The sequence below is a fragment of the Pholcus phalangioides genome, unplaced genomic scaffold (genome assembly GCF_987345545.1).
Source record: "Pholcus phalangioides strain wild (caught in Gottingen) unplaced genomic scaffold, Ppha-v1.0 ptg000011l_1, whole genome shotgun sequence".
Lineage (NCBI taxonomy): Eukaryota > Metazoa > Arthropoda > Arachnida > Araneae > Pholcidae > Pholcus > Pholcus phalangioides.
This window is the reverse complement of record NW_028301604.1, coordinates 6,957,458-7,101,636: the sequence shown is the minus strand read 5'-3', so window position 1 is coordinate 7,101,636 and position 144,179 is coordinate 6,957,458. Positions and strand designations below refer to the sequence as shown.

Below are 144,179 nucleotides of genomic sequence, written 5' to 3'. Positions count from 1 at the left end.
TCCAAGAGAAAGTTCGTGAAAATCTAAAACAAATAGATTTTTAAAACTGGTTGATCGATATTGATGAATTTATGTTTAAAAACATCACTCTCTGTGATTAGAACTTTTTTCTAATTTCTATTTCTATAGGAAGGGAAATGATTATTTTATCTGCGTTAACAAAGGACTAAATGGTAGAAGAGATGGGGGGTGGGGGACAAATCCTAAAAAAGGCTCGTTCTGGTTTAGGATGATTAAGTATGAGATGTAAATAGGCGGTAAATCTTTTGGCCCCTTACTTGCGAGACCAGGTGTGAAGTGACTCTGTCTAGACGGAGGCACGTGAGGCTCACGTGACGTGAATACCTACAAATATGCTAATGTATGGGGCCACAGGTCATCTCTCTCACCCGCTCTAGAGTGAAAAAAGGGGGAAGCTCACCTCTGTTTCTCTTCTATCTTGTTTCGGTTTTATTTATTCAGCCCCACCTACCGTTCAATTCATTGAAGAAACGTAACACACACAGTGTATGTGTATGTCGTACCTCTCACTCACTATCTTGTCCATCCAAGAACTCACCTCCTATTCTTACAGGCCCTTAATCTTTTCATCTGTGAATATTGGTTTATGAATCTGTTTATTAAGTTCAGGCGGCGTCTGTTACTCAGCGGGATTCGCTGGTTCAAGGCGTCCTACGCGAAAACCTCAAGTCTTGCCGAGCCCACATCTTGAATACCTAGTCTCGTTAAGGTGAAACGATTTTTTAATTTTTTATTTTTCAGCAGGCATGGTACGTAGTTGAAAATTTGCATTAAGAGTTAACCATGTGATCATGGATTTAATTAGGGTGTTCATTCCCTTGATTGCCACTTATGGCTCTGAAAAACACCATGCTGATAGCTATGAACACATTATAAGATTGATGTATGGGTAAAAATTGCATGCTTCATCATCTTTTCACCTGTCACACTATTTACAATAAGTTATATTCTTAGCTCTATATATGGTAGTGTTTTTAAATTAAGACTCATTCGTGGATCCCTTTATGAAATACTGGAAGAACGGATGATTCCGTAAGATTGGTCAGGTATTCTGACTGATATGTTGGGTGTGAAATTGTACTGTATGTGACCAGTGTATCACGGCTTTTTAGGGTGCTGCTCAGGGCCCGACATTGACTTGATGTGACCCTGGGCAAAAGAGGTACTACCCCTCCCCCTCCCAGACTATGGTAAAAGAGATTTGGTACGTCATCAAATTGACATTTTTGTCATCGTTTCATAAATCATTTTACGTTCAAAAAGATGTACAGTTGGGAGGAATCGAACAAAAGACTGACACATTGAAACATATTTTTTCGTGGAGTTAATACTGCGATAGGTGCATTATATATGCTGTGTAAAGTCTACTACTGATTGGTATAATATTAAAATTCATATTTAATAGAGTTTGCTAATAATGGGCACTTTGGAAATAGTATGATGTGATATAGAGAAAATTCTTTGATTTTTCAAAATTTTATCAAATAAAATTTATAAAAATTTGAGTAAAATATATATTATTATGAATTTGTTGGCCTCCTTATATATAAAACATGGGGCTCTGCATTGTGAAAATCGGGTTGCCCATGTGAAAATCGGGCCTGATGCTGCTGAAGTGACTTAGAATCAGGTAGGAGTATCGCGAACGTGTAATAGTTGGGGAATAATTCCCCGAGCTCTACGCCAGAGTATCAACGTTTCTGTTTTCCACGAAACCAAAACAGAATAAATATTTCTTCAACATAGACATTTTTGATTGCAGCTCCTACGAAAATTTTCAAGCTTTTGATAACACAGAATCCAATAAATCTCACAAAAACCCCAGAGTTACTGAGAACTCCAGCTGGAAATCTACCTTCTATGCCCCTAAAAGGTTCTTGAACTTTTTTTCATCCGTGTCTCCCTTGCCATGACAATGTTTTTCTCACGGATTCTTCAAAATAGTCTGAAAAAGAACCACATTAAACAGGCACGCATAAATGTTGCCAGCTCGCTGCGACACCCTTGACAAAGGTTGGCTCCTGGAAGCCACGACGCACACTTTGACAAACACTGCTCTACGCCAATGTTTCAACCTTTGCAAGCCCGTGGCCCAGTTGATTTCTTTTTGTGAGTGGACGACCCGGTCATACACGCGAATAATGGAAAATAAATGAGGAAGAATGAAATTTTGGATCACTCACGGTCAGATTTGACTGCTGCCAGGGCCCGGAACCGGGCCACGACCCGGTGGTTGAGAAATACTGCTCTATCGCTATAGTCATTAGCTATATTTTCGCTTTACTTTCTTTGCTTTGAAGCAATCCCACGCACCCCTTTGCAACCTCTTATGGGTTCGTGGACAACCTGTAAAAAAAACCCACTTCTGTATATGATAAATAAGGGTTTTTCTTCAACCTGTTTCGAGCTGCGAGCACCGTCAGTGCCCACAAGAAGAACATCTACGTGCAATCTCTGACATGCTCAAACTTAAATCAGCAACTGATTATAATAACTTTTGAATAGGTCATTCAATTACATCGTGAGTACGAAATCAGAAATAAGTTCTTGGGTACTTCAGTGAGCACCGTGGTGCTCGCGAGTCACAGGTTAAAGATGAGTGAGATAGATTATAGATTAAGTAGAGAACACTAGAAAAATACGTCGAATGACGAGTAGAGAACCGCAAAATTTTCTCATTGGATAACAGAAAATATCCACCCGAGGGTGTGTCCATCGCGTTAGTGAATCATGTGACATCAGGCAGCCAATCATTTGCTGCAGAAGATATTGTGAGTGCAGTGAAATTTTCTATGGGACTTCTCTACTGGATTATTTTACATGGACAACCTTTGACGTATTATGAGCTTCGAGAAATGTCATGGACGTATCTTATTTTCAATTAAATTACCTTTAATTCTAAATACAGCTACTACTAATCTCGAAATAGCACAAATTTCAGTGAAAAACTTCATTTTTTGGTATTGATTCCATAACCAAGTGGTTTCCAAAAAGAGGGCTGCGAACACACATGATTCGCATATATAACACAGTGGTTCTCAAACTTTTGCCAACCGCTGCTAACTTGCTCATTTCATGGTTCATTTGCGGCACCTCGGAATAGCTTGTAGATATTTCCCCATAAAAAAAAACCACTTCAAAGCATAAATTGGCACACAAATCAATATCTCCTGCTCACCGCTACACCCCTCACAAAGGGTGACGACGTCCCTTGAAGCCGCGACGCACACTTCGAGAAACACTGCTAGGCATGGGCGGAGATACGGGGGGGGGCGGCAATGCCCCCCAGCGTCAAAGATGAAGTCGACTGATCTAATGTATATACGTATATATGAATTGACATCATCATCATCGTACTCCCTCAGACTTCCAAGGCTATCTCCGCCTATGCTGCTAGATTCTTAACACATTTTTGACCACTTGGTGACCAAAATTGCAGAATTTTTTAGATATGATGACTGGCTACTCGAATAATATGCCCGAGTAGAGTGGTGGTAAGGTGCTCGTCTACCGCCGCGAAGTTTGCTGTTAGGGTCCCAGGTTCAAACCTGAGGGGTATGGGAAATATATTTTCCCTGATGAGCTTGAGGCGACTACCGATAGCCAGCGTCTTCATTTCCAACCCATCTCATTAATGGCAGTAAAATGCAATATAGCGGTATGGCCAGAGTTGGTGTTTGGTGAAGTAGGTGGCTACTCTAAGTTTTTTTGCTATTTTCGAACTTTAAAAAAATTGGACATCAATTTTGTACGTTTTTCTTTGTAAATTTCCGATTAATATTTTTAACTTTGTAATTAATGTAAAATAAGTAAATTACTTTATTAAAATAATTAATGATTATAATTTTGTAAAACTTCATGTACCATGTGACAAAAAAAATAATTTAAAGAGATAAATTAAATTTAATCAAATGATAAATTAAAAAAGAGATAAATTATTTTTTTCTATTTTTAAAAAAAATATTTCTGTTCATGGTCAGGAAAAAAAACCTAGATAGTAAATCGAGATAAAATTTCTAAAAATTTCATTTTTGAAATGTCATAAAAAATCAAATTTCATTGTGAACAAATTTTAAAAAAATGCTATGAAAATCAAACACCTTTTAGTTCCAAAAAATGTTCATTTCATGCAAAAATTTGTATGAAAAGTACGGTATTTGGAAAACACTTTCAAACAAAGATTTGCGTTAATTTACGTCAGTTAAAAATGGGTTAAGGCGTCCACTGAATGTTTTTAGAAGATGAAAATATAGTGAGTGGAGTGGAATGACACAGGGTCCTCTGTTACCTTTATGTTTGATAAAGAGGTCGTTGGGTAAGTCCTAATTTGAAACACTGTACAATGGTACCTCGGCTAACGAACTCCTCCGATTACAAATTTTTCGGCTTTTACTAAGATTTTTTTCTCGATTTTTCTTCCTCGGCAAAAGAATACGGATTCAGCTAACGAACATTTTTGTTCGATATAAATGCACGCGCTAACATAAAACAGCCGCGGGGTGAGCTGAATTTTCGCACCAGTCATCATCAGAATTACTGTCACTATAGAGCCAGATTTACTCATGTCCACCTCGAAATCTTTTTCCAGATGTACCTACACTTCTCTTTCTGAAAGTTTTTGAACCATTTCATGTAAAATGAAAGATTAAGATAATTGAATAGGACCTATGCATTTAAAAAAAAAAAAAAACAGATCATGTCTTCAGACCACGCGTTCTCTCGGTGCAAGACTCTTAGCATCAAGTTTAACAGTCTGGACATTCTAGGAGATTAACTTTTACATCTGCATGTATCAGACGCTGAAATGAGCTGACCAAATCACAAAGGGCGTACGAACTCGATTGGGTTGTGTCAACACGAGCTTCAGTAGGGTTGTGAACATTAGTACAAAATGAAAAGATCTTCAGCATCTCTCATCTTCCTGTGGATTCTCATTTATGCAATTTTGAAGCTGTTCATTTTAGCATTCATTCAGTTTTCATCCTTTTTATAGCATTACTTGGAGTTTTAAAAAAATCATCTTTAAATTTTAGGCAGAAGCTGGAACGAATCAAAAACGATTTTTCATAGAAACCTATGAAAAATCACGTTTCAGCTAACGAACGTAATTCCTGAACGAATCACCTTCGTTAGCTAAGAAAGAAGCGCCAAGAGGAAGAAAACATTGAGGGGGGGCTGAAAGTTGCTGGTCGTCCCGTATATACGGGACTCAAGTGCGTATGCAGGAGAAGGAGGGTGAATTGCATTGTTTTTTCAGAAACTATTGGGGGGGGGGGAGGGCTCAGCTCCTAGGTTCCGACGCCCATGAGCCAAGGTATCACTGTAATACACCACTTGAACAGATGAAAATCCATATATCGGATATGTAAAAAGGAGACAAAAATTACTCCAGTTGCGAGAGTGAGATGATTTTGCTGAAGTTAACGGAGTTTACTGATCCTTTATACTTCAGAGAATCACGCCACAGTGCGTGATGAAGAAATAGTCGTATCTTGTATATGAATAACGTACTTGTCTGGTTTGCAAGAAGACTGGGTTCAATTCCCAGAGGAGATCGGTAGACTTTTCTGTCCGAGTTCACCTCGGCATAATATCCAGAGAAAAGTCTTTCCTTCATTTATCCAGTTATTTATACCAAGGTCATGATGAGACATTGAAATTTCATGTTATTTTCATTCAAATTTCAGAATTTCAGTCGAAATGATTATTACATATTGTGGTTATTAGAATAATTATATTTTCAGCCATATCATCACATGTAAATTATGGAAAAATATTTATATAATGTAATACTTGGATTCAGTATGTAATATGACGATTCATTTTTTTCAAAGTTATCTGTCTCACTTATAAACTATAATTAAATTATCACGTCTGCATATTATTATCATATAATCTCTCGTCCATTTGATTTACAAGGTAGTGGTTATAATGCGTTATCAGGGACATGTCAAACAAGACATTTATGATGGCTTCTTTGAATCTATTGCCGAATAAAATGAAATAAAAACAAGAAAATGTGTTTCTCTCCCTTCTTTTGAGGTTTTCACAAAGTTGCACGAGATGGAACGTGATCAGGGTTATTCAGGGTTATTTTAATGCTTAACATGAAGTTGTCAGTCTGAAAGAAAGAAAAAGAGAAAGAATTTCTTGCTTTATTTTTGTTTTACGCTAGGGTGTTATTCATGAATGTTCTACAGGTTCTGGGCATGTGGAATAAAAACATGAGAAGATTAGGAACCGAAATGATTTTAAATGAATTGAAACAGAAGTATATCAACCGTTTTCAAGGCCGAGTCGAGTATCATTCAAACGTAGATGAAGAATGATCACGTCAGATGACCACTTTTTTTCACTGTTATTTACTTGCCGTATAAAAATGATGAGAACATTTCTGGAGATTTATAGTACAGAGTTTGAGTAAATCTGTCAATGGATTTCTGCACGCGCGTTGTCACACACGGCTACCAATAGGACTCTTTCAACTGTATTACCATCATGACAGTTTTTTAAGTCAACTTTATGCAAGTTTATGGACGTCTTGAATTACGCGATAACGTCTCTTGATTAAAAATTTTTTCTACTTAAAGAATAACGTTCGCAGTTTCTTTGATGATAAGCATTATGGAACTTGAATCGAAACAATGTCGAAAACGTTTCTTAAAAACGATCACATGGAAGTCACCAACCTTGCTACTTTGTAGTTCCATCTTTTGAAACCACGTCAAAAAATGATGTTCATATCCCATATCTCCCTCTTGACGGAGCTCCTACTGAAGCGAAGAACTCAAGAAACTGTCCCAAGCTGAAGGCATGTTATGCCATATATTGTTTCTTCATTACAAATCATTGTGAAATGACGCAATGAAATAAAACAGTGAGATTGCAGTTTTTATTAAGTTAGTTCGGAATGTGTAATATCTTTCATGCTCAATATACAATGAAACATAATTTTTTTTCTAATATGAGTGCATGTAATAAGAACGATAGACACGTCTACTATCAAACACAAAAAATATTAAAAATCTATTGCTGCCTCACACTGTTCAATATGTAATGACGATGGACTGAAATAAAATAATTTTTAGTGCTTTATTCTGTAAAAGCATGGGCAAATGCATGTGAGATGTGATCAACAAATGCCCTCATAAATTTTTTAGAAGTTTAACATGAAACACTTACTGCCTCAATAACAGTACTCTAGGGGCTAGGCCATTTTGCTACTATGCAATATAAAGCTTAGATCAGACGATGCCGAAAATAACCTTGGAAATCCCCAGACTTGATGTGTTGCGGTTTCCTCTTGTGGTACTTCATGAAGGATAGTGTTAATGCACTACCACTTCCTATCAGCAACTTAATTAGAGAATTCAAGAAGGCTGCAACCAAGCTGATTCACGTCAGTGCTTCAGCTTATATGTAAATAGCTTGCCATATCAGCAGGGAATGAAAATGTAAACGTGGCACACATTCTTTTACAAGGTATGAAAACGACTCTGATATTTAACGTTGTGTATTTGCAATAAATCCTCGGAAGTGTTGCTGTATTTATTCACCATGAAGATATCCCATGCATCTAAACGAACTTATCAGTGTCCCAAGTCTTTTTCAACACAAAATAAATTATAGTCCAGGTTTTTTCCCAAACATCTATGAATTCGTCGACTGTATTTGGTCTGTATACAATCTTAAGAATCGATCTTAACATTGAGTGAGATTTACGATGTACACGAGGTTTACACGGGAAGATGAAAGAAAATCCGAACTGTGGTATTTGGGTTATAATTTAGTATATGATCCCTTTCTCATGCCTGCTACAGCACTTGTGTAATTTGCACATATTAATTTTTGCGATTTGTATTCGTGACGAGGCTCGTTCACGATAAGAAAAACTGAGTTTGAGTGCCAACCGTGGGACGGCGTTTCATCAATCAAATGATTTTTGCTCCTCGACCCGAGGCCATAATATTGAAGCGTCCCATCGAGGCGCGACCCAACGCAGGGCCGACACTGCTGTTGTAGCGATGGTCCTTAAAACAAAATTGATGGGTTAGGCTAGGGGTGCTGAGAAGAATGAGCTTCGGTGATAGGACATTCGGCACTACAGAAAATTCGTCATATCTCCACCAGGTGCATCGCTAACTGCGGAGATGGCTGGAAAGAGTAACACCCCGTGTTACCTGCTAATACCCTTAACCCTCCATCCCTTAAGGATCATTATCATATATGCACGGCATGTATTTCATGTTTTTTTTTTTTTTTTCTGTTGCTGATGTGTAGATTTTCTTTTTTCGCTCAATCCTCATGATAGTTTTGATTGAGGAAGTGGCTGTTAACTTATTTGCCATTCAGACCATGCTTGAGCCTATTAAAAAATGATTTCATTTCTAAATGCAGTACTCACTTCACAACTCGCCAAATAGCTTATGACGAATGAATTATGATTCAATGTCTGTATACTGAAAGAAATAACATAAAAATTACACGGAAAAGGGGGAAAAAAGAGGCATTTTTTTCAAGTACATCTTCTTAAAGTAAAAGGGAGAAATATTGAAAGTAAAATATTAAAAGGATCTTACAGTAATTACTTTAAACTTCAAATATAAGCAAAAAAAAAAAAAACTAAATAAATAAACAATCGAAAATCTTTGACATTGATGATAAAATTATAGGTTTTCAATTGATACTCAGAAATTTTCTTACAAGCCAGTGAGTGATTGATCATTCGAATTTTATTCTACCTTTTTAACAATGGAAAGAAATTACCGTGGTTAAGAAATAGTAAAGATGATATGAAATCTAATGCATTGATCTAGTTCTCGAAGAATGACCGTCACGGCAATGAAATTGCTGATAAGTTTGCGTTCATGTCGATACGTATGTTCCGTTCGTTTTTTATTTAGAATAAAGGATTTTTTAAATCGGAATCTGATGAAAATTCGTCGAAAATAATTTCACTGATAGCATCATCTGCAGTTGTGTAATGAGTATGCAGATGTGTTTGCTGCCGTTAACAATTTGAACGGGTGTTTAAGGATATATATTTTTTCCATTTTATGTAGTAGGCCTACGGCATTTATTCCGGGAGACACGCACGAAATAAAGAAGAGGGGCCATCTCATAAATTTACGGTTAGCATGGATGATATAATAACCGAAATAACTAAGGATTCATTGGTGAAGTCTGAAATATTATTATTATTGCCGTTATTCAGATCGCCAACAATTCTGTTCATCATGGCTAAACGTAAAGTCGCAGACACAGTAAACATCGTGCGTACATCTTGAGATGAAAAGTTATTTTCTTTGCTGTCTCGTATTTTTGAAAGGAAATCACGACCTCTAAATTATTCTCACCTCGTGTTTCGGAAGCTTCAACTGCCTGGACACGTACGCACAAATTTGAGCAACGCCAATCCTAAGTGGATGCTGTAGAAGTTGCTCAAATTCCGTTGTAAATCCTCTTTCTTTCAAGACGAAAGGTATGACCAAGAGATACGAGAATTTTTACTCTGCTGAAGCTCTGTTCGTATAATTGGACAGTATTATCATAACTTGAACTGTAATGTTACTCGTGACTAACATTCGCCATAGCATACGCCGTATGTCTTACATAATCCTTGCAGTATCAAACACGAAAGGAACCTATCATATCTTTTTTTTTCATGGTGTTATGGAGATAAATGATAGCAATATTCGCATTGTAAAAGAATATACACCCAAGTTTCTTCTATTTGCTTTTTTTACTTTGGTATATGAGGGAATATCTAAACATTGTTTTCGCCATGAATCATAAATTCACTGCCACATGTAATACTACTTTACCGCACACCAACTCTGGTCATATCGCCAATCTCAAACCAGTGGAGTCGGGTGGGAAATTAAGGCGCTATCTACCGGTGGTCGCCCTAGGTGAGGTAGGGGTAAAGAACTTGCTTTCAATGTTCTTTCCCCGGATTCGAATCCGTGGACCTCGACGGTCTGGTGGAAGACGAGCATCTTACCACTGTGCCACTCTCGTGCTCTACGTGCTATACTGGGCTTAAAGTATTAGATTTCGAATAATTGCGTTACACGTATGAACATGAACACATACGCACACATGTATAAATAAATAGTTCTCACAAATACAAAATGATATTCATAGTCAAAATTTATATACCAAAAAATTAAGTTGGATAACAATATTTCTTCTAAATTAGTCCATTAACGCGATACTCAAGATTACGAAAATTCATGTTCCATATCTACATTGCGGACATGAAAAACCAAGATTCATCAATCACTTATAATGAGGCAGAAAAAAGAACAAGGAAAGACAGTTTTTTTTCGATCAGCTAGAATTAATACGGATGAGATATAGTAATTGTATAGTGTCGGATATGATTCGAAATATTAGCGTTGCAGTATCAAATAATCTGTTAAAAAAGCAGTTACGCATCCCATCACGTCGTCTACACAGTGATAATATAGCTGAGCGTTGATTTGAGAAGAACAAAAAAAAGGTACTTTGTGTCACTTGTGAGCAACGATCATAGAGTTCTGTTGCAGTAATTCAACGGATAAAAAACCTGGTATAACGACTCCATGATGCAACACAAATCACTTCGAGACTTGCTCTGCCGCTGCTGCTGGCCCTAAAGTTTGTTAGTGGATGTGAAGAGAGGAATATACCATCTTTGTAGATATATAATGATGTAGGAATAAAAAGTGAAACATGATGATGAAAATCATTGGGTTTTCTGCGAAAAATGATAAAAATTATGAAAGCTAATGATTGAAAATTCCGTGATTTGCATTTCAAGCACTGTTATTGATGTTTTCTCTATGGATTTATATGCCTCTTAAGAATTTAAAGCGACTGCCCTCTCCTCTTCAAATGATGAATTTCGTCAAAATTTTCGAAATTGTTTTTATTTGTTCACTCGGAAGAGCAGTTATTCTAGAATCTAAAACTGTTTTATTTTTATCTCTGCCATAACTAGAAGCAAAGTTACTGTCAATTAAGTAAAATGGCTTTACTGATCTTAGTTTGAAAATGAAATCTTTGAATGCGTTTTCTGAAAATTCGGGGTTTTTTTGCTTTTTCATTTCACGAAAAACTTGATAACTCAAGAATTTTTCAAAATATCTCTATGAAACATCCCCACTGTATTTTAAACAGTTTTGACTGCAAAATGATAACTAAAACATAAGCGATATGTCCCAAACTTTCTGATTTACATGATTCTAAGTTGAGTATATGTATTAATGAAAAATGTGTATTTTTTCACGTATACAATAATGTCTCAAAAAGTTTTCATACTATTCTAAAACCTTCATCTCGTTGCACAGAAAAATGTCAGCAATAAATTGTGTGAAGAACACATGTTGCTACAAGTAGTAGTTTTTAGTGTGCGATGGAATTTTCCAGGAGGGCGATAGAAGTTACGGATTTAACATAGGATCCTATGGGTTCATTTGAGCTGGGGGCGATGAGAGAAAAAAATTTCTAAAGAAGGGAGCGATGTGTGGAATAAAAAGTTTGGGAAACTAGGGTGTACAATGTTTAACAGAAGTACTGAAAATATGCTTATTTTACATATATAATTAGCAACATATAAATTTTTTTGCCAACATTTCTTTAAATGATATTTATTGTCTTAATTCGACACTGGCGAGGTACCTCGTCAGTGTCGTTGAGAGGGTTAAAATGTGGTCACGAGTGGTAATTTTGGTGATTTTTTTTTTCATTTAAAATTTTGTAATAATTAAATTTTGATGGCACTTCAAGTTAACTTGGACATTAAATGATATTGGTGAAATGATGATAATACAGTAAAATTCTTCTAGACATGACACCCCTCAGATGCGGTCACCCCTATATATATTTTACGGTCAAATAATAATTACTCCTCGTACAATAAAAGTATGCATTTCAAACCCCTGATTACGGACGAACTTTTTGCCCCGCCGACGTCCGTAAAAGAGAGGTTTTACTGTAGTTGAATAAACTGTCATGGTTTATGTCATGTTTGGGTCTAAAAGGTGCCATCGACAATCCGCAAAGGATTCCAACGGACACTCTTACGTATCTTGTATATTGGTGGAATCTGCAGTTTGAAAAATCTGCTATTTTTTTATTAACTAATGTGAGGGCAATACATGTATTAATTATTATAGATTATTAACTGATAGTGCGAGACCGAGTTTATTGAAGTTGCAGCATCTTTTTTCTTGCAGAGGGGGGAATGGGGCTAAAAATTAAAATTACTTAGCGATAAGTAATTTTGAATAATTCGATTTTTTCATCAGAACTAATGTTATGCAATTGTAAGAAATCACAAACGAAATTATCTTCTTTATTAGATATGAATTTTTTTTACTGCCCCTTAAACCATGATGCTTTCTGGTAGTGAAGAAAGTGCCCAAAATTCACGAAGTTAATGTTTTTCAACTTGGTCAGTTTTAGTCGTAAGAGAGTGTTTTTTTTAACGCGTCCGTGAACAACAAAGAATAGTTTAATAAATATGGCTTTTTTAGACCTAGGGAACGTATAAATAATATAAGTTTCACACTTTTTTTCAGCTTTACTTTTATTCAACTTGAACGACTTCTAGAATGATGGGAGGCAACGTTTGAAATATTTTCTGTAATTGAAAGTTTCCTCTGGGACTAATGTTAAGAAAAGAACTATTCGACAATGATTAAGAGTGTGCATACTCATTTTTACAATAAATTGAAAAAGTATTCGCGAATGCTTCATATTAATTACTTATTAAATTACTTTTATGTTTACGCACAAGAACTGAATCCGGGGAATGGATCACTTTATTCCCGTAGTCCGGGATGGAGAGAAACCATGCAAACGTTAATTCCTACAGCATAGTAGAACCTTAACCTATGATTGTCTCTTCTTGCGAATAATTCAAGTACGGGAAAAATATTTAATAAAATACATCAAGGGAAAAAGAAACGTAAGATAAATTACTTCAATGTGCCACCCTTTTTCTCTACCAATATAGAAAAGTTATTTTTCATTTATTATGTCTATAAATAGAGTAGGCCTATGCTTTATTGTATTTTTATTTTGTTTTTTGAAAAATACGGTGAATAAATAAACATTTATATGCTTCTGTTACTCACAGATCAAGGTGTATTCTTATGCTTCAGGTGGCCAAAAATAGGAAAATATAATTTATAGTCCATTTCACTGATTGAATAATTAACATTCACGAAACCTGCTTTTACACCAAATATGAAGTAGAAAATACCATGGGGAAATGCTTTTGTTTTATTCCAAAATTTGTGGAAAATTTTGAATATTCCACTCTCTTGACTTATGCCATGTAATATGAAACTCCTAATATACACACGTGAGCACCGTATACACCCGCATCAGTAAAACAGCACAAATATCGCAATTCTAATTATATGCTCAAACTAAAACCCAGTGTAATCCGAATTCTCGAAAGCAGCTAGAATTGTATAGTTCAATTCGAATATAGATCAAGATCTCGAGAGCACGAGGTCAAATCACAAGTATCGAGCACTTTTAGGTGCTCATGAAAAAAAAGGTTAAAGTCGGATGCTCAAGTTTGTTTTATGAAATAACCTATCCAGTGTAATCGTATAAACTATACAGGGTGCAACTAAAGTATGCACTTTTTAATATTTGAACCGTTGACCATAAAAGCATACTTGAATCGTGAAAAATATTCAGTTATAAATTATTAATTATTATTAAAAATAGTCAATTTATAGCCCGTGAATCTCAGATACTCGATTAATTTTTCAACGGAGAGGCTATATGCATTAAAATTTAAAGTTCATTTTTGTATATGTATAAAATTTTTGTCCTGCCAATTAAACAAGTCAAACAAAAAACGTTTCGTGTTTGTAAGTGAAATAATCACAAAGCCCATGGAAACATTAAACACATTATACGGACACATCTCAAAAGCAACAAAAGTTTAACACGATATATTTTCACTTAATTTATTTACAGTAGACTACCTCGTTCATAAATGTGGTTATTTTATTTGAGTTCAACTTTTTCATGAACTTTACTTTGAATCCTGAACTGCACTTATTTCATGGGTGAAATATGTTTAGATCGAAAACAAATGGAATCTTTGTATATCTTTGTTCATTTCATAGCTGGTATCCGGAAATATAGGAATTGTTTGACCAAAAATGTATAGGACCTACTTATAATCAGGGCCACGACCAAGGGCGAGCCGGCGGGTCTGGTGCCCCGGTCGCTGGATTAGAGAGGGTGCCGAATTCACCCATTAAGTATTGACTACATGACACGGGAGCACCAAAATGCGTGCTTGCCCCAGCTGACAAAGTATTTGGGGGCGGCCCTTCCTATACAGATACAAATTCAACGCCACAACAGACAAAATGCCCAACGAGGTGGCTGCGAAAAAGATGCCCATAACAAAGATGGATGTCATATATTTGTAATAGTAAAAAATCATTTCAAAATTTAATACCTAGGTAACCATTATAATCTGTATACGTTTTGTCAAGGGTGTCGTGTTAAGCAGAGAATATTGATGTGCGTCTACGTAATGATTTGCAGAAATCTGACTCTTTATCCTATAGGCCTATTATTTGCAAAACTATTACTGTTATTTGAGCTAGAGCAGCGGTTCTCAACCGGTGCAGCCCTTGGGGCTCCGTGTGCACTTCCCGGGGTCTCCGCAACGACTCAAGGAAAATAAAATAAATAAGTAAATTTGACAGATAAATGAAAAAAAGAGGCTTGCGGAATTCGGCCATAAAAATTATATACAAAAATGGGTCCTCGAGTCAAACAGGGCTCCGATATAAAAATTGTGTACTGAAAAGGGCTCCGCGAGTCAAAAAAGGTTGAGAACCGCTGAGCTTGAGCAAACAAGGTACGGGAAAATCATCATTAGGCCAAAGGATTCTCGGTTGAGTTATCACTAGGAGGAAGAAACGAAGCTAAATGATTGCCAGGGTAATATACCTCGGATAACTATCACTAAAGCAAGAGAATCGTGGATAAATGATCACTTGGGAAAGGAGACTTAAGTAAGCGATCGCCAGCGTGAGGTGGCTACGGTTAAATAATTGCTAGTGTAACCACATGTGCCAATAGTTCGATAACACTGTTCAACAACACTGATTTTGTTTCCAAAGAGATTTCAGTGATCTCAGGGTGATTTTGGGGAGCTGATTTCGAATCCGTCATTGGTTTTGTCAGGTTGGCTCTAGTTTTTGAGATACAGTGAAAATTAAATTGCAATGGTAATACTTAAGTAGCATACAAATCATATTGAAACTGCGAAATGCAAATCATTAATAAACTTAAAACCACCGATGTCTGATAATGATATAAATGTGATAATGTGTTGAATAAAATAGGAAAATAAATAAATAATCGAAAGCAAAAATTCCACGCTAAAATTAGCGGCTGCAGACTACTATATTGAAATGTTGAGAGTATGCATTATCTTGAAAACTAGAGTCAATTCGGGGCAAAACCAACACCAGTTTTGAAATCAGCAGCCCCAATATACACTAAAACCATTGGAATTTTCTTGAGAACAATGACTTTTTTTTTTGAGCAGTGTATTTTTTTTTTGAACAGAATCATTGCATTATACCCGCATGAAAAAATATTTATATATTACATTTTAGTACCATTTAGTAAAATTTTGTATCAAAACTTTCGAAAGTTTGAATATTTTATAGCTTATTTCCAATGTACGTACCGGTGTTAAATTTTTATTTTTATTGTCCAAAAAAGTTTATTTCCAACATCACCAGAATTATTCGAAACTGGTTAAAGTTATGGCAAGCTATTCGAATGTTAAAAGAACATAAATGAATAAACCTAGAAAACGTAAATGTAGTATATTAAATTGGGATTTATTTTTCATGAATGGACCTAATGCACTTTTTCCTAATAGAATATATAAATTCTATTAGTCAAAAAAAGCAAAAAAGAACGAATGCATTTTCAGTCGAAAAATGAAACCTGTTTTTTTTTTCCCTTCTGGGAATGGTAAAGAATGAACGAACCATTTTTAATCAAATCTTTCAAAAAGTGTTTGAAAGGAATTTCTTTTTTGGAATAACACAAGAAAGGTATTTGCTCAGCGGCAGGAAATCGAAAGTCGGTGATAAGCATCAGGGGTAATTTGCTTAAACTTAATGTCCATCTTTTATGACCACGCCGAGGGTACAAGCACCTTAATGATTTTCCTTTGAGCTTCTGGAGGTACTGAAAGCCTAGTGAAAACGGCCTATCAAACGGCTGCCGCTTGGCCCGCAGCGGTAAGAATTGTTTAGTACCAGCAACAGGCCAGTTCGCTCATCCATCAACTACCAAATCCTATTTGTCACCAAAGCACTTCCAGGGTCTCTGGTATTTCTTTTTTCTCTCTATCTTTTGTCTGCAAACTAGGAACCAACAATTTACCGGCAAAGGACCATCCCTAAAGGTAAGTGGAGGAAAAGCTTGGCAATTGGCATTTTGGGAAGAGGAGGAGATCACACACAACAGAGAGAAAAGACCCTTGACAACCCCCTGACGGGCTCCCATGAGAAAGGAACGTACGTTCCGTATTCAATATATGGTAAACTCAGTACATTTGCAATAATATGCATTCTCGCGTTTCCAAATGGATAGTCAAAAAATAGGAAACAGGTTTTCAATAAAAATTTTTAGGGGCTATAATTAGTTATTTTAGTTAAAAGGATTCTGTTTTTTATCTGCGTTTGGCTCAGTCTAAGACCGAAATTACACTATAAATGTTTGATGAAAGATGTTTTACAAAAAATGACAAAAAAAAACAACCAATAAGCCGGTTACATTCGATACGCTTATTGGTTGCATATTTCAAGTTCATAAAATGACTTTTATAAAAGTTTATAGTGTAATCCCAGCCTAAAACTGCTTCCACAAGGACATTGGAATCTGAATGATTGTATAAATTACATTGTCATGTCAGTTTTTGGTGTTCAGCTAACATCGAATGTCACTCGAAGAAATAAATGTCGTGATTTCAAAGCACTGTATTTTTAAAATGAATTACTAACCCGAAAGTTACGGGTACAAAAAACATTATCACATGTAACTTTGATAAAACAGTTTCTCTGTACCACGTCTTGGCATCTTAGACCAAACCTTGCCAGCGGTGTCTCTTCGAATCGAGGATGGTTAATGTGCACCAGGGCCGTGGCCAGAAATTTCTTTCGAAGGGTGACAACTAGTGTTTCGTAGGAGGAGCAAAATTAGCAGGAAATAGACATTACCAGACACTACTTTCAGAGTTGTCACTACCAAGAGTGGATCACTTGGGGAGGCAAATCACAGGGCCCGACTTTGACGTAATGGGGCCCTGAGCAAAAGAGGTATTGGGCTTCCCCCTCCCCCTTCGACTGTGGTCGAAGAGTTTTGGTACGTCAGCAAATACAATACATGTTGTTTGTAAACACATCAGAAAAAAAATATTAACTATTTCAAATGGGAAATGTAATATAAAGTTCTTCATGAAACAATCTTACAATAAATGCTTTTTCCGCACTGTCATATCAGCAAAATAATTGATAATGCCATCAAAATCTAATTTCTGAGTTATCTCAGCTTCAATACACAATAAAGCTAAAGGTGATGGTTTTTCTTGTAAAAGACTTGAGCGAACTGATGATTTTATCTTTTTTAATAAGAAAAATTATCTTTCTCTAGAACAGTTTGATATTGGTTATGTTGTCAATGATGATTCAATGCTGTCTCAACATTTAGAGAAACGTCTCTTTTAAATCTCTAGCGTTGTTTGACATTTGTGGCATTGTGTCATAAACCTGAACCAAGGATGAAAATTGTTGCAGTTCATCTAAAAAAGTTGTTTGCATGATCAGATGCATTGAAAATATGTAGTTTTTCATTAAAAATGTACAGAAACTTCATGAAGGTTTGAGAATCTCATGTTGATCAAACATGCAAACTTTCTTGTCATCGTTTCATAAATTATTTTACGGTCAAAAAGATGTGAAATTGAGTAATCTTGGTGCGCAAACTTTTTGAAGTGCGACCCTCTTTCAACCAAAAGTTTTATCGGCGACCCCTTCACAGTCTGACCTTAAGTCCCGCGACCCCCACATACGCTGACCATATGTCCCGGTTTTCCGCTAGTAAATGTGGTGTCCCAAAAGCTCTTCTCGGAACGCTTGTTTAGATTTTAATCAGGCGATATTGACTTCCATATATATTCATGTTTTTTTTTTAAATCTATATATACATAATTGATTTTCTGTGTCTGTGTGTGTTCTCTATACAAATCTACAATTTTAGATCGGTCGTCGCCAAATTTTGCATATATACCAAACGGGACCCAACTTGAACGATAGGTTACTTTAAAAGTTCGCCAGAACAGAGCAAATGTCCGAAATGAGCAAAAAACTGGCGGGCAACAATGGTTTCTGGGCCTCAACAATCACTTTCGGAATGTTTACTTTGGTTACAGTGGTTCCCTAGCAATGCGTTTCAGACATGCATATGTCTTTATAATGGTTTCCTCACTTTTTCAATCCTCCCAGTAACAGAAGAAAACCCGGGCAGCACTGGGTATTATAGCTAGCTAGTATCATATAAATATTTACTTTGTTTTTTCAGTACTTAGTGTCCCTTATGCAAGATGGAAGTGTAACGAGGTGTCTGGTCCTTGGTTTTCTTATACAGGATGATTACGAAAGAATCATCCGATTTCCAAATGATTCTACACTTGAAATCGACCTTTGAAATTGTTCATAAAACGTAGACACATTTCCTCCCGTAAATTCACACATATTACTTATCATTCTATTCTGGGTTTTCAATTTCAAGAAATATACAATTTTTTTGAAATCGGGTGATCTTCAATCAATGATATATATCCTCGGGTGAATTTCAAGTCACCCTGTAAAAGTATTAACTTGATATCGTCCGCCGCATGCCAGAAACACGAATGTATAAATTTTCCCTTTTTTATCAGCTGTTTGGATACCCTGTTTTGCTATAAGTTGTGCCTCAAACGCGAATGTGTATCCCTATAGAAACACATGTTACAAAGCATTTTAGGAAAATAACTTCCATAGAGTAACATGGGTAGAGTAAACATTCATTGAAAATGAACAAACGTCATTTCTCCACACACGAGTTTTTTTGTTTTTTTTTTGCAAGAACATTGCACATTCGTGATTCTGGCATTACGCAGCCGATGTATATACATTTTATGAATGGCAATTAGTTCAGCTGAATAAAGGCATTCTTTAGTTTTGACATATTTTTAAATAAAAGCGAATTTCTTATTTGGACGTTTTTATTTTTGGGAATCTCTCCTGACACCCCTAGCTCATTGACGCGACCCCACCCCACGAGGGTCGCTACCCATGGTTTGCGCACCACTGCTCTGAAGCATAGTTTCCCAAACTTTTTGATCCATCGCCCCTTTCGTCAAAAAAAATTTTCTTATCGTTTTCAACTCCAGCCAATCCATAGGATCCTATGTTAAACCCAAATCTTTTACCGCCCCCTGGACTCTTGCATCGCTCCCCAGAGGGTGATATTGCCCACTTTGAGAAACACTGCTCTAAAAATTCCTTGACAAAATACTAATTTCCTATACAACTCTTAGAGTCACATGTTCTAGGAACCACCTGTAAAATATCCATGGTTTAGGACAGCTTTTGTGCGGCGCAGAACTTGGCTTAATATGCTTTTGACCAAGGGGTCATCGGGTAGGTGCTAATTGAAAAACACTGGTATAGGCATCTCTTTAAAAATATCCACTGTTATGAATCACCTGAGAAATATTTATGGTCTAGAAAGCAGTGGTTTCAACTGATTCAGTTGGCGTGGAACCTTTAATGGTTACGAGACTGTTCCACGGAGATCTTATAGAACCTAGCTTTCACGGAATGCTGGAGTTCCACGAACTATGGTTGAAAAACTACGGTCTTGACTCTAATCTAAAAGGACTCTTGAATAATATCAATATTAATAATTAATAATATCCCTCTGAAATTAATACCCTTCAGGCCCGTAGCCAGAAATTTCGTTTTCGTTCGGAGGGGGAACTACTTGCATTTCGAACAATAGATTTTTCCATCTTTTCCCCTTTTTTCAGTCATTTTCTCACATTTCGGGGGAGCGGGACTAGACCCACCCAAGTCCCCCCCCCCTCTCACTACGGCCTTGATATCCTTGCTCTTTTTTACAACTTTATTATAACCTTTTGCTATTCCTCTACTTCTCAAAGAACGATATTTTGGCGAAACCACGGTTAAGAAACAATAGTCCATTTTACTTGATTTCAATATCCAATGAAATTCACATTTTCTTATCACTCACTTGTCAATACGATGTCCACCCCCAAACCGCAATTTTACGGTTTTAGCGGTTTACGAATAAAATTAAATGGACTTGTCGAGTCAAATAATATTTTCTCATAATACGTCAAAGTGGCAGCAACAGCAATCCACTGTATATAGCTTGAAAATGGTAAAAAGCGTAAGTAAAAGATAGGGAAAGGAAGAGAAAATAATGTTTCTTGAGAAGCTGTTGGGCTTTTTGCAGCTTTCGAATGGGAACAAAGCTGACAGCTGGATGACCTTGAGTATTCTCAACTCATAATTTTCAATCTCTGAGAAAGAAGGTTTATACAATGTGTTCGTTTAAAACGTAAAACTGCAGAAGCTAGAACTTCTCTCCTTCTTCTACGACCTTCTTCTATCCATTAAGGTAAAAAGGAAACAAACTAGCATTAAAAAAAAAAGGAATTATAAAGAATACACCTCGATTCACCTATTCCATAAAGTAGAGTTCGTCAGTTCGTTTTCTTCTGAGCAAAAGAAAACTCGTTCAAAATGTTTCCTAAGGATTCTTATTAGAAAAAATGTAAAAGAGTCAAATTATTAATTCACTCATTTGATTACTGCTGGAATATATGTATTTTGGTAGGTCTGATCGCGAAATATTTATATCGATAGCCTTAGAAAATTGCATTTTTGAGTTATGCACGTAATGAGAACGGTGGAAAATCCTTCTACACATTGCAAAACAGCAACAACTCCCACGTCTGCTTATACACTCCCTACTGTAATTAAATCTGAGTTGATTCCCATTATTTAAAATCAATCGATCAATCAAGTTTGTTTTAGCCGCTGGCCTTCAACAATTGGTAGCAAAAAATATTACATAGCACGAAATAATATATGAAACACAAAGTGAAATGATTAGCAAGAAAGAAATGCAAAGACAATATACTCGTGAAAGAGGGGAAAAAACAGAAACAAAACATAATAAGAAATCGATTACAGTAAAGGGTTATTCACAAAATTCTCAATTTAATTGCAGATACAATAAATTTATATGTATTAAAGCATGTAGTATAGACGTTGAAATGTAAAATATTTTCAGAGTTGAGGGGAGTAGAATCACCAAAGGCCTACTTTTTCGTATTGCAGTATATTTATCGCAGGTTATACTGATGTGTCTCCAGGATCCATACTCTCCAGACGTGCAATATTTGCAACCTCTCTCAGTTGAAATCTGGTGTCTCACTTCCTCCAAAATTAGTATATTGCTTTGGAATCTCAAGTTAAATAAAACTCTTGACTCAATTGAATTGTATTGATGGCTAAATATTGTACCATTGCTATGACTACAGGTTTAATACTTTTCACACACAAAAGCTATAAAATTTTATCACATTTGATATTTGATACTTGCACAAAAAAAAATAAAAATCAGTTATTACCAGTTTGATATTCAGTACAGAAAAAAAAATCAGACGAAATTCTCTTGGGAAAATGTAGTCACTTGGAAATACACAAAACAAAGTTTCTCTTCCTTTTACAGTACATTAATTGTATGAGCAATTCTCAAACGAAAAGAAAAGGAACGACTTCATGGCTGCAAACCAGAAGCCATGTCAAAACAAGTACTTTGTTGAACAAAAAAAGCATTTGGTACAAGCGGATGGTCTGGTGACAATCCCCCTGAAAAGTCTCGGGGATTTACAGCCCAGCAGGGAGAAATGATCAAATGCGATGATGACCCCTTGCTTGACTACAGGCTAGAATCAGCTCCCCTGGACAGTCTCTTTCAACAGCGTGTTTATGACCAAAGCTTTCCCTTTTAACTAACAATAGAAAAGGTTCAAAAGCAATTTTCGTTCACAAATATCTTGTTCACCACAACACACCATATTATAATAGGCGAAAAGGTGGACTATTTGGCGAAAAAGCCATTACCTGGCGGGATAGCCAAAAACACTAACTGCTTCATATTTTGAAAAAAAAAAAGTAAAATTTCAAATAAAAAAAATTTTACTTAAAAATTTGTATAATTCATAAGACAACCATAAATATTTTTTATGGGCAATACATTATATTTTATCATGCATATACTGTATAGTTTTTATAATTCCACTTTTATTTGGAATTATACTTTATTACTCGATTGGTGAGGGACAATGCAAGGTTATGGTGTCGCAGGGAATTTTTCTCCAATAGGGTTGTTAATAAATGGAATAGCTTACCCCCGGAGGTAGTAAATTGTAACACAATTGACACGTTTAAAAAGAAATACGATAAACATGTTGGGGTAAATCGAGAAGCTATCCATTCTTAGAATAAGACAACCATAAGTAATCTTTATGGGCATCGTATAATATTTTATCATGTGTATATAGTGTTTGTAATTTGTGTTAATTGCATTTTTAATTGGGTTGCTGTATTTTTGAAACATATGACAACCATATTTTTATGGGCATCTTTTTATCAGCCACCTCGTTGGGCATTTTGCCTGTTGTGGCGTTGTATTTGTATTTGTATTTGTATTTGTATTTGGGTTGCCGTATTTGGGAAATATATGACATCCATATTTGGTTTTTTTTTTTTCAGACACCTCGTTGAGCATTTTGCCTGTTGTGGCCTTGTATTTGTATTTTCATGTGCGATCACCGAAGGATAAAAAGCAATATCAATAAATCATTAAATGCTTCGAACTTAAGTTGTATGAAAATAATTTTCTTTGAGGTATTAAAATTTAGTTTTTGCTCTTGTATAATTTCATAAGTAAGAAAAATTAACGTCTTGCAATATCTATTTTTAAAATAATCAAGAAATAGGGATGGAATTTTTCAGAAATGAGGTGGACTTTTTAGTTTATAAAAATGTAAAAATTCTATTTTGTTCTTTTAATATTTTATCTGTCAAGGAAACATTTATATGAGCATAGAATAATAACCAAAATAGCTGCGTGACTATGAATAAATTTAAATTTAAATTCGACAGCGAAGCTATCATAAAATCTGCCATTAATAAGTTATGGAACAGCAACTGCTTCAAAAAATAGGTTGCTTCAACTTTTGTATGATCTGAGTTTTTCTATCTTATGTGGAAAAAACAAAATTTCTTTCATTTGGTACAAGAAGGTAGCTGTCATACAGGGGCGTAGCCAGAAATTTCGTTCGGGGGGGGACCACTTTCATTTCGGGGGGGGGGGACCAAAGTGACAGAACAATAGATTTGGCCATCTTTTTCCCTTTTTTCGGTCATTTTCTCACATTTCGGGGGGGGGGGACCAGACCCCCAAGTCCCCCCCCTGGCTACGCCCTTGCTGTCATAACTAATAATAATAATAATTATAATAAAAATTGTTGATGAAATTTGGTAATTGAAATGTTAACTGTTTCGTTTTAATTTCTAAAGTTTTCAAGAAAATTTTTTAAAAAGTCGAGCAAACCTCCTTTTCTACCACAAACTCTTGAAATACTGTATAAATAATTTTTACTATTCTTGTGAAATCGTCCGTTTCACATGAAAATGAATACCAAATTTGAATGAGTAAAAAATTTGAATACATACAGAAATTCCTGCAATAGAGAAAAGTTCGATTTTTTTATTATTATTATCGAATCAATCTAAATTTTAACTAGTCCGATAGATTCTAAAAGGATATTCATCTAAGAAATGTTCCACGATGAATTGAAATTCTTTCAACACGAGAGAGAACTTTTATTCTATTTGATTTTTCTTAATTTATCTTTTTTTTTTTTAATTTTCTGTGTACTCTATATACAATAATAAATAAAATTGGAGAGTCACTAGGAATAAAATCTGGGTAAAATTCGATCATGAAGTCAAAAAAGTCACTCACTTTTGTGTATATGTTACGGCAAATGTGATAAATCGGTCATTATACTTAATATCTGGTTATTATGCATACTTGTCTTCATCTTGGTAAGTTTGATAAATTTTTCACTTTTACCGGAGATTATGCATAATACCCAAGCGTCGTTGGTAAATTTGATAAATACTTGAAATTTATCGCCTGTATTTGTGAATATGAATAATACTCTGGTGTAATTGGTGAATTTGATAAATATAAAAAAAAATCTAAATACGTCTAGTATGTGTGATGATTATAGTCACACCCCGATATAATAACAAATTTTACCATCGCACTCCAATATAATGATACAGTACATGTATGAATTATCATGTAGGCTATATTATATAGCTATTAATACGATTTATCATGTTTACCAACGACGCGACGCTTGGGTATTATGCATAATCACCGGTAAAAGTTATAAATTTAACGAAATTTATCAAACTTACAAAAATGCTCGATGATTATGCATAATAACCGGTTTATTATGTACAATAACGGATTTATCACATTTATCGTAACATATATAATCCGAGTTAAACATATAATATACTATATAATATAATATATTCTATCATGTTTAAAAAAAACTAAATTTCCTTCAATATTGACGCAAGAAGATAGCGCTGTAATAATTAAAAATAATAATGAAAGAAATAGTTAAAGCAATTCAAAAATTATAAAATTTTATGAAGATCTCGCACACCGATTTTTGCAGTAAATCTTTCAAACATGATTTTTTTTAAACTATTGACAAGTTCGAGGTAATGTCAACTCTATATGAAAGTGAATAGAAAATTTGAATAAATAAAAAAATTGAATACATGAACACAATAATTCCTGCAAAACGAATCATAGAATAAAAATTTGGAAATTCTTTTTCAATCGTCGAATAACCAACGACCAACAACTTTTATTTTATTTGATTCCTTTAAAATTTTATCTGTCAAGAAAAATATTATATGATGTATAATAATAAATAAAATTGGGGCATGGCTATAAATTAAATTTCGGTGAACTTCGGCAATGAAATTTTCATGAAATATTTATGAAATCTGTCATTCATAAAATATGATACAATAGTTACTGCATGAAGGAGATAACTTTAATTTTTATTTGATCTGTATAAGAAACAAAACACCGTGTGTAAGAAAAAAAATTTCTTCAAATTTGCATAAGATAGCTCTGTAATAAATAAATAAATAAAAAAATTGACGAAATTAAAAACCAAAATTTTGTAGAAGCCTAGGAAACCGATTTTTTTGCAGCAAACTCTTCAATTACATTTTTTTAACATCCTTTTAAACTTGGAGATAAAGTCAACCCTTTATTAAGGTAGATAGAAAATTTGAGTAAGTAAAATTTTTTCAATACACGCAATAACTTCTGCAAAACAAATCACACAGAGTATTTTCTTTTATTACCGAAGCAATCTGAATTCCAGATAGTTTTATAGATTCTAAAATTATATTCATCTAAGAATTATCCTATGGTGGTGAATAGAAATTCTTTCGACAGCAACGAGAGAGAATTTTGATCCTATTTGATTATTTTAAAATTTCGTCTCTCAAGAAAAATGTAAATATATATATACATATAATAATAGCTAAATTTGGTACATGACTATGAGTCAAATTTCAGTACAATTCGACAGTAAAATTTTCATGAAATATTTATAAAATTCATGTTAGAAATACATTATGAAACAATAACTGCTGCGAAAAGAAAGTAGCTTCAATTTTTTTCTGATCCGAGTTACATTCTATGATTTGTAAAAAACAAAATTTCTTTCAATTAGTGAAAGAGGAAGCCTTTGTAATAACTAAAAATAATATAGTTGGAAAAAAATTTGTTGACGCAATTTAAAAATTAAAATTTAGTGGAAAAACTCGCAAACCAAATTTTGCATCAAATCTTTCAAATATGTTTTTAATAAGTTTGTTTTTGTCATATAATATGATTTTTTTTTGTCTCGGTAATAATTAAAAATAATAATTAGAAAAAAGTTTGTGAAAAATGAAATTTTAACTGCTTTCTCTTTTAAATTTTTAAAAAATCAAGAAATCCTTTTTTTTTTATGAGAAAACTCTTCAAATATAAATTCTTTGACATCCTTGTAAAGTTGGAGATAGAGTAAACCCTACATAAAAGTGGATAAAATATTTGACTATATACAATAATTCCTGTAATATAACATTTTTTTTAATTTGTCGAATCAATCTAAATTTTATATCATTCGATAAATTCTAAAAAGAATATTCATCTAAGAAATGTTCCACGATGAATGGAAATTCTTTCGAGATCAACTAGAGAGGAAAGGAAAGGGAAAAGAGGAATTACGATAAAACATCAAATTTTCACGCACATACACACAGAAAAAAGAAATTTATTTGCTTCATGTAGGAGTGAAGAGAAGAGACAAGCATGCTATACAGTATTATAAAAAAGAAAAGATAAAGTAACATGAGATGAAAAGCAGCAGCTGTAATATAGGAAACAGCGATTAGACTAGGTAGAGCAACGAGAACGAATTTTTATTCTGACTCTTTTTTAAAATTTTATGCCAAGAAAAAAATGCATACGTATATATATAATAAAAGCTAAAATTAAGGCATGACTATGAATCAAATTTCAGTAAAATTTGACTGTGCAATTTTCATTAAATATTCATAAAATCTGTGTTACCAATAAATTATGGAACAATAATGCGAAAAGGAGGTAGCTTCAATTTTTATGTGATCTGAGTCACATTGTATCATTCGTAAAAAATGAAATTTCTTTCAATTAGTGCGAGAAAATAGTTCTGTTATAACTAAAAATAATAGTTGGAAATTTAAAATTTCAACTGTTGTTTCTAATTTTTTAAAAACTTGCACAAATCGAGCAAACATCTTTTTTCACAGCAAGCTCTTCAAATATAAATTTTTTGACATTCTTGTGAAGTTATGGGATAAAGTCAACAATGTATAAAAGTGGATTTTTAAAATTCGAATAAGTAAAAATTTTTGAATAGGCCTACATACAATAATTCCTATATGAAAATTTTTCTTAATCGTCAAATAAATCTAAATTTTAGATCGTCCGATAGATTCTAAGAGGATATTCATCTTAGAAATGTCCCACGATGAACGGAAATTTTTTGGAGAGCAACTGGAGAGGAAAGGAAAAAGAATTAATTACGAAAAACATGAAAAATTTCCACAAACACAAGAAAATTTTTTTTTTTTCCGTTTCATTTAGGAATGAAGAGAGGTGAAATGCATGTTATATAGCAACACAGAAGGAAAAGAAAAATAGAGTAACCCAGTGAAGAAGCAGCTGTAGTATAGGAAACTGCGACCAGACCAGAGAGAGAGCAATGAAAAAGAATTTTCATTCTATTTTATTCTTCTAAAATTTTATGCCAAGAAACATTTTATATTCATATATAATAATAATTAAAATTAGGGTTTGACTATGAATCAGATTTTTGTGAAATTAGACGGTTGAAATTTTTATAAGATATTCATAAAATCTGTGTGATCAATAAATTATGAAATAATAACTAATGCGATAAGGAGGTAGATTCAATTTTTGTGTAATCCGAGTTGCATTCTATCATATGTAAAAAACATCTTTTTTTTCAATTTTTGCAAGAAGCTCTGTAATAATTAAAAATATGAGTTGGAAAACATTTGAAAATTGAAATTTAATTTTTAGTTTTTTTTAAAAATCAAGTAAACCTCTTTTTTCACAGCAAACTTTTCAAATATAAATTTTTTGACGTACTTGTAAAGTTGAAGATGAAGTCAACCGTACATAAAAGTGGATATAAAAATTTGAATGAGTAAAAATTTTTGAATACATACATTAATTCCTGCAATATGACAATTTTGTTTTTAAATTATCGAATCAATCTAAATTTTAGATCGCCCAATAGATACTAAAAGGATATTCATCTTGGAAACGTCCCACGATGAATGGAAATTCTTTCGAGAGCAACTAGAGAGGGAAAAGAAAAAAAAGAAGAAATTACGAAAAAAACACCAAATTTTCACACACACACAGAAAAAACAAAATTTTCTTTGCTTCATATAGGAATGAAGAGAAGAGACATGCATGTTATATAGTAATATAAAAGGAAAAGAAAAAAAAAGGTAACATGATGAAGCAGCAGCTGTAGTATGGGAAATAGCGACCAGACCAGAGGAGGGTAGTAAGTAGCGAAAGCCATTCGCCAGGGGAAGACCGTGTCAACAGTTTGCCGAACCAATCACAGTTCTTATAGACGGCAAGGCTTATTGATGACGATTTCGCAGCTTTCTACTCCCTCATCATCGCTAAAAACTTCTCACTCACAATCTCACCCAACACACACACGCACACCTTGAATAGGTAGCAAAGTATGCGGATGACGACAATCCCTTGTGGAGCAGACGTCGTCGTATCTTCCTCCTGGAATTCCCAAATGAGAAGAGTAGCAGTCGCGTATTATCGCGGATCACCCTTCGCAAGCAGTTCTTAAACTCTCCCTACTTTTTTTTTTCGCTCTGTATATCTCCATAGCGTACAAAAAAGAGAAAGAGAGATTACACAATGGGTGAACGTAAGCGAATTATCCGCCGTGTGCCTTATCGAGCTGCGGAAACTTAAAGCTTCTCTCTTTCGGTGTGGCTTTTTTTTTGTTTTTTGTTTTTCAATTACTATCGTTCGTTTCGGAAGCCGGACTTCTTCTTCGGTCAAGACTAACCAGCGTAGGCGCATACACTCACCACGACAACTACGACTGCTGCTGTCGGCTACTCCGCACTATCAGTGTAAGATAGTCAACCGGCAGAGAATGTCCATCAAAAAACGCCACCTCTGTCAAATCAACGAATTCCCACCGCTCGAAATAATTGGTTACGGACAAACTGACCAGAGACGGGTTTAGGTGGAACGACGACAGATTGTGTTGAGATGCTCTTGAAGATCGACGATTGAGAAGATATATCGTTCTCGTTTTTATTCTTGTTCGTTTGTTATATAGTAATAATAATAGTAGTTACCGTAATTTGTTTCGTGGGGGCGATTGCTTTCGCCCCATTAAGCCCCTTGGGAACCCTTAATGACAATCTTCATTTCAAGGTTTTTTTTTGTATCATTAGTGTTCAAATCAACTTGATCAAAAGACGGATTAGGACCGTCGTAACGGTTTGGACATAGATGTACATGCCGTCGAGGAAGTGGTCAGTAGCGGCCGTGACGTTCTTTCTTGCCGTAACATTGTGCCGGCCGGACGCGACAGAAGCGTGCGGCCCCGGTCGAGGTGGCGGACGCCGACGTAGCCCTAGGAAACTGACTCCCTTAGTGTTCAAGCAACACGTACCGAACGTGTCTGAAAACAGTCTTGCAGCTAGTGGCCTTGTTGAAGGCAAATTAACACGAACTTCACCTAAATTCAAGGACTTGGTTCCTAATTACAACCCGGATATCATTTTCCGAGACGAAGAAGGATCTGGATCTGACCGGCTAATGACACAGGTAAAAAATTTAAGAACAACTTTTTTTTCCTCTCTTATTTCCAAGTGTAGTTAATTTTGTTTTTAAATTACCCCTCAAATTAACCTTGCTAAATTTGACAATTTTTTTAAACGCTTTGTAAACCGCGCTATGGATGTTCTCAAATTACAACACGAGTTAAAGAGTCGAACAAACCGGCAAGTTTTAAATTTTAAATTTGTTTGTTACAGACTGATGAATTCACTTTATAATTTTATTTTCAGATTGCTTTTGAATGGATGCATTTCATCAATTAACATTGTTAACCGTGCGTACATTTTAATATCATATACAGTAGCCTAACACGTGACTCTGGAAAAGTTCGGTATTTCGAGCTATTTTATTTTCATTTCGAGTGCTTTTCGGTTAATCAGTCTTTACCGCATCCAAAAAACTTATTACGCATGTATGTATGTGAAAAAAAATCACAATAAACATATTCATAAACACATTCAAACACACTGAACATAATATTGAAACCAAACCACGATCAGATCTAATATCAAACATAGCAGAACAATTTTTAATCAATAATTTATCAACAATTATGTATGACAAAAATTAAATAGTCACTAATAAATTAACTATTAAAATTTTCGTGTTTTACTTAAACCAAAATAACTTAATTGAATTTCCTTAATTTGAAGTATTTCCGATCATTTGAAGAGTTGGCGTTGGGGAACTAATGAATAATTCAAATAACTCAGAAAATATCGAACGTATTTGACCAGCTAAAAATTATTCGATCTATCAAACTGTGCCGATTAGTGGAAATTTATATACTGTACTAATACGTGCTGAGTTTGAATGTGAAGTGATATGAAATAGATTTATACCTCGCATAATGTATGCAATAAATTTGTTTCAAAATAACTTTATTAATTAATCGGAGAGTGGCAAAAATGTGAGATTCACTGTAAATACTTTTATGTTTCATTTCAGTAAATAAATCCAGTTTGAATTTCATTTTCACAAAACAAAACACTATTCACTACCATCGTTATCATGTAATTTCAGAAATATTAATGTTTAATTCATATAGGAATTTTTTTAAACGAATTGAATATGATAATTACATGCCTTGAAACGGCGCAAGAAAATGACAGGAAAATATTTTATTAGTAACGTCTTGAATATGAATGTTCCTGTCATTCTAAATTTTATAAATTCTTATAAAAGCTATGAACAATATCAACTGATTATTTTGAAAATTATCGAAAAAATTTCTTTTTCTTTCCATGTTAGATCCCACGCTTATCTCATACAAATGATCAATACAAATCACGAATTATCATCTGAAGTTTCAATACATAATAAATTTCCCATGATGCGATTACGCGAGTCATTATTTTTATAACGGGCATGAGCTATCATTGCGTTACATCATTATAGTAATTAAGATGTAACATGAAATTGAAATTACGTGAATACATATTTCACTTTTCATCCCTGAAAAAGAAATGGGTTTGTTTCTTACACGAAATCAATGAGAACTTAAGAAAATACAAGAATGAGATTAATACGAATTAGCAAAAATTTTTTTTTATAAGATTATACTGTATTAAATTATTTTCATATATTTTTATGAGAGAAAAGCTTTATCTAATAAATCTTTTGTAAAAGAATTCCTTTAGTACAGCGTTTCGCAACCTATGGTCAGCGGACTAAAGGTTCTTCGCGAAGATGGTCAGTTGGTCCGAGGGCGGACTTGATTTTATTTTAATTCTAACTAAATTGAAAGTGTTTTCATTGATAATTGGTAATATTCTTATAGGTTCGAATAAAAATTAGACTTTCACACTTAGGGTAACCACATCTATTCGAAGAAAATGCAATTTATGACAAATTTTCTAAAATTGCTGAAGAGTCGGGAAATAAAGGAATGCAGCAAATCGCAGTGAACTGAAATGTTTTTTATGGAAACAAAAGCATTCATCATTATTGGGTACCACTTTAATTACGGGAAACTGGTGTGAAATACGGAAAAATACGAGAAAGTGCCAATTATCATAAAAACCGTTGCCATATCACCGTTGCAAAATCACGAATTGTTGCTGCAATCGCTGAAAATTATGAATTGAAAATTCATTCATTTCTTCATTCATCATTTTAAGAAAGATTACAAACGCGAATAAGCTTAGTTGAAAAAAACGGGATAGTTGTATGAAATCGGAACGGACAAAGGCACAGTAATGTGCTACATCTCATAAAATACGGGACGCATGGTCATGCTACTCATGCTGTAAGTTAGAGGTCTATCGAATTGTCTCAGATACTTTACTGGCCCTTGGATTCAGAAAGGTAGAGAAACGTTGCGTTATTGCTAAGTCCTAGTATAAGCTGATCTGTTGGTGAAGAAAGTCTCGCATTCTATGGTTCTTCACCAAAACTATTCATACCTGAAACAAGTTCATAGATTAGTACTATCCCTGGAACCAAATATCTCAAGGGATTAAAAATATTTAAAGCAGCTATTGTGATGTTAAAGGGAAAGTCGAACCCTCTTTCACTTTTTTTTCCAACATCCCTTTGTGGTTGAAAGCAGCAAGATGAGTACATGAATATCAGAAGGGACCCCCCTTCTTCGTTGTTGTAATTATATCGATCTGTTTGTGGGGTGATTATTTTGATCACACAGACAGTCTGTATCTTCAGCCTTTCTTTCTCGTTCTCGTATATTCCCTAAGGTAACTTTACGTACACCAGGTGGCCATTGTTCAAAATCTAAACGTACCACTTCCATAGTATATATTGTCGATTGTTCTCTTGTGAACGTGTTCTTCGAATCCCCACCCGAACTACTTTTGCCTGCCTCTCTTGTCAGTAAACACTGTACAGTTTAAAAAAAAAAAAAAAGCACACAGTTTATTTCTCGTAAACACAGCTGCCCAATTCACGTTTATTTTCTACATGTTCAGAGGACGTATTTGTGAGAAAAAAAAAATAACAAACGTAATGTCTTGTATAAGTGGTTATGTCCTGGCAGTTCAACAAATTTTCGATCTTTATATCGAAAAGTTTTGAGGATTTGTGAATTGTATGCACTCATTCACTTTTTTCTTCCCAACCGATTATTTGTTGGGAGCATTTTTTTTTTTCACTTTCCGGTCATAAGAGCCGTTTACAAATCTATACAAAGCCTTTCTTTACCATACGTGTAAACAAATTCACGCACCATGTGCATGGAGTGAAAACTTGTCATGAAAGTCAATAACGCGATATAACTAGGTTGACTGACAAATCACTTTCTTATATGGGTGAAAGAAATCGGATGGTTTATTTAAATTGATTGAAACCTGACGAAGCATATTAACATGACAAAAAAACTCGCTAAATATTGGCAAATATATTTTTTAATATCCAAAAATTTACTCACTGAATAAAAATATATCTATTGTAGTTATTTTTGTATATATTGTAGAAACGAAATTGTTTTTAGCGAAATAGGGCATCTTTTCTTTAAGCCTTAAATGCTCAATTTTTTTTTTTCAAGTTTTGATAATGTTTTTCATAGTTAATGACAAGTATTGAAAGCCGGGAAAAATATTTAAAAATCTATCCTACTGTAGAACAATTTGAAAGAACTTTATAAGAAAAGTGGAGAAAACACTATTGTGGGAATTTTTACCGCAGAACATTTCCAGTCAGTCAGCCGAGAGCTCGTTGCAGAACAATGTAAAACAAGGGCGTAGTGAGGGGGGGAGGGGGGACTTCGGGATCTGCCCCCCCCCCCGAAATGTGAGAAAATGGTCGAAAAAAAGAGAAAAAGATGGCCAAATCTATTGTTCTATCACTTTGCCCCCCCCCCCGAACGAAATTTCTGGCTACGCCCCTGATGCAAAACATTCTGCTTTGGGGCTTATTGCTTATATCAGACCGTATTGAAGAAGTACGTACAAAGCCTCCTCATGAAAGAAATGTATTGAAGTAATATTATACTTTTAAATGCATAACTACTTTCGTTGTGATTCAAACTATAGTACGAAAAATATTCGGTTGCAAACTTCAAGGTAAAAAAAAAAGTAAATAAATGCAAACAAAACATTTTAACAAATTAGCGAAATCGCGGCCATACATGCTCGCAACAAAGAGTTGTTGTCGTTAATTGGGACATCTACTAACAAATTCAAAGTATAAAATGGGAAGAATATGTCCTCACCTTACGTGCAAAGGTGATTCTAAAATGTTATCTTCAAATAAGCTGGCTGGAGTAACGAACATTTGAAGAACACGTTGCACGTTGCAAAGCTACGCATTTGAGTTAAAAGTGATTTGCATAATAATATTTGTAACTCACTATAGTAGAGATACATTTAATTACGCACATCTCGTGTAATACGATTACATCAATGGAGTAGAATTCAGATAAATACATAAAAGCTTTTAAGTTCAGCAAGTAAAGAATAGATTATACTTTAACAGCTTGTTTCTTTTTTTTTCGTGTACCAACTACCTGATCAAAGCCGATAAGACTTGACAGATCCAAACAATAACTTGCTTGCACTCACACTTCAAAAACTTTTTTCATACTTTTATTGTACCATTTTTTTTTTCTCTCACAGAAGATGTCACTTAATATACTAGTGAACGTCTTACCTTTTCCATTGTAAGTTGTCAGATGTAGTTGGCTAAGATAGTGAAGAGGGCACAATAAACAGTTGGCAGATTGTTTGATCATAGTTGAATTACCAAAGTAAGGACAGCGCGAAAACTCGAAGTTCGGAGGGGGAATCCTTTAAATAAGCTTGAATAAAGAAGCCGTTTTAATATAATACGTCAGTCAAAACCAGGAGCCCCCAACGAGCTGAAAATGACAGGATAATACTGCGATAGGTTCACGTTAATCGTTTCTTGCCAATCAACTCATAACAATTACTCTATATCTGACCTTATATACAAAAAAATACTTTTTTTATTGTATAAAAATTATTTGCTCTCAAATATTTTGAAAGTATAACTTGCATCTCTATTTGTGAATATCTCCATATATCCATCCAATATATTTTATTACTATCATCTCACTAATTTACATACCGATTTGTAAGTTATATTATAATTGTTAATTATTACTGATATTAACCATCAATTTTGTTTTAGTTCAACATCGATTTTTTACTCATTTTATATTGTTTTTAAGCTGCTAGTCTCAGCATTAGTTTAATTCTTTATTAGATAAAATTAGCTTTCTTGCATTAACGATATCTGTGGTGACCAACAAATTTTAAAAAAATCTAAGAAATGTTTAATTTGATGGATTAGAATATATTTTCTCTTTATAAATCAGGAGAAATCTCCACTTTCATAGGAATAGTCAGTTATCGTTTAAAATTGAGAGTGTAGGTAAAACTTTTATTGAAGACAGTGATCATGACTCCCACAAAAGGCACCACAAGAGTGATGGACATTGTATTTTTTCAATTTTAATTCTTTAAATTTGCTAAAAAATTAATATATAAGGAGTTCCACTAAAAGTCTTATCCTGGGGAGGTTCGTCAAAAATTCCGGCTTAGAGGACATCTTCATGGATTAGAGCAGTGGCGGATTTATGTCTTTGCCGACTTCGGGCTATTATAATTTTTCCGCCCTTCCCATGTTATAATTTAATGTTCTTGACCACCAATTATTTAGATTTACCACCCCTCAAAACTTGACGCCTTAGGCTATAGCCCGTTTATCCCCCCCCCCACCTGTAAATACGCCACTGGATTAGAGGCCATGACGTTGAGACATTACGAATAACATTCATTTTCACAATCAACTTGGCATGAATAAATTTATTTTAATGCTCATCCAATTATTATAAAACAAACCGGCCGACCATTATCGAGATTTATGTGTCATACCGCCCATAATTATCCGACTTGGCTCTTGAAGTTTTCAAATTGTTTCCTTAGAAATATCGTTGTAGTTATGTTAACGTTTCATCTCATTTCAAGAACCCATTCAAAACGTAAAAAAGGACATTATTATTTTCACGCTAAATAAAGTAAATTTAAAGTAACTAATGCTAATTATTTTTCCATAAAAAAAACTCTATTTTTCGAAACTTCTCAATTAAAAAAAATTATGCAACACATTTTGTATTTAATTTCCAACATAGTAATTATTTTCTTTCAGTGATATTAATCACTCAATAACATCATCAACGGATAAACGAGTAAAAAAATCATTCTAAAAGAGAAACAACAACATCATCATCAACAGGATCGCCTCATGTAAATCAACAGCCATTCAAAGCATGTAAGCAATAAATCTCTACACTTTTATCTCTTATATCAGATCTTGTTTTGTGAAAGCAGGTTTTACAAAACTCGATATAATTAATTTCAATCGGTATAATCAGCTTAACATGCACCAACTAGGCAAGAGGACAAATGTGTATAGTTAGGTATATATATGGAAAAAAAAAAAACCACCACACCAAAAAACCTGAAGTTTCTCAATTGTAGATGAGATAATAAGAATACTCGTTTACGGGCACCCAGGAATGCGAACCAGTCCAGTTTTTCCCACGATGAGAAAAATCAGTTTTTCATTTCTTTTTCTCTCTCTCTCTCTCTTAACGTCTGGTTTTTCTGTGTAAAATCTGTATAAAAGGTGCTTACTATATGCAAAGAAAAAAAAAAGGCAAGTAGTAAAAAGAGGTAAAAAAAAAAAAAAAAACCAGTGAAGTGGGGAGGAGGTAAAAACTACTCCATTGACGTGAAAGAGAATTCCACTTGATCAATGCGACGTGTCAAAACGCGCACTTGGCGTGACAACACCAATATAACCAAAAAAAAAAGGCGAGAAAACTCGGGCTGAGGATGTAATATTGAAGTGGATCGTTTTCTATGGAAAAGATATCGCAAAACAGATGTGAGGGGAAACTTGAGGTACACACACACACACTATATTTTGCTCTTTCTTACTCACAATTTTCTTTTTCAAATGGATTCACGAGAGACCGCGCGTGAATTGCTAAAAAAAAAGGAAATTATTATTATATTATGTATATATATATAACACGTTGATTCGAATGGGAAGTTTCTTGCTCCCCATATTTTCAAGTGGCAATTGAATGATCCATCCATACTAAAGCTGTCTCATACAGTAAATATTGAAATAACTAAAAAAAACCTTTTTCTAAATATAGATATAACGGGTTCTATGAAAGAGATAATATAAGAGAAGCGAGTACGAACACACACACACACACTTACTCTATTTTTCATTGATAATAATAATATTGTGTACGGTATGAATGGTGTGTGTCATTTACCCGTGTGTCAACTTTTGAAAAGTGTATCAAACGATTCAGAGGGATTTGGGTTCGTTATGTTTGTTTTGTATGATTTTTGAGTATCGTTCACAGCTCTTCTCTTTATCGTGCCTTTATATTCAAAATATTCATCTTTATATTTTTTTTTCAAAGAAAAATGATCAATGAGGGTTATTGATCCGCACCATTCGGCATATATATTGAGAAATTGAAAATTTTATACATTGAGATATATAAAATTTACTCCAGTTGTATTATTGTTGGAAAAGTTATGCTTTCCAAAGCATTTCTGATAAATTACAGTATTAGCAGGAGGTCTGTCCACACTTTTTTAATAGGGCCATGTTTTCCTCAAAATTTTCTTTCTTTATTAAAAATGATTCATAATTTTGTGAAAAGTAAATAATTTTGTGCGAAGCGAAACAATGTAGTTAATTTTGTGCAAAAGAAGTGAATTTCAAATTTATGGTTTCGTTAATTTGTATTTGGTGACTGGTCAGTTTTCGAATTTGGAATTTTGTGAACGGTTCAGAAAACAGACCCAAATTTCTTCTGGTTAGACCCCTTATTAATCTTCCTGTGTTGATGAGATTTGGACAGGAATCTTATTGTTGTGGACTGTGGAAATTTTTGGTATAATCTGTCAGTAATGTGCCGTTTAGTTGCACCAACCAAATTAATGATATGGATATTACTAATCTCCTTCAATTATTCTTAGGTTGTTTGTCATTTAATATATTAGTGGATACTAACGTACTTTTTTTAAGGCATATGGGGGAGTTATTACAAAAGGAACTGTTAAAAAGAATTTTGTTCTGAAATTTTTGGTGATTTTTCATATTCCAAGTTAGTTTTGGATGAAGAGTGCACATGCAATATTTCGAATGAGTTTCCTTATGCAATTTTTTTGGAATTAAGATTTCAATTAGAATTTGGTCTAGGGGCAGGGGAATAGTTTTAATTTTCAGGAGGTATTCTTTTTCTACATTTCAGTGTGTAGTCGAAACTTCTTTCATCATTTTAAGGTTTCATTCCTTTCTTATTCTTATGTGACCAATGAAACAAATTTACTTATTTTTGAACGTTTCATGTTAAATGCTTCAATGTTTAGCATCGTTTAGTTTTTTTAATCTCAATTACGTTCAGCTATATTTCATTTGAATAATAAAATTTTTTTCTTGAAAAATCACTTGGTTTTTATGATTATAGGACTTTTTTTTTTCACGTGAAGATTTTAAAGGAGGGCTTGACAATCGGAAAAAATTTAGGCGCCAGCCAAATTTATTAAGTACCAAAAATACAGGGTGTTTAAAAATAATCATCCGATTTAAAAAAAATATATAACTATTCAGCTTTTAATCCGTTTTGATCGAATAATGTATAGGTAGAAAGAGAGAAATCTCGAGTTTCACGCAGTTGCCAACAGGTAGCGCTAATGCTCTTCCTTTGGCCACCACTTTAGTGTTTGTCAAGATGGCGACTGCACAACAGAAATTGTTATGTGTTCTAAGCTTCGCGAAGTGTGAGTCCGTAACAACTGTTCATCGTGCTTTTCGTCGACAATACCTTGGTGTTGAACTTCCTACCGCTCAAGAGCATTATGCGATGGTATAAACCAGCGGTTCTCAACCGGTGCTTGGGATTTGTCATGGCCTGTCTTGGAGCCTTTATTTTTCCACTTCATCATGATCTTTGTTGGTTACATATTTTAATGGTTCAATCAGTTTTTTTTTTCAAATTAAATGCTTATTATAGTAGCTAGAGTGATCAGTTTTTTCTTTCTGAATCTTCTCAGATTTGGATTTCATTCCGTTGTATAGTTGGTCGAAATATTCATCAAGTCTTTTATAAAATTTGAAAAGTTGAAGGTTTTCTCTGCCCTATCATAACTTGCATAGGCGTACGCAGAATTTTCTCTGGGAAACGGGGGGGGGGGGAAGAATTACGTTTTTTCCTGCAAAATAACACTATAATCATGGCTTGGAGGGAAGGGGTTAGAACCTCGACCCCCACCCCCTTTGCGTACACAAATGATATGAATTTGCACCTTTAATTCTTTAGCCGAAATCGTGGAGACCGTCTATGTTCATCATTACAAGAGCTCACCTACGCCTATGACAAATACAACCTTCGTTAAACACTCACATCAACGTAATGCTTATCTTTGAATGTGGTACTTAATTGGTGTGTTGATTATGTTAATATCTCGCGAGTAAGCCTACTCTGGGGTGCTTGGTGCTTACTAAAAACCGGTTGAAAATCCCTGCTTTCGATTCTATTAATTATGAAACTCAGAAACCATACCAAAATTCAGAAGTAAGATTTTCCAAAGATGGATCGACCTTATCATGAAGTTTTCACCAGAACACATTTTCGGAAAAAAATTACTCTTTATTCAAAAGGATTTCTCTTTAACAATTCCCATGATGGCATAAAGTGATTTCATCATATAGAGATTCAACTGTACATTTTTTAAATCAAAAGAGAAATTGATGATAGATATAATGTAAATATTAACAACGATGGTGACATGAACGAAAGCGCAGAAATATTCATTACAATCCTAAGAGTCAAGTAAAGTTGGTCATAATTTTTTTTGTATTTCTGGATTTATATGTACATATTCAAGTATTAAAAAAAGTCTTTCAGCTCTTATATATATTTCGGTTTTTTCTTCTCTTTCTCTCCAGTCGGCACTAATGGGAAAGGGGAAAAGAATGGCCCTTATTTGATAGGTGCATTTTAAGGCAAGTACATTGGTTGAGATTCGATGAAACCATAAAAAATAGGTTGGGCAACGCGCGTGGAATTGATTAAAAAACATCGTGGCTTGAACTAGCGTAGAAATGGGCGTTTCATTTTATGAGAGGTTAGACATTTTCCGCGCCACCTACGCCAATCTAATGTACAACGCAGAACGAAATATAAAAAAAAAAAATAGGCACTCCCTCATAACATTTCAGCTGGTATAGTCCATTACTGGTCCGGAATGTGCTCATTCCTCCCTCCTTCTCTCACTCTCTCTTAGAGTATAACATGGTTCCAACAAAGTGTTGCAAAAAGATTTGGTGTTATCGCGATGCCTTTTTTTTTGCACCCCGTCACGAACGGAGTGCTATTAACTTTTTATTTTTGTTCGTGCGGTGCTTTTCATCAGATGATCCTTCAAAGAATAAAAGGTGGAAAGTTTAGGCTTTGGGAAAGTCATGAAATTATTTCCGATAATAGAATGTATAATGAACTGCTCTCACGACGTTGAATGTTGGGGACTTTACCCCCTGCGAATAAAAAAACCAAGTTGAAAAACCTATAGGCCTACTGTACCTAGATAGTTTCTGTAATGTTTTCGTGCCTGATAATATTGTTTAACTTCTGCTTGATAATCGTTTTCGTGACATCGGTAGTAATTGTAATCTCATAATCTGTGCACATTTTTAAGCAGTTTCTGATCTGGTTTAAAGACTAGACTCCTTTCTATCAGTCACGCTCCGGAATCAAAAGACCAATGTCCAGTTAACAGTAATGACTTAGACAAGTTGACCTAAGATTAATCGCACAGAGACTGATTTTTAAATTAATTTCCAGTCAAATTACACTAAGTTTCTAGACACGGAGATGATAAAACTTGTCATTTTAAGTAGTTTCTGATCAGGCTCTGAGGACAAGACTGTTTTTAATTAGTCATGCTCCGAAATCAACAGATTAATGATTTGAATAGTTATGACTAGCAAAGCCACAAGTTAGAAGACTGAAGAATTGCAAAAATTATTTTTATAGATTCAAAAAATTTTATGAATCCTCAACACAATGAGACTGTTGAATGATAATCATATCTAGGAATGAATATTTCTCATCAGCAAAATATATCACAGGCTACTTTGCCGTACACCAACTCCGGTCATATTGCCCCATACAGCAATTTACTACCAATCGAGTTGGGTCGGAAATCTTTCTTTCTGCTGAAAGTCATGTTATACTTCTGTCCACGCCTCGAAGAGAGGGAACTGCCAGCGAGTATATTGAGGCACCATCTATCGGTGGTCGCCTCAGGTTCGTTAGGGAGAGGACTTATCATCAATCCAAAATAGAATTGGGGGGGAGGGGGGTCTCCATTATTTTAGTTCTCGACGAACTATAGGTGTATGCATGATTTTTTCAGGAAGGGGGGAGTTCAAATTTCTTTTCTTCTGAAGGGGGAGGTTTTTACGTTTTTTCCTGCAAAACAACATTAATATCCACTCAAGGGGCTCTTGCGTACGCCAATGCGAAGAACCATTTACGGTCACGAAACTATTACACGTTGCCCTAACGAACATGAATATTTGTCTAATGCAGATATTTTTATTGAAACATAGATAAAAAAGATCTTTTGGCTTCACGGATCACAAGTTGGAAACCTGCACTCAAAATCTCCTGCCATTATTCCCCCACCCTAACAAATTACCACAAGTCTACATCCGGCAAACATGGAATCTACTGACTTTTGCTCGTTTCCGAATCTCAACGAATGACGCTACAATATCAGACACGCGTTTTTAGTCCAGTTCATGGCGTATGTTTGTGCTCTTTAACCCCCTGAATATGTTATCTATGTTTAGGAGGGTGTTGACCTCAAGCCTCGGCCATAACAATGCTACAATGACATCATCTTTGTGTGTGTGTGTTACTAGTGATATACTGGCTGACTTGGAGGAGAGAGAGACAGAGCTTGTTATCACTTAAGAGAGAAAAACCCCTTATTAAGTCTTAAAAAAGATTCGTTCACCTTATTTTCTATGAATAAAAATCAGATTGTATCAATATCGATCACGGACAAAATTTTGGTGATAGGTATGTCTTTGGACAACTTCTCAGTTCTAAACCTTGAAAATGATAAGAATTTTCCAAAAAAGAAGAAGAAAAAAATCGAATCTGCTCAAGAGAGCCAGAAGCAGATTGTGCACGCAATGTAGTATGGATTTACCTTGCCTGTATTGACGCCGGCGGCGGTAACCTTGTCATGTAATGATTATGCGTAAGATGAGGCAATAAACGTCTTTAATTATTCATTAGCGCTGCGGTAGCCGAGCTGTGTTTCTTAGTCGCTGACAGTGCATGATCAACTTTTCTTGCTTCGTTTTTAATGATCTCGACGCGGGCCATTAAACTCGAGGGAGTAACGGTAAGGTGTCGTTACTCTAGTACACATATCCCAAGCTTTGGACTTGACTTCTTCAAGCTTTATATACACGCACATATACACATATATATATTTCTTTACAGAACATCCATTACGAAAGAAAGCATTCTTGGAAATCGACCTGAAAATTCCCTCGCTTCTCTCTTTCTCCTCTCTGAAGTTACTTGAATAGTCTTGAACGCTGTTGGATATCGGAACTTGCTCACTGCGATTACGTATTTGCGCTTCCAGCCTCCTTATTTAGTTCCATACCAAGGCATCCTTTGAATGTATCGGTGAATTAATTACGATACTTTAGGTTTTCATACGCCGTATATTGCCTTGGGGTGAAAGAAGCAAACTTTATTCGAGCTACCGTAAACAAATAAATGCGTTATTGCTAAGGCTCGTTCTACGAGAAAATCCATTTGCATTAATTGAATCAATTGATCAGTCTAATTACAACTAAACCCGATATTACTTCCATAATTACCACTTATGAATTGTAAATGTTTTTACTTAACATTACCCGCATTATTTCCCCCTTCAATGCATCACTTGATAAGCTGCAATCAATTGATAAGCTACAATCAATTTATGGTAATCAATTACTTCACTTAATTGACATCACAGGGGTCTGTTCAGACTTTTTTTATAGGGTCCTGTTTTCGTCAGAATCTTCCTTATTTTTGTGAAAACGATTCTTAATTTTGTGAACAGTAAATAATCTAGTTGATTTTGTACAGAAGAAATCATATATCAAATTTATGGCTTCGTTAATTTGTATTTTGTGAAAGGTCCGGAATACGGACCCAAATTTCGATCGGACAGACCATTTATGAATTTCGTTCCAGTCCTTAGAAACAAATGGTAAATTCCAAATTAAAAGCACACACACAAAATAATTTTAAATTATAAAATAAAAATTCCTGAATTGACGGTTTATTTTGAGTTTAATAGCCTGCAAATTTTATTTAAATGATTGAAGCATTAGATGAAGTAATTAGTGCTGGACAAACCTTTTTTAGGAGCTGGCCAAAAAAAAAAAGAAGATAATTTGGCGGACCAAAAATATATAATTTATTATAAAAATAAGAACTCTTAAATCAGTTTTATTCAAATTCTCACAGATATATTTTGCTTATGCAGGTTCAGAACAAGAGGAGGGCAGGGGAGACTTCTGCCTCAGGCTTCAAATCTAGGGGGCGGCAGTGTTAGGTGGGAAAAAAAGAACACAGTTATAAAATTACCAAATTTTAAAGTTGTGGTGGGCGGCAAAAATTTCAGTTACAGCCTGGCTCATGGGAAAAATTTAACATCCTTTTAAATGATTTTTTTAAAACATTGAAATTGAAAATATGTCTATACTATTATTTTAAAATTTGCAGCGGGTTGGATAAAACCTCTAAGCATACCGCATTTGTCTCGTGGGCCGTAGTTTACTCATTACTGTATTAGACCACAAATTATCATTCTGTGTTGGTATTGATTGTAGTAATAAATAATTGCATAAAACCGGGATTGCACTATAAAAATTTTAGAAAAGTTCTTTTATAAAACTTAAAATGCAACCAATAAGCTTATCGGTTGCATTAGAGTAAATAGCATTTATCAAGTTTTATAAAAACTTTTATAGCGTAATCGTGTCCTTAGACTGTAACTTCTTCAACAATAGATCATGTGACTAATCTTGAAACAGTATTTCCTATTAAATTCCCTAAATAAGGCGTGTACATTTTCCTTGATGTGGTGGTCAATACTAAAATATTCATAAATCCAAGGATATTTGAGAAATATCGGGAAAGTAATTATATTTAGTAGTCAACATAGGTCAAAAAAATATTTTTACAACTACAGAGCAAGGGTGTTTTCAAGATATTCAAACCAGTTTTTAATCAAAATAATAGTTTAGAACATATATGAAAGAAAGTGCGAAAAATGAAACCACGCCTAAATATTCACACAAAAACCTCCACTGATCGTTTAAATGACCATTATACACCTTTTAAATTTTAAAAGCTTGTTCTACCAATGAGTTAAAAAAACATTGATATTCCACCATAATCCTCGAACCCGGAATTAAAACTATAAATATTTCATTATAATAAACGATATCGATAAAAAAATTAATAATTTATTAATTGATATAATAGGGGAAAAACAGCATAAATATATCGACTACTGACCTTTGTCCAGTTTTTTAATGACGTGTGAGGAGAGAAAACCTTTCTTTGTTTACGTTGTTAACATGGATATTATTATTATTTTTAATATTGAAGAGTATTAAACCACACATTACCATTCGGTATAGGTGCTGATTGTAGCAATACATAATTGTATTGGACTAATTTTCTAAAATATATTAAAGCCCATATGACTAAATCTTGAAATAGTACTTCCTATTAGATTTTGTAAATAAGTCCTGCAGGTGGTAGTCAATACTAAAATATTCAGAAAATCAAGGGTATTTTGAAAAATATCGAGGAAAGTAATTATATTTATCAATCCACATGTGGATCAAGTAAACATATTTTTACAACTACAGCAGTGTCCAGTATTAAAAAAATTATTTAATGGTATTTTCTCTCTCTGAAGATATTCAAACGAGTTTTTTACAACTGTGGACCAGCAAAAAAGTTAAACAATCTCACGTACCTGCGGAAATGAGAAAAATAATTTGTGAATGGGACTAGCAGAAAATAAATAAACTGGAAAAAAATTTATGAACGGACTGGGGCAAAAAGTTAATAAATATGAAAAATAATCGGAGGACCGATAAAAAAAATTAATACCATAAATAGGAGAAATAAATTGCGGACAGCAAAAAAAAAAATCAGATAAATTAATCAATACTTAGAGAAATAATTAAAAATAACCAGCCAAAAAATAAGTCACTTAATAGGATAAATAATTTATGGACTGGCAAAAAGTAAATAAACGGGATAAATAATTGCAGACTGGCGAAAAATCAATGATTAGCAGAAATATTATGCGGACCGGCAAAAAAATGCGTAGAAAATATAATTCGTACCTGTTGACGGCCAAGACAGAAATAAAAACCGATATAGATACGGTATAACATTTAATTAAAGGTACAATTATGTATAGGATATATGAATTGTATACATTTTTACGGACCAGCAATTGAAGAACACTTGTTTAAATCGTCACATACACATTTTAAACTTTAAAGCATACTTTACAAATGATTTAAAAACATGTAGGCTTATATTCCACGTGATCCTCGAACCTGGAATTCAAACTATAAATAATATATACCAGCGTTTCTCAACCTTTCTGAACCGAAGGACCAGTAAAATATCTGAAACAATTCGACAAACTACTTGTGTCCCGTATCACGGGACATTCGGTATTTTCAGTTGTTCCGAATCGTTTCATGCATTTGTCAAGTTTTTTCACAGCGATGCTTATCTAACTTTTTAACGTTTACATAAATCATGAATAAACAACGTTTTCATAATTATTATAGTTATTATGGCTATAAATAAAAATATTCAACTTACGTGTTTGTCAGGTAAAAAGTTTTACCCCCCCCCCCTCAATTTTTAGGGATTTTGCCGACTTACGGCAACGTTTCTGGTGACAATTGGCAATGTCCCGTATTTTACCGTATTCAAGAACCCGATTCCCTTTATTTTTCTCAGTGGAATATGGTCATCAATTTATTTGAATGTTTTTTTTTCGTCAAATATATTTTTGTTTACTGTGATTTGTAGCAGCCCTTTATTTCCCCCCACCCTTCATCCATTTTTGCAGAAATTAGCAAATTTGCCATAAAGCTCATCTTTTGGCAAATCAGTGCTTCGTACAATCAGTGATATCCCGTATTTAGGATCGTAATTCCCCGAACTTTCCTTGATGAGGTATAGTAAACCCCTGAGGTATGAAGGCGCAATTTCTATTTAAACCCATATGGCTATTAGTAATACAAATTACAACGATTGAATAATTTTTCATTCAGTTAAAACCAAATTGTCGAGTCTGCCTGCGGACCACCTATGCCATCGTCGCGGACTACGGACTATAGGTTGAGAAACGCTGATATATATGTTATGGTAAATGCGATAAATTCGGCCATAATTATTAGTATATTAGGTTATTTTTCATTTTATTTTTAATAGCCGGGTGCTTTTATTTATTAATTTATATTTTTAATTGATTCGGTGTTTTTATGTAGGCCTTCATTTTATTTATTTTGTATTGACTTGTGTTTGTTTTTTTGTAGTTCATATCTGTGTATTCCATTTTATCCGGTTCGATTTTATTGTATTTACATTTCTGTCTTACCTTGCTTTAAATGGATTTTTTTCTGTAGCTTGGTATGTATTTAAATAAATAAAAAAAAATAATAATAACCAGTTATTATACATAATCGAAGTCCATTTTGGTAGGTTTGATGAATTTCCCCAACATTTTTACTTTTACCGGCGATTGTGCATAGTACCAAGAGTCGTTGGTAAATTTGCTAAATTTCCCTAAAATTTTCACTTTTACTAGTGATTATGCATAATACCCAAGCGTCGCGTCGTTGGTAAACATGAGAAATTGTACTACAGTATATGATATAAATTAAGCCTACTATACATGATAATTAATACATGTATTGTATCATTATATCGGGGTCCGACTATATTCATTACACTTACTAGACTCGTTTGGAGTATCAAATTCACCGATTGCACTTGAGTATTATGCATAATCTCCGGTAAAAGTGATAATTTTTTTAGTATTTGTCAAATTTACCAGCGACGCTTGGTTATTATGCATATTCGCTGGTTAATGTGATAGATTTGCCAAGACGATCGGTAAGTATGCATAATTACCAGTTGTTGTGTGCAATAACCGATTTATCACATTTACCGTAACATATACAGAATTATGATAAACGATATCGATAAAAAAAAAATTAATAATAATTTATTAATTGGTATGATAAGGGAGAAAACAAAACCGCATAAATCGGCAACTGACCTTTGTCCAGTTTTTAATGACGTGTGAGCAGAGAAAAATTTTCTTTGTTTACTTTATTAACATTGCTATTACTATTATTATTATTATTTTTAATATTTCTCTGTCAGAATTAACCCCCCTGTTTTGTTTGGGAAGAAAATTGGGCGGTGCACAATAAATGGGCGTTACTTTGGATAGCGTCAACGTGATTGGTTAGGGGGCCCCCAGCGTGAGATCTCGTGACCAGTAATCAACGAATACCCTTGAGGGAGTGAGGGCCCTTTTTTTCTCCCCCTTCTTCAGTAAAAAAACCAGTCCGGCGACCGAGAATGAGGAGGGGGCTCTATAGAGCTTCTTTTTCTTTAATATTTTTTTCTCGCGGCACGATCTTGCGGTTGAACAAGTCTCGGGCTAGCTGCTGAACTTAGCACGCCCAAGTGTAGCCCTTTGGGCGAATGGGGATATGTAGGGGTCTCTTTTTGCCACCCAATCTTCCCTTTTTTAAAGAAAGAAAACTTGCGAAAGAGATCATAGTGCTAAGTTCTTTTCCTTTATGCATATTTGTTCCAATGGGTGGTGAACATGAACAGTTTTTTTTTTTTTTCAACCGACTGCAACACTGTTTCTTCGCACTCAACAACCGAAATTATTTCAGTCCTTTTTCTTACTGTCAGCCATATTTATTTGAATTAGACAACAGACACATATGGCTGCCCATTTTCAAATTAGTTTTGATGGATGCCCTGTCTACGCTCATAAGATATATAAGAGAGAAGGAATCCCCTAATAAGGAGAGGAGGGAGAACTTGAGCGTGACTGGTATCCTTAAATAAGAACCGAAACCACGGGGCAATCGATGGAGCGTTAGAAATCACAGCCCTATCGGCGCCTAGTTTGAGACTTGATGGTGTGTGTGTACTTGTCGCTGACATGAATAATAGAAGAATCGATTACGTGGAAATAAAGGCATGTAAAGACATTGGAATCATTTTTTTTTTCCTTTACGATTGCAGTTTATTTTCTAAAATAATCCCACTTGTATTTTCCGTTTGGAACAAGAAAAAAAAAATTGATCTGATAATATTTTCGAAAATAGCGTGCGAAAAATCCTATTTTCTGGGAAATTGTCAGATTTAGAGATTCAGATTAGAGATTTAGAGATTGCCAAAATTAGAGATTTATCATTTGATTATTTTTGATAAGATAGAAAAGATAGGGATTGATTTTTTTCGTGTGAAAAAAAATTCAATTTTTATAAGCTGATGATTATTTGGATTTACCGTATTTTGACGAGTATGAGTAACCCCTTGATTTATTGGGCTTAAAATTTGGAAAAAAAATTGATAATACTATCGATGTATAAGAAACCCCTACTATTTTTGGGACCAAATTTTTGGCAAAAAGGGGTTCCTTAAAATACGTGATTTAGCACTTGATATTGGCACTTAGCACGCCCAAGTGTAGCCCTTTGGGCGAGTGGGAATATGTAGCGGTCTCTTTTTGCCCTCCAATCTTCCTTCTTTAAAAAGAAAGAAAAATTGCGAAAGAGATCATGGTGCTAAGTTTTTTTCTTTTATGCATATTTGTTACAATGGGTGATGAAGATGAATAGTTTTTTTTAACCGACTGCAACACCGTTTCTTCGCACTAGAAAACCAGAAGTATTTTAGTCATGTATCCATACTGTCAGACACATTTATTCGAATTAGACAACAAACACATATGGCTGCCCATTTTTTTTAAACAAATCACAAGATACAAATATATAATACATAGATGCAAACATTAATTACACAAATACAAAGACACAAAATACACGCATGTATTACATGAACTGTGTAACCCCAAGGGACTACAAGGTCCTTCCAGCAGGCTTATTCGATTTTTATTATTGAAAAATTAGTTTTGATGGATGCCCTGTCTACGCTCACAAGATATACAAGAAGAGAGAAGGAATCCCCTAATAAGGAGAGAAACGAGAACTTGAGCGTGACTATCCTTAAATAAGAACCGAATCTACGGGACAATATCGATGGAGCGTTTGAAATCACAGCCTTATCAGCGCATAGTTTGAGATTTGATAGTGTGTGTGTGTACTTGTCACTGACATGAAAATAATAATGTAGATAAAAAATTGATAAAATTATAGAAGAATTGATTGAGTAGAAATGAGGCATGTAAAGACATTGATATGACTTTTTTTTCTCGTACCATTGCAATCTATTTTCTGAAATCTCATTTGTATTTTTCGTTTGGAACAAGAAAATTTTTTTTTACCTGATTATATTTTCGAAACAGCGTGAGAAATGAGTGAATGACTTGGTATGACTTATTTTTGGTGAATTGTCAGTAGGGCCAACTGGGAATAGAGCAGAAAAATAGGGATTTATCATTTGATTATTTTTATCAATTTTTTTAAAAGCGTGATTTTATCCGAGTTTATATATAACGTGATATTTATACAAAATACTTTGAAGAAATAAGTTAATTTAATTGATATCAGGTGACCGAGTAGGCATAATAATTTTGTATCTTCGAGGGTTATTTGGTTATTAAAAAAGTGAATGACAAATTTATTAAATCTTCTATGCACAATTACTGGTTTTTGGGCATATAAATGTGAAATTTTTAACAGTTCAGAATATTGTCATTAGACCTGGAAAGTCAGGGAGAATCAGGAAAAATATAAAATATTTAGCAAAAGTCAGGAAAGTATGAAAATATTTCATAAAAGTCAGGGAAACGTTCTGTGAAGGAAACTTGAAAAACAAAAATTCGAAATAATTTGGAAGGTTGAGATTTTGTGTGAATTTTCTTTCTTCGGGAGCTTTGATCAAGGAAAATCGAAGAAGTGATCCAGAAAATTTTGCTGGAAACCCTGCATTAACTTTTGTATGGCAAAGAACAATTATGCGCGCGTAAAATCAATATTTCTGCCAATTGAGAAGTCTGCTGTATATTTGGAATTCTCAGCACTAAGGGACAGAAAAATTCAAGAAAATCTCAAAAAGTTCAATCAATCCCAGATTTGGAACAAAAATTGTTTCAACTTTTTGTCATTTCATGGTGAATGAAACCTTTATATCGCATTTCTACGGTGAAATACTTGTTTGGAAAATTGATTAGTGTGTATAAAAATAGAGAGGATATGCATGTACAGTATTTGGGAACCACTAACACATTTTTGTTTCTCTTTCATCCTTTTACAAGCAACTTGCCCTTGCCCTTATTTTTGCAATGACCATCGTTGAAGAATGGCCTATGTTAACAATTTTCTGAAATTGTGTTTTTTTATGTTAAAGAGTCATGTGCTTATGTGATATGATTGAAGATAACGTAGTGTTTTAAGATTTTCTAAAGACAGCTAGATGTAAAAAGCATATGCTACATTACTTACATGTGCAATGACAACTGTTTTTTGAATATTTGTAAAATCTTCAAAATTTAGTATCGGAGTTCTTTCAGATACCTATATTATATTCGTCACGAATAGTCCCTTATTTTGTCTTGAGATAGTTCATAGGAATCTGAAAAGCAATTGCAATCAAATTAAAATTCGAATTTTTATTCTTAAAATCTGAGCGTTCAAGATGATCACTATAACACCAAGTGGTGTTATTTATTTCATGCCATTTTAACCTGATGTCTCATAAGTCAAAAATATTATCGAAATACAAAAGCAAAGGCCAGAATAGGCAATCTGCCCATAGAGATGACTGAAATAAAAGGAAAAGAATCAATGGCCATAGCAAATAAGAATGCATTTTGTATTGTATATATAAATAGTTTCCCAAATTAAAGAAATATAACAAATAAGCTGAATAAGTTTGGAAAAGAAAAAACATTGACATGCAGACACATAGGTTAGGGAGCTAACACAACTGCCAGGCGTCTTACAGTTTATGATTCTGTATAGTATCGTTGGCAATTTATGCGAAAAATCAGTGTAAAAAGCAAAGTGACTCGACATCCAATCGGAGAATAACCTGAGGAAAAATATCCAATCAAAATGAATTTTAAGCACTGTACAGACTCAGAATAATAGATGCTGGAATACCGAGTAAAATTGAGAGGATACACGGCGGTTGATGACCTACATGGGGGGAAATATCATTACAGGTTGGATACAATGTTCAAGGTAAATGTGAAATTATACTTGTTAGTCACTGATGCAACCATAAATTCTTTTTGTGAGACCATAAATTCACATTAGGGGCGTGCTGACAGTCTGCGAGGACCCCGCAGCGCACAGAAGAGGGAGAGACATTAAGCCGCTGGGAGATGAAACCTCATAAAGACCATCACAAATGCTTCTTCAAATTACAATTTACATTTTGTAAGCCGTGCATTTTTTTCCCAGCTTCAAAAATGACATATTGGAAATATAAATTGTGTTGATGCTCATATAATTGTATCATCCATCATTCGCATTCTTGATGGTTACGTCCTTTTTGCTGTTGATAATAAGAAGTCAATTTTCATAAAAAAACTTATAAAACTCCATTGTTCAGAACTCCGTGTATGCGGAATTATAGTGTTATTTTTCTTTTAAGCAATAGATAATAATAAATATAATAATAGGGATAATATTGATAATCATAAAGAAGTCTAATTTTCTGGCTAACAAAAGTATGGGTTCCCAGCAAGCTGAAAAGTCATAGAAAATCAAGTCGGGGAAGTGAAAAATGGTCAGGAAAAAATGTAAAATATTTGGCAAAAGTCAATTAATGTGCAAAAAAAATATTTGATATAAAAGTCAGTGAAAAGTTCTGTAAAGAAAGGGGGGGGGGGGAACTGAAACTCGAAAAAAAAAATTGAAATTTGGGAAAGTTTAAGATTTTTAAACTATATTTCTTTCCTCCGGAGTTTTGGTCAGGGAAAGTCAGGTAAATTTTTGAGTTTTGGTCAGAGAAAATGATCAAGCAGATTTTATTGGGAACCCTGAAATATTTTTCACATTTTTCACAAATCTTAGCAAGTTGATAGAAAATATTTTGATAGGAAATTCTAGACATTTTTCCGAAATCAATGATCTTTAGCAACGTTTTATTTTTACCTTTTCTACGGGCAAAGGAATAGAAAACATTTTTAATGTGTAAACAACCCCCCTCTTTGGATAGTGTTAAGGTGGTAGTCAGACATTAACGTTAAGTCTTGTCCTCTTAACGATCATACTAATGGTAGAAAAGAAAAAAGAATCAAAAAAGGTGACTACTTTCCTTATAGCTTTAACTTTTTCTTTCCAACCAGAAAGAATACAAGAAAAAGAGAAGGGCCTATTGAAACGGAAGGCGGCTTTAGGCTACTACTACTACTACTACTACTACTACTACTACAACGACTGACTATCAAGGGCTCGCGTTTTGCCACTACTCAACAATTCAAATGATCAGGAAAAACTGACAGTACCGCGAATATAATGACGCCTTGTACGGGCAAAAAGAAAAGGTAAAGATGACTAGAATCCCACAAAGTTGCGAACTGTTTGTTTGTAGCAAATGTCTACGATTTCTCGAGAACATCCTTTTTATTATTATTATCATTTTTTTTTCTTTTCACGTTTTCCACGGGCCTTTTTCAGCCATAAGGCAATTTTCTTTATGCTTAGGATCGGTTTTTTTGTTATAATTTAGAGCCTCGTTTTATCGCATCTTGATCCCACGAGATTGACTCTTGACTAACTCTACTTTAGCGGTTTTTTGTTTAGGAAGCCGTAGTAAAAGAGAGAAAGAGGGAGAAAAAAAAAATCTATATATTTCATGGTTTGAAGCAATTTGAACCGGATCTTTGCTTGTTCAAGTCGTGAGAATGCTTTACTCACGACAGTGGCCGCTTTCAACTATATATAGCATATATATATATATATATATACGTATAATTTTTGATTTACTTTACTTCTTAGCCAATCATTTACTTTCTTCACGTGCTAATTTGAAGCTAGACTTTGCGTGTGCATGTGTAATAGTTCTGCACTCAACACACCATGCGTTATATAGTTGCCGACATGTTCTTTTTTTTTTTCGTCGATGTGAAGAGCGTGAACTTTGCTGATTTCACATGTGCTGTTTTTAAGAGGAGAAAAATCAACTCTTAATTATACATATAATTTTTTTTTAAGAGAATCGAATATGTTCGTTATCCTTATGAGGCTGGAAATGTTTTGCAATGTAAGCATGTTTAATCAGATTATTATTAATGTGTTGGTACATGCTTTATCTTGCTTGAACTTCCGCTCTGTCTATTCTTCTCATGCCGCATCTTCTCACGCCTTTCATATCCTCACCGTATAATTCTTAAGCCATTCAATATTGAAAAGAAAGAATGACCGTGGGTATTTCAACTTGAATTGTAATACTGTTTAACATCATGGAAATTAACATTTTGATATAATGTGAAGATTATAAAACTTTTGAGGATTATATAAAATTCTGCTTACTGTATTTTATGCATGAAGCATTAAAAATTCATTGAATAGAAAAAGACAAATATAAATGAGCACACACACAGTAACCCATGTATGTGTGTATAATTATTTTTTGTTAACGCGTAATTCATTAAAAAATTAAGCGTTTGGAATCATTATCGAACTGAATAACGTTCAGCAATTCAAAAGTTCATTTCAAGTTTATGATACGGTGGAAAAGGACAACTAACGTTTGAAGTTACTTTTATACTTCTATTTTAGTTATATATAGAAATTTCATAACGTGTTTTATTGAAGTAATTGGTAAAATTACTAGAAACAAATGAGCAGTTTTAATGTAGAAAATAAGATAGCGGTGAATCCGAAAAATTTTAATTTTATGAAATCTCGCAATGATTAGGTCTATCGGAATCGATTGAAATCTTTACTGTAATAAAAAAAATAATGAAACCATTCAATAATAAACAAAAATTGTTATCTGGAGAAAACACTGATAGACTGATTGACTTATGACGTAAAACGATAACAGCGGTGGTTCCATGATATTTTTTGACGATTTTCAATAGAACTTTATTCTAAAAGCATATTCGCGATTCAGTTAATTTTCCTTTTTCCTTTTTATGAGTCTTCGGTACATTTACTCCAAAAGGTAAGTGTGTTTTTTTAGAATTTCCTAATCGCATTAAAATTCAGAAAAGCAAGCTTTCCATGCCTACTCATCCAATTAGTAAGTGCCCACACCATTCTCTATTTTAGGTTTCTTATTATTATTAGTATCATGTTCGACCTTATAATCAATGAATAATTTTTTTGAACTAGTTTGATGTTTATTCTTTCTTGCATATACTCCCACAAAATGAATCAGGTGGTATTATTTTCCAATATTAAGATAGGTTAATGTTATGAATAGTTCAAAAATTGACCTCGACGATTAACTGGAAAAATACAGTACATAGTAAGTTAAGCGTTTTTTTTCCCGAAAACTAGTTTGCTGTCCGTATTTACGTTCAATACCCTAGTAACACTGATCATGATAGCGATAATGAATACGTAGCATTTGAGACATTAAAACTGGAAATTTCTTAATTAAATCATCAGGTAAGTTATTATGGAAAAAAGTTTCCGAACTATACCGTTCAATATATTGAACTAATATTAATTAAATTGTAATATTAAGATTTACAGTGTATGTGGAGATAGAATTGAAATTAATTACGGAATTTATGCTTTTTTTTTGGGTTCTGAATTTTAAATTTTTATTTAACATTCATGTTTTTATGGGGTTTTTTTTCAGCCCTCTTGTTGGGATGCTGAAAGGTCCTTAACCCGGGACCCGATTTTAATTCTATAACTCAGCGTTTCTTAACCTTTCAGAACCGAAGGACCACTCAAATGTCTGAAAAATTACACTAAAAATGACCACTAATTTACAGCATGTGAACCTATGCGAAAATATCACTAATATTTGCTACATAAGATTTTTTGAGTAATTTGCATGTATTTTGAATTAAATTTTATAAGTCTGTGGCACAGGACCGTAACTATAGGAGGGCAGGGGTTCTGATGCCCCGGGCGCTGAGTTTACTCTTTTTTCTGTTCAAAATTACAGTGGGGGATACACCAAAATGAATATTGGCCCCAGACGACTGAGTACATTTTCATTTCGGCATTGCTGCGTCGGATGACCTGCCTTCACTAACCACTTCTGGTCCACGCACCTACGCTGCTATATCTCATGGCCAGAAAAACGTATTTGATTTTACATGCGTGCTAATAGTCACTTATTTTTTAGATTGAGCTCAATAGAAGTCAGTCACTTTTGTTCAATCCAATCTGTAGCAAAAAAAACGCCGTTATTTGGGTTTAATGCCTCATAGGCAGTGATAAGTCACAAAAATGAACAATTTAGTGTGAAATAGTACAAAAATGAAAAATTGAGTTGAGTTACGTTTCTCTGGCTCGTAAGTACAGGCTCTTACGGGAAAATACTTTTACACTATAAATTTACAATGAAAATGCCCACCAAAACAACCAGTCTCAGGCTCGCTCCAATATGTGATGCCCTGATAAAAAGAGAAAAAACATGATCCTTTATAAGAAAAAGATAAATTGGTGAATATTACAGCTGTGATACACAAATACAAAGGCCACAACAGGGAAACTGCTCAACGAGCAGGGCTTGTTTCTCATAAGTTTCGGCCCTGGGTAAATATTCATTTTTAGGGCCTCTTATATGTCGTCTTGTTTGAGGCTGAGGCATACGCAGGGGGTGGGAGCATGTGTTCCGTGTCTAAAATACAAAAGACAGCCAATTTTGGGGCTTTGAAAATTTGTGGGCCCTGACCACGTGCCTCGTTTGCCCAGAGGCAGCAAAGGTGAGGGCGTAAGGAGTCAAATCTGGACGGCAGGCTGTTAGGGGCGTTGGTTAAGACATTTGTTGGTTAAGACAGACTAAAATTTTCAAAGATTTCCAAAAGTAAAAACTCAAATGACATGACACTCTTGAGCCATACTTTGACAACGAAGATGTTGCGAAAACTTGAGGGAATGGACAGGGCGTTGGACCGTGATACCAGAAACAAGAATGTGCCCTTTGTTTGCGGCTTTATACTTGCCTGGCTCTGGAGCACCAGAAATGAAATTGAAATAAATTTCTTAATAAAGTCACCTCTTTATACTTCCTTTTTACAGGATAAGTGTAAGTAATGATGACTACAGTTGCAGCTGTAATGTGGATCAAGTTATTTAGCATAATTTAAAACGGTATAAAAATATGAGACAAAAGTTTCCTTAAAAGCCAGACGTATGGTAACAGCCATTTGGCACGGTAAACAATAATGTGCGGCTTTATACTAAAAAACCAGGTTTATACTAAAAAACCAGGTTTATACCAGTGTCACCTGGGCTAAAGCCCTGTCTATTCCCGACAAGGGTCGTTTTTAGGGGCGGCATACGAGGCTTTGCACACACGGGTGGCAGGTAAGCTTGAGCCGCCTCTGCGTTTATGCAAGAATACGTGATGATCACATTTACTTAAAAAAAGAAACAGGTACTGCCAACAACGAGGTGGCTGAAACCCCCCCCCCCCATAAAAATGATGAATGATAAATATATTAATAATTCATCAAAACACGTCTGACAATAAAGAAAATATCTCATATTATTTTTCTCTTAAAGATAAAAAGAATCGATCACAGTTAAATTAAAATCCAACTCACGGTAGAAATCTAGTAAAAAGAAGGCGTGGAGAGAGGGGGGAGGGGAAGTCACAGCAGTAAAATATTTCTCTACATTCATTTTTATTTATTTATTTATTTTTTTTTTTTTCTGTCAGGGGTCCAAAAAATCTCGCGTTTAGCGCTGAATTGACCCCCACCCTTTCGCGCATTTCAGGAACACTTTTTGGCCGATTCCAAACAGACCACCGGGATCCATTTCAACGCGGTGGTCTCGATATAATGGAACGTTTAACTGTATTTGTTTGTGCTTCGCTTACTCGCCGCCGCTCTCAGCCATGTTATTTGGGAACTCGAAGATCCATAATTTGTTCCCATTACAGACGATGGCCAAACCCCACATACACGCACACACTCTCACTCTCTCCTTCTCTATCTATCTATCTAAGCACCCATCGCCTTGAGCCCGCTATATATATATATATTCAATTTTTTTCTTTATATATTTCTAGGGCCGACGTAACACAGCATTCGGCACCTGCTCTGTCATGCAGCACTTATACACGGCCACCCTTACCCACTTCCCACAAAAACAGTAAGAATAAAAAAAAAAATGTAGAAACCCCCATTTTTTACTCATATATGATCTATTGATGGGGGGTTGACTATATATTAAAAAATTATAAATCATAAAATGAATAATTATGACCATCGAAATACGATAAAAGGGTATGTCTCAATAGGATGTTCGAAGACATAACCATAAATTATAGACAAAAAATTTACATGATAAAAAAAAATTGATAAAATTTCTTTGCATCAAAAATGAAGAATTAATAAAAGATGAATATTTTTAATTTACCCTCTATAGTTAGTTCACTCCCATAAAAACGTGTATTGAACAATTTTTTTTTCATAAATTCGGATGTGAAATGGTGCATATTTTTGATAGAAACAATACATCAACACAAAAATTCGATTAATTATAGTAGATTTTTAATTAGTAATGAAAAAAATTCAACCGCCCCTCCCCGCCTTGAGAAAATCCTGTGCATTCCTATGGACTCTGATGATGATAATGAACTAGTTGATGTAGCTGATTGTGATGCATCAGATGAGAATGATGAAGAATTTAATGGTTTCTATGATGAATAAAAAAATATTTTTTCCATATCTTAAAAAAATAAACTTGGATGAAATTTTTTTTTTTTTAAATTTTCCAAGTCCAAAAAATTAGGGGTTCCTTATACACGAGAGTTCCTTTATATTAGTTAAATACGGTATATTCAAATATATACCGGACTATAGAGGGTCAATTTTAAAAATATATCGAAAATTAAAATTCACCAAATTTTCGTTATTCAGTTTTTTGTCAGAATTCTAATCTACGATTTTATAATTATAATTTTTTATATGAATCCCTTGATATAATATCAAAATAACTACTTGGTTTCGGTCTTTTTTTTTTTACTTTTTTACTTTTTTTGCACGTTCCGCCTTTACCACTCTTCTACATATAAGTCCGTTCTCCCCCTCCTACTTTTTCCTTTTTACCTCGAGGTAAGAAATGGTTATAAGGTAAGAAAGTAGTAGGTAGAGTGAGAAAGAAAGTGTGTGTGTGTGTGGTGTTGTTTGAGCCTTTCCCAACTGGAGTGGTTGTTAATTTGACGCACTGTGTTAAACCGCCATTCAAAAAGTCGTTTTTAACACTTGTTAATGACCGAAGAAAATGGGTAAAATTGATGTAAAGACCTCTACGGGGCAACTATTCTCAACAAGTTATACTTTTCACATTTTCCTGTCGTTTCGCACACCCTTGCGATGAGATTGAATGAAGGATGGATGCATGAAGAAAGATATGTCTTAGAAAATTGTTGAGGGAGAAAATTACATATACGTACATACAAATACAGAGTCGATAACGTCATTTTTAATGCTTGGAAAATCGATCGAATGGTGATTATTATTGTATTTGTTTCGTTTTGCTCCATCGAGTTATTAGTAATTAATGAATAATTCTTTAGATTGGTGTTTCTCAACTTGTGGAAAACACACACATGGGAGACTAAATTTTTTAAATTCTAATTAAGGTATCCGACTACGTTGGAAACGTCATTTATTTTTTATGAAAGCCCAGTTTGTTGTGAATCCAAAACAGGCCTTGTTTTGTTTATATGACGCTTAGAATTGAAGTTACGTCTACTTCAGTTTTGCATTTTTACATACAAGTAATCCGTGAACGTGCGAAAAAAACGTTTTACCCACATTTAGAGCTGTTCTTTCCCAAATTTCCTCCGTTATTCGAATTCGAATATCTCTGAATATTCCATTTCGAAACATGGAATTTTTTTTTTGTTGCTATCAGGAGAGACGGGCAACAACTTTCTAATTGTATGTTAGAGCACAGGGGGACAGTATAAAATTTTTTATTTTGTTACACAGTATTTTTACCCTCAAAACTGGTACCGGTTAATGAACGCCTTTTGAGCATTTTTCATACTGGAATCATACCTCTACGACGGATGGTTGATGAGATGAAGGCCATGCTAGCACTTACAGGATATCCTGTATAGTTACTAAAAGACGTTGATTCGATTCCTATTGCGAATGCCACTGTTGGTCATTTAACTTACAATAAGGTAGCTAACGATAATTTTCTGTTAATAGAAATAGTTGCAAAAGCCTTAACAAGTGGTACTCAGAACTGTTTCAGATACAGTATTTCAATGGTACTAGGATTTATAAAGGTAAAGAAACGCCGCTCTAGATTGATTTAAATGGAAGATGATGTATAAAAATCGATATTCTATTCCGTTGTGGATCAAATTCGAGTTCAAAAGCATATGGAAAGTTGATGAAATCGTGATAAAATCACTTCAGTTGTTTTTCATTTATTGTTCTCTTTATTCTCAGAAACAGATATCACCGGCAAAAATACTGCTAAAATAGGGCCTACCGTACCAATGTTTCTTCAGCTTTCACTACTATGTGGTAGACATTTATAACACTTCGATTTGGTTTTAAATATCACCAAATTGAAAGATTTAATCAGAAAATCATATTTCTAACATTTAACTGAAAATTTAAGAAATTAACAGATTTTTTTCCCCTAATTTTTCTTACTTAGTTCTCGATGCTCCAGAACGTTTAGAAACATTTTTGGTACGATTTTAGTATAACAGAGAAGCTTACGAGTCATAAATTCAGTGGATCCCGCTTATAACGTTTTTAAAAATACCGTCGAAAAATGTTAAAAAAAATGTTTAAAAAAAACATTGTGAGCAGGAAAACGCTTTAAACGGGAAATCTCGATGAGTATTACTAAAGAGTTGGGACCACGAAATTGAGTAGTAGCCTACTAAGCGGGAAAAAGGTTCCAAGTTGGAACGTTATAAGCGAGATTCATCGTAATCAGCTGGAATATATTCCTGGTAAAGTATATTTCAACGTTATATAGTAACATAGTATATTCATATATCCATTTTTAATTTACTCTAAAATAATACCACCATGAGATACTCTTCTATCTCGGGTGCCATGAGAGGGTTAAAATAAGTGAAATATAGCTAATATTTCAAAGTTTTTCTTTATAGATTGTATTCACGAATTTAACAATAACACAAATGATTGAAATGAATCATTTAAACATGTTACGATACAACTAAGTATTTAGAAAATGTTTGTAAAATATGCTGAGCGGGGAATGTCTGTTGTGGAAGAAAGTGAACTGCCACTTCGTCGCAATGCCAATGTCCTTGCTAAGAAACTTTCAAGCAGGAAACACAATGCTCCTTCAGTTTTACTCCACGAGGATTTTTTACGAAAAGATGTCAGCAAAATAATTACTTGAGCTTCCTATCAGCAAGTTTGAGTCGCAGCTGAAACTTGTCTGCGTGTATAATTAAGAGAAATACAGGATGATTTTAAATTCATTGGACAAACTTTAAGAGGTGATATAAGACACGTAATAAAAGCATTTTTGATCATAAGAATGTGCGGTAGAATTACAATAGCAAAGGTGGTAGAGGGTGTTTTTACAGAGTGCGCAACAGCACTTATCAAAAACAAATATCATATTTTTTCCGACGAACTTGCTGCGATATGTGCTGTCAACCATCGAGGGTGCATATGCACCTTCGGATTGGATTCGAGTTTTTTTATTGGCGCTAGGACCATCAAGGTTACGTTTCGCTAAACCTTGATGATCAAGCGGTACAAGAGGACTTGTAGAATTTGTTTTACCCAGGTTGCACCATGAGAAGGCCTACCACCTTACAATACCTTGCACCTTAGAATGGTTGATTGCTCCAATTTCAGCAAACCCGTCAGAAAAAGTGCTGTTGTGCACTCTCTAAAAAAACACCCTCTATCGCTTTTGCTATTGCGATGAGATCGCATATTCTATGACCAAAAATGCTTATTTAGGAGTCTTATATCGCCTTTCAAAGTTTGTCCCATACATTTAGAATCGCCCTGTACGTATTTTATATATCTAATTAAAAAGGCAACCAACTTTAACGTTTTTTTAAAAAAAAATGAGTGTGTGTGTGAGGATACAGGTTGATATCATGGTAGAAGATCACAGAAATTTGTAAAAATGTTGAAGAATGCTTTGTACTATATCGGCTACATCCTCAAAAGAGTGGATAGAATATCATTATTCGTCGAATGAATGTACGTATTTGTTACCGGTGACGGTAGGGAGGTTTCTATAAGCCTGTCTTTAAAAGGAGGAGCCGAAAAGCATGTACACACGGGTTGAGAATACGCACGCCCACATTCCACCGGGAGCATCAAAAGTAATCAACGTCAAAATGTCTTTGGTGAGATTTTCGGGTCTTTTCCAAACACGTTCTAGCCACAAGAAAAGAAAAGAAAAAAAATCGAAAGTATGATCCATCCATCCCTAAGGTAGATAGATTCCTGGCGCCAGTGTCAACTGAGTGCTGTTTGGCATTGATATACTGCTGGTTTGATTCAAAATTAAATGATCGCATAAAAAGAAAATATTAAATAAATTTAATTCTTTCCTCAAGAATAACTAGAAGCCTCTTCGAGGTGTATCTTCACGGCGGACATCGTTCTTGTCACTGATATATTTTATTGATGTCCTTTTTTTTTTGTTGTTGTTGTTCAACCACCACCCAACACAGCAAACAAACGACAACCACCCTGTCGTCAATGTTGTCTAACTGATAGTGAATCGTACAACCGCTACCACGCCGTGAAAATACAAGATAAGCGTTCTTTTCTCAAAAGAAGAAGAGAGAAAAGCAAGCCTTCTGTTGTTGACAAACAGCACTATTTCCGTAAGAAGAGAGAGAGAGAGAGAGAAAAAAAAGGTAAAAGAAGGTAAAGAATGAAAGAAAAAGGGGGAAAATGATATGAAACAGTTCTTGTGAAAATTCCGCCCATACACCCGCTGAGACGGTGGTCAAGGCCGTAATGTAAAAATAGAGAAAGCTAGATATATCTATCTATACATACACCATCAACCACTTTTACCCCTTTCTTTTCCCTAAGAATGAATGAAGGAGCACCCACCGCTTAAAAAGTGTCATACTGGAATTTGGGATTTATAATAGCTTTCCTGCTGGGAGGAGTTTCAGCAGCTGGAATGCTAACTGGTTGGTTTCAAGGAAAAAAAAAAGCAACATAGTTTGGGACAAAGCACTCATAGCATACCAGTGATAACAAGAATGTACATGCTTTTAAAATACAGTAGTTGTTATAGACCTGCTTAAGGGTAGGTAAAGTTTTTTTGCTCCCAAAGTGCTCGCTTTTATTCGAGGCTGCATGAATTTTTTGAATGCTTGATGTAGTCAATTCTCGATATGTCGAACTCCGGTAACTCGAATACAGTATCTGTTTAAGTCGAAGTTTTCACTCATCCCCAAACCTTTTTGCGTATTTTAGTGTTAAAATGTTCCCTTAACTCGAAGTTTTCTTCCTTTAAGGCGAAGTTTTCGGGAATGAGAGAAATTTTAAAAAATATCATTTATAGTAATAGCATTTAGCAATACAATATTGCATTTAACAATAGTTGTTTTTTTTGTTTCATCGCTCCTTTTTAAGAATCTTTCTTCTCATAGCACCCAACTCAAGCTAACCTACAGGATCCTATACTAAACTCAAAGCTTTTACCGCCACCCAAACCATTCCATCGCCTCCAGGAAGCGGGGGGGGGGGGGGATGATATTGCCTACTTGGGAAACACTGGTTTAATTCAACACGGAATTCAACATTTAGCAACAGGATATAGTGATATAATTTAGGTTTGGCAATTCAGCATTTAGCAATAGAATTCAGCATTTAGCAATAGAATTCAGCATTTAGCAATAGAATTCAGCATTTAGCAATAGAATTCAGCATTTAGCAATAGAATTCAGCATTTAGCAATAGAATTCAGCATTTAGCAATTGTTTTTGTTCCATCGTCCCGTTCTTCAAGAGTCCTTTTTCTCATGCACCCCCGACTCAAGAAAACCCATAGGATCCTATACTAAACCCAAAGCTTCTACTGCCACCCGGGCCATTCCATCGCCTCCGGGGAAGGGATGATATTGCCTACTTTGGAAAACACTGATTTAAAATTTAACAACAGAATCCAGCATTTGGTAACAGAATATAGCAATATAATTTAGCTTTTGGCAACAGAATTTAGCATTTAGCAACAGAATTTAGCGTTTAGCAACAGAATTTAGCATTTAGCAACAGAATTTAGCATTTAGCAACAGAATATAGCAATATAGTTTAGCTTTTGGCAATAGAATTTAGTAACAGAATTTAGCATTTAGCAACAGAATTTAGCATTTAGCAACAGAATTTAGCATTTAGCAACAGAATATAGCAATATAGTTTAGCTTTTGGCAATAGAATTTAGTAACAGAATTTAGCATTTAGCAACAGAATTTAGCATTTAGCATTTAGCAACAGAATTTAGCATTTAGCATTTAGCAACAGAATATAGCAATATAGTTTAGCTTTTGGCAATAGAATTTAGTAACAGAATTTAGCATTTAGCAACAGAATTTAGCATTTAGCAACAGAATTCAACATTTAACGATAGAATTCAACATTTAGCAATAGAATTCAACATTTAACAATAGAATGCAGCATTTAGCAATAGAATTCGGCATTTAGCAATAGAATTTATCATTTAGCAACAGAATGTAGCAATATAATATACCTCTTGGCAATAGAATTCAGCATTTAGCCATAGAATTCATCATTACATATCAACACCTTGCACACATGATAAGATAGCATGACATCAATGTAATTCAATAAAAATTGAATTCACAATAAAGAAAACTGTTTAGTTCATAAAATCCGGAAAAAGAATGAGATTTCATTGACTAAATCTTAATTAAAATTCGAATTTTTATTTGATTGATAATTTTTGTGTCTCACCATGGTTATTTTCTGCACACGAGAGCTGATTTGACCAGGACCTACAATTTATTGCCGATTCCAAACGGCAGTTTTTTTTATACTCACCGAGAGTTTGGTGCGCTAAGCTCCTGATGTGGGACTTCCTGCGGTAGCAATTTTTTATCAAATTTTTAAAGAATAAAAATTTTTTTGTTTATATTAATCAAGTATTTATGAATGGATCTAAAATATTTTGCCCCTTTTTATATGAACTGAGCAGTTTTCTTTATTTTGAATCAGTTTTAATTCAATCAAATTCTATTCAATCACGTTGACGTCCTACTATTTTATTACACGCACGAGGTGTTGGTAATGCATTTTTTTTCTTAATGTTTGTTTGAGAATTTGCTAAAACAATAAGTATTAGAGATATGTAAAACACGTTGTATCGATACAGCATAGCATATAAAAATCGAAAATATGAGTGACAAATTTGAAATAAATCAATGGTTAAATAATTTTTTTTAATGACATTTCTCTAGTAGAAAATAGTATTAAAGGCTTTTTTGGCCATGTTGAAAGGTATGAGACCCGTTAATCACGTGAAATATCATGACTAAACATTCGTCATCTTTTGAAAAACTGTAAGACTGTTTGTATTCGTTAGTAATTGGATTTGAGGTCATAGATAGGTAACGTAAAGTGGACCTACCTACCTAAAATGCGCGTATAAAAATGATCGTGGTGCATCAAAAGGAACAAACTGTACGGCAATAAGAGAAAGATTTCTGAAAAACGGTCGTATTTCTATGAATCCAATCAACAAACAACGGAAATCTTCATAACTACATGTATTGGGCTATATACAATGTTATATAAACAGCCCAACTTATTTTCCTTGGGTCTACCAGTTTTTTTATTCATCTTAGCGTATATTTTGCGATGAGTGGTCAAAAAATTAGACTAGAACTGGCGGAGGGCGACAAAAAAATTTTATAGCTCACAGGAGCAAAACCGCAAAATCACTCAGCGGACCGCGGCACACATTTCCAGCTTACTTAAGTTATTTTTCAGTGCTGTTCCAGATCATTCAAATAAGTGGCTCGCACTCTCGTGAACGTTGAGCACCCTAGGTGTATAAGGTGCATGAATGATTTTTTGCATGACGGGAAAGTGCCATACCAAGACTTTGGTGGTGATTCCAAGGAGTTGCAATGTATTTCGAAGCTTTCGCATGGAGTGCCAACGTATCACAACACCAGTCCTAGACTGGTATTCGCCTTTGAGTGCCAGAAATTTCAGAACTACATAGATTTTTCTGGTGATATTGGAACATTTTCAATGGCTATCGTGCATAGACAATTAAAGGATAATGCTCCGTATATCTGCAGAAATTCAAATCATCGAAAAGCCGTTTCGCCTGGAGCAGAGAACATCGGAATGTGTCTTAGTTACGGATGAATCCCGGTCATCCCAACAAAGTGATCAGAACTTCACCTGGGAATAATCAGGGACTCGTCGAGTCGCTAATGAATGCAATAATTTTTGTGGGAGCCTCGAATTCTTGTGTAATGATTGTTTCACGTACCCCTTAACATGGGGTTTAAAAGATGGATTACCACGGATATACCACGATATCACTGTGTAGCAATATGCCAGTTTCGACGTCTTTTTAAGGATGCAACGGTCTGTGAACCACAGCCGCAACTAGGGTAGGGCAAGGGGATCCGATGTCTCGGGCGCTGGACCAAGAAGGGCGCTGAGTTCACTCTTTTTCTATTTAAAGGAATTGGGGGTACTAAAATGTATACTGGCCCCGGGCGACAGAGTAAGTTTTCGTTTCTAGTTGCAGCCCTGCTCTGAACCAAACAAATTCAAATTTGAAATTTTTGTGGTTATTACACAAAAGATGTATCGTTTATTAGTTCCCCAGAGACACACACATGGTCTTTTTTTTTGCATTCATAGGGCGTCCCGTAACGTTTCACTTGGTATTTTTTACTTTTGTTTTTTTCTTTTCATACGTTTCGCATACATCACTTGTGTTGAAGGCTTCAAACAAAACTGTCATTATCTTTAACGTTTGCACACGAGCGTATACACAGTATCTTTTCCGACTGTTTGTAACATATTCAAAGGAAATCGTTACAAAAAAAAAAACAAGAAAGATAACACAAAATTATTGTTTCTTTCATTCAAGCTAAATACATGGCGACATTCTTTATGACTTTTTGAAAGTTATAACAAAACAAACACACACACACACACACATTGGTGCCAGACTAAAGAGTGATACTATTTTCAACTCCCACGTAGGAATTGACTCTTCAAAGACGAGTCCAAAGGTTAAAACTAAGAATATATATATGGAGAAACAAAAAAAGAAAAACTAAGAATTTTTCCCGAGAGACTGTTGAGCGTACCTCGTTTATCACGACCCGAGACAGAAACCATCGTATCACTATTCCGTAACTCAAGTGGAAAAAAAGATTCTGTGGCCCTGTTGTTGATCACCACCGGTATTTCCCACAGCTCACCCAAGTCTCATTCCTTTCCTATTTATTTATTTTTTGTACTTACAAGTGGGGGGGGGGGGGCTTCTTCACCTGCGGAATTCTTCGGTGTCCGTTTGTCCTGACCCCAGTAGATGACCTGCTACTCGGGATCGTCCCATTCCCCTCGTCCGAAACCTTACGAGTTACGACTATCCCGCCTCTATTTCACCCTGCTGTTCTTTTTCCTTACTATCTTCTTATGGTTTTTGCCCGTAGGGTGTCTCCCACGCATACATGTTACTGTTGTTGACGGGTGCTTCCCAACCAGCCACCACCCAGCAGCACAACTCTCCACAACATATCAACTACTTTTATCCTCCATTACCTTTTTTTCTTTTACTGTTCTTTACCGAAAATTTTCTTGAGCATCTCTCACTCCCACTTGGATTTTTTTTTTGCCTCAGGTACTACTGGGGCTCCGTATCGGGCTTCCTACAACTATATAACCGCAATAAAACCGTAATGAGGAATTTTCTCAGCGTTTGTTGGCAGCCAACTCTTGTCTAGACGGTTGTGCTAATTTATGCCTTTCCATGGAAATTGAGAAAAAAGGCAAACGAGAATGAATCTTACTGTGTCAATCATAGTTTTTGACGGTTTATCGTTAATTTAAATATTAAATTGTAATGATTGAAAATTCACATGATTGAAAATTTCTTTTGTGTGTATTTTTTTTAATAGACCAGTGGTTCCCAAATAGTTTTAGTCGTTGCTCCTCCCGGAAGTCTTAGTGTCTGCCAAGGACTGCCACTTTTAGTCATAGACCACCGGAAATCGTGGTATGACTGACTGACTGAGCGAACAGCATTTTTTTAGGGGGTGCCCGGCCTATTGGCCCACTCAGTCCCTCGGTAAGTGTCCCGTTGCTGGCTGGATGAAGGGAAAGATACGTGTTCGGTAGAGTGATAGCGTGCGTATGCCAGTGTATAAGATTTGTGTGTGTAGAGAAAAATTTTAATTAATTCAGTAATAAGTTACACTCCTCAGATAGTGTTAAGCACCAAGCAAAGAGTGGATATTTCAAGTTGTCGCAAAAAATTGGAAACAAAGCAGGGAGACAACAAAGGGAATCGAAAGGAGGAACTCTCAACCAAGAAAACGAAAACATGGAATTATGGAACCCTATCTTGGTGGGTCTTTAGGGTAAAAATCCTCAGACCACATGGAAATCGTGGTGTCTGTCATGGACCCCCATTTATAGCAGCAGAAACTACAGCCATCTATAGGTTGCAATAGAGGCAAGGCTGTCTTAAGAGCATCATGGGCCCCGGTCCAAGTGATTTTTCTGAGGCCCTACGTGAGAATTTCTAATTCCTAAACCGTTAGCCGTATAGGGGACTTGCAATTAGAAGAAAATATTTCCAATGTTGTCATACATCGTCTCAAAATCCGTTTGAGTCCAAAATATTCGTATTATTATGAAAAAATTACGAAATTCAAATTTTTATACACACGGTCTGTCTCTCTGGGTTCTAAAATGAAATGTAATAAAAATATCTCCAGGCACTGACACGAGAAACAAAAAACAAATCTATTCTTTTACGAAAAAAAAACCTGCCCTCTGTAGTAAAATACTGAATTTTATGAATTTTTCCAATCTGAAAACGCATCATTCTGTCCAGACAAAAGCGGTCGTATAAAAAATTATATCTAATAACCAATATGATTTTCTTGAGATTTCATTCAATGACATAATATTAGAAGCCGATAGAGTGGTCCTGATGCATAAATTGAGTTGGTCAAAATTATATATTTGTCTAAAAAATGGTTTTGTGTGTAAGCTAAAATTTTTATAGCTTCAATTAGATTATAACTCGGTAAGTTTTGGTGATAAACGTAGGATTATACTTGTTTCACGTGTCACTACATAGAAAATTTTTTCTAAGACCCAGGGACATATATTATAAAAATTTAAAATATTATAATATATTATAATATATTATATATATATTATAAAAATTTCTTAACTTTTTTAGAAACGAAGTTTTTGATTCGAATTTTGGCTTCCAAAATGATATACGATAACATTTGAAACAATTTCTGTGATTTACCTCTAAGACAAAAGGTTTAGGAGCTAGCTATTAAACAACAATAGTGGACACTGTATAATGTAAAAAATACTGTTAATTAATTTGAAATCAAAATTTTGTATTTCCTTCGATTCATGTAATAATAAATAATTCCGTTAATTAAAGGGTTAAAAAGTGCAGACTCCTTAATATTTTATGTTAAAGTGATTTAATCGACTTGTAAGATTTTGAATAAACCGATAGTTGATTTTGTGATCTCTTGTTTCGAAATTGAACCTGACCTCTTGCCCGACAATGAAAATTTTTACTGAGCAATACTTAACTAAAATACGCATTATCGAGTTCGTTTTATCGTGGAGTCTGTTTGAACTCAAAATAATGGGTTTTCTTTCCTTCTTCTTGAGAGTGAAAGCGTGCAAATCTTGAAGTCCATCAATGGGATGTATGCAACCGGAATGACAGTTTTACGTATAAAAAACAACATTATTTTTCTTTCAAAAATGAGTATGAGCTGATCTAAATGACTTTTTAAGAGATTGGAGAAGGTGAAGTTTTACGAGACTCACACAAGATCTTGGAATATTTTCCCACGTCCCACAGAAATCAGCACGACTTTGTCCCGTTGAATGGCTTCTTTTATACCTTGACAGTTTTAGTCAAAGGTCTTTCTTCATCACCCCCTTTTTTTTTTGGGTATTCTCTAAAGTCCCCTTCCCATAGTGGACGACGACGACCATCACTTAGACAAGAAAAAAAAAAAAGACAGGCGATTTTAGTTGGAAACACCACACCACTAAAAGCGAGTGAATTAAGGGGCGTTAACCATACACACTGGGTAAAATGTTCCAAAAGTGATTTTTCTTTTTTCTATACCACAAAATTAAGGTGGTCATTGCTACAAACCTCTTCTTTTGTTCAGGTAGTCTTTACATCAGAAAGGAGAAGGAAGGTCAAGTCTTTTGAAAGTCTGTAAGGAAAGTCAAAATTGAGGATTCTTTTGACTATGAAAAAAAAATATTCCCACGGACAGAAATCGAGATCATGGACGATCGCCATTGTTATCCACTTGTCCGTTATTTTTCTCCACTTTGTGTGGGTCACACCCTGGACATTGAGAAGCATAACAGATAATTGCTTTGAATTGTTTCTGAACTCCCAGTAGAAGCTAAGACGAGAATTAATGAAGATAATGATTCTCAAATCATTTGAATTTTTCTCATTCATTACTTTTATTTTTCCCCTAACGTGACAACAATATTTAGACGTTCATTTTTTTTCTATTTTCTTTCATTTAGGCACCTCGCTGGGCAATCAGCCTGTTGTGGCCTTTGTGTTTGTATTTATATTTGTATAAACCACTCATTGTTTTACCATTAAGTAAATAAAATAGATACGTATTTATATGTCGTCTTGACTCATATTGATGTATAATCGAGAGCAATACCAAAATATCTAGCCCGTTTGAAGTGAATTCATGATATTGTTTTAATAATTGGATATGTCATTTAAATCACTAAATGACAGAATTACGTCCAAAAATCGGACTGCATTCCAGCGAATGTATAGGAGATAGCAAATTAATGCGAAAAATTCCCAATCTTAGTGTTCAGTTTTACTTGATATTAACCCTTAAACATGTATGTTTTGCGTAGATGCAAAGCATTTTTTGAACTCATGTCGTTGACACACACATTACACATATAAATTCATAATCTTACGCCCATTTTTTTTAATGGTAGGAAAAAGTATAGCATAACGCTTATATATTTAATTATTTCAATATTACAGAAAAATTATTATAAGCTTCTCCTTCAACCCTTAAATTAAAAAATAAACGACATGAAACAAGAATTTTATTCATTTAAGCGTTGAAGCGAAAGTAAAAATCTATTTCTATTCGATGAAATTTTATAGAAATTCAAAGCTCAAATATTAAAGTAAGCTCGTAATAAAGAACGTTTAGAAAAATCCTTATTTAAGATCGTAAGCATATTATAAAATTACCAAAAGCCGAAAAATTAACTCTGATCTAGTAAGAGCAGTTGTATATTAATGTTAGTGACAAAACAGAAACGTAGCTGTCCTGAATCGACTTTAAACTGTATTTACCGGTCGAATTAGTCCTCATGTGAATAAAAATGAAAGTTTTGCTTAAATGATCACACTAAACTCTCGTAACTTTGGAGTAGATTTTTTCGGAAGATTGCCCGCAACACTAACGGTACCACGGGATGTATTTAAGAACTCGATAGTGAATGACAAGAAATATCAACATTAACACTTACTTTTATAACATCGAAATTTCTCATATATTTTGCACAATATTATATCACATAGAAGACACCACATAATGTATAATCCTTTTCATGAGCGACTCTTGCACAGTTCCCCAAACTTTTGTCGTTTGCGGCGCTCTAAAATTTCGCGACGCAAAGATTAGAATTTAACATACATAATTTCATTTCCAAAATGCCTCTCTGAATCTTTGATCAAACGATACCCACGATATCCTAAGGAGCCACGGCACATCATTTGATAATCACTGGACTTGAGGAAGTGAATCCTTGATTCCTCCACTGTTTTACTGAAGGGTCCATGGGAAAGTGATAATCGAAAAAAATATCTTAACAAATCCCATGCACCACTATGGCGACTAAATAATTTGTACCGGTTCTAAAATTTTCCACTTGTTATTACTAAATTCAAATCAGAAAACAACGCAAAATTTTCGGAAACTTTTGTAAGCGTGTTAACCAATTTGGAAAGGGGCCTTCAAGTCCCGGAAAATAACATTATATTGAACCGTTTTTCTCTGAAAAAATATGGTTGGCTCCCAAGAAATTTGGTTGGCGCCTTATTTTTTATTCGATTTGTCAAGCCCTGTCTTTGACTATTTAAAGTATACATTCCGGCTTAACATGCAGATGAAGTCAAGGCACAAGCATGATGTCATTCAACCTGTATATAAGTAGCGAGCTCCGATCGCTTACTTGCTTATCACTTGTTAATCGCTTTCTCACTTGTACGCGCGCTGGTGCTACAGTTTGTACTAATATGTATTGACGTTGGCTAACAAGCCGTGTGTTAAATTAACGATGTCTCATTGTTGTTATTGATGTTTATTAAACCCGAATTGTTGTGTGTTATGATTGTGAGCCTCATCTCTGCAGTCAGATGATTTCAATACCATTACGGTGGTCTTCAATAGTCATTAGAACCGATGTTTATATCATCGTGCCATTCCACCATTGCATGGTATAAAAGTAACGACAAGTCACTAAAACATATTCCACATGAGGAACGTACAGTATTACATTTTCAGTTATTTTCGCGGATTTTGTTTGATAACCTACAAATTAGTCTACGATTTAAATCAATGAAATAATATTAAAGTATACGAAAAAATAAAATAAAATTTTCATAAATTATTTTTTTGCGATTTGATCGACGTACTAGATTTACGATATAGTCATACTTTCGTTCCAGTAAAAGTTTGCGACTACAAAAAGAACTCCATTCGGTAACTCTATTCTATAGGAGGAGGGGTTTTGGAATTTCTTTAGAAACTACACCTATAATCTTAGAGGAATTCACGATTATCCCCCGATTTTCGGAGGAAATATTACAAATCCCTCTGACAAATTCTCGATCCTAAAGTAGTAGTTTATTGATAGATTCCGAGCGGTAAACCATTTCACGAAAGTAGGAAGGAGTATAACAAGAAAAGAAACGTTTTTCTTATCAAAACATCCCAATAATCGGCAAAAATCCTCACAGAGAGCCCAGAAACCAATCCAGTAGCCGATAACTTCTTTAAGAAACCAGTAAAAAAAAAAAAAAAAAAAAATCTTTTTTTGAAGCGCCACTACTTCCCACGTCGAGTCCATCGATGCGAAAGAGGCCCTTGATTGAGCAAGAAAAGACTCTGGTGTGTGTATATAGAAAGAAAGCGGTCGGAATCGTTGGGGCTTGATGACAGCGCCGTTAACTCAGTATGGCAAGCAATCAGCATTCCCACGCATCGCCAGTTACTGCTAAACGAGTGCGAATAGCCGAAAAATAGGCAAGTCCTTACCGCCCACATCATGATCCTTTACTTCAGATCCTCCCCCTCTCTTTTTGGCCTTTTGTTGATCTCTAAGGGCTTTACTTTATGATTTCGAGCATGCAAGTTGATTCTCTCCCCGCGGAAGCCGTTCACACGCACTCACCTGTGAAATTTCTAGACTTTCGTAAATAATAATAACAACAACAACAACAGCCAAAAAAAAGATAGTTAAATTATTTCCTCAAGTGAGCAGAGCATTCCAGGCATATCATTGACGGTAAACGAAACTGTCGTTGCGCTTTTCGTTGAAAACCATCCCGCCCAGTAGTACTTGGATGGTATTGTTGATGCCTGTCATCATGTATCCCATCCGACTGCCATGTTACACTACGTGTCTATGAGATATGACAAGAGTACTTGCGTTCTCCACGAAATGTCGTTGAATGGCGATACTTTCACTTGAGAAGCGTTATCTTTATCTGAAAAGAAACTTAAAATAGTGATATCTTGATAATGATAGGGAATACAAAGCTGAGAAACATGATAATTTGTGGTTCGCACAGTAAGATACTTAATCTAAAATAGTATCTATTATTGTTGAGAATTTGTTGATTAAAATTGCCAAACCTCATGGCTATGAGGTGGATATTGACAAAAGACCGCCTACGAATTGAGAGGGATGAATATCGGATGTGCCGTGGACTAACGTTACGAACAGCTTTTGCAACAACATTTGCTTCTCTCTGTGCATTAGCTTGGTTCACAATATTCCAGCACGTTTGATTGCATGTTCTACAAAAGCATGGTTTGGGCGAAATAATATTGAACTTCTCCCGTTGATTCCCAATTCCCTCGATATGATTCCCGGTCTGTAAGAAGTGAGAAGACATAAGCCTCTTAATAAAAACCTGCTGATATAACTTCAAGATTCTTGGGCAGCTATTCTAGCCGAGCTTTAAAAAAGTAACATCTAAAGCCGTATCTCTTAACCTATTTTTAATTCACAGTCCCCTTTGGAACCTATTTCCATCTCGTAGCCCCTGTATTATACAGCCGCTCCCCCCCCCCCCCATCCTGGATATCCAATAGCGAAATCCATTCTACCTATTGACTCGATTCTTTGTGTAAATTTATAGTGCGCAAAAATTTTATAAATGAAGTGTAAATCTCTAGATCCCTGAGCTAGAACAGGACTTGGGAAATTGCAAAAAAAATCTAGGTGCCAGAAAAATTTTTTAGGAACCAAACATTTTTTTCCCGAGAAAAAAAGGTCCAAAAATAATGTTTCTTTCAAATTTTCCATGACGTAGTTCCCATTCCATATATGTAGATTTTGGTCCTCAGACTCCCGTTTAGTAACCACTCATAGAAAAGTTTAGGTGCGATACCAATTTTTTTTGTCACCATGGCAATTTGGCACCTGGAGTTTGTCAAGCCCTGGGCTAGATTTCTTAATTCTTCCAAGTGGGAGTTCTATGCGTCTTAACGTCATGGGCTCCGGACAGAGTGATTGTCTAAGACCTCAGCCTTAACTGGAAGTACAGTATGTATTTACATACTTACTCTCGAAAATCATAATACTATACCACTTCATGTAGCCCCCCCGCAGTGGACGGGAGGCCTCCCTCGAGCCTTGCCTGGATGCCTCCCCCATGTGTGTTAAGATGACTCTGGTTCTATGGGCGCTTCTGCTGGATTCTGAAAGTACAGTCGATCCCGCATAGTACGACTGATTTTCGTATCCTAAACTCTTAGCTAATTCTTATTATGATTTTCCGTTTAAAGCGCTTTCCCGCTTCAACGATTTTTCATGACGTTCTTTTGAAAAATGTTATAAGCGGGATCCACTGTATTTACATTATATTCCACCATATTTCACTTAAACGCTTTTTTTCTTCAGATATTAATTTTTTCCACAGCTCCCTGTGACCCCATAACCATTTATCATGGATTCCCTAGAACAAGATTTCCACCTGTGGCCTCCTCAAATTATCCCAGGGCCGCTGAATCTAAAGTATGCTGAGACGTGCTGCTGCTCCGTATCAAAGCCAGAGCCCCACAAAATTTTAATTAAGCTCCAATTTCACGTGCGTGCACCATTTATGGACATTGATATTTGTTTTATGGATGGTATTGGAACACTTTATAAGAAAACTACTACTACTAAACCACGCATGCATCTCGTCAATATTCCTCTGCGGAACCTCTAACGAATTGGTACATGCGGGAATGTGTGTGTACGTGTAGTGAAACCTGACGTGAAGTTTGTTTCTGTGTAATGCTTGTTATGTGTCGTGCTGCCATCTGCCACCAGCTTTCCTAACTGTGAGTGAAGTGTAATGATTGAATAATTTATCGTTGTAGGCGTGTTGCTTGCTCTCTGTGGCGAGACTTTTTAATGGGGAGATCGGCTCGCATTTGCGCCTTGAAGTTGGGAACCACAGGAAACCAACTTTAGCCGACCACCACTGCGGTGACGGTGGGGTTCGAACCCGGATCCCCGCGATGCGAGTCCGTCATTATGACCACTCGACCACCACAGCGGCTTTATAAGAAAACTGTAGAGAAATATATTTATGTGATCATAAATTTCCTTTTTATTTTTCACAAGCGATGAAACGAAGCTTCAGAATTTATTTCCAGTGGCGCGTAAAAATACGTAAAATTTTCAAACATTTCGAACCGTGGTTCTTGTTTCAAACCATTTCAAAATAATATACGGTGAAACCTCGCTACAACGATACTCGATGTAACGATAAATCCCTTTACAGCGATATATATATATTTTTTCAAATCTTGTTTAGAATCTCCTATAGTCTAATGTTAAACTCCCCTTGATACAACGATATCCTTTACTACGATAAACCCTTCTATAACGATATTTTTGAGAAGATTTTGAAAACCACTACGACGATATTTTTTTATATTTCGCCCAAAATATCCTTTAATATATTTTTGAACTCATCATATATTTTAGTTCTTCCAAAGAAGTCTAATAATATCGATATTTGGCACCACCGGATCAGCGAAAGTGTTAAAGTGTTCGGTATCTCTACCTTTTTGTGTAATACACCAAAGTGTATTGCGATAAACCTCTTTACAGGGGTAATACATCCAATTGAATTAAGTTTATCAACACATTTTTTTGGAGGTACTAACAACGCTAATTTAGAAAAGATGCCAACAGCAGCATATAAAATTTGATGACACGTGATGATAATGTTGCTTCTCGATATAACGATAAATAACAATAATTCTTCTACCACGATATTTTTTCTTGGTCCATAGAATATAGTTATATCGAGGTTTTACTGCATTTCATTTACTAACCATAAGGACGAAAACATCGGTGAAAAAAATGGGCATAAATTTTCGTATTTTTTTAAAATTACATCTAACTTTTTTAACATAAAAAAAATTTAACTCCAATTACATCTGTAGACATAATGAGTCATACACATAGAATGTTAATATGTTTTTATTTTAATGAAAAGTACCGATGAACATGTTCATGTCACTGAAATTTGGTCAACAACCAGAAGGAATAGGAGAGGGAAAAGGAAAAGCCTATGTTCATTATATAGGCCCGCTATATTACTTTTTTTGTAGGCTACTGAATCGATGGAATTTATATTTTGTTTTCTCAGGATGGGCAGTTAGTTTCCTGAAGAAAATGTAGGAAAGGGGAATTGTAAAGAAAAGAGAGAGAGAGAGAAAGAACATCGGGTCTAGAGGTTATTGAAGTGATTCCCAGCTGTGAGCATATTTTAGGTGATTTCTATGCGTCTCACACAGCGCGGGCCAAGTCACCAGGAATGTTCGAGATGATTCTGTGGCTATGGCAGAGGGCGGTGTCTTCCTCATCTCCACTTTTTACTTCTCCCCTTGTAGAATATTTCTGACAAGTTGATGAATTCCCTCTTTTCTACCTTTCTCTCTTCCCTCCTTTTACTCTCTCTCTCTTTCTATTTAATGTTCAGTCTTATTATTACCCGAGGCAGCGGGCGACCTACTGTTAGGGACCTCATTCAAAACAAGGAAAACCATTGTCTTTTAAGTTTGACAAACATTATTTCAGTACATCCCCATCGCATAGTCAACAAACTCCCTCACTATCTCTCCCTCCCCGTACATTCATAAGGATACAGCTACAACTTTCATCTCCCATCTGAGTTATCAAATTTTCATTCACCATCACCATAAACTCGAAGACTGTTTGAAAGTCGAGACATAAGAGCAGATATTGCTTACGTACGCACATCCCGTGGAGCAACTCCTTAACAGTAGTGATGTGTCGGCAAATCCTAAACTAGAGATAAGAAAGAAACGACATGACAGACAAATCTGATCATAATCTTGGGCTATTCTTTTTCAGTCGGGAGACGTTTTACAGCATACTAACCAGCAAATGTTAAAATTGGAGATTGAATAAACTCTAATGACAATATTTTGATGGAAAAAAAAATTCATTCACAAAACGGGTATGAATAAAAATACACGGAATGCAAGTTAATAAAAGGTACAGGGTGATTATAAATAAACTGACACTACTCATCCGTATGTAGCGCCCATTCTGATGGAGGTATTTTGATGAAATTTGGTATATATAGGATATATATGGACCAAGGGAAAAAGAAATGCATTTCAATGCAAGGGAAAAAGAAAAATTCAATAAAAATATTTCGATTTTCAACCTCCAGGTGAAAAAGTGGCGCTTTTATCACAGTAATCTTTTTCTATGGTCCAAATAACGTATATAGCAAGTTTCAATGAAATATGTTCACCACAGCGGACGCTACATAGGTCGGAGTAGCGTCAGTATAATTAAACTGACCCTACTCAGCTGAATTATACGTTATTTGAATCATGGAAAAAAGAAAATTGCGATAAAAAGCGATGCATTTTCATCTGATGGTCAAAAATTGAACTATTTTCTATTGAATCTTTTTTCCCCATGGTCCATATATATATATATTATATACGAAGTTTCCTCAAAATACCTCCATCAGAATGGGTGCTACATACGTTTGAGTAGTGTAAATTTATTTATAATCACCCTGTATGAAAAAGTCTAGCTCGTATTAGCCGTTACTTGAAAAATACACGAGAGAATAGGAGGGTAAAAATTAAAAAAATAATTAATAGTCAATCAATCTAATGTTAATAAAAGGGTTTTTCAAAGAAAACTTTTTAATCCAAGTAATTACTGGTACACGAGTCCTGACAAACATACATGCTACGGGAGCATACATTGATTTATGTGGATGGATGCTTGCTCGTGGATTCTTTAATGCAGTGTTCCTCAAAGTGTGCATCGCGGCTCCTAGGGGCGTCACGGTGATCTGGAGATATTGATTTGTGTTCCTGTTTATGCTTTTAGAAGGTAATTTCATAAGGGAAAATATCTAATAAACTATTCTGAGGAGCCGTAGATGAACCATGAATTGGGCAAGAGATCCGCGATTGACGGAAGTTTGAGAACCACTGCCTTAATGATAGACTTTTCGAAGTTCCATGGACCAACTTTTGAATATTCAGACAAAACTTTATTTTTAAACTCACATAACCTCTTCACACCCGAGCCAAAACTTGACTATTAAAAAAAATTATTACTTTTTTGATTGATTTGTGTTTATTGTATGTCAAAATGCCCTTTAAAAAGACAAAAAATGCAATTAATTCATTAATTTCGGTCGAAATCTTTACTTGGACCATTTGAGTTAAGTACGCATATATGTACCTCTGGTCTTAACTTTAAAAAAGAATCATTAGAAACCGTTAAAAATGAAGTACACATATGTGTACCTCTAGAGCACTCAAGGTGCTCCCAAAAAATTACTTGGGTCTCGAGTCCTACAACTCCACATTGGATCAACATTTATCTCGAAACCATTCTGTACCAAACCCAAGAGAAATATTTTCATCATAGAAGAAATTGATACGAACGGGTTGTTATAAATGTGGAAGAAGTTAGGCCCTATATTAGGGCGATATACAGGATGCATAGCGAACAGCGTGCATCACAAATGTTGTTGTTGTGCATCGCATCGTTGTTTCTAAAGACATACCTCCAATTAGAAAAAGTATCCAAATAATGTGTGGACTTCAGATAAATCATTCATATTGCAAGGGGTTGTATAGTTATTAAAATAAATAAAAAAAACCACAACTTTTTATTCGGACACGCTGTGCTCATAAACTCAATTAAAAAGTTGTTGCTTGAACTCTCCAGAGGCCGAAAAAAAAAATCCATGTTTCTAAGTGAAGCATTCGCTGAGATATCTGAATTCAAAAAGGAGAAAAGTTTGAAAAAAAAACAGGATAAATGGGGTAAAACGTGTTTATCGTTAGTTTCTGTTGTTTCCCCCCCCCCATCTTTTTTCTGTTTTCCCCCAACTTTTCTCCGTTTTTTCAATTCAAATATCTCAGTGACAAATTCACTTAGAAACGTGGATTTTTTTTGTTGTCATCAGGAGAGACAGGGCAACAGCTTCGTAACTGGATTTTTGCGTACAGGGTGTCCGTATAAAAAGTTAATTTTTATGTTTTAATAACTATGCATCGCCTTGCAACATGGATGACGTATCTGAGGTCTATACGGTATTCGGTTACTTTTCTAATTAGAAGCATGCATATATATATATAGATCAGTTTTCTCAAAGTGTGTGTGTCGCGGCGAGCCGAAAATATTGATTTGTGTGCCTATTTATGCTTTGATGTGGTTCTTTTATATAGGAAAATATCTAAAATACCAAACAAACTATTCTGGGACTCGGCAGATGAACGATGAATTGAGCAAGGGAGTCGCGGGTTACAAAATTTTGAGAACGACTGCTCTAGGTCTAGAATCAACGGTTCACCAGTAATTTGCCGTGCGTACTGTTAGCTATGAACCCTGTATATGCTTGTGTATGCTTAACAGATCTTATAAATTTTGAAGTTCCTGAGAACTGATCTTATTATACGAAGGACAGGAAATAAGGGATAATGCTAAAGCTGTTTCTTCCTGCTGTAATATTACTTTTAGAGAGAGAGAGACTTATATAGAACCTACCCAACAGCAATTCGTTTTCTACATCGCGGAAATATCACGGCGGCATCTCAGCTTTTGCTCGAGATAAAGTCGACGATTTAAAGCCTGTGTACACGAACATAAAGTTGTCGTTTTGTGACATTCCTAGTGTCATTGTTCAAGAGATACCACTGCAGTTATGACGCTCTCTCTTTCTTAGGGTCCAAGGTCAGTTTAAACACTGCTCGAGGTACATTTTCAAGCTTTTAAACGTCGTTTTCCTTTCTCTATATTTCTGACCCGATACGATAAAAAGTGTCGAAAAATATTGTTTATTTCAATATTCTAACCAATAATTTTAGAATATTTTTTTAGAAAATGCTGGAGATTTTACAGAAAGCGCTACGGTTTCGAATTATTTTGAAAATTACTGGATGAGGCTAAAAAAACCCATTCGGAAATTTTTGCACTTTCGTCATGAATATTTATTGAAATTAGCGGCTAAATGCACAATCAATTTTGTTTTTTCATTACTTTTAGCATGTATAAACATATTTACACCAAATTCTTTAAGGGCTACTGTGTGGTTTTTTTTTCAATAGATACTATATGTTAGTTTTTCTGCCGTTAACGAGCTGCTTGAGTGCGGCTTGTCCATTTTGTGAGAGGATGTTTTGATTTTGATCTTATAAATTTGTCTCCATACTTGCATTTTTAGGTAGACACAAGAGCAAATCCATGCCATATGACTGTGTAGCTCCAAGGAGTTTCCTTGTATTTTTTTTGTCTGTGAAATTCAGTCGTTGTATTAGGTGGTTAAACTTCAAAGAAAAAGCTGTTTAAACTCGATATAATGACACTAAAACTACATGAATTTGAGGAAGCTCTTTTGTAACAGGGTAATTTTCAGAAAATTAGAGCGCACAAATTGCCTAAAATGCCTACTCAACTTGAATAAAGATATAAGTAGTTAAAAACATGAATTAACAAATATTCGTATGAACGTGTACGATTCGTAACAACTCGAAATTTTTATTTAGTGCTAAGAAATCGATGGGATTTATACGACGTGTTCAAGAATTTTTAATTCCATTTTATGCTCATGAACATATTGATCGCTTTTCATTGAATAAAGGCTGTAATATCACATAGGCATAGAGCATTGACTGATTTAAATCAGCGTTTCTCAACCTTTTTGAACCCCAGGACCAATGCCGTAGCGGGGCGGGGCGGGGGGGGGGGAGGTGAAATGTAAGAAAACTACCGAAAAAATGGAAAAAGATGGCCAAACCTATTGTTCTATTACTTTGGTTCCCCCGCCCCCCGAAATGAAAGTGATCCCCCTACGAACGAAATTTCTGGCTACGGGCCTGCCAAAGACCACTAACATGTCTGTACAGTTCGACAGACCACTAAATTATATTATATGGGTCTAATTTTTCATTTGAACCTATGTGAATATCATGAATATTTTCAACATACAATTGAATAACCTTTCATTTTGATGTAACTAAACTGCTTACTCTACCAGTGGACTGCCTGTCCTCTGTTAGTAGTCTATAGTCTACCTCTGGTTAGCGGACCATAGGTTGAGAAATGCCGCTTTAAATCATTTATTTCTGTTCGATTCAGATTTCTTTGCTCTGAAGGCTCGGTTTTCCAAGTAACGAATAGTGGTATTCCAGAAATGTTTTAGCGTAAAAGCTGTACTAATTCTATACCTAGAAAACAAACAGCATGGATGGAACACTTCCGGGAGTTTAATTATACTTTTTATAATTTGAAATTCAAATTCCTACTTACATACGAGTATAAATTCCGCTCAAATTGGTCCTTGGGTTCGTATAAAAACAGCAATGAGATAAAAACCGATTTGCAACATTGAACGGAAAATCAGAATAAATAAACGTTCGTAGGAGGTGTGAAATAGGTTTAATATAGAATAATTTTGTGTGTGTGTGTGTGAATAAGCTCTTCACACGGCTCGTTATGTCCACGTATCGTAGTTTCAATAAAGAAAAGTGGGAGGGAGCTTATTTTATCGATATTGCATTTTTTGATAGCCCACACAATCCAATCGTTTCTCTTCGCACATTTTTTGACTTACCTTGTTGGTCTCTTTTTTTTTTTTTTCTTTTCTCGTGGTTTTTCTCACTACTTCTGACGGTATTTTTTTCCTCTCCGTTTCTTGTTAGCTTTCTTTTTTTTTCTTCTTCTGTTGTTGTTTCTCACTCCAGTGTTCCGCTGGCTGAATTCATGTTCTTCACATTCCTCTGTAACTAGCCTGAGGGTGACTGCTGCCCTAATAACAGTGATTGGCTTGTCCCTCAACAACTTGGGTACATTCGGATACCCTAGCTAGGGAAGAAATGTATCATCCTCATTGCGCAATGTCTTCTCTCTCGCACACACATCATCTTCTTCAACATTGCCTTTCTCTCCCCCTATTTAATTATTTTCCCCTTCCTTTTTCCCTCTTTCAAAGGAAAAAAAAAAACCTCAGAGCTTTCCCTTGTTCCCGAATTTTAGATATCCGCTTATCAACTTGTTGAAGTTAACATTGTAGAAAATTTTGGCTTCTCACCGGTACGAATAAGTCAAATTATTTTTATTTTAACGTAACCCACTATGTTTAAAACGTCATTTTGGAAGAAAATATCGATTTTTTTTTTAAATTTTAATTTTTACTTGCGATTCCAAAAAAGGATTTAGTTTGTTTATATAACGCTCAGAACCGAAGTTAGGCCTGCCTTGTTACGTTTTTACATCTAGTAATATATGAATAAAAAGATTAATCGCGATTTACGAAGCATGATATTTTCGACATTTTATTTGAGTTTGAAACATGATTTCTAAAAATCTGCTGATTGTATCATTACAAAATTTTTATATAATATTCTATCATATATTGTTAAGATTATGAACTAAAATCTAAGGTCTGTCACTTGTATTGGTCTAATTATCACCTCTTATATCTCTTCATTGAGACAGACCGGCGAACCATGATCTGGTTAGGACGGGAGGTCTCTCTAGGTTTATAATCCACTGTAAACTTTTCTTGTCTTTCAATGCAGGGTTAGTTTCTCGCATGAGCAAACGGGGCACATGCCCAGGGCCTTGAAATTAGCTGCCTTTTGTATTATAGGCACGGACCTCTCCCCACACACCTCTGCTTCGAAGAGCACTATATATGAGGGGCTACAAAAATTTATATTTTCTTAGGGCCCGAACTTATGAGAAACAATCCCTATTTAAATGCATGTAGTGAAATATATGATATAACCTGCTATATATCGATTTTTTAAACTTGGTAATGGAAGATCAAATCGTAATGCGTGTTACTGTTCGAAATCTGAATGTCTGGAGTAACTTTTTTTACAAAAAAAAAAGCATGTATCTTTCTGAAATTATCTTGTCTGATTGAATTTCCACCATACGCTGCTGAGAAAATACTGATTTCTGGTTTGGTCTCATCTCCATCGATATTTCTCTCATCAAACAGTTCACAAATAGCTGGAGAGTGATAACAAGAGTGGCGAGTTTCCCATTACGCAAAATGACCGCCAGCTATGTCATATAGCCATTCGAGATCATTTATTATAAAGATACAAGAGTGGGGCGAAAACATATACAACCGTATAACATAGCAATTTTCTCTCCCTTTCAAGATGAAAAAAATGGGAGAAAAGAAAACGTAAATAAAAGAAAAGCAAAGAGTAATATGTAAATCTCTAACAAGCTCCCTGAACATGCTTGTCGAGGAATCGCATCTCAAATTCCTGACCTAAAAGTATGGCAGTGTTAGAAGGTAGACGCCCTCTTTTGCTAACTGCAGGGTAAATTGGATGTTGTCCGTCAACCTAAAAATAAAAAAAAAATTAGAGAGAGAGAACCTCTCACTACAACTATAATTAGTTTCTAGTGTAACCTTGGCCTTTCGTCGTCCGTATGTACAACAGACCGTCCGTCCTCCAGTTGTCCACCATACAAAGGTGTGGTAAAGATTCCCTTTTCCTAGGCCGCTGCTCTCGTTGCCTTTTTAACATTGTGGCGGTGAGAGACGTGCGTTGCGTTGCGCGAACGTACATTCATCTTCGGAGGCCCAGTCATTTAGAATTAACCTCAAGAAGAGTACGAATGAGGCTGTTTACGCCCTATCTCGCGATAAAACATTGGGCTTTCATACCTTTGCAAATTGTGCAGCACCACCAACAGCAGCGATAGCCTTCCTTCTTGTTCTTCTTGTAGCGCGTAGACGGATGGAATTTCTCGTTTCATCGTGTGTCTTCTACTCTCCTCCCTTGTTGGCTGATTTGCTCACGCATCAACGCGAAGATTTATTTAAGGAAGGAGAGGGTTATACGCCCATTCCCCTAATTTTGCACATCGCTCTTGTAATGGGAAGGAAAAAAGTTTTTGAGAGACGGTGTTAGAAATTAGTTCCAACTTGGTCTAAAATTGACGGAATTAAAATTGAATTAATTCAATCTCCGAATTAATACTGATCGATAACAGATGATTCGAAATGAATAGGATGATGAGACAGATAATTTTAAGACTCGAACCTAAGGGTGCTCAACCTTTTGGGAGTGCGAGCCACTGTCTTGGCTTTGGAAACACTTCACGGACCACTTCTGGAAATGTGCCTCGAGCCACTCAGGTGATCTAAAAGTGTGCCGCGGGCCGCTTGAGGGATCTGGAGATGTGTCGCGGGAAATTTAAGTGATCTGGGGATGTGTCGTGGGCAATTTAAGTGATCTGGACATGTGCCGAGAGTCACTAAAGTAATCTGCAAATGTACCACATGCCAATTACGTTAACTGGAGGTGTAACGCAGGTCGCTCAAGTGATTTGGAAATGTGCTTAGGGTTACTTTAGCGATTTGGATATGCGCCGTTTTCAACTTAAATGATCTGGAAATCTAGAAATGCCTCACGGGCCACTTAAATCATTTGATAATCTTTCGTGGGCTACTTGAGTGGTTTGTTTATTTGTCGCGGAACACAACAGATGACTCCGAGGGTCAAGGGTTGAGCATATGCATGCTATAACTCTCAGGTTTCTTAATCTTTTTTCTACAATGGCTCCCTTTGGACAATTTTTCTTTTATCGTGCCTCTCCCCGTCTTATTCATAGCCCCCGCCGTTATCCAGGAGCTAGATTTAATCCACTTCTGAGAGTTCTACTTATTGAGTTCATTTTTCACTAAATTTACAGTGAATAAAAATTTTATAAAATATTTTAATCTCTTATTGGTGTACTACGCCGGACTGCCTCAAAATCATGGGTCTCAGGTATAGGTTGTTCTTGGTATTCTAGGGCCTGAACATTTTTCAGAAGCCAATAGCTGCAAGTAACAGATAAGGGGTAGCATATTTAGATACTTAAACTCAAGAATCATAGTGATAGATACTCTTCCATGGACACGAGACTCCCAGGCATGCCGGGAAAGGCCATTGCATCTAGATGACCCTAGTTCTAAGAACAATTACGATTCTGGCTTCATATCCTGCAGCAGGGCTCCTTATCTGAGATCTTTGGCAGGCCCCTCTATATTTAATTAATATTGCGAAAAAAACAAAAATTGATAGGAGAATTGTCTCGGGCCCCTGGGCTGTGCCCTGGTCAGTCCCACCTTGGGGGAAAGGGGATATAGTTCTGATAGATTCTGAATATGTAGTCACACATTTCCCCACCATATTCTACTTAAAAGTTTCGCTTTTTCATATTTGAATTTTTTCACTGCTCCCTTTGATCCTCCCCCCTTAGCCACCTGTCACAGTTTCCCTTCCATTTGATTTTTCGAGTGTTCAGAATTGAAGATTTAATCGCTCATAAAACGGTTGTTCAATGTCTCATGAATTTCGCGCTTTTTTGCAACGTTTGAAACATTTGTGACACGTTTTTAGAGAATGGTTGTTTGAAAAAAAAAAAAACCTCTCCATGATGCGTCTGCGTGCCTCAGACGTCTATAGAATCTTTGAATCCAAGCCACAACCACGAAAACTAGAAGCGGGTGGTGGCCTCACCTATTGCTGGCTTTCACCCCATCGTAAAGAATCCGATCATCAGGATCGATGACTTTTTGAGAAGACAGGACCTCCTTTTTTTCTTTGGCTTCTGGGGGCGTTTTCACTTGACGCGTTATTAGGAACTGTCGGTTTTCACTTTTGCCTCATCTTTCATGGGTAATATTTTTCTTTTTACCTTTCTAGTTCTTTGAACAATTTCTTATATATATGAGCTAGAAAAGGGGGAGAAAAAAAACCCGGGACTTCATGATTTTGGCACGACTTGGGGATTTCGCGTACCATTGAGTGGGACATTTCAAAGCAGATTTGCTGTAATAGAAATTGCATCGGTGGAAAGAAATTCCAACAAAACTGCAACTTTGAAATGAAAAACGATATACACAGTATGTCAGACAATCTTGCGTTCTTCTATCAATTGAGTTTTTGATGTTATTGACCATTTCTAGACCTAATTTTTACAAAAAAACTCGAACTGATTATAATTACACTTCCGTAAATATTTTGACTTCAATACATTACATAACTTCGGTGCTTAAAATATCGTGTTTCTGCACTAATGATTATTTAATTGAACTTCAAACTTTTACTCTGATACTACATGAAATTCTCTTCTTTTTTTAATCCGTCATTTTATTTATTTTTCAGCGTTGCAAAGAGAAGCTCAATGCTCTGGCAATCAGCGTTATGAATACGTGGCCCGGAGTAAAACTCCGAGTTACTGAAGGATATGACGATGAAGATCTACATGCTCCAAACAGTTTACATTACGAAGGACGTGCTGTCGACATTACGACCAGCGATAGGGACAAATCAAAGTACGGCCTTTTGGCAAGGCTTGCTGTCGATGCTGGCTTCGACTATGTGTACTTTGAATCCAGGTCTCATATCCATGCATCAGTGAAATCGGGTAATTATTTTCTACATTTGTGAATTTGTGCAGTTTTTACTTCACTAGTTCTTCCTAAAATACCATATTAGACTGTGTATATATATATATACCGTCTTTCAATTGCTAAAAGAGTGCTAGAAAGAGGCAGATACATGCTTTTCGATGCCTGTGGGCCATACAAAAATTGCCGCACTCCTACAGTTCTAGTCAAATTTTCAAAAAATTGTCCGAGTGGCTAAATGGTAAGATGCTCGTCTTCCATTATGAAGGTTATCGTCAAGGTCCATGGGCCCGAATCCCGGAACATAAGAAAAAAGTTCTTCACCTACCGAACCCTGGGCGACCACCGATGGATGGCACCTTCATTTCCCACCCAGCTCCTGTGGTTGGAAATTGCCGTATGGCGATATATGACCGGAGTTGGGTGTGCGCAAAGTAGTAGTCAAATTTTCTTGAGAGTCCATTCCTCAAATTTGCAGCAGATCCAAACTACCACTCACTTAGCACCCCCCCCCCCCGTAAATACTATGACGTTGAGAACTTGTTTTTGTGCTATCAATAGATAAAAAAATATAAGTGGAGAAAAATTTCTTAAAATTGAAAAAAATTCATACCCATTTTTATTTTTACGATAAAATGGTTTTAAAAATGTACGGCTTTCTAAAAACTTCCTCACCCAAAATAAAGGTATGTCATATCTCATAACTGGATGATAATAAAAAAGAAAATATTGCGTGTATTTTTCTTAACAGGTGTCATCAATTTTGTTTTCTTGTAAAAAAAAAGGAAGCTAATAGGAAGTCCTAGTGAATCAGATATTTCTTTTTTGAATCTACCCAAAATTTGCCTCGGGTCTTTTGGAAGCGGCTCTGACCTACTAGCAAAAGGCAAGAGAAATAAAAATATAAAAAAACCTTATCCACTAGATAACCGTTGACAGAATTACGGGGACATAAAAAACGCATTTTTGTAATTGGAATTAAATAAGTGTCGTGGCCCGATCATAAAATCTTGATATAAAGAGGCGGCGGTGAAACAGTAAGGAAAGTTTAGGAAAGAACGGAAAGCAGTAAATCCTTGTCCATTTCAAAGCTTATAGCAGCGAATGTTTCGGCCGGCCAATCCCCCGTTCCATGAGAGACCGATGAATTTTTACTGCATCAGTCACCCTTGATTCGTGCCTCCCATCTCGATATATAGGGTAGGGCTTGATAGTTATTGAAAACAATGAGGCTTCTCATAGGCTTTTTAGACAAAACAACACTTCTATTATGTTCCCTCGAAAAGCTCACCAGTTATAAACATATTTTGCACTTTGACCCACCAGATGTTTCTGTGCCTATTGCGGCTTTTCGCTTCAAAAAAAAATCCACCCATCGTTATATTACTTTTATATAACATTCCTTCAGACAATCTACGTCATCGAACAGAAAGAAAACGGAACCTTAGTTTGATAGAGAAAAAAAAAAATCAACTGAATTTACACTCGATTCGCACGCGAACGTACGTATTCGGCATATTAGGTAGATGACGAGTTTTAACGCAAAAACGCATCTTCTTGGTCTCTTCCAGGACCTTATGAGACTCGAGGTCCGGTGCTAAATTGATAGCAGGACCTGTGACGTCTTGAAAATTTAACCCCCCCCCCTCCCGGCCCGATTTTATATATTTTGTGAGGGAGGGAAATCGGCACCAAAAATTCTACATTATTGCAAAACTATCGATACAAAAGTTTGGAAACACTTAAATGTAAACTAATAAAAACATTATTGAAAATTTTGTACTGACAAAAATTCAGAACTGAATTTTTTTTTTGACCGATGAGAGGAATGATTCAAAAACTAATGAAAATTAGGTTTTAATGAAAGAAATTATCTGAGAACTAATGAGGATTTAGGATTGAGAATTAAAAATAAGAAAAATGATATTGAAAGAAATAATTTCGGAATCAATAAATGAAGTAATTCTATGATTCCACAGTTGAAGCTCACACACACACAGACGCCTTGCGTACTATACTACAAAAAAATGTATTTTTGCACTTCTATTACCGTAAGTGGTGAGACTGCACCTGTTGCACACCCCTAAATTTCTTCTCAGACATTTAAATGACAGACATTTAAATCTCAGACATCTAAATTTCTTCTCAGGTTTCTTCTCAGACATTGAACAGGCGAATGTCATTCATTCATGCATAGTGTGACCTTATGACAGGTATCGTAGAATTATTAAATAGCAATTGGTGGAGAGCCTTGATAACAATCCTTTGTTTTATTTTGTTTTATTCTGTTGGATATTTCTCACTTGGCTTTTACTCACTTGCTCAGAAGTATGTACCTCCTTGTTTTCAATGGCTCTGGAATTTGAATACAGTGCAGGATTGCCCTCTTGCCGCCTAATTCACAGTTAAATCTCTCCGGATAGGGACGAGTAAAATTGCACAATGGGTAAAATTGAACGCATTTTTTGAAAATGTACTTCTGAGTGATTTATTCGGTATATTGAGCCCCCCCCCCTTTTTTTAACTACAACGCGCAAATCAATTCTCTGATTATTTTTTAAATATCTGATATAACAATAAAAAATTAATATATTTAGCTATACTTTAAATAATATTGGCTTTCGCAACGAACTGACGAACTTTTTGCTGAGGCATTGTTTCGAAACAATAATGGTCATTATTGTGCTATTAATAGATTTTGCAAGCTGTATAATTGTTTTCTGATATTGATTTATTTTTATAAGCTTGTGTGTGTATGTTCATCTCTTATTTTTAATAGGTATTCATTTCAAGTGTTGTATATTTCTATGTGGTTGTTTCATTCGGTTTTATTCATACGTGCTTTATGTTTTTTTGTGCATTTTGCATTTTTTATTTTTCTCCAACTGTAATTAAATGCATTTCTATAGTTGAAATGCACTGATAAATAAAAATAATGAACAAATGGAATAATGATATTACGTAACCTCTTCACACTTGAGACAAAACTGACTATTTGAAAAATAAAATTTTGGTTGATTTTTGTTTATCGTGTGTCAAAATGCCCTTTGAAAAGAAAAGAATTGTTTTAATCAATTAATAAATCTTAATCAATTACCTAGTAAAGTTGGTTGATATCTTTACTAGGACAATTTGAGTTGAGTACCCCAGTTCTTAACTGAAAAAGGAATCATTAAAAACCATTTAAAACCGGGGATTTAAACCGAATTTTAAAAATTAGGTACACGTGTGTACTTCTGCAGCAACGAGGATAAAGGGAAATTTTTGAAAAACCACTCTTATGAAACCAAATATATTGAAAACAATTCCATTATGAGCAATATGTTAAATTTGTTAATTTATCAAATTAAATCCAATTTTTATGGACAAATGGGTACATAAAAATGCGAGCACATTTTTACAATATTTTCGTTAAAGAATAACGACAAACTTGAAATTGTGCATGCTAATTTTATAATTATAACAATGCATTAATCATTTTTCAACATGAACTATAAAATTTCCAACATCCAGGATTGTCTTTTAATCAGCAAAAGCAATTCGGATAGCAATAAAAATCTGTATCCTCCTCAACGCGGGTGTAGGCACTAAAAGCAGCAAGCAGTGCCTTGCGGGAAAAACCTTACCAAGGTAGAAGACAGATGAGGACAACTTGTGGGGTAAGAAAATTAAGGGTAATAAGTTGAGCGATTACAACCACAGCCCTCCTTCGCGTTTATACTCCTGTGATAGCTATCACTCCAACAACTCGACAAGCACCGTGGTAGGTCCGTTCGCTCAAAACGTCCAATCAGCAACTGCTTTTTTTTTCGATCTGCTGCCATCTATTGGCAGTGTTATGAATCTCAAAAGTCTCGTTCACATACCGGAATTCTCGGAAATCGGCTTTATGTTAAATTTTAAAATGGTCAATTTCCGAATTGACAATTTTTTTTCATAGTTAATAAAGGGTATATAGAAAGCCGGAAAAATATATATTTCTAACTGTAGTGCTTATACAGGACCTTATTGAAAACGTGCAAAGCCTAAAAAAATCGCACATGAAAAAATGTATTGAGAAGTACAGTAAAACCCCTGTTAACGGACACCCCTCAGATGCGGTCTTCCCCGTGTATAATAAAAGTATGCTTTTCAAACCTCTGATTACCGGTCACCCCTCTTTTACGGACGAATTTTTTTGTCCCCACCGGTGTCCGCACACAAAAGAGAAGTTTTACTGTAATATTGATTTTTTCCAAACGATAACAACCTTATTTGTGATTCAAATTATAGTGAGAAAAAAAATTTGGATTTTAAAAATTTAATGGTACAGAAAGGAAATTCAAACAAAATATTTTGATAATAAATTAGCAAAATCATAGCCGAGCATGCTATGCAACAAAGAGTTGTCGTTTTAATTGTGACAACTGTCACCAAATCCAAGATATAAAATGGGAAGAATATGACTTCACCTTATGAGCAAACGTTATTTTTAATTTTCATGTTCAAACTGGCTGCAGTGATAAGCGTTTGAAGAATGGTTTGCAGGGCAGGGCCATCTTAAGAGCGGCATGGGCCCCCGGGATATAATTGGTTTTTCTGAGGCCCTACCTGGAAAATTCTCGAAACTTTCAATTAGTTCCCATTTTTGTGAGGCCCTCTTCTCTTGAGGCCCCCGGGCCCATGCGTTAAGATGGCACTGTTGCAGGGGCGTCTCCATGGCCATGCGCCTCTCGAGGAGGGGCGCCAAATCCAAGTTGAAAGGGCAAAAAAAAGCTTTGTCGACCAAAAAAACGCGATCGGGTTGCCAAAAATAGGTTCCGATAGGGTGAAGATTTTTCTCGAGCCACCCCTGTATTTCAATATATGTGAAGTTACGCATTAAGGGTAAAATCATGGTATGAAAAATAGTGATTATTAATATAATCGATTTTGTTGAAATAAAGAATCTTCCCGTGTCTAGCAAAAGACTATATTAAATAGTAATAATATCTGATTGATAGAATCATCTTCTGATCTAAATTAGTTTCTTTGCTTCAATTCGTACGAAATTGTTGGTGAAAATCAGTTATCTAAATTAGATCATCGTCATGATGAATGTGCGAAAACGGGCATTAGAAAATATGCAGGGTGATTCAGAAAAGATGGGAAAATCTTTAAGAGGTGATAGTACACACCAATACAAACAATTGCCATCACAGAATGCATGGTGTAACATGAAACGCAAACGCCCTAGCTCGTTTCGAAACGGCCTCTCCGCAAACGTTAAAACGGCATTCCTGTTGAAATTTATCGGGAGAAAAAGAACACCATGCATGCACATGTAACCTGGGAAAGAAGAAGAAACCGTATGTGAATCTGCGTCACAGTGAATAAAAAGGCGCTGACGCCAGCCGTGTGAAGTTATTCCAGCGTGCAACCGTTCTAACAGTTGTTACGTACGGGATAACGGCGCACTTTGGCAATACTGAAAAAGCAGACATGCATTTCATTTACGGAACTGCAATCGGAAGTACCACAGAGGCAACACGAATGTACGGTGAGCGTTTTACCCACAGGCGGTTGCCCAATCCGAAAACATTTGCGCGCTTGACAATTGTTTGTATTGGTGTGTACTATCATCTCTTAAAGTTTTTCCCATCTTTTCTGAATCACTCTGTATAATATGCTATTTTCTTTTATTTCTTTGAATCTAATTTTTACGAATTTGTGACACCATGTTCCTATATTCCCTCTATATTTCATTTACATTATTCTTTTTGGGTTGTTTCTAAACTGAAATATTTGCCATTCTCCCGGGCATTATATATGCAACTAAAGGAAGTCGTGCTGAACAACATTTTCTATCTATTTATGTATTACTTATTTTCTGGGTCGTTAGTTTAAAAAAAAAGATTGTTTGAAATTGGATGATTCTTTCTGTGTGTGTGTGTGTGAATCACTCTATATAATGTGCGTGTAAGTGTTGGAGAATATGTAGGCTATGTTTATTTTAGCAAATAAAATCTTGTTAAGTAATTATTTGTTTCCAATTCCAGAATCAGCGGATGCACAACGAAGTGGTGGCTGTTTCCATGGTGATAATGTAGTCCAAACACCAACGGGCTATCGAACAATGTCAGAGTTGCGTGTGGGTGATCAAGTGTTAACGGCAGAATCCACAGGTTCATTAAAGTTCAGTGAAATTGTAATGTTCCTGGACAGAGATCAAGAACAATCTAGAATGTACCAAGAAATACAGACTGAAAGTGGAACTAAAATTGTTTTAACGCCGAGTCATTTAATATTTGGTTCGTATAAAAATGGCACGAGTGATATGACGGACGGATTTGTGACTTTTGCTCGGGACATTCAACCGGGCTACTTCATCTATACCAGTGCTAATATATCTAAAAAATCCGTTGATTCCATCGATAATTCCGTGCGACTGGAAAAAGTCACGCAAGTGTCAGTCACCATAAAAAAAGGTGCTTACGCTCCTTTGACAACCGAAGGCAACATAATTGTTAATAATTGTGTCGCATCTTGTTACGCTGTGATTAACCAACAGACTCTCGCACATTTGGCTTTTCTGCCAGTGAGGATCATGGAAAACATGAAACAATCTTTCTATGTAATTCTCCAGAAACTCCGTTTCATCAGGGTTGGAAACACACACCGTACAGGAAGAAGCAATTTGATAGGAATACACTGGTATCCTAAAATTCTCTACAGTATCTCGAGGTATATATTGCCGCAGAGGTACTTATTTCAATCTTAGAAATATGTTATAAACTAGGCAACAGTCATAATGTAAATACGTTAGTGATAGTCATCAAAGCATGCTTTATTACCAGTGGTTGAAGCTTGTTGTGTTCAAGAGCCCGAGATACGACAATTCCCAAAGATGAAAAAAAAGTTCTCGTGACTAAAAGCAAGCAATACAACCTGGCATTTTCAGCGGAATTGTGCATTTTGTGATAACACATTTCGGACGATTCAGCGAAATCGCTATAGTGAAACTTTCGTGCTATTCGTTTTTTTTTCTTTTCTTGTTTGTTGTTTTCTCTTGTTTTCCTTCAGAGAAATGCTTCGAAACCAACTTCAAGTTTTGCTTGAAGTAAATGCTACTATATGACTTTTTTGTGGTTCCTAGTTTCTGTGGAAACACTTGCCGTCAATATTGGTTTATTAAGTTAACATGCAGATTAATTGTGTGCTACTGGATTTTTCCACTTAAATTGTAACCCAAGCACAACCTAGTCTACCGAGTGAAGCTTACAACAATAGACCACATCTGAGGTGCAAGGTACGGGCAAAGGAGCAATACATTTAGATTCTTTTTAAATTATTTTTCAAGTAATACTGTCACTTTTTTTGAGGAATGAATGAATTGAAGCGATCAAAAACAACTGTTTCCGAGAGAAGGTATTTCACGCCTACCATGCACTTTATGACAGAAACTTCAACACATTACAAAAAAGTGTATACGTTATATACATATTATATACATGGAAAGAGTGAGAGATATACTATGTTTTGTCGACTGTTTTGTTAAAGATATTTGTGCAGATGTGTTTGAGTGTTTGTTGTAAAAAAAAGGTGAAGGAACTAATATATATATATGTATAAATATATATAAATATAGGAGAACAATTTAAATTATAAGATGTATATTGTGAATATATATAAAAAATATTGGCTTTATTGGAAAGAACCAAACGAGCTTGATTAAGTATTTTGTTAATAAAATTCACGTACTTTTCACAGATGTGTTGTTTTTTTTAACTGATTCTACTTCATGAAATTTCTATTTCTGCTTCAAATTCACATTATAAGTTGTAATTGTGAGAATATTTTTTATATGATAATTGACATATGCTATGCCATTTTAAATGAATGAGTAGAACTAGAACTGTTTTTCTTTTGTTCAATAACTAATACGAATCCTCATCCAAAAGTCGTTGCTGAGATTTTGATAAGCAAAATCTATCTACAGGTATTTCAACATAAATATTTTTAACGTCCAACTGTAATCAATCAGCTATTAGAATTTAGTATTCTCTCAACAAACCATACTTCTATATTTCATGCTTTAAATGCAACGAAATTTGAGTTGCACGAATGTTTCTATGCCATTTAAGACTAGGGATTCTAAGAATGAATGATCATCACACGTCACTTAGACATATTGAAAATCTGAGAATTTTTTTTTAAATAAATAGATGGTGATTAAAATACCGGGAGATCTAAGAGTAAGGAAAAACTTTCAAATCGAATAATTCGCGAACTAATGGAGCTGAAAAGATTCTGTCTGCACAGAAAGGGTTGCTATGAATCCGGATTTACTGTAAAAAAAATAATAATAATAAATAAAAAAAGAATACTATATTAGTTTGGTTTTAGACCAACAGATGGCTCTGTCGGGTTGCAGATATCAGATTATGCAGATTAGCGGACATTTTATAAAGTGAAGTCAAAGGGACTGTTGTAAAAACAGTTTCCGTCAATGGTAAACGATATGGAGCAATGTTACGAAACAGCACTATTTCAGATTTGCAAGTGCGGCAACCGTTGTGTGTGTGTGTGCATACAGTCACTTTTATGCAAGATGGAACACCCCCGCCAATTGCTACACCTGTGAAACGATTACTATGCTCAACCAAGGCAAGGCCATAACCAGGATTTTTGCCGCCCGGGGCAAACATTATTGTGCCGCCACACCCCCCCCCCCAACTTAAAAATTTCATAACGGTGTTCTGCGTTCCCATCTAAAACTGCCGTCCCTTAATTTTGCCGCCCGGAGCAGTTGCCTCCCCCGCCACCCTCTAGTTCCGGCCCTGAGCTCAATATTTGGGGAGGATTGTGTCCTCAATCCATAGCCACCCAGATCTCCCAATCTGACACCTTGTGACTTTTGGCTGCGGGAATATTTGAAGTCAAAGGTACCACGATCAACCAACATCATTGGCAACATCGAAAGATGCCATCCGGCAGCATGTGTATGCCATATCGACCGAAATGTTGCTGTTAACAGCGTTGTTCCTCGTCTGACATCTGCGTTGCTGAATGACGGACGGCACATCGAACAATTGTAAGCCGAGAGTTAATCTGAAATACACTGAAGAGCCAAAAAAACTGGTTCCACCTGCCTAATATCGTGTAGGGCCCCCGCGAGCCCGCAGAAGTGCCGCAACACGACGTGGCATGGACTTCACTAATGTCTGAAGTAGTGCTGGAGGTAATTGACACCATGAATCCTGCAGGGCTGTCCATAAATCCGTAGGAGTAAGAGGGGGTGGAGATCTCTTCTGAACAGTACGTTGCAAGGCATCCCAGATATGTTCAATGATGTTCATGTCTGGGGATTTTGGTGGCCAGCAGAAGTGTCTAAAGTCAGAAGAGTGTTCCTGGAGCCACTTTGTAGCAATTCTGGACGTGTGGGGTGTCGCATTGTCCTGCTGAAATTGTCCAAGTCCGTCGGAATGCACAATGGACATGAATGGGTGCAGGTGATCAGACAGGATGCTTACGTACCTGTCACCTGTCAGAGTCGTATCTAGACGTATCAGGGGTCCCATATCACGCCAACTGCACACGCCCCATACCGTCACAGAGCCTCCACCAGCTTGAACAGTCCCCTGTTGACATGTAGGGTCCACGGATTCATGAGGTTGTCTCCATACCCGTACACGTCCATCAGCTCGAAGCAATTGGAACCGAGACTCGGCAGACCAGGCAACGTGTTTCCAGTTCTCAACAGTCCAATGTTGGTGTTGTCGGGCCCAGGCAAGGCGTAAAGCTTTGTGTCGTGCAGTCATCAAGGGTACACGAGTGGGCCTTCGGCTCCGAAAGCCCATATCGATGATGTTTCGTTGAATGGTTCGCACGCTGACATTCGTTGATGGCCCAGCATTGAAATCTGCACGTCTGTCACGTTTAATGATTCTCGTCAGTCGTCGTTGGTCCCGTTCTTGCATGATCTTTTTCCGGCCGCAGCGATGTCGTAGATTTAATTTTTTACCGGATTCCCGATATTCATGGTACACTCGTGAAATGGTCGTACGTGAAAATCCAAATTTCATCGCTACCTCGGAGATGCTATGTCCCATCTCTCGTGCACCGACTATAACACCACGTTCAAACTCACTTAAATTTCGGTAATCTGCCATTGTAGCAGCAGTAACCGATCTAACAACTATGCCAGACACTTGTTGTGCTATATAGGCGCTGCCGACCGCAGCGCCGTACTCTGATTGGTTCCATATCTCTTTATTTGCATACGCATGCCTGTACCAGTTTTTTTGGCTCTTCAGTTTACTATTCAGTATAATTACGACTACCAGACATCCTCCTTTTCGATGTCATTCCAAGCGTCCTCCTACGTTTCGGAAAATTCGCCCTTTCTTGTCCTCCTTTTCCGGTTTCTCTGGAATTATTTTTCTTTTCTTTCTTAGAAAAAAAAAATTCCCACTTTGAAGATATATCTTCATTAACATGAGTATTTTTGTGGTTTTTCAATTGACCAATAGCCGTCGAAATTGTGTTTTTTGTTTTTGCGGTTCTGTTTTAGTCAGGAAAAATTCTGTGCTCATGGTTAAAGTCGCTTTTCCCAAAAATTTGAGTTGTTCGCATTGTGGAGTCTCGCTCGTCAAAAATTTGGAAGGTGGAAAAATTTCGTCTTACTCTTTCAGTTCATGAGGAAACAACGGAAGCAAATTGTAATCAGTCAAAAAGCCACAGCATCGCATTTTGGCAAAATATTGTTCACGAATTTGCCGTCATGAAATTTAAAAAAAGTGACATAACATTTTGCCATCTGAGCACAGAATTACTGTTGTGGCCGGTTTTATCAGCCAGAATAGTGGCGCCATCTATTGTGAAAATTGGGGGAAAGTGACGTCATCAAGGGTGTGTGTGCAGGTGTCCTCCTTTCTCCGTTTGCGAACCTGGTAACCCTATATATAATGAATAGTTAGACCAACTGCAGTGCCATCTGTTAGTCAAAAACCGAAATAATCTTGTATTCTTTTTATTTTATTTTTGACAATGAATCCAGCTTCGTAGTGACCCTTTCTGTGCAAACACAATCTTTTTAGTTTCATTGGTTCGCGAATTATTGAATTTTAAAGTTTTTCTTGACTTTTGGACCACCCGATTGTTTCTTAACGCTACTCGATGCCCGACAGGCTTTCTTCACAGGAAAAGCTAATAATAATAATAATAATACTAATCATCTGAAGCAGTGGCGGCATTTTACCAGTCGTTAAATTTAAATTTAATTAAAATCCAGAAACCATTAGGCTAAATTCCCGACTTTTTCAACCTTTCACAATTCATACATGCCCTCACTATTACACATACATTACTCTCTTGTCTTTCCCTTCACCGGGGGTCCTGAAGGGGTTCAGCCCGTATGGTGACAGATGGCCCCTTTAAGGGCCAGGCATCACCAAAAAATTCTGATTCTGGTTCTGAACTTCTGTAGTAGACGGTTCGAGTGGAATTTCTATCTAATGCTATACAAATTCTGTAAAAAATCCGGCCTCAGGGCACACCAATTGGTGTGGTGTGGAGTCAGAAGCTTTAAATCTTCTGACTTCAAGATGGGAAGGGCCGTGCCGTTGAAATCGGAAATCGGAAGAAAAGAGGAGGAAAACAACCTCTCACCAATAGAGAGGGACAGGGCCGAAACTAGGGAGGAGAAGGCAGGTCTGGTGCCCCGGGTGCCGGATCAGAGGGGGTGTAAATTTCACCCTTTAACCACTCTTCCAACACCACACAGGGGGCGCCAAAATTCATACTTGCACCGGGTGACTAAGCATCCATTTGCGACCTTGGAGAGGGATTAAAATGAGTTGTGTGCTTAATTAGCCCCCTTTCACACGGAGCGGATGCGGACGCGGGTCCGCATACCCTTTCAAACGAGCGCTGAAGATGCGGACGAATCATGAACATTTAAGTGTCTCATCACTGGAGTATAGGAATCAGTACAGAAAAAGGCTATGACCCACCAGTGACAATTGTTTCTCTTTACTAGTAGGCCAGATGGAATGGGGCGGACTCATGATGGAATTGATGATGATTTTTGGAAAGCAAAATTCACTTTCCTGAAAGGGTAATCGAACCACGTCTGCTGGCAGTCCAGGAGAGTGCACTGCCAATACGTTATAGAAGCAGTGGCAATTTCTTTTCTTGGAGCGTATATATGCTGAACAGCGCCGTGCCATGGCAACACCTTCTATAGCAGAAAGCCTCTGCGCGAAGTTCGTCACATCACTGAAGTCTCCCATTTCACCTATAGTCATTGAATAGATATACTGCAAAAAAGGTAAAGATTTCTCATATGTCGGACTGCTAGCCTATATTCAATGGCTACAGGTGAAATGGACGACATCAGTGAGGTCAAAACTTTGCACGGAGGCTTTCTGTATAGAAGGTGTTGGCCATGGACAGTGACACGTTAGTTTGACGTAGCGTGTATTATTACACGCTAATACAAATATACAAATACAAATACAACGCCACAACAGGCAAACTGCCCAACGAGGTGGCTGACTTAAGAACATCATGGATCCCCGAGCCCCTATCTACTACTGCTACACCACACATGCACCCCGCCCACACACCCCCCCCCGCGGAACCCCCCAACGAATACTCATGTACCACTCGGTACATGCGGGAATGTGCGTGTACGTGTAGTGCAACCTGACGTAAAGTTTGTTTCTGTGTAATGCTTGTTATGTGTAGTGCTGTCATCTGCCCCCAGTTTTACTAACTATGAGTGAAGTGTTATGGTTGAATGATTTACCGTTGTAGGACTGTTGCTCTCTGCGGCGAGACTTTTTAACGGGGAGATCGGCTCGCATTTGCGCCTTGAAATTGGGAACCACAGAAAACCAACTTCAGCCGACCACCACTGTGGGGTTCGAACCCGGATCCTCGCATCACGAGTCCGGCACTATAAAAAAACTTTACAGCTAATAACTCGTAAACGATATTAAGGCCACCAGATGGCATCTCACACATTTATAGAGCATGCATCAGTTCTCAACCTTTATTGACTCGCGGAGCCTTTTACAAAGTCGCCGGGAACGTGAAAAACATTCATAATATCCGATATTAATGAGAGAAATATACTTGAAAAGCAACGTTTCTTAACTTATGGTCCGCGGACTAGAGGTGATCCTTAGATAGACTCGAGAATTTAATTATAATTAAAATGAAAATTCGTGTCATTAAAATTAACGATATTCAAGTGGGTTTGGATCATGGGCGGGGATACGGGGGGGGGGGCGTGGGGTGACGACCAGTGTCAAAGGTGAAGTTGACTGATCTAATGTATATATGCATATATGAATTGACATCATCATCGTGCCCCCCCCCCAGACTTCCAAGTCTATCTCCGCCTATGGTTTGGATGAAATATAAAATTAGTTATCAAAGTCATCGTGGTTCTTAGGGTTGTCGCCAACCTATGTCAAAGACATGCTGTCGATATTGATGTGTTCCTGTTGAGTGCTTTGAAGTGATTCTCTGCCTCTCTTTATAAGACAGATCTGGGGAGCCGCGAATAATTTGACGAAGCACGGGAGCCGTGGGTGACAGAAAGTTGAAGAACCACCACTGTTAATAATCTATCGAATTGTTATAAACATGTTATTGGTTCTGAGGTTTACAAAACCTGGGAAACGCTGACATAAACGAAAGTGTGGTTACGCCATGGGTTGAAATCATTGCCCCCCCCCCCCCCTCAGCGTAAAGGTGGAGCCGACTGATCTAATGATCTAATGTATATGCGTATATATGAACTGACATCATCATCATCATGCACATCGTCATCACCCCCCTCCCCAGACTTCCAAGACTATCTCCACGTATAGCGATCCCCCTTTTAATTCGAGCCATTCTGGGAATTAACAGAATAGCCAGCTCTATGTAGCTAGAGATCGTCATTTAACTATAGATGGGGCTGAAAGAACATACCCATAGTCTTTCTTCATAATCTGATTTTGTTTCTGAAAGAGAATTTCTGATTTTATGGAACTTAATCCCATTAGAAAAAATATCATTTTTGCCAAAAAGTTCGTTATATTCGATATTCATAAATCTGGTGACAATCCATTATAAGCGATATTTTAACATTATTTTGATATTGCAGGTTCACTAGGACTGAAAAAGTTCGTTATAACCGATATTTCGTAGTATCCGATTTCGTTCTAAACGGGCTCTACTGTATACAGTTTTTATGGAGGAACTCCATAGGTCTCTTTTTTATTTATTTATCAAATTTACTGATTTATTTTAGTTCCCACTCGCCCAGACGGCGAGTTGATGGAAGCTCGATTCCCCGTAGGACGAGCACATTTCCACCAGAAAAATACGGAAAACTGGGATTCACAAAATACGGAAAAAAACGAGAAATCGCCAATTATCACTAAAAACGATTCTAAGTAAGCAAAGGTGCCAAAGATTGTTGGAATTCTCGAAAATTTCCCAATCTCGGGAAAACTTAACACATTCACGTGTAGGCTTTTGGCAACAAATTTGAAGATCTGTATTTGAAATATTGACAATACAAATTAAAAACTGGTTTCCTTGTTCACATGTTAGAAATAGAAAGATGAAAAAAAAGATGAGTACAGTTGATTTCTTTTACGTAATTTTTGAGAAAACAAAATCCGTCACACTTGCAAAATAAATATTTACACAGCTCCACAAAGGAAGACGATAAAAAGGGGGGATGGGGCATGGAAACATGCTGAGGTGCACCAACGCCATCTATAGCAGAAAGCCTCTACGAGTGGCTCGTGACGTCATTGAAGTAGGCCATTTCACCTAGACCTTTTTTTGCAGTATACCTAGGCTGACCATATTTCCTCGAGAGAAATACGGGACATTGCGTTTCCAAATACGGGAAAATACGGGACATCGCCAATTTTCACCAAAAACAACGCCAAATTCAAACAAAGGTGCCAAATATTGTTGAAATTACGGAAAAATCACAATGGCGGGAAATGATGCAAATTGCAGTGAACTACAATGTATTCCACGAAAGACAAACGTTCAAGGCAAATGTGGGAGATTAATATTCTCATATATAGTTGTAATTATCGTAAAATAATTTATGAGTTTAAAAATAATGTCAATCTTTGACTTCAATAAAGAATAAAAATTCAAGTTAGCTTCGTGTAAAATACGGGAAAAACCGGGACACTTTTGCCAAAAAGTCGGGACGGCCAAAAAAACAGAAAATACCGGGACTGTCCCGGGAAATACGGGACGTATGGTCACCCTAAGTATACCAATGGCTACAGGTAAAATGGCCTACTTGAGTGACGTCACAAGCTTCGCAGGGAGGACTTCTACTATGGATAGTGTTGGGTGAACGGGGAGAGGAAAAAAAACAACTTCCGTTCATAGGAAGTATTGTCTGAGGCTTTCATGGCCGGCGTTCAATGAGTTACAAGCGGTTTCCGGGCTATTAGGCCATAGTCTGATGTTTCGCCATGACGTTTCACCCACATATGTGGCTCGCATCTTCTGAGGTTAAACGCATGTAGGTTTCTATAGGTTTTAGTATACCTTGTCTGTGACAAGCAAAAAGGGTTCGTGCCTAATAGACCGGACACCGTTTGTAACTCATTTCATTCATAGGGTTACAACGAAGCTTCGCGATGATATGGAAAGAGGTAAATAAAACAGAGAGAGAAAGATAGAGATAGAGGTCTGAAATGAATTTTTTCCATTTGCGTTGGGCAGAGATATCTCGTCGCTCATCGTAAAACGGGTTCAGCACTACTACACCGAATTGCAGTTGATAAAAACGAATTTTAAGAAATGAAATGCTTAACTTGATACATACGTGGGACGAATATTCATATAAAAAGTCATAAGATATAATTTATAAGTTGAGAAAATAATTTCAATCCTTGATTTCAGGAACGTCTCGAAAAAAAAAATTTAACCATGCGGGACCTATTTTTGGTGCTTCTCTATCCACGTTTTCTTAGTCGACAATGATTTCTTTTGCCCATTCAACTCGGAGATTTGACACCCCTTCTAGAGCGGTGCCCCGTGCGGCCATGCGGGTTGCACGATTCAAGAGAAGCCCCTGCTTGATTTCATTGAAGAATAAAATTTCAAGAGGGTTTCGTTGAAAATATGGGAGAAAACCGTAACATTTTTACAAAAAAGTCAACATGCACAAATTGTACGAAAATACGGGAATATCCCAGGACACATGGTCACACAACTGCAGAGCCAAGTGAATTTTTCTTTCTAAAAATCATATCTACATAGCATCCATTCCGATATTGTTCTTGTATATCTTGTTCTGTATACAGTCGAAGCTGCTTATTAGAACCACTAACTATCTAACCGTGAGATGGCTCGGTCCATATCCTACGGAACTTCTAACCGTTATTAGAACCACTGATGATATTATCATTCGGATATTGTTATAGGGAAGGAGCGTCACGGATAAAAAAGTTTGAGAACTTCTACTTGCATTAGACAGTTACATTCTAACACCTCACAATAGCTGAATAAAAAAAAATTGCAGAATTCTAGCTTAAAGGGGAAAAAGACCCGTTTCAGAATGGAAAAAAAAAAAAAAAAAAAGGAATGAGATTGAACATTTTGTGGTCAAAATTATGTAGCACATAGTTTCCAATACTTTTCGTTTCATCGTCCCCCCCCCCTTCAAAATTTTTTCTTTTTATCGCCCCCCCCTTCAACGACCCCCCGGACTCTTCCATCACCCCCAGGGGGCGATATTGCTTACTTTGGGAAACAGTGATGTATAGCAGGCATCTTCAACCCGTTGCTCGCAAACACCACGGTGCTCCCTCAAGTACCCAGAGTGCTCGATGCTCGTGTCTGATTTCCTGCTCGCCAGTACTTGATGAAGGTTCCAATCAAACACCTTAGAGGAATTGTATTGAAGGATTGAAATAACATTTCATGCATTCGTATGTTAAACGTGCTGTAAGGGTGCTCTTCTTTTGATGATGGGTACAGGCAGTGCCGTCTTAACGCAAGGGTCCACCCGGGCACGGCTCGGGTGCCTCAAGAGAATAGGGACCTCAGAAAAATGAGTAGTTGAATTTTTCGAGAATTTGCCAGGTAGGGCCTCAGAAAAATCACTTGGTCCGGGGCCCGTGATGCTTTTTGAATATAGAAATCAATTGGTTATTGTTTTCAGAAACGTCAAGTCTCGATGTGATCACATTAAGCGGCGTGGACTGTATTTGCATTTAATCTCGATAAAATATGGTCATCCGAATCATCACTAGTTTTTTTGATGATTGTGATGGTGATGATGACGAAAGGGCTTTAACATCCTAAATATGGCAACAATCCCAATGTTGAGAAGTGATCACCAGTGGTCAGTCCTGAGCTAAGCGAGATGCTCTGCTGAAAATTATTAAATATGGTGGGGCATCGGGTGACCAACAGAAATTTATATTGATCTAGTCAAAGGATTCAAGAACTAACGTAAGTTTGATGACCATTGTTCCGGCATTTATTTGTTGTAGGATTTCATATATCGCTCTCTATTCACATTTCCCCTAATAATTTCTCTAGAATGTATTCCATTCCAACCGGTTGACATTCTATAAAAATTTAAGTTGCTTGTCAGTTGCAAAATTTAATTTAAAAAATTAATTTGAATCACATGAGTGAATTCGAACAATGTTTGATTTTCGTTCATTTATGAAACGAACATACTGAGATGCTGAATCCTAGTCAGTGGCTGTAAGTAGTTGTATAATGTGGATTAATTTCTAATTGTAATTTGATGCAGTTGACAGCAACTTTAGATTGTCTGTGTTTTTTAATCATCAGACAAATGAATAAGAAACTATATCACCTGTAACGTGTTTACTGAAAAAGGTAAAAAAAAAAAAATTGATAAAATTACAATATCTACTCCTTGATGATTTTCTATAAGGAGTGATAAATCTCTGATTGTTGTTAATGTTGAATAGATGAGTCGAATGACTGCCGCTGGAAACTGAGTGTTTAGTACACAAATTCTTGTTTTAACTCGTGTAGGTTTAATTACTAATGACCGGATATAGAAGCATTGCCATTCAAAATCAGCATATAAATTTAGATCCTAGTCTTATTTTTTTGTACGCATGAAATCATAATATAAATTGAACTGGAGTGAAGCGTTAACTCCAGTTCCACTTTAGTGGTATAGTAATATCCCAGAGTTACAAGATAGGTGGGACTGATTGTCGTCGGAGTATGTTTTCAATATAAATACACATGAATATAAATTAATTGGGACCGAAATGCTGGAAAAAAATGTATTTCCTTCTTACTATGGGTGTACAATAGGCTGCCAATATTGTACTTTTCTATGACTTCATAAAATTCACCTTGCCTTCCAACTGTGCAATCCAGTCCTTAGAAAAACTTTTTACTCCCTAAAATCGGTGCAGATGAAAGTCATGTATTAAACACTTTTAATGTTTTGATAATGCCTTGATTTATCGAAAGAAATAAGTTGCTTTTGTAGGTGCCAATGCTTCTCATTTATCCACAAGCCTTGTAGTAATCTTTCGGTTAAAAACCATATTTTTTAGATTTTTCTTATCTTTTTAGAAAAATCCAAACACAACCAAACATCTCAAATTATGCTTTGCTGAAATGAAAAATCCCAAAAGGAATACTCTTTCAGTCCTTGCAATTCCAGGCTGACCACATTTTCTTAAGTAAAATATGGACTTGTTATAGAGGACGTGCATGTAATGCTTATATACTTAAAACATTACATGCAATTAACGTGTGTATTTCCAATGGGGATTTTTTTTTATTGAAAAGCAATATTTGAGGTTTTGACAAAGGTTTTTGATGGAGGGTTTTAATGTCACAGTTTAAACTGTCAAAAACTGCCATGTGTCAAATACCTGCCAACCCTGATTGTAGAGTCATGATAATCTGAAGTGGATGGTACCAAGGCCACCATGGATTATCAGAAAACTGGAATTATCCGGGAAACAATAAAAAATGCTTTAAATGTTGGTTCTACTTAAAAGAAAAAGACAAGCACAAAGCAATACAGTGATACCCTCGGTTTGCTTCGATAATCCGTTTGGAAACAATTGGCGAAAACTGAGGCAACTATTTTCATACAAATCAATGTAAGTCCAATCAATTCCTTCTAGACACTCTAAAATAATACCAAAACACATTTTATAGAGAATAAATAGTGTTTAATATACTAAAAACAATAAGAAATTAATATAAAATGAATGCAAAAGACTAACGTAAAGAATAAATGAACATTTAACATGCCATTTACATTTTTATACCTTTCTGAAGACTCTTCTTGGCATATGGAAGATAATGAGGAGGGGGGAGAGAGGTGCAGATATTATTTGGAAGGAGAATCCTCTTCCATAAGGACCTTAAAGTCTGTTCCCGATATTTTGGGTCATCATGTAAATAAAAGCATATGTGTTATACTCAGTAATTGGATGAAGGCCTCTCCTACAGTGCAAAACCACCAAAAATATATCCCTTTGATCGTTTGTCCCTGGTATTGTAAAATATCTCATAATTTTTGATTTTTTTCGGTGTTAGAAGTTATCTGGCGGAATGGAAAAAAAAATATTTGTTAAAAATGGGTCAAAGTGTCTCCACTGCTGCTCTAGCTGTCAAATGAAAATGAAACGTTTCCTTGCTATAGTCATGAAACGAGCTCTTGCTTTGCCAACATATATGTGTGTGTCTGGTTTCACAAAGCCATTTTATATATATAATTTCTAGTTGCATTGAGGTGCCTATAAGCAGCAACAATTTCACTTTGGTAAACACAATATTTTTTCTTCTTCTTACACTTGAACTATGAAACTGAAAGGATGGTTGGGGGGGGGGGGGTCACTTATCGTAACGAGCTCATTCCAAAAAACTTTTCGCTGCTCTTCTCAAACAGCTCTCTTGAGTAGCACACTGTTTTTCTGTTCACAATCTATTTTTCCATTTTTTTTCCGTGACATATTTTTATGTATCATTTCCTAAGGTAATTTTAACCTTTTTTTATACTGATATAATTTTCTGAATAATCAACATATCAGAATCAGGGCCATCTTAAGAGCATCATGGACCCCAGGCCAAGTGATTTTTCTGAGGTCCTACCTGGCAAATTCTTGAAAATTTGAACCAGTTCTCATTTTTGTGAGGCCCCTCTTTTCTTTAGGCCCCTGGACCCATGCATTAAGATGGCACTGGTCAGAATATGTTCCCGGCACATTGGGCTTATAACACCAGCAAGGTAAGCCACTGAGAAGTGCAAAAAAGAGAATCATTGTGCATGTTTTTGAAGAGCTCTCAAAGAAAAATCCAACATCTGTGAAAGACTTGGAGAACGTGACAGCAGAACTAACAGGTGTCAGAAGAAACCATGTACAGAGAGCTTGGGAAGAGTTTCAGGACACCGGGTTACAGTTGTTACACCAGGGAAGAAAAGGAAAAAAAGAAAAACCTGTGCCTGGTAAATGTGAGGATTTTGTGTAAAGTGCAGTTTGGTGATGATTCACAATTATTTTAGAAGAAATGAAAAATTCTCAGTTTGAATAAAATTCTGCAATGCATTAATGATGATCTAGATTTGCCAAATTTTGGGAAAAATGACGCTTTACAGGTTAATTAGAAGTCTTGGATTTGTGTATAAAGCAAGGAGCAACACCCCTGTTATTGTCGAAAGAGATGACCCAATATTATGGCAGGCAGCACTTAAGAGCAATCTGGCATTTCCGCGATAAAGGTAAAACTATCTACTTTTTAGGTAAGTTTTGGATCAAATAAATGCACACAATCAGTTACGCGTGGTCTCGCATCATAATAAAGACCTAACTACAAGCGTACCTGGAGGTTTTATCGACAGGGTTGAAAGTCCCCATTGGGAAGGGTAGAAGGATAATCGTAGCTCACATTGGAAGTGATAGTAGTTTCATTGAAGGCAGTTGTTTGAGTCCATAAAGTCAAGAGATTATCACGAAGACATCAGTGGTGAAGTTTTCAAGACCTGAAGAGCATACTGTCTGAACTTTATCCAGATAGTGTCATCGTGATGGGCAACACTTCATACCACAGCTTTCGCGTGGGAAAAACCAAATTCGTCTTGGAGGGAACAGGATATCAACTGGTTGAAGCAAAGAAACAAAGTATTGGACGACTCCCTCATCAGATTAGAACTGTTACAGCTTGTGGAAAAATACAAAAATGAATGTGATAAGTATGTCGTAGATGAAGTAGCAAAACAGAATGGTCACAAATTCATCTGGTTATCTCCATACCATTGGATGCTGAATCCAATAGAATTAATTTGGGGCCAAGTTAAAGGATTTTCTGGTCAAAACAACAAAACATCCAAACTTCCACAAACCTTTGAATTATTAACTACTGCTTTGGATGATGTGACAGCGGACAGCTGGTGAAATGTGATTTCTCATATCATCGAGGAGGAGAAGAAGCTGTGACAACTGGATGCTAAGGTCGATCTGACATTTGAAGAGCTAATCATCAATCCATCACAGAGCTAATCAACATCCAATGAAAATGAAATGGAAGGAATTTCACTTACCAGTATCTATATAATAATATCCAATTAGTAGAATATTGAAATGCAGTAAAAAAAAATATAGATCTGTAAGTAATAAATAAAGAATGACAACAAAAGGGTAAGTTATTCATAATTTTTATTTCGTAATATATTTGATACTATATTCAGCCTAGAAAATATAGTGTGAATTAGCTCAAAAACAAAATTTTAGAATTTTGAAGGAAAAAAGTGAATAGAAAATAAGTAAAAGATTTCTGAGTATCTGTCCTAAAAACAGAGATGCCATTAAGGGGTGTGTGACAGGTACGGTTGCACCAGCCTTTTTTTTTTTGAGGGCTCCTGTACTTATTGTAATAGTAATATTAATACCAGGGGCATTATTTAAAAAAAGGTCGGTGAATTTCTAGGATGAAGAAAACATGAAACTGAGAATAGAATCTTACTGCAATAATGTGGAAGTGAGCATGAATTACACAAGTTCATTAACTGAAGGATGTACCTAGACAAGAAACATATTAAGTTACTGAAGGAGGTAAAAGGGGCAAAGAATATTTAAAGAGGAAAAATAAGAAAATAAGTCATAAATTTTATGATGCATTACTAATTTAGAGTAAATAATAGTTGAAATTTTTTTGATTAGATGTAAAATTTTTCAGGTGTTGAAAACATCGATTCTTTAAGTAATATTTAAGTACAGTAGAACTTGGTTAATTCAAACTTGATTAATTCAAATTTTGGATAATTTGAACTTTTACAAACTCCCCTTCAGTTTTCTGTCTAATTTAATGTTAAAATTTCTTGTTTAATTCAAAGTTGGAGGGGAAAAATTATGATTTTTGTATAAGAAAATTTATTTTGGAAAAATTCTAAAAGTCACACAGACTTTGTTTTACTTGACTAAGTTGTTAACAGCAAATTTTCAAAACAAAAGTTTTGAGTATTCTGTTTTTCTCTATTCTTTCTATGATAATTTAATGCCTATTTTGATATTGTTCAGCTGGAGTGCATTGAGAATGTGTACCACTTGATACCAATTATGTTGTTCAACCTATGGATCAAGGTGTACCATTCAAAATCTGAATATTTTTATAGTCAAACTATAAATGTAATACATTATTGAAAGTGTATTTCATTGATAGCAGAAGTGTCACGTTTGTTGTGTATCGCGAACATATATTCTATTTAAAATATAGCGATTGCTCAAAAAGATACTCAAGATAATTGTTGTGCCGTATAAAGTTTATTCTTAATGTTTCATTTTTTTTCTTCTTTACGGCACCTAACATATTTGTTTCCCTCATGATCTCGCTTCACACACTCAGCGTCTTTTAGTGCTTTGAGAAATTGCAGACTCATAGTCACAAAAGTATCCCGAAGTGCCTAGCACTTCAACACTAAGGACTACACCCTCATCGAACTCACAAGAACGAGCGTGTGTGTGTTCTGTCTCTTCTCTGCTAGAAACCAAATCTGTCTCACCATTCATATCAGAGTTGTTTTAGCTTCAGTTTCTTTGTTCGGATGAACAACTAATGTGATTGGTTAATACGGTGCTTTTGCACTCGTCACATATTAAGAAACCAAAGAATGAAAAGGAAAAGATGTTTTGTATTCCAACTGGTAAAATCCAGATTGTAGCGATAGCAATGATTCATAAGATAAAACGCCACATCTTTTCTAATGCCAGAGATATTTTTTAAAACAAGGATGTTAGGGCCTGACGACTTTTATGTCATGATTATGCTTCCATATATTGGCGTCAATGTTGTTGATGGATCCCAGCAAGTTATATCTAATATAAATTAAATGAATGCTCCGCGATTCTCAGCATGGAAAAGAATGTAGGGAGATGTTAACAAACATTTTAACTTCAAATTAATATTTGAAATGAGATATTTTGGATTTTTTGAATAAATACTTTAAAGGGGAAATTGCCATCATGACAAGAATGGCAAGCAAAATTTAGTAAAGTTTTGTAACCTATGATCATGAATCGCTTCCGTAAATAAGGCTTTAAACATGGTCAAGAAACTCTGCAGTGATGTTGATTCCAGAACAGTTGCTAAGTTAAATTATTATATAAATAATTAAAATTTGGGAAAGTTTCATAACTGATGATAAAATTTTAATAATTGATGACTATTATCTCCCTCCCATGTGAATGCTGATGATTAACTTGCAATTTGTAGCCTTTTTACAAGTCCAGGATAGATTAATTGGATAATTTAAATTTTGGATAAATTGAAGTTCTTTCCAGTGACTGGATTTTGAATAAACCAAGTTTATACAAATACAATGCCACAATAGGCAAAATGCCCAACGAGGTGGCTGACTATATATCATTGTTAAATTTGATTTTCAGTATCATGACAATAAAAATCTTTCAATTAACAGTTTTTAATATTTATTTGAATAATAAACTGCATTTTAAAATTACCAATAATTTCATTTTCACTAAAAAATGCCAATTTTATTTATAATTTTGAATTTTAAGAAAACAAATATTTGGCTGCCAAACATTTGGTATTCGGCCAAAACATCAGCCGAATATTCAGTATTCTGCTATTTTGCCAAATCACCATTCGTCCCATTCCTAAAAATCAGGGCCGGAACTATTTCGAAAAACATCTCTATTTTGATTTGTAATGTCAACTGTGTTTTTATTTCAACGTAATTTGGAAAATTGAAAATTTTATTATCTGTGTAAATTTGTAATAAAAGAATTTTTCTATCTCACATTTCAGGAAAACTCGCACATGTTCGTTAACACATGATGAAGAGGTGGGTAAAATTACAACCAATAGAGATAAAGGATGCGGAGTGATATTAAAAATTAGTAATGGCAGTTTGTGTACATTCAGACCCAAGATATCGGGAATAGACATTATAGTCTGTTTCAGGTTAACTTTGCAGTGAAGAGAAAGGTAGAGAATGTATTCCTTCGCCGCAAAATATAGTTCTCATATATCGGAGGTTTAAGATGAACCTTTATACAGAATGTTTAAATTTTTTATATGATTTTGAAAAAAATACTGAAAAACATCGTTTTGAACCGATATTTACTTGTTAAAAATTTTTAAATTATAAAAAATATTGGTTACCATTATCAAAAATCCATAGCAACGGCAACGACACTCTGGCGCGATATCCTAGAAATTTTCCGCGCCAATATCACTGTCATGTTTTTTCCGTTATACAATTGTATACTGTATATAAATATTTTTTTCATTATTTGGTTGAATTTTCCATAACGATACAATTTTTCATTGTTTTACTTGCAGTTATAGGCTTACACAAACACTTATATAAAATTTCCAGTTGCATGTCGTGAAAATTCGGAAATATATACATGATATCATGAGCTGTAATCTAAGTTACTGGTTGGGAGTACCTGGATGATGAAGGATTTTCCACAAATTAGTATTTTGATTATTTCGTTTAGTTTCTTCATTTTGACATCGTACACATGTATTATGTTCAGGCATTTCTCTCATATAACACATCAGAGACACATCTTTGCTCATTCACATAAAGCTGTAGACTTATTTGTGAAATAATCAAATAACATTAAATAATCAAAATGCCAATTTGTGGAATATCCTTTATTATCCAGGTATTCTCCGCCAGCCACTTAAATCACAGCTCATGATATCGCAGATATCTTTCTGAATTTTCACAACATTCAACTGGAATTTTATATAAGTTGCACTATATATCTGGCAACCAAATTTGAAAAAATAGATATTTCCTGCGCATGCACAATTAAAAATTATTTACTGAAAATACTTGTATCTAATTGAATAACAAACTTTCAAATTCTAAATTTCTATCAGTGGCATCTCATGTATAGTGCATAGTAGATTTTTTGTGAATTTTATGAAAATTGGTTGAAACCCTGTATGTTATAAGCAAAAAACATGCAATGAAAATTGGAATTTTTACAGGAAACATATCTTCATGAATATATATGAAGATACAATTCTTATGTTCTATTATCACGAAAATGCACACAAATATTACACAGTTAGTACAATGATTTGTGAAAGTTACAAGTCATTTGCAGTGTTTCATCATACAGGGTTGATAAAAACCTTTTTTGCTTATTTAATTTTTTGTTGGTTCCCTAAATGCACTCAAGACTAAATTTTCACAGGAAATTGTGAGCACAAGCGTAGGGTTCATGTGACTGAAATTTAAGAACAATTTGTCCGGTACTTTTCTAGAAATTCGAGAGCATGTTGAAACTTGAGAAAAGACAGATTTTTTGTAATACAGTGTAGATGCTATACCACAAAGGTGAACAAATCCCAGGTGCCTGTTTGCCGCGGCGACTAAATAATTAGTATTGGTGCCTAAAATTTTCTAAATGTGGTTGTCAAATTGCAGTCTAAGAATGACACAAAAATTTCTGATTTCATTATGCTACATTGGAAAAGTGAAAGAAAACATTATTTTGGACAGTTTTCTTGAGCAAAATACCATGCTTGGCTCCTAAGAAATGGGCTGGCGCCTAAATTTTTTTTTTCGGTTTGTCAATTTCTGTTGTACGTGCAGACCTGCCAACTCCCTGGATTTAGGCGGGAGACTCTGGATTTTTCATCCTTCCTCCCATTCTTCGGATTGTGGCAGAAAATTAGATTTTACGTGAGCTTTCACATTGTCGTGACGTCAATGACTGCCATCGTCGTTAAGGAAAACACCCATAGAGGACGGCTGTGGTCATTTCCATTAAGCAGCCGTAAAAAGGTGTCTTGGTGACCGCATTTCAGCAACTGGCAAAGACGTGACTTTGTTTATGTAGCATTTATCAGGGGCATGACCTTGGTTGCCGAAATTCCTGTTTAATTGTTATTGTATTCCATTAACAGTCGTGTGGTAAACATAAGTTTTCTCGTCAGCAGCTTTGTATTTTGAAGTTTTTTAAATTGTTTCCTCCGATTAAATATGTTTTCAGAAAGAAAATATAAAACTTTAAGCTATATAAAGCTTTTAAGAGTTGATATACCCAAGATTATCAATCACTGATAGCATCCACGAAAGGAAACACTTATGTTTTATGAAAAGTATGTAGATGTGATTTCTCTCTGTATTCTGCATGGAAAGACTGACATGGAATTATATTCTGCTCTAGGGCAATGCAGAACCAGCCTTGGGGGGGGGGGGATGGAACTTGTTCTTAATTTAAAAAATTTTTTTTGTGAATTTTTTTGATCGAGTCTATGAGTGCCAGGGTGGGGAGAATCTCCTGATTTCTGGATTCCAAAAGTTGGCACGTCTGTACGTGTATGTTGTGTTTCAAAAAATGAATGTGAAAAGGGCGCACAAAGATGAAAGAGGGACTGAGAAGATTTGGGGGATGGGATTGATGGTAAACGACACTGAGATACTGATAGATTCCACCTGCCTTTCCAGTGATTTTACTTAAGTAATTAGGGGAAATGACATTGTGCCTTATTATAAAGAAAATGGTCAAACTTGCTCCTCTTTTTCAATGATCCCTGAAAGTTAAAATGGTCTTTGTCCATTTAAGGGGGAGTCCAATATTTTATTACACCAGTTACCCACTATAGAGCTAGGGACTGTCTAGTCCCTTTCAAACTAAAATTACTATACCATACATACATAATACATGGTATTCCTGAAAACTATGGTATGGCATTCCTTATTGGAGTATGCTGTAAGTTTTTGGAGACCATACCTACAGAGAGACATAGACTTTGTTGAGTGTGTGCAGAGAAGAGCTACGCATACACTCTTGTTGGTGCACTGGACTTGACCTATGGAGAAAGAGTTGATTTTCTCAATATGTTAACTTCGGAAGAACACAGTGTTGATGGGATATGATTGAAGTGTTTAAAATTTTCAACTGAATGGATAGGATGGATACACCATGAATCGAGTGTTTGGATAAAGGGACACCAGTATCGATTACTTAGGTTGTGGTGTTTTGCAGGGAATTTTTTTCTAACAGGGTTTTAAATGAGTAGAATAGCTTACCCCTGGGAGTCATGAATTTTACCACAGTTGACAAAGAAAAAGAAATATAATATTTATAATGAGATGTATCAAGAAGCTATCCATACTTAAATACGGCAACCATAATAATTTGTTATGGGCAGTGCATTTTCATTTATCACAATAATCATTATTTTTTGGGTGGCATGGAGTTTGGATACCCTTTAGAAATTCACCAAATGTGGCACCTTGGTTACGCTTGTTTTCTCTGTGCTTGCCAGGTCAGACTGGATTTTACAGTCTCGTTTGTCTACTATAGGGCTTTAAACCTGCTAAGTGAAATAATATTAACACAGTGTCTTTATAATAATAATAACAGCTACAATAATAGGGGCCTACTCATAGTAACAATAATGATGGTTTTGTTGATTTCATCCAAATGTGGTTCGGGTGCCTCAGTAATAATGGCTCTACTATCATTCATTGATTCACACAAGCATTCCAGTAAATTTGCTTTGCCATAAGCAGCTGTATTTATTATTCATTCGGGGGTGAGGGGTCACGAGTTGTCATGGCAAAATGAAAGTGAAATCACATCTATCGTTATATCTGTAGGCTGTAGCTATTTTACTATGTACATTCTTTTATGCCTCATTTGCATATTCATATGCAGGTGTTGGCAATTGGGTGAAACATTTTGTTTTATTGTATTGCTGAATTTTGAGCCATTTCACTTTCATCGTGTGGGTGCTACTTCTGCATGTTCTGCTCGCAGTCACATTTCCACATCATTTTTTCCCCCCATTGTTTTTACGGTGCTAAATTGCTTCTCTTGGTCCAAGGCTTTGCAATGACTTCAACCCCTGCTGGTATTTCCAATGAATTTTACTTTTTTTTTTAAAAATTGGGTAGTACGGTCATTCAATTCCATGGATAAAAAGTATGTGGATTATTCTGATATATAACCTGGATTATTTCTGCAGTGGAGAAAGGAGGATAAAAAAGAAAAAAAAAATCAGGTGAGAGGAGTAAAAAAAAAGATTAAAAATTTATCTATGGTCAGTGCTGTTCTTAGAAATATTTTTAATAGTTTTTTCCAACTTTGAAGAATCATTTGCTTAATAACATGCAATATTTTGCTCAAATATAGGAATAATGAATTCTGACACAAGCTTCAAGCCAGGCTATAAGCCTGAAAGTGACTTGAACTGCAATGAAAATATGGAGTCTACTCAGCACATGCATATGGACCCAATTTCAAATGAAGATAATAACCAATCGGTGTCATCTTTCATACAAGACAGCTCTGATTTGCAGTGGTGTATGGATGATGCATGTGCAAGGTATTTTTACTGGACTTTTCAGATTTTATTTATAAATATGTAATGCATCTAATCTATATAATAAGTGATGTGTTTTATGTAAATTTTTTTATTAGAATAGGCCATGTTTAAGATTAGGGAATTAAATTTTTGTCTGAAGAAAAAATACTTGTTCCAATAGTGCATCAAATAAATTAAAGTATTTGAGACAACAGTATTATATACAGTTGACACTTGATTTTATAAACCTCCAGTTTAGGAACACTCTTTTTTACGAACTCGTCCTCTGTTCTGAACAGCATGCTGTAGAGCTAATGTTAAATTCCGCTCTACTTTACAAACTCATTTCTATCAACTCTCTATTTTATAAACTCTTTTCTTCTGCTATAGTTTTTTCAGCTATTTTATTCTTCCAGCCACCTCCAAGTTCATTTAAATCAAAAGTAAACTTCAATTCGGACAGTCTATGTGCATGTTTTTAGAGAAAATAGAGGAAGAAAGGGGGAGATGTGAGTTTTTACCAATTCGCCATCACCAACATACAGGTGTTTTGTGAATATGTGCCAGGAAGAAGAATTCAGTTGTTGGAAGGGGTGACCATCAGTTGATGATGCAATGGCAATGTAATTCACTCTTTTTGCATTATGATTGGATAAACTGATGGTTTAATTGTATGGTACATTAGGTTGTTGATAGGTCATTTCTAAGTTGAGATTCAATCAAACTCTATTTCAGCCAAGATCGTCTACTATTTCATCTACTTTCTTCTTCATAGTGGAAAATATTGTACTTGCAAAGTGGATGGAAAAAAAAATTTTTTTGAAAGAAATAAATGTGCAAACTCACTCTTTTACAAAGACAAAAAAATGCCGAAAAGTACAGGATTAAAAAATTACATTGAGTCCTCTGATCAAACATCAGCAACAGATTGTTTCTACTGTAATGGTATGAACCCACCACGGGTGGAGAGGGACTACCCCAGTCAAATATAAGTGCTAATTAATTTATATATTTTTTAAAGTAATAGTTTCACCTGAAAAGTTGAGTTACGTCGTCTGGGGTCAGTCAAGTCATCCGGATACGTCTGCCTTGTGATTCTTTGCAGAAAAACGACATGGCATCACCGTTGCTTCTGCCATCTGACAGCTCTGGAATAATAGATATTATGCAAATGGGGTGGGATCGGCACTGTTTGGTCCACTCGACAACAGCCAACCCTTCATAAGGTAATAGCGAGATCACATCTTTGCATTCCTTTTCAACTTCACTGTCATGTAGGTTCATCTCAATAACTTTCTTTTTCTGTCATACTCCAACCCCACCTGGGGAGTCTGGTCCTCCGTCATCCATGTTCCTGAATTCAACTCTGGCCACATGTTCATCTTCTAAGGTTCATAAAGTAAAGGAAATTGGTGGTGTAGAGTGGTAGAAAAACACTTTGAAGCACTGACTCTCCGTAAATTGAAGATCCGGACTGTCGCATTGAGGGATTCAGACTTATGGTGAAATTCAAACGTTGTCAAAATTTGTGAGATTTTAATAAGTTTAAATAATGTTAAATTCAGTGATAAAAGTTGATTGTAATAAGTTCCAATTCTCCACTCTTGTTGTGCTTGCTCGTGATGCTTACTTATTTTTGATCCCGGTTGTGACAAAATCGTCACATACAGCAAGTGTTTCCAATGGCATTCCACCATTCTGAAAATATTTTAGGGAAGAGAGATTCGCATGAAATGTTATTCTGCATCAATTCTACGGAATCTTATATTTACCAAAATGATGCGATGAAGCAAATGAAAATAAGTGATTTGTATGTTAACCAATAAGGTTGAATGACTAACTCATTTTTCATTTCCTGCATTTTTTCATCATCTTTCCTATTTATGAACTTCTAATTTTATGAACTAATTATCAAGTCCGTATGGGTTCGTCAAAACGAGCATCAACAGTATTGTGCATTTAGATCTAATTTGAATTTTGCAACTCAATTTCCAAACTTGAAAATCTTCATTAAAATAATTGCATTTCAGAATAGATAATTACAAATACTGTAAATAGCTATATAAGGTGATCGATACATATTTTTGTTTTTTAAAATTCTCTTAGAAAATACAATGATGACTATGTCAGTCATCCAACTAGCATATTCTCCTTTGATGAAACACAGTCCAGCTATGATGACATTTCTAAGAATATAGATGCCAATTTAGCTGAAATTGACATGGAAACATTTTGTTCTGAAGATATTCATTCTATTCTGCCTCTGCCTCCTGTTTTTGGTGAAAGCATATCTTCTTACACAGATAACACCCATAACACAACAGAGTCTTGTACTTCAACTGGAAAAATGGAAACTGCATCTCACAGGTATGAATTTACAATTTGAGTTTCTGATTCTGTTTAACTTAATCCAATTTATTGGTATCAGGTTGTTGATTAGTGAATAGATATTTAAATTTCTGAATTTATTTAGACTTGTATACATCAAGTTAACTGGTATAAGAGAAACTTGGTGCAATTATAAAGGGTAGGTATTTAAACAAAATTTTATATGAACACAAGGACCACACAACAGCCAAAATGTCCAGCAATATGTCTCAAATGAAAAAAGAAGAAAAAGTGTCTATAAAAAGTATAACAGTCAAAACTCTATCACTTAAATTTTGTCTCATAATTTTAATCTTCCAAGTGATATATTTCTATAAATCGTAAGGTCCTATATAATTAAAATATACGTTAACTCAAACCATATCAATCATTCTTAATCTGTTTGAATGCCATTTTCTTATCAAGATAAATATCTCTGTCATTATCTGTGGAACAGAAAACATTATCTGCATTCATCTTTTTCCAGCAAAAAGCAAAACAGAGACAAGCTGAGAGATTCTGACAGGCCTGAAAGCAGAACGTACAAAAATCTGATATGGGGGAGACTGTTGTTCAGTGAAACCTTCTCTTAAGGGACAACCCTCAGACGCAGTCACCCATCTTTTACGGCCAAATAATAATTTCCTTTTGTATAATGAGAGTATTTCGAACCCCTGATTGATGGTTACCTTTGTTTAATGAACAAATTTTTTTGTCCTGCCGGTGTCAAATTATTACACATTATTAAACATTATTTTTCAAACTTTTTTTCCAAGTCTGTTTTTGCCATAAAAATTTCACTAAATTCATTATCTACTATAACCATGAGATATGGACTTTAGAGCAGGTTAAAATGTTCCAAGGGGCAACATTGGGTCTTGTACCTTGAAACATGTAATGCTGTATCTTGAAACAAAATTACAATGACAAAAAATACAAATATTATGAGAGAAACAATATGAGTATTTTTTAATATAAATCATATATTGAAACAAAACATATCAAAATAAAGACATAAATGTGGTTATTAATAATATATTTGCACAAAAGTAACAATGATGGAGGCAGAAATGTATTTGTGTAGATGAAATGCAGACTTGCCAACTCTCCCGATCTTAACAGAAAATTAGATTTTACGCGAACTTTCACGTTGTCGTGGCGTCAATGATTACCGTCGTCGTTAGGGAACACACCCATAGGGGACAGCCGTAGTCATTTCCATCGAGCAGTTTTAAAAAAAGTCTCTGTGACCGCATTTAAGCAACTGGCAAAGATGCGCCTTGGTTTTCATAGTGTTTATCGGCAATCATTTATCAGGGGCATGACCTTGGTAGTCGAAATTCCTGTATAATTGTTATTGTATTCCATTAACAGCCGTGCTGTAAACATGTTTTTTCGTCGGCTGCTTTGTAATTTGAATTTTTTTAAATTGTTTCTTCCGATTAAACATCTTCAGAAAGAAAATATAAAACTTTAAGCTATATAAAGCTAAATATAAAGCTTTTAAGAGTTCATATACCCAAGATTATCAATCACTGATAGCATCCACGAAAGGAAACACTTATACTTTATGAACAGTATGTAGATGTGACTTCTCTAATCTGCATGGAAAGACTGACATGGAATTATATTCTGCTCGGGGGCAATGCAGAACCTGCCTTGGGGGGGGGGAGAAATGTAACTTTTTCTTAATTGATTAAAAAATTTTTTTTTTATGAACTTTTTTTGATCGAGTCTATATGAATGTCGGGGGGGGGGTACCCCCCTCAGGAGAACGTCTGGAAATGCCTCAAATTATTTTAGCCTCATAATTATTATTAATTATACTTGCAGAAAGGAAAATTAAATGTTTTTAAATTTTTAGCTCTGTCTGTTCCTTTGATGCTAGATGATTTCTTTGGAGATACAACATCTGTGATGTCAACATTTGCTATATCTGGCACTGATGAAAGATAAAATATTTCCTCACCCCTCCTCCTAAGGAAATTCAGTTTTGTTGAACATATCCTACACTGTAACAACAAATTTGATCAGTAAATAATCAATGGTGGATCGAAGAGAAGAAATAAATGTAGCAGAAGTTTTTGTAAGAGAGACTTATAGAACTAAAATTTAAAATATAAATTGTAATTAAAATTAAAAGAAGTAGTATTAAAAGTTGGTGCTTGTTGGTTATTCCAAGGTATACTAGAAAAATTTCATGTTTTATACTGTTCCAATCTTTTTTGTTTCAAGGTACATGATGTTCCACCATTTGTGAAAAATATTCACTTTATCCACAGTGAGAGGATTGAGGACTTGGTATGTCCTTAATCATATCAAGCCTCCTCACTCAATATGGTTCGTCAGGTGATTGCATAGATTATAGTTACTAAATATCCACCATAAAATACCTTGGTATTTATATTGGTCAAAATTTAAAATGGCTCTCGCATTGTAATTATTTAAAAGCAAAACTCTCTTTGTCATTATTTACAAATTGTACAATCTGAAACCATATGTAAACCAATCTTTTTTGTTGACATATTATCATTCAATGTTCTAATCACACTTACTTTATGGTCTGCCACTCTGGGGTAGTGATTATCTTACCACTCTATTGCTCCCTTAATTTCCTTACAAAAAAAAGCTATCAGAATTTTGATGGGAAATTACATCACTCCTTCAAATGAACTTTTTCTACACCTAAATATCCTACCCTTAAGGCATTTATATTTTTTTATTTCCATACTTATAATCAAGAAAAAACAGTTCCCTTTACCTTTGAATAAGTACTGAAACTATAAATGCTGGAGTTGGGGGGGGGGAGGAGGCTGAGGCTGGGTATGCCCTGTTAATAATTTTTGCGAGGGGGCTCAGCCCCCAATAATTAATGAACATACAGTGCAGCACATCATAACCTCCTGCACAAGGGCTTGAGTCCCGTATGTATGGGACAACTGGAAAATTTCAGCCCCCCCCCCTTAATGTTTTCTTCATGTTGCCGCCTGTGGGGTGAAACAACATTCAGTTGTGAGCTTATGTATTTCTAATCTCTTGCACTTCGAAAACATCAGCTAGAGTGCAATACTATGAAAACTCAACTGTTTCAAGGTTTACTATGGTTAAGGTACAACAGTTTTCGGTACATCACAGAACCACTAGTTTCTGTTATGGAACAATCTCTGGGGATATTTTAAGAAAAGAAGTAAAAAAAAACTTTTGTGTAGCACTGTTATGGTGATTTTTACTGCAAAAAATTTTCAGTTAGCTGAGGGCTTTTTGCAGAACAATGCAAGACATTCTGTTTTGGGGATAACAGGTTTTTTTGGGTAAATGCTAACATTATCTTAGGTCACTCTCAGTTCTTTGAGAAACAAGTAATTTGACTTATCAGATTTACCTGAGAAAAAAATTAAATAAAACCACTTACACTATGTTCTACCAATAGATAGTCTCCCATCAAAAGATATTTAATGATTTACTCAAAATTATTGGGAATTGAATGCAAAGTTAGACATTGCCTAATTGGTTGTAAAATCTGTAGATACCAAAAATAATCAAGACTGGTTTTGAGAAAATCTTGCTCATATTGATCACTGTTTATAGAAGGTTCTCACAGTTTATACCTGGAAGTTTAAATCCTCCTTGATTGCTTCACGCTTGTGCTTACACATGCAGGAAAAATTTCATAATGAAGGTTAAAAATATAATTTCACCTTTGTTTATGGAGAGAGAGATATAACACTGATCATATGCTTTTGACATTTTTTTGTCTTCTAACCCAAAGCGCATAGCATAAATATTGGTATCCTGAATGTAACATTTTTTCCGCTTGCAAACATGATTTTATTTATAATGAGCCTGTATCTGCTTATGTCTTCACAACGACTATACCTGTGATGACTTAAAAGCTCACTACATACATGCATTTCAAGGTTTAGGAAAGCTTGAGGTAATAGTCCCCAACTTCTATGTGCCTGATATCATGAGTTTGATTTCTTCCCCTTTTGGCAGTAGGTGCAAAAAATATATCTACAGAGAAACTTTTGGATGTAGACAAGTTTAGCTGTAAATGTACTTGCAGGACTGTCTGTTGGTTAATGGCTAATGTTATCTCTATAATGTTGTTAATTTAATTGAAAATTGAGAAATAATCATGCATAGTCAAATAAGTGTTCATACTTGGAACAATTTTGAACTTTATATGAAAAATTAACCCCTTAATGAAATGTTAAAATTAAAAAACCTACATTTTCTGAAAAGTGTCTATGCTCTTTGTACTGCTAATTTGAAAACTTTAAGTGTACATTTAGTACCAAAAAAGATGTTTGTCCCAAGTTAGGCACGAGTATCTTGAGACAGTATAGTTTTTGTGTGTTGTCTCATGTTTAAATGCCTTAGTTTGAACTTGGACAGGTTAAATCTTTTTAAAATAAAGTTCTAAGACAATACCAGACTGAATGAATGAATGCCAGAACTTTGCCACTGGACTTATCCTGTTGCCGAGATCTCTTCCAGCCCAGCTTCTTGGCAGAGTATGGAACAGACAATACCAGACTGAAAACAGTTCATAAATAATTTTATTCATCAAAAATAATGTCACAACCTTAATGAAAAAATCACTGAGTAAGTTCTCTTGTAAGAAAATATCACACATCACAGCATACATTCAAAAAAGTAGCAAATGACCTTAAGAAGTAGAAGGAACTAAACAAAACTAGAAAAACTTGAACAAAGTTTAGAAACGTTAATATGTGTAGTGACTGGCTGACATGAACAATGAACAAAACATTGCAATGTTTGAAAAGCTAGAGGACAAAGTTTAGCAATCTTGGTGAACGCTACCATAATTTATATCACCTCATCTCATTTATTAAAATTGAATGAATGTCATCAACATTTGGAAATGAGAACACATCTGTTTTATGCATGTAAGTTCTCATAAAACGAATTGTGAGCAGCTGCCCATCTGAACTAGCAAAAAAGGTTGTTTACATCGAGGAATTGGATTGTACATGATGTACCACATGTATATATTTGGAAGCATAACTATGGCAATGCATTTTCCATTTTGGGACAACAGGGTCCACAGTTTGTCCTAACATGGAACATTGTTCCAAGTTTGGACAAACTTGATTTTTTATACTCAAGCTGGGCCGTACTCAGCAATAATGATGATTAAAAAAGAAGATAGAACCTGTATTTTATGGCAAGCCACCTCATTTAACATTGCCCTAAATCAGAGAAGTCCCATGTCTGATCGTGCAAACCTTTGTAGTTCACTAAAAATACTTGGATTTTTGCAAAAACACATGAAAAACTTTTTCTTAACCAAAACACATTCTACACTACTGAAACATTCGCAAAATATTACCACACCATCAAAGAAGCATGATGACCTGCTTTAAATGTAACCTGCAACAACTGTCAGGGCTACCAACTTATTATAACAAAAAGTCCCAAATCATCCCAAGTATGGACACTTGACTGTATACATGCTTTGTTGAATAAGTAATCATGATTCATGCAAGCAAATATTGTGAAATTCATATAAAATATTTCATTGGATTGATCCATACATGATGATGAAAAAAAATTGAATTTTTACCTTTTGTGGGGAAAAAAAACAAAAATACAATATATTGAATTTAAAATTTTCCCATTTTCAGTACATTGAATATCTGAATGAATTACGGTATTTTAACATGCATAAGGAACGCTTTCTTTGCCAAAAATTGGGTCCCAAATATAGGAGGGATTTCTTATACATGGATTGTATTTTAGATATTATAGCTTTATAACTTTTTTCCAAATTTTAAACCCAAAAAAAATCAAGGGGCTTCTACACGTTAAAATACTGTCATTTTTTTCCTATTTGTATGGATTTTCTTTCAAATGCGTACCTTTATAGCGAGGAACAAGCATTTCTGCATGCAAGCATGTCATAATACAATAGTGAATGATTGATTAAATATGGAAATTGAAGTTTTACTTTTATTTGTTTTTTCTCATGTAAATTTATAAAATTTTATATTTTTATTTTTTAAAGCTTAACTGAAGGCAGCTCAGAAATGTCTTTGTACAAGAACAAACCATTATTTTCACCCCTCACAGAACCTGAAATCCATTTGGCTGAACATTCTTTTATATCTACTGATAGTTTAGACTTGCATTCCTTAGGAAAACAAGACATCAATTTGAGTTACCAGGCTCAAAAAAATAACTATATGATTACATTTGAAGCTAGTGCCACACATCTTTCAGAGGAATCAAATGGATACTTAAACAGGCCATATAAAGTAGGATCTGTCGGAAGAGGCCAATCGGTCATGATACAGTCTGATTATGGTTTTACATCATGGAGCAAAATTCAAAAGTCAAAAAAACCGAGTTCCATGCCACATACTGTAAGCAGTAACAAAAGCTCGAGTTTACCAAGCCTTTACAGTTGGAAAACGTACGTTCCCAAGGGATGCGATGCCCATTCCCCAGGATCTATACTGTTGTACAATGTGAAAGATAGCTATCTTGTTCAATCACAAAATAGTCATTCTTTGTCACTGTTGAAATTATATATGCAGCAGAACTCTTTAAGTAGTAGCCAAAAAGAAACACTTTTAGCAGCAGCTACCCCGATCAAAAATGACAATGATACTATGAGCAAAACACTTAGTGAAGAAAACATATCTGGAGTTAATGGAACAACTAAAAATCAAGTTGACATTTTTGATGCTGATGATAATGAGAATTTTTGTAGTTCATCTCATGAAGTATCTAGCATTCACCATGGAGCCAATATTGAAAAAAACAATAATGAACCATCAGCAAACATGGTAAGGACACCACATGCTAGTGAGAATGAAAATTCATTATATTTTGAGGATAGTTTAATAGAAATAGCATCTCACAAGGCTAAGTTTACTCATGTAAGTCCTATAAAGGAAGAGCCATATGAATTCTCAGTGGGGGTTTCCAATAGCATTTCTGATGCTATCGTGTTGAATGATGAAGGACAAAAAGTTAAAAGCAGTGGTAGCAGTACTGATTCAACTATTGTGATCAATAAAGTTTGCTCATCCAACAAAACTCAAACTTGGAACTCTCTTACTCACAATTTTCCTGTCATAGCAAAAGAAAGTGCTTCCCAATCCACACAGACAAAACTTGTAAATCAGTTTTTAGATAATGAAAATGTTGGAGATGAAAATGATGTGAATAATTTTAATGCAAAAAGTGCTACAAGTGGGATAAGTTCATCTAGTTGCAACAAAGTGATCAACAAACCAAAAATGAGTGTTATAATTACAGAAATGTGCCATAATAGCACTCAAATTCCTGTTCACGTGACAGATAAATCTGTACAAACATCTCTTATCAGTGGTTTTGAATGGAAAACAATGGAATATGACCAGCAAAGTTGTTTGCCGTGTCATGAAGTGATCAGAAAAGAAATTAAACTTCCAAGTGAGCGAAGACCATTTTATGTTTACTGCCCTAATTATTCGCTTCCTGATTTGAGTTTCTTGAATCAGCCACTGAGTAGTAGATGTGATTCTGATGATAGAGCAACCTGCTATAGAGAACCAAATGGAAACAATGTTGATGCTTTGAGGAGACGTGCTAGAAGCAGTGAAGGAAGAAGTAGGACTCAGTCATTTATTCCAGATAATGCCAGTCCAGTTAATCAAATAGAAGATTGGGCTTCATTGAGTGTTCTTTTGCCTGAAAAAGTGAAAGGTATTATTAAAGACAGTGCCATACAGAAGCAATGCAGTTGCCAAAGTGGGAAAATTCTGAGCCAGTTTCCAGAAAATCATCAACCAAAGCTTTTGCAAAAATTTGGGTATAAATCACCTGAAAAATGTGGATTGTCTGATAGGATGCAAAAGTCTGAAAATTGTTGCAAAACACAGCAGGCAGGGAATTTTATAAAGACCACTTCCAAACGATGGTCTCTGCAAGAACCTTTTGGTAAATATTGTGTTGGACATGAAACTCGTGATCCAACTAGCTGTGTGATGAATTTGCAAAACAGTTCTTTTAAACAGAACAGAAGTTCACAAAATTTGAGGCCATGCACGAGTAAGTTCTTTAGGAAAATATCAAGGAACCTCAATACATCCGATGGAACTCAGCAGTCTCACATAAGACACTACAATTATGACGAACATAAGCAGCCAAAAATTCAGGATAAAGCTCTTGCTGGTATGAAATAATTATTTTATATATTTTAAGTTTTCATTTTAAAAGGCAATGTAATGATACTAATCAGTCAATTAATTTAATTTTTTCTAAAAAATTTGATGCTTGGTATAAATACAATAGTTAATATTTTCAACTATTTTATGATTAAAACATTTCATTTTGAAAAGGTATGGCTGATTGTCATAATTTTTTTAATATGTGCATATACAGGGTGATCAGCGAATAAGCCCTTATTTCAAAATTAAATATCTCTACAACAAAGATCAATAGAATTATGTGGTAAATGGTACGTTTATTAGCAGAAGTGTAAGAATGTTGTACAGAAATTTCGAAAATTTAGTTTTTTATAAAATTTAAAAAAAAAAAAACAAAACTGCAGATTTTGGGGTTCCGAAAATCCTCATTTGTGTGAAGAAAAACCACTGCATTCACCTAAAGTTACTTCATGGGCTGCGGTATGCGCCAGAGGCATTATCGGCCCCTTCTTCGTGCAAGAAACGATTACTACTGAACGTTACGTTACAATTTTGGAACAATTTGTCAGCACACATGGCGCATACCGCAGCCCATGCAATAACTTTAGGCGAATGCAGTGGTTTCTCTTCACACAAATGAGGATTTTCGGAACCCCAAAATCTCCAGTTTTGTTTTTTTAATTTTAAAAAATTAAAAAAACAACTAAATTTTCGAAATTTCTGTACAACATTCTTACAGTTTTGCTAATAAACGTACCGTTTACCGCATAATTCTATTAATCTTTGTTGTAGAGATATTTAATTTTGAAATAAGGGCTTATTCGCTGATCACCCTGTATTTTATCAATAGATAAAAATATTTGTATATTTAAAAAAAAAAGTATGAATACTAGAGAATGCAGTTTTTTCAAATAAGTTGACACGTATATGTGAGCTGTTTTTGTATCAAAACAAAATATTAAAATGTATATTTTACATATAAAGTAATTTTGTTAATGGAAAGACCTGAAATTAATTTTGCTAAATAAGTGGGTTTTATGATGATTGCTCTTTTGATGATTCTGTAATTTCAAAGAGTGAAAAAAATTCAAATTAATAACAACAGTTTTAGAAACCTTAAGTAAAATTTATATAAATTGGTCGAGTCAAAATCCAATTCACTATAATTGAAGTTTTTTTATAGGGGCAGCTGAAGGAAGAAAAATTTCAGAATCTAGTGATTCTGATTGTCCTCCACAAGTGTTTAAAGTTTCTCCACGCTCTTCATCATCTGATCTCGAGGAAGATCATGGCATTAGTATTGAAGAGTCTGCGTGGATGAGACTTATGCAAACCAAACACTGTGAGTTGTTATTCTTAAACTTGTTGAACCTTAAGTTTTTTCAAATAGTTTATTATTATTAAATAATTTTTATAGAAGAAAAGCATGGAGAAAAAAAAGAATTTTATATCAGAGTATGATAAAATTGCCACCTGATATTTGTGATAGTTTAGCATCAAGGGTTTGATCTTACAGATGGCACAGTGATGGTCGACTGATGTTAGTTTTCCATATTTGAATATTTGAGGCATGAGTAGAAGCTGGTCACCTATTCAAGTAAGTCTCTCCACAGTGAACAGGCAGACCAGCAACATAATTACAAAACACATAAAATCATGTGTTTGTGCAACTTACACCTCCAATTTAAAAAATATATAGCAGAACTTTGAACACAAACATACACAATTCAAACTTCATATGATATGATATTCACACACATATACATACAACAATTTCCAACAATCATCAATATGTTAGACATTTCTCTGAGGAATGTTTGAGGTTCATGTGTGGTGTAATAATAGTTGTATGGTGAATTAAATTTTGAGGTTGAGAAATCAGGGTTGATGGGATCATGAATATATCCTACATACAGAGACTTAGAAAGAAATTGTTGAATTGAATTTATCAGGATTCTAATATGTGTATAATGTGATAAGACAAGGAAATCTAACTCATTTTCCCTTTGTGTGGCACACACTCTTTTTATTTTCCTCTCCAAGACCTATCTCTCCCTTTGTCCAATCAGAGACCAACAACACTTGTTTGGACCTACCCCCTCACCCCTACCACCTGTGCCCGATCTCCCAAGACACAATCTGTCATGCTGCTGTGGCAGCACTACACATGACAAGTATTACACAGAAACAAACTTCACATTAGATTCACAACACATACACGCACATTCCGACATGTACCAATTCGTTAGAAATTCTGTAGAGGAATTTGTGCGAGCTGCATCTACGCTTGGATAGTAGTAGTCTTTCTTGCTTTGCATTTTATTGTCGCCATAGCAGATAAATCTTGCTCGGACAGATATGATGTTGAAAAGGGCAAAAGTTAATTGTTTTCTTCATTAGAACACTCCTCTCTCAGAAGCAGCCACCGACGCTTCACTCTTGGTGAACTTATCTTTGAGTGTGGAATAGGAGCAAAGCTCAATAAATTTATCTCATTTGCAAGCAGTGAAATTTATTTCCTCCTTACTGTCTGTGAAATCAAATGGTGAGACAACCCAGTTGAGATTCTCAGTGGAAAGAGATGGAAAGTACATACCTTGATAAATGTTGAAAATGAGGTCTTTCTGATTATCTGAAGGTGTTGTCACTCTCCGCAATTACTACAAAGGTTTTGACAGCTGGCTGATTTGAAGATAAATCCAAGAAAGAAAATTCAACTGGCCTTGCTGCGAATCGAATCCACGTTCTTTCACTTGCTGGGTGAGCGCCCTAGACCAATAAACTACAAAGCCAACAATTCCTCTTTCCTTAGCGCTAGTGTGCGCTGACCCAACACCATCTGTAGCAGAAAACTTCAAAGCGAAGCTTGTGACGTCACTGAAGAAGTCCATTTCACCTGTAGCCATTGCATGCAATATCTTTACCTTTTTTGCAGTATATCCAATGATTATAGGTGAAACGAACTTCTTCAGTGATGTCACAAGCTTCACGCGAATTCTTTCTGCTATAGATGGTGTTGGCTGAACGGGGTCGTACATGAACAGCCAGACTTAACTCAGGCCAAAGCTCATATTGCTGACACTGCCACCAGATGGCGACTTATCCAATGAGTCTGTCATGCATGATAGTAATTAATTTGACTTAATTTATTTTAATTTTAAGAACTTAAGTAGACTGTAATATTTTTTTATTTATCTCCATAATATCTCGCGGCACCCCCTTAGGTGATATCGTGGTAACCTAGGGTGCCGGGACACAGGTTGGGAAACACTGGTCTAGATCATAGGGCACCAAACTTTTTGTTCCATCGGCCCCTTTACAAAAGTTTTAATCCTATTGCTTCTAAACTCAAGTCAGCCCATAGGATCCTATACTAAACAAATAGCGTCTACTGCCCCCTTGGACCATTCCATCCCCTCTAGGGAGCGATATTCCCCTTTTTGGGAATGACGTCTAGATACACATTATTTTTCAACATCAAACTGAACAATCTGTACTTTCTAGGAATTGGTTATAAATCTGCATGTATTAGGCTCGGAAATGAGCTAATCAGATCACAAATGGATGGGGATACTGATGAACACGACTGGGTAGCATAACATAGAAAGATCTTCAGTTTCTCATCCTCTTGTAAATTCTTGTATGTCCAATTTTAGATAATGTCTCATAATCTTGACTTCAGTTAGTTTCAGTCATAGGTCAGTTTTTGTTTTTTTTACTGTGGTTCTTCAGTGTTTTAAAAAACCTATCTTTAAAAGTTTGGGCAGTACCTAGAACAAAGTAAATAATTTTTCCATAGAAATCTGGGAAATCGCGTTTTGGCTAATGAAGATTTTGGCTTACGAATGTAATTTTGGAATTAATTATCTTCGTTAGTCAAGGTATCACTGTACAGTGTGTCTGTTGCTAAGAAATAGTGGAGTTGATTTAGTTTCAAGGTGTACGTGAAGATTTTACTTTGTATCTGTTTATAACCCTGGAATATTGCTATTGAGAAAAAAGTTACTCTTAGATGACTACTAGCTGCCATTCTCATCAATTCCATGTAGACCGGAATGAAAATTACAACAGGAGCAATGTCACTCTAAATACAACAATGTTAACAACGCTATGGCTTCTGATAAACATTTTCCATACCAGCACAAAGCACCATATATGCCCCAAAGCAGAATGTTTTGCATTGCTCTGCAAGGAACCCTTGGCTGACTGGAAATGTTCTGCAATGAAAATTCCCATATAATAGTGTTTTCTACATTTTTCTTAAAATTCTTCGAGATTGTTCTGCAACACACGTCACAGATTTTTGCATATTCTGTTTTTAGGCATATATGAATCCCATTAAAAAATGTAGGGAGTGTCTTAGCTAGTCATGTTTGTGAAAACTAGACAATATTCAAATACGATGGAATTTGGAAAAGATTTTATTGGTTGCTAGTATAACTTATCTCCAGCTTTATTTCAAAACTTAATTTTTTGTGATGTATTTAAACTTTTACATCTAACTACGTAATACTTACTAAACATTTATTTTTCTATTGTCCTTTTGTCTATGATTTATTGGGAAATTTTTTTTTGCTATCTTTTAATGGTTTTCACTTTATAAATTTAATTGAGGCATTTATTACTTTCCTTTATTTAAAATATTCCCGAGTTATTCACATCTTTAACCATGGAAAAATATTTTTGCGACCCCTGTATTTCACTCAGGTTGTATTTCACATTTTTTGAAATTGTCTACCTTTTGGGAAAAAGAGTGTACAAATTGTGTGTTTTATAGTATTATACATTGTGATCTATATTTTTTTAGGTCTGTTTGAAGAACTAGAGGGCTCTATCGATAGTATATTTGATATTTTCAATGATCCAAAATATAAGGTAAATTTGAAAGTAATATCTTAGTTATACTGTAAAAGTCTGTTATAACAAGTATGATTATGAGAATCTCGATATAATGAGTGATTTTCAATGATCCTAAATATAAAACACTGTACCAGTCAAAGGATACATTTACTTTGAACCGCTATTGCATCGTGAAATGCACCAATGGGCTAAAATTTGTGTACGCTATTTTTAGCAATTGATGTGCTGTTCAAAGTGGTCACAAACATTTTGAATTGAGTTGAAACTTATGAATTCCGTGGGCCAGAGGAATAGTTCATAAAAAATTGTCTGTGAAATTCAGCTTTAAATATATACAATGTGATTACTTAATTCCCCTTGCCACATTTTACTTGCAAACTTAATTCTAGAGGCATACTTCCAATTAGAAAAATTATCCAAATAACGTGTAGAACTTAGATGCATCATTCATGTTGCAAGTGGTTGTAAAGTTATTAAAATAAGAAAATTACTTTATGTAAAAAAACTTTTTATACAGTATACAACCCCTATAAACATGAATGACTTACCAAAATTCTTCACATTATTTGGATACTTTTTCTGATTGAACATATGCCTCTAGGATCAACAGTTAACTAGTAAAATGCTGCTAGGGGAATTGAGTGATCACCATGTATATTACAGTGAAACCTCTGTAAGATGGGCACTGTATGAAACAGAAACTGTCTTATATGGAATCAAAATATAGTCTGTTCAATGATTAGTGCTTTTATTTGCACCTTTATAAAGCAGAATATTATTTCAGTCTGTTGAACATATTTTATTGTAGTTGCATATAGTACGATTGAACATTGATTGAGTTACACAATAGTTGGCATAATAGCCTGTTTAACCAATAATTTCATTATGTGCAGTAGTAAAAGTATGTGCAGTATGGTATTTTTAGTTTTTATCAATCAAACTTTTTGCCATTTTTTGCATGTTTTTCTTTACTTAACTAAGAAAACTCTATTTCTTGAAAACTCTCGAAATTTTTTCAGTCCCATCAGTTTCGAGATAGAGGTTTGACTGTATTTGAAAAGTTATTTCGTTTTAAAAAATCTTGTGACTTTTGTATCATCCTGTACATTATTGTAGTGGATGATATTGTTTGTATGGAAGTCTTATTGTATATCTATGTTACCTACATTGTTTATTTCCTGCATTTTAATTTTTCCAATTGTCTTTTCAGCATCATAACCTTGAAAGTAATGTGCTAGTTTTTGCTAAAGCTCTCTTCAAGTTTCTATCTGATGGAGTTCTCTCACCACCTAAAGAAGAATTTGTATCCGAAATAATTTGGAAAATTATTCAGCAGTCAGTTTTGAATGGTATACTCAAGTTTTAAAATTCTGGAAAAAAGTTTTTACTACTATTTAAGTATATTTTGGATGATGTTTGAGTTTCCTTCTTTAAAAATAGTTTTTGTACATACTATACACAGGAATGAAAATTTATTCTGGAATATATATATACTCACATACTTTCTTTTACTCACTAAAATTGAGACAATTTAATTTTTATTGAAATTGTGTTCATAAAATATTTTTGAAAAAACTAATGTTTCAATGATGTATCTGTATTTCGATTTTCTAAAAATGGTTTTTGTAAATTTATTTTTGTTGATTAGATATATAAAAGGGCTTGAAAGCACCAGCAAAAATTTATAGGAGCCAATCATATTTTATCACTAGAGCCCGGCAGTTCGGTCAAAATACCATAAATTCCTTTTTTTTCTCTATTTTCAAACTTTTTTTGTAAAAATTTCTTTTTTAAACTTTTATTGCCATAAATGCTTATTTTAACATGGTTTTAAGTTTATTAGTGAATTTCAGAGGCTATATTGTGTCAAACTTGGCTATTTTCAGCATTGAGAATAAAAAAAATGTTTTTTTTTTTTAAATTTTCCAACTTTCAGTTTATTATTATCAGAAAGCTCTTCCCCCTTCCAGCCCCATTTAAACATGAATAAGTGATCTGAGAGATACATAATTTTTTTTGGTGATGCGCCATGCATTAACTTTGCTTTGACCAGATGGTTTTAGACATGATTGATTTGGTTTCATATGAATGCAACCCATATTAAAAATGCAGAAAAAAATTAGAAATTTGTTTTTCCACATGCTTCACATAACATGTCTTGCTCAGGTATTGCACTGAATTGTATATGTATAGCTAACCAATGACTGTCCCAAGAAGCTAGCAGTTGACGTCATGGCTCACGCAAAGTGGTGTAGGTGCAGACAAGGCTTTGGACCCATGTTGTTTTGATTTTATTTTTTACATCACAAAATGCACTGTAAACAACCATGGCTATTTATTTTACACACATATTTAGTATTCGATTAAATTGACTAGAGTCACCCTTAGGGGCGTGTGACAAATGCAGCCACACAGGGCCATATGTGGTAATATAAAAACAAAGTTTACAATTTTTACAACAGTAGAACAGGGTAGCGAATACTAGCTCAACTATAGAAATGATAATGATTATTAGAAATAATACAACAAATAAACGCGAAATATTGGCAACTCAAAAAAGTCCCACAGATCATTTTCTCTACAGGCTCCGTGTCGGGTAACAATTATTCTGGAATCGACTTAAATGAGGGTCCACTAAAATTTTATTTTGGGCTTGAAATCAATTTAACTTGGATAATAATGCAGCTATTATAAATTACGATTGAAATAGTAGACGGATTAAGTGCAACCAATTTTTCAGCTAGTTTTTGGACATTTAATATCTTATTTTTTAGTTACATAATTTATGGAAGGAAGAAAATATCTTTTTTAAGTGCTTATTTTAGGCATTTTTAGTGCCATTTTGCATGCCTATTTCAACCATTTTTAGTGCTTAAACTTCTGTGTGCTATTTTCACCTTTCTTACTGATAGAAAGATATATACCATCTTTCTTGGTAGATTTATGGGATTTTATGCCCCTTTCCTCATAATCCTTTGTCTTCTGTTGCTGAGTGAAAGCTACAGACTTTTTTATTTCCTATGTAAATGGGGCTAAACCCTCTCTTACTCTTTTAAATTTAGATGTCTAAGATTAAAAAAAAGTAATAATAAAAAATGATTCTATTGCAGTGTATTTATGTGCATAAACATTCCTAATAAGATGTGATAATTTTAAAATATGAAAGTAGGTAACAAATCAATTTTATTTTTATTGCAGAGAAAAAAGATGAGCTATATTTGACGTTAGTGAAGGATGTGTCTAATCAATCTTTTGATAATGGTTCTCTGAAATTTTATGCCTTTGTTGTTGGATCACTGAAGTAAGTGATTCAATGTTTTTTGAATTTCTGGTGAAGACTACTTTTTATATTTTTAAGTTTGACTTGGCTGTTTATATCAATAATTTTTCACTTCACTTTCTTCCTTTTTAACATTTTTTTCCATGTAAATAACCAGTTATTTCTTTTATTAGACTGCAGACTTTTATTTTATTAAGAGTAAGTTATCTTTCTGTTTTCAAAATAATCTGTAATAAAACAAAAAAAATATATGGGGAGAATTTTTTTTTTCCAGCAAATAAAAAAGGCATGGTTAAATTTTTACAAACTATAATTAGAACCTAATGAGAGTTTCACCTTATTCTTCCAAAAGCTGTAAATAATTTTTTCTAACTGCTGCTGTTTTGAAAGTTTTACTTGTAAAAATGTTGGGATTTCTTGATTGAAAAAAGCTCTTTAACAGAGACCAGTAAAATTGAATTTTTGCACGACAATTCAATTGAGTTCTCTATTGAGCACTACCAAACAGAAAATAAGGCACAGTCATTGAGCAGTCTTGGGTGCTCCAGTGAGTGATAAAGTGAAGATACCTGCTATAAGGGAACCGTCCAGCTAAATATTTTGTTGTGAACCTCATAGAAAAGTGTTTTTCCAGTATGTCCCAGGCACCCTACTGTGGTAGTATAGAATCAATGAGAATTACGTCCCTCTATCAGATTTTGCCACACAATTTGAAACTTACCAATTAATTCAATAATATTTTCCAAATTCTGCAACTATCTTCCGAGCATGTCTTAAAATTCTGTTATAGAAAATTCTTAAAAAATTTTATTGAAAACAACATAAACTGAACCAAAAACCAATCAAATAGTTAAATTAATTTATTCCAATATATCTCTACATGAAACTAAACTTACACTGATTCATGTTTTTTTACCAAATTTTTCAAGCAAATACCAAAAGAAGTATGACTTTTTGAATCTGTGCCTCTTTTCAATTAAAGCATTTCATTTTTTTAAAATCTCTAGCTTGTGCTGTTTCCATTCCTGGTTTTTGCATTTATTGACATGCGTAGAAATAATAAGAGTGTGGTATTCTCCAACATCACTTCTCTATTTGCTGACATTTCGTCTCGCAAAAAATTTGCTTTTAAAGCTTGCATCTTTGGTGAAGCTAGCATTTGAAAATGTGCCATTCAATTTGAACTTGAGTTCAGTTTTAGCCTTGGCATCAGAAAAGGGTGGAGATCAACCATTCACAAGTAAAATAGTACCAACTTCTCAGATTGACTGTGTCAAAAATCAAAATGACTCGAAATCATCCTGCCATGAAGAAACATCAGGCTGGAGCATAACAGAAAATTATGGTAATTCAAAATTTTCTCCTCAAGCTGCTGAACCAGTTGCTCATGATGATGTAACCTGGGATTTTAGAACAAGAACATTGAAGGAAACAACCGATGAAAATGTTGCTGCTGGAGGATTTGGAAATCAATTACAAGACTCTGAAGGTTTTACAGATGCAAATAAAGATAAATCCCCACGATTTCAACAGCTTCGACAGCAATGGGAGAAACTTGCTTGCCTTGAAGATTCATCCACAACTCCTAAACACAGCACCCAAAAAGCTAATTTAAGTAAATCACCTGACAAACCTGTTGCAAAAAAATGTGGCAACAACAACAGTCCAGCAAAATCAAGCAACAGAAAAACATCTGAGGAAGCAATCGGATATCGTAGGCGATCTCTTATTCCAATTCATAAAGGCTCCAAACCTATAACTAAACGAAGTGGATCTGCTCCCTCTGAAAAAAATCGTCGTTGAATTGTCTAGGTAAGTCTATTCTATTTCAAATTGCAAAAGTTCGCTTTTTAATTTTTTCAAAAGGAGTTTATTGTAATTTTGCTGATATTCTGTTATCACATCATTAAAATTGGTAGTATGATGTTAATAATTTAGATGTTAATAACATTAATAGGTAGTAACATTAAGTTACATGATTAATTTACTCTATAAAACAACCACAACTGTTCTGTGAAATTTTGGCCATCTACGGAGGTAACCACGGAATAGATGAGGTGCAAGTGTGGTGGACAGTAAACAATTTTTGCACCTTTGAACAATGCTATTTGAACTTTTCAGTACCTTGGCTTTCAACAATTCTGCTTTACACTTGTGTTGAAGCCGTCTTGTCTATGACTGCTTCTTCTGCTTCAACTGACGCGGAACCCCCCTTTGGCATAGCAGGCATGAATGAATAAAGCCAGAACTTTGCCACTGGACTTATCCCATTGCAGAGATCTTTTCCAGCCCAGCTTTGTGGCAGATTCCGGAACACTTCATTTTGAAAAGAGAGAAAAAATTAACAAAAATACAAAATTTTTGCAATATATTTTCCCCGGACAATTAAGTACTGTCGTGATTCACAGCTTTTGTGGTGATAACAGATGAAATGCGATTGGGAGTTAGAGAAAAGTTCCAGGGTTTTGTTAAGAAGAATGAATGTACATTAAAGAAGGTATAGGCTATTTTAGAAACAATTGGAGGGGGCCATGCCATTTCATTTGTTATCTTACACTTATCATTAGAGCCCAGGTTATATGCATTAAAAAAATGGCAAATATACTCTAAAAATATGCAAATATGCACCCAGAAATGCCAAAATATGCATTAAAAACCCAATATACACAAAAAGTCCTGAAAAAGTTAATTACCAAAAATGAGAAAGTATGTATTTAAAAAATCACTACATGCAAAAAAGCAGATGTGCTTTTAAAAAATGAATGTTCTATTTCTTATTGTATATTCATTTACAAAAAATATCCCAGCATATACTGCTTATGCAAAAAGTACATATTTTTTATTTAGGCATTTTTAAATTCTAGTTTGTTATAGCTGCTCAGTAACGAAATAACAGTTACAAAAGAATTCCAAATTAATAACACTACTAATAATTACACTATTTTTTAAAAAATTGAATGCTTTTGACGTATCTCTAGAAAAAGCCTTAAAAATAGAACACTTGATGTTTGGAAAATACAAACATTTCTATTAATTCACCAAATTCCACCTGCGGCAGAAAAACCAATGTTATGAAAATACAGTACCCCCCCCCCTCTTAACAGACACCCCTCAGATGCGATCACCCTTCTTTTACGGCCAAGTAATATTTTCTTTCTGTATAATAGAAGTATGCATTTCAAACCCCTGATAATGGTCACCTCTCTTTTACAAATTTTTTTGTTCCGTTGGTGACTGCAAAAGAGAAAATGTACTATATTAGCAATATTTATTTGAAAAATTATAAAAAAGTGTATGACATGATGTCGCTCTCCACTTGTTAATGCAAGATATGCAGAAAAACTGGATGTTGTGAAGATATTTATTTTTCGAGATGTTGATTTTTTTTTTTATTGCTCCAAGTGAAGGAAAATCTCTATCTCCTCTGTAGCTTAGTGGTGAGAGCATTCGTCCAGGAAACGAAAGACCTGTGTTCCTCTTCTGGTAGAGGCAGAGATAAGTTTTTCCTTTAATAATTTTTTCAACATCTCAAAAAATAAAAATCTTCACAACATCCAGTTTTTCTGTATATCTATTATAAAAAAGTAATTACGCTAACCTTCAAAAACATGCACTTATTCTGAAAATTCTTTGGTTTTATGCATTTGTATGCATTAATGCTAAAAAGAAAAAAATATGCATATGCATATAATCCAGGCTCTACTTATCATACTATATACAAGAAGTAGCAGGCATTTCTACTGAACAACACATGCACCTAGTCCATATTTCTCTGTGGAACTTCTAACGAATTGGTACATGTTGGAATGTGTGTGTATGTGTAGTGAGCCTGACATGAAGCTTGTTTCTGTGTAATGCTTGTTGTGTGTAGCACTGCCATCAAATTTTCTAACTTTGAGTGAATTATAATTATTGAATAATTATATTGTTGTAGACCTGAGTGTTGTTGATATTCCATGTCTGCTTGCTAAAAAGCAGGATGCTCTACAACTACTCAAAGAACAATCATTCACTTGCAATCCCTTCACTTTAGTTAGCGCTAAAGAGGGTGATCAACAAATTGCCACAAGGGCAGGGTCATAACAAGGATTTTCTGGGGTGGAGAGCAAACATAATTTTTCTGCCCTGTCCCGTTTCACCATAAAATTAGATGATTTTGTAACTGGCTTTTTGTTTCTCTCAAAATTCGATGCCCCTTCAGGATTGCTGCCAAGGGCAATTGCCTCCCTAGTTTTAGATTTGCATGTGGGCCTCATCCTGAGTTGGAACTTTCAAGTCATTTGTCTGCATTTTTATTGCATCAAAATGTCTTTCAATTTTCAAACCTGTGTCTTTGGACAATTTGAATATTTCTCTCTCTTCAGTTGCTCTGATGCAGGTTTCCCTGTTTTCTGAAAAACTGCCATAAAAATAAACATCATGAAAGAAAGACCAAATTTTTTGCTTTGAGCTTCTTCTGCAGTTTCCTCTCAGTTTATTAATATCTGAAACATACCAAGTAAAATATAGGTTTTATATTATCATATATAAGTATATAAGTTTAGTTTTAATATTCATTTCTTGGCCTTGTTTCTACCAACCTTTTTTAATTGAAAAGTGGACACACACAGGCTAGTCTCTGATTATAGAGGCAGCGACAGAATGGAGCTAGTTTTTGCATCAATTCTATGGAACCATGTTCATTCTGTAGAAAAATGGCTGCAAAGAGAACTTGACTATCATCAAGTATAAAAAACAAGCCTGCCCTTTGGAATCAGCAATAAATTGTAGGTCCCAGTCTAATTAGCCCTCGTGTGCAGAAAACGACAGCAGTGCGACAAAAATGATCAAATAATGATTCCTCATCCATGATCATTTAGGGGCTAAGAAAGCAACCCACCCCTTATTATGATAAGGTTTTGTAGCATTGCACTACCTGGACTCTGAGCGTAGTACCCTGTATGAACAGTCATCAAAGCCATCCAAATGTATGAAGAAAAAACAAACATGGTGTTCCATTCATCTTGAAATGTTTTTGAATGAATTTATTTTTAAAATGTGTTTGATTGTAGGATCAGGGTTGCATGTAAAAAACCTGTATTTTTCAGGCAAAACGGGAAAAAGTAAATTCTCTATTTGAAAATTATCTGACATAAGTGTATATAAGTTTATATTCTTTATCATGTTTGAATATGAATAGTCTAGCATGCATCAGGGTAGCTTGATTTAAATTCTGATTCAAAAAAATCATGCAATTTAAATAGATATTTTTGATATTTCAGGCAATTTTGAATAATATGATTTTTTTAACTTGTTTATGATGTAGTATAAGTTAATAAGAGATGATAAGATTCCTATTTTAATTATTGACACATTAATTACTATTTAAATAAATGTGATAAAGTATTTGTTTTTTGGGGTGAAAAGTCAGGTTGTGCTGGAATTAATTCAGTTTTTCTCAGAAGATTAGAAACCTCTTTCTCCACAATCTTCTAATGCATAGTTCCCCAAACTGTTTGTTCCATCGGTCCCCTTCTTCCCAAAAAATTCTCTCCTCATTGCCCCCGAATCAATCCAACCCATAGGATTGTATACTAAACCCAAAGCTTCTACCGCCGCAGGAACTTCCTTCACACCCCCCCACCCGGTGGGCGATATTGCCCACTTTGAGAGAAACTGTTCTAAAGTTTCTTCCAAGAAATTTCTTTCCTATAGAGAAAGTGAAGTCATTAAAGAGTGATAACTGTATAGACAAGATTTTTTATCTCTGGAATGGAATTTATTACAGGCATTGTGGAAGTAGCCAATACACTATGGTAATTATTGTCACCGTTGGGAAACAAGATATGTTTCTTTTCAAAAGTAAATTTATTAAATAAATTTCGAGTGTCATAATAAAACTAGAAGCTTTCCACAACTCTTAATTTCCCCATCCTTTCCATGCTTTTCAGTTATGCTACAACATGGAGAAATTTTTCATAGCTCATAATAAGGAATTTTGTTCATTCAAGGCGATGCTCTGTCAAAGAAAAGTTCATGGTTTTGCAGTGATATTTTATAAAGATATTACTCCAGAATATTTAAATTGGTTAAATTAATGAATGTTAGTTGCATATATAAGTGTGTTTTTCAATTTTTATCAAGTACAAATTTCAATATTGTTTTAAACATAGAATGATTTATCCGAGGATGATGTTACTCTCCACTATCCATACAAATGCTTTTATCAGCCAGCTGTTAAAAACCCTCGTATAGAATGATTTGTTCTTAGATACCATTGGTATGATAAGTGGGATTTTTAGTAGTTTAGTATGCTAATGCAATTTTTTTAAAAGCAAGATCTTTATAGCTTAATATCGCATATAAGCCAAAATGTGAGAACTATACCTGTTATGAAAACTATTTAATACCCCTAATAAGTCAACATTTCAAACTTGTAATTAAAAATGTGTAAGTATTGAATTTATTAAATTTTATGAAATCAAAATTAAATTTTATTATAACATGAATGAAAAAACAAACAAGTTTGGTGAAGGTTGGCCTTGTTAAGGACCAAAGCAATTCTTCTATCTAACTATTCTTGATAGTAAAACTATTAGAATTTAATTTTACTTTGGACATCTCACTGCAATTGAAGTAATTTTTATTACTTATACAAATACAAAGGACATGACAGGCAAATTACCCATCAAGATGGCTGAAAAAATTATGCCCATAAAAAGTATTGATGTCAAATAACCAAAATACAGCAATCCAATATAAAAGCATATATTACAAAAAATATATATATTTTTACTGCCAATAAAAAAGACTGGTTGTCTTATCTAAGTATGGATAGCTTCTTGATTTATCGCACTTCTTTTTAAACGTATTAATTGCATTAGAATTCACAACCACCAGCAGTAAGCTATTCCATTTATTAACAACCCTATTAGAGAAAAACTCCCTGTGCACCACAACCTGGAATTAACCCTTAATAAACAATCCCCCTTGTTAAAGCAGTTGATTGATGGTGTATTCTTAGTTCAAAAAGGGTGAAACAGACAAATGGAACTATCTACTCTTAGAATGCAATCTGAAATGGTCCCTCTCATGACAGAATCTTGAATATATAGTGATACCTTGGGTTATAAATTTGGCTGATGAAGATTTCTACATGATTTTTCTGTCTCAGCTAACGAACATATTAGTTGACATGGATGCACATCAGGGTTTAAGCTAGATAAAAAAATTTCTTTCGCAAAAAAGCGAAAATGGGGAGAAAAGCTTTAGCAAAATGCTACAATGCTAATGTAATGATTGATGGTTGGATTTCTACTCATTCTGTACTTCCTGTATGCATTTTTGCGAAAGTGGCTACCACTTCTTTAGCATTCTACGATTTTATTTCGCATTTTGCGAAAAATACGACTGTAGCTTAAACCCTGATGCACATGCTAACATAAAACAGCCACGTTTTTGGCTGAATTTTAGTGCCAATCATCATCAGAATTACTGTTACTCAAACCCAATAGACTCATTTCCACCTTGGAATCTTTTCCAGATGTAGCTTCTCTTTCTGAAAGTTTTTGAACTATTTCATGTAAAATGAAAGATTCAGCTGATAGGCTCCTTTTTTTTAAATGCATTTTCAATGTTTTCAGAGCACATTCTTTCAATGCAAGACTCCATAGCATCAAAGTGAAGTCTATACATTCTAGGAGCTTGTCTTTTCCATTTGCATGCATCAGATACAGAAGAGCTGACAAAATTTATGGGGGACACCTACAAACTCGACTGAGTTGTGTCAACATCAGCTTTGGCAGACTAAAACTGGTGTTTGGTTTTGTACATAGCTTGAAATAAAAAGATGTTTAGTATCTTTCATCTGCCTGCAAATTCTCCTTCATCTAATTATGAAGTTGTTTTTCAAATACAAATACAACTTATTTATTTAATTTTCCCAGTCTGGTTAATATTTGTCTTTTTTTACAGTGCTTCTTAGTGTTTTATGAAATTTCAAATTTTTCCATTTCTAGAACAAATTGAATGATTTTCCATAGAATCCTATGGGAAATCGCTTTTCAGCTAACAAACATGATTCTGGAACAAAATTATCTCTGTTACCCGAGGTATCACTGTACTAGCTAAATGGTTACAGCTTGTTTTGTAACTTTAAAGTTAAAAAAATTTCATTACAAAAGCTGTAATTTTCATAGTTTTTCTATGTTTAGATAAATAAAATTGTTTTTAATTTAATTTTGTCATTTTTTTGTCATTTAATAGGCCCGTACAACATGTATTTATCCCCTCCCTCTATTTATATCAATTAACGATAATCTGTTCAACCAAAACGTGAAAATATCATTTTAATGAGGATATATAGCGAAAATTTTCCTAAATTTAGCTCCGAAATTATTTTTACATAAAAAAAGACAATATTCATTTTAATAGATAAAATATGTTATTCAGAAGTGTTTTGATCCTTTTCAAATTTAATGAGTCAAGTGTTACAAATTATTTCAATCTGTATCTTTGAATATCAACACAAAACATTTCTACCATACAGGCAGTTGGTATCATCAAGAGATACCGATACCTCATACTCACAATAGCCCCCCTTAGTTCAAGAGAATCTTATCAATTAAACAACAGCTGCTAATTAAATTGTTTTTCTTTTTTCTCATTCCTCAGTAATGCATTTAAATTTAGGCTACCTCAAAATTAGTAACCACACAATCTCGTTTCTAAACTTTTACATTTAAAAATACAGTCACCGTAATCTGAAGTGTGCAAACATAGGCTTGCACCCTATAGAAATGTTTTGCCAATTAAAAAATTAATTGGAATACTTCACTTGGAAAAAAAAATTGAGTCATGCAATATACCGCTTGCTATTTTTTAAAATTAAATGAACCCCAAATTTTTATTTGGAAAAATCTCATTTTGCCTCAAAAACCTGTTTTTTTTTACATTTTTCCCCAGCTGGGGTAAGGATGGCTGGTAGATAAATCAATCGTCAAATTTTCTCTCATATTTCATATCAAAAGCTGTGGAAAATTGGGATTGGTACACCAGAAAGTGCCAATTTTGGGAAAAAATCTCAGTTTTATTGCTAAAAATTGTGGCTTTGCTGAGAAATTGGGAGCTGAATATTTCATGAAATAAATGTTAGGCATGATGAGTATGTCCAGTAAATATTTAAAATTCATGGAATTATCATTGGAGAAACAGTACAATTGTTCAGAATATCCAAACAGCAAATGATAATGAAAATTATGTGAATGTCCCATAAAATATAGTTCACATGGTTCTCATGTTTGTTCTTCCATAAAAAATTATACACATACAAAAGTATGTTTGCTGGAACTTTCAGGATTTTCGTGAGAGAGTTACAGGATTTTTACTTTCTGAAGGTTGGCAGGTCTAATTTTGGACAGAAAAATTGTTCCTGGTGAAGACAAGTAAACTTTTATCACAGGATTAAAATTCAGGATGTCTTTTTCTTTGATTTGTTAGTTTTTAGTACTTAAATTCTGTCATCACCATTTGTTGTAATGAACTAGCATATAGCTTTCACATTTTCTTTTGTAGGTCAAACACTAAAGCTGTCAAACATTCACAGCAGAGACCTCCTGTACATTTTCAGTCTATAAAGTGTGATGTTGAAGGTATACATGTAAAGTCCATTACTTTTGCAAGGGAGTTTTCATCATTGCAATGCATATCTTGTATTGATCAGTAAGTTTTGTGTAAATGGTTAGTATAGTTGCTTGTGTGTTTTTATTATCTAGTCATAGAGATGATGTGAAAAATCTAAAGCTTGAGTATTTTGTCACAGTTAGTGTTCATTTTGAAAAAAAAAAAAATGTATGCAGTGTTTTATGTGCGAATCTCAAATGTATATTATTCAGAGTGTTGTATTATCGTATTCATTATTGAATTAACTTCTTTCATTCTATGTCATAAATAGTAGTTGCTGCTAGTCCAATAAGTTGGAAGTACTGTGTGAAAAAATCAAAATAAGGTATTTATGGATGTTATTACCCGCATTCTTGTTGTTATAGTAGTTTTGTGTTTTATGAAATT

The 144,179-nt window shown here is 35.0% G+C and overlaps 2 protein-coding genes across 2 annotated transcripts; both read left to right on the top strand.

Annotated features, from left to right (window-relative positions):
- The first annotated feature begins 28,384 nt into the window (after positions 1–28,384).
- On the top strand, positions 28,385–94,313 carry LOC149079997 (sonic hedgehog protein-like). Its single transcript, XM_089238914.1, has 3 exons — positions 28,385–29,700; positions 86,404–86,665; positions 92,666–94,313. Exons 1-3 carry the CDS (start codon positions 29,383–29,385, stop codon positions 93,385–93,387), a joined length of 1,302 nt encoding a protein of 433 aa, XP_089095040.1. The 5' UTR covers positions 28,385–29,382; the 3' UTR covers positions 93,388–94,313.
- Positions 94,314–103,966: 9,653 nt separating this feature from the next.
- LOC149079996 (uncharacterized) lies at positions 103,967–143,946 on the top strand. Its single transcript, XM_089238913.1, has 10 exons — positions 103,967–104,105; positions 115,292–115,484; positions 117,570–117,830; positions 123,862–126,017; positions 127,176–127,334; positions 130,800–130,867; positions 132,063–132,201; positions 134,051–134,153; positions 135,140–135,944; positions 143,685–143,946. Exons 2-9 carry the CDS (start codon positions 115,297–115,299, stop codon positions 135,933–135,935), a joined length of 3,870 nt encoding a protein of 1,289 aa, XP_089095039.1. The 5' UTR covers positions 103,967–104,105; positions 115,292–115,296; the 3' UTR covers positions 135,936–135,944; positions 143,685–143,946.
- Positions 143,947–144,179: the final 233 nt, after the last annotated feature.

Bases quoted from the DNA above. Each gene is read 5' to 3' on its own strand.
- LOC149079997 (XM_089238914.1), top strand. From the start codon at position 29,383: ATGTACATGCCGTCGAGGAAGTGGTCAGTAGCGGCCGTGACGTTCTTT. The intron at 29,701-86,403 runs GTAAAAAATTTA...TTTATTTTTCAG, and splicing joins CTGACCGGCTAATGACACAG to CGTTGCAAAGAGAAGCTCAA. The intron at 86,666-92,665 runs GTAATTATTTTC...TTCCAATTCCAG, and splicing joins CCATGCATCAGTGAAATCGG to AATCAGCGGATGCACAACGA.
- LOC149079996 (XM_089238913.1), top strand. From the start codon at position 115,297: ATGAATTCTGACACAAGCTTCAAGCCAGGCTATAAGCCTGAAAGTGAC. The intron at 115,485-117,569 runs GTATTTTTACTG...AAATTCTCTTAG, and splicing joins ATGGATGATGCATGTGCAAG to AAAATACAATGATGACTATG. The intron at 117,831-123,861 runs GTATGAATTTAC...TATTTTTTAAAG, and splicing joins ATGGAAACTGCATCTCACAG to CTTAACTGAAGGCAGCTCAG.